Source organism: Scophthalmus maximus, chromosome 4 (genome assembly GCF_022379125.1).
Source record: "Scophthalmus maximus strain ysfricsl-2021 chromosome 4, ASM2237912v1, whole genome shotgun sequence".
NCBI classification, from domain to species: Eukaryota; Metazoa; Chordata; class Actinopteri; order Pleuronectiformes; family Scophthalmidae; genus Scophthalmus; species Scophthalmus maximus.
Genome location: NC_061518.1, coordinates 3121316 through 3265494, shown reverse-complemented (window position 1 = coordinate 3265494; position 144179 = coordinate 3121316). Strand labels below are relative to the sequence as shown.

General features: G+C 44.7%; 1 protein-coding gene, 3 long non-coding RNA genes and 2 other non-coding genes across 9 annotated transcripts; 5 read left to right on the top strand and 1 right to left on the bottom strand.

Moving 5' to 3' along the window:
- The first annotated feature begins 5211 nt into the window (after positions 1–5211).
- On the top strand, positions 5212–10984 carry LOC118302528. Its single transcript, XR_004790576.2, has 3 exons — positions 5212–5397; positions 6036–6140; positions 10627–10984. It is a non-coding gene; the product is annotated as an uncharacterized LOC118302528 (long non-coding RNA).
- A 14503-nt stretch (positions 10985–25487) lies between these two features.
- On the top strand, positions 25488–135972 carry lrp4 (low density lipoprotein receptor-related protein 4). Of its 3 annotated transcripts, XM_035628276.2 has the most exons (39): positions 25488–25864; positions 75608–75754; positions 95848–95964; positions 101089–101202; positions 101310–101426; positions 102000–102128; positions 105869–105988; positions 106084–106209; positions 106599–106724; positions 107638–107772; positions 108859–108984; positions 109471–109701; positions 110983–111139; positions 111692–111909; positions 117420–117596; positions 119261–119386; positions 120186–120394; positions 120943–121024; positions 121119–121224; positions 121318–121519; positions 121620–121809; positions 123290–123421; positions 123968–124108; positions 124204–124290; positions 124377–124548; positions 124772–124934; positions 125366–125591; positions 125699–126002; positions 126142–126360; positions 126489–126623; positions 127287–127395; positions 127730–127922; positions 128587–128700; positions 128904–129015; positions 129387–129448; positions 130367–130454; positions 130576–130717; positions 130898–130959; positions 132563–132697. In XM_035628276.2, the coding sequence occupies exons 1-38, from the start codon at positions 25804–25806 to the stop codon at positions 130937–130939; spliced, it is 5457 nt and encodes a 1818-aa protein (XP_035484169.2). In that variant the 5' UTR covers positions 25488–25803; the 3' UTR covers positions 130940–130959; positions 132563–132697. The 3 variants fall into 3 exon arrangements, with proteins under 3 accessions (XP_035484169.2, XP_035484168.2, XP_035484167.2); XM_035628275.2 differs by lacking the exon at positions 130898–130959 and having other exon boundaries at positions 25490–25864; positions 127778–127922; positions 132563–135972; XM_035628274.2 differs by lacking the exon at positions 130898–130959 and having other exon boundaries at positions 25490–25864; positions 132563–135972.
- LOC118302260 lies at positions 125458–127620 on the bottom strand. Its single transcript, XR_004790495.1, has 5 exons — positions 127473–127620; positions 126466–126608; positions 126138–126319; positions 125740–125945; positions 125458–125597 (listed from the first exon to the last, which is right to left on the bottom strand). It is a non-coding gene; the product is annotated as an uncharacterized LOC118302260 (long non-coding RNA).
- Positions 135973–136489: 517 nt separating the features above from the next.
- Positions 136490–140123, top strand: LOC118302259. Of its 2 annotated transcripts, none has more exons than XR_004790493.2 (6): positions 136490–136642; positions 136997–137063; positions 138229–138327; positions 138685–138827; positions 139270–139399; positions 139702–140121. It is a non-coding gene; the product is annotated as an uncharacterized LOC118302259 (long non-coding RNA). The 2 variants fall into 2 exon arrangements; XR_004790494.2 differs by having other exon boundaries at positions 136553–136642; positions 136953–137063; positions 139702–140123.
- On the top strand, positions 137186–137299 carry LOC118303505. Its single transcript, XR_004790761.1, has one exon. It is a non-coding gene; the product is annotated as a small nucleolar RNA SNORD67 (small nucleolar RNA).
- LOC118303506 lies at positions 138466–138579 on the top strand. Its single transcript, XR_004790762.1, has one exon. It is a non-coding gene; the product is annotated as a small nucleolar RNA SNORD67 (small nucleolar RNA).
- Positions 140124–144179: the final 4056 nt, after the last annotated feature.

The window sequence follows — 144179 nt, the reverse complement described above, 5'->3', positions numbered from 1 at the left end:
ATCACAGTGAACTTTGTGCTGGCGACCCGGTGCAAATGACACCGTGACATGAATCGGTCTTTATGAACATTAGTCATTCCTCTCTCTTTCTTTCAAGATCCACATTTCGAGACGGGAAAACGTTGAAACAATTTCACAGAGCCGCTCCCATTACAAAGAATCTCCAAAGCGGCTCCAGAAAATGCAGCTTTCATTTCATTCCCCTGAACTCACGCAGCTGGTGGTATATTCCCACAGAACCAACCGAGGGACAGCTCTGTGTTCTAGCAGTTCATTTAAGTGGCACTTGTCAAAATCGTGAAGTCAGGGAACATCGGGCGGTCACGTCATATTTGCCAAGTGATTTCCTCTCAGATGAGCGTTGGTCGTCTGTAAAATTCGACCAAAGAAAAGCGATTAGATGACGTAAATAATGGAAGCCAGCTTGTTCGTTCAGCCTGGACATGTCACTAGCAGATAAATGGAAATTACAGACGGACGGACATTTTTTCTCTTTACCACTGGCGTTTACAGCTTTGTCTGACTTCCCTAAAAGTCCTTTTGACTTAACCATTTGACAAAGACTCTGAAAAGGCATTTTTTAGGTCCCGTCTCTGTGAGGCTGGCATGAGTTTTGAAAAGACAAATTAAGCCTTCAGATTTGTGACTCGGCAAGGACACGTGTACTATAAGCATTGCAGCAACAGCTGAGTACATGTTTTCATCACCTGAGAAGGACATTGTCAAAAGATCCATACGACCGTCCATCATCTGTACCACTTCATCCTCTGAGGGTCGCGACGGGTCGCAGGAGCCAATCCCAGCTGACATTGGGCGAGAGGTGTGGGGAACACCGTGGACACCGTCGTCAGTCCATCACAGCTGAGAGGCGAAACAACCGTCCACATTGACACCTACAAGTAATTTGGGCCCAATCCCATTTCCCCCCTTAGCCCTACCCCTCAGTTTTGCACGTTCACATGCAGGGGTAGGGGTGTCTCAATTCCCTATGGCATCAAGCGGAGGGCTAGATGTTCCTCCAAAAGGAGATTTTCCAGAACCACACTCCAAACGGAGGACTGTGAGATATGCCTTGCGAATCACGGGGCAAGTCCAAGGCGACCAAAGAAACTCACAAAACAAGTGTCAACTTTTGTTCGTTGTTTCATTGTATTACGGCGCTTTTCTTCATAAAAGCCACGGGGGGGGGGGGGGATCGCTAGTCGCAAAGCAAAGTTATATGTTATATTAGTACCACATGTGTAACGTTTCAGTGTGATTCACCTGTCCTGTCAGGCCCAACATACTCTTAGCATGTTTGTTTTTTTGAATATTCTGGGTATGTCACCATAGCAACTGCAAAAGCGTCCTTAGAAATTATATCGTCATTCCAGGCATGTTGAATCTCCGGTAAAAAAAATTTTTTAAAGAATCTCTGGTAAAAACACGTTGCGCCTGCTTACGTGATGACGTATTGCGTTCGAATGGGTGTCCCATTTCATAGGGGTCGATTTTCCACCCCTTCCCCTTGTAACTCAGTTTCAAGGGGAAGGGGTATAAATGAGAAATGGGATTGGGCCGTAGAGTCTCAACGGGGAAAAACATGCGAAGCCCAAAGCAGAAAGGCGCTGGTCGGCCAACGGGTTTAAACCCAGAACCTTCTTGCGGTGAGGCGACAGGTTTTATGCAGATCTAACCACTTCACCAACGTTGTCAAAAGAGTCTCTGGAAAATCACTAAGTGGAGTTGAAGTAAGGGAAAGAAGATTCTCCTTATAAAAAATTACATTTTCATTTTTAAAAATGACTCTTGGAATAAACTGAACATCTCCTGCTGGTCGGATTCATCCTGATAAAAATGATCTGAGGGGTGGGGGGGGGTGGATTAGCTTCTTCAATGTGGATGCCTATTTCCAAATCCCCTTAGTATAGATTTACACACCACTGGTTTGCCTGCTGTTGTGTAAAATTAACCTTAAAAAAAAAATCTTCTCCCGCATTGAAAATTCGTCTCCGCGTGTTATTTCTCAATCAAAATACCCAACGAGTGCTTCCTCTCGGCGGCCGGAGGCCATTTCCTGAATAATTTACAGGCAAAAACAAGCCTGATGCTGCTCTATATCACCTCATCGCGGATTCAGTCACGGAAGCGGGTCACCCGCCCTCATCTATAATCCACAAAGAGAGGGTCCCCCCCCCCCGTCCATTAACACCCTCGCTGCTTCAACAGATCGGACTTGAAAACCCACACAAATTGCTCGGGGAGGGGGGATAGTGCGTATGTTTGTGTCGGGGGGAGGTTGCCAGGTTTTCAGTAAAACCGTAGACACCCCCCCCCATTATCCTGATCATCTTTGACAACATTTGTCATCAGCTGCTTCGAGCGACTTCGCTCTGGCCCGACTGTTTGCATTTCAACACAACAAATCACTTCACACTCCGAACATTTATCGGCAAATCTCCTCAAAACACGAACGCTAGCCCAGACGCATCCACCAAAGAGAAACCCCCTTTTTTTTTTCAAGGATGACTTATGAATAATGACTTTTTATATCTATGTAATTATAACCCGGCATCTGGTAATTATGAAAAAAGTAATCTTATGAGATACAAGACGGATAATTATGTTCTATATGTGAGATTTCCCAGAATTAGCAGATTTGAGGTTATAATTAGGAGATACGGCGTATAGAAAAATACAGTTTTCACTGATCTGCAGCAGCTTTGTATCAGATGATGAAGACCTCCTCTGGGGCTTCTTCTGCTTATACCTTCTCCGTCAGGCAGGCGAAGATGTATTGTGCTAACAACAGGGACAATGAGCTCATTGGCGTTTTAGAAAAGGTGACGCGAACACCATGTTGAGGTAAAGCACATCCGGCCTGGTCCCACATCTCGCGTTCATTTTGTCTGTTTCTGACAGTTGGACATTCAGTTTGACCAGTTTGAGATAAGCAGGTGTGATAGAATGTGGACGCCATCTTCCTACTGCTACCTGGCTACATTCCGGCTCAATGCACATGCATGTTGACCGTGTTGTAGGGCCACGACACGACAAGAGATCCCAACGTGATTGGCTGGTAGATTTTGAAATGGGGTCGGAAAAGTGAAAGAGGACAGGTACTGCTTACATTGACGATAGAAAAAATGAAGTGATTATTTGTTTTTGAAACCAATATGTTCCTCATTTTGATAGGTCATGAAAGAGTTGTCGCTTGATGTTCACTGTAGTCTGGAAGGTCCACATACCCTAACCCTAACCGTTACCGGATTGTAGTTAATCAGAGCGTAAAAATTTGTATACTATCATAGAAAACGAAGGGAATGTTACGTCGATTGTCCTCTGTCCTTAGAACTCCAGGAGTAAATCTGACACTGTGCAAGCATCAAAACCAATGAACGACCCCATTCTTACCACGTCGTCGGTACCCTTTTGTTGTCCTCAGACATACTGTACCTCCAAATAACGGCCTGGGTAGCTTTAAAAAAACTGTGCATGTAAACAGGGGGAACTCACTACAGCTGAATGTTTCCTCTGATGGCGTCAATAGGTCCTGACTGTAGGGAAGTGTATGTAAAAACATCCCACAACGTGTCTGCACAAATACAAATTCAATATAGAGTTTTTTCCCCCACGAGATGAGATCTTGGCTGGTAATTCACTCGCTCACATTTACATGATGACATTTTCAGATAACACGCTGAGCTGTGGCCCGTTTGCATATTTAATACGATTAAAAGAAAATAAGACAACAAAAAGAAGGATACGGCGTCACTGATGTGAAGCACCACACTCACACAGAAGCCTCAGTGGTGTGTATGTGGTATGTGGATGACGTACGCTCGGGTGGAATATTGGAATATTTCTAGGCGAAGTAATGACAAGCTTCCCTTGTTCTGTTTTTAGCAGCAGAGTTGTGCTGTATGCTGCTGCTGCTGCTGCTGTTGTTGTTGAAGATATATACGGAATATTTCTGTTTACATCCAAGTGGCAACCCACCGTGACGTCACCCATTGGTTTGTGTGAATTGCTGCTATGAAGCTGCCGAGTTTAGCATTGTGACCAGCGCCATGTTATTATTTCTTTTGCCACCAGACTTAGAATTGGGGTTGTGGTCTGACAGAGCTTGTCCACTGCGCGCCCACCTACACCTGCAACCATGCACCTATTGGACGGTACCAACGCTCCAATGTATTCGGTGCCTTATCGTCTATTTGACTCTAAATGAGTGACCACAATTTGCAAAATGAACTTTGAGCTGTATTAGAGAAGACTTGAAACTAGAGATTGAACCATAAACTCCGCCGGAAAATGTTAACTGACGTTATAAAGTCATTTTCTCATAGACTTCTATAAAAACAGACTCATTTTTGCAGCCAAGGGAGTCACCCTCTGCTGGTCATTATAGAGAATGCAGGCTTGAGGCATTTCATCTTTGGCTTGATTTTCCGAACCAGGTGACTACGTCCATTTTTAAATACACTATGTATGGAGTCTGATAAACACCTCTAGATACAAATAGACAATTCGATCTAAACAGACAGGTTGGAATATAACGATGGAGTTATTAAGGCTTGAAAATAGATATTTACTTCTAAATCTGTAAAAAAAAAAAAAAAAGCACTGATCAGGTTTAAGCTCTTAACGTGACAGTAACAAAATTTTATTTTTGCATTTAGAACATTCAGAACCATCAGATCCGGGAGCTCAGAGCAGCCTTTTACTTATTGACATTTGTCATTTATAACGACCAATATTACGATGGACCGCAATCGTACAAACTCACATACCGCAGGGCTGACATCCAGCTAAACGATCTGTCAAATATAATAGCTGCGCCATTGAGATCAAAGTCCATTTGATATAATTTATTAACCTTCAAGTGCATGAAAAGGTGCATAATTGAACAGATCAAGGGATGATTGCCCCCTTGTTTCTTTGATGTGCCTCGCATATCTGCGCACAATGGAGATTTACGACGCCTGGATACTGGGAGGGGAGAGCTTAATATCTCTTTCTCTCTTTCCGTCGGTTTCTCTTTCATAACAAATGGTTCCGCCGAGGCAGGCTCAGACTCGGGTCTCGCGGAGATTCGAGCGGCGTTGTCCCCTGCGTGTGGGACAATCACTGACTATTAAAGGACCGCTGGCGAGAGATAGTGTGTGATCATTTGTTTCTTTGTGTGTGTGTGTGTGGGGGGGTAGGTGTGTGCTGTGGTAAAAGTTGCACAGTGTGAAAACTATCAGCAGTGAGAGAAAAAAAACGCGCCTGCAGGGCTTTTGAGGCTTTTGTGAATTTCCACCTTCAAAAAAAGAAAAGATAAAAAACTGGCAGAGCAAACTTAATCCTGCTCCTACGGGGCAGGAGGAGGCCCGACACACAAGAAAGACCCAAGGAAGAACAGAGCGAGGGAGAAAAGTAAAATTTCTTTTTTTGTTTCTAGAAACTGAACAAATCATATCACACAATTTCTGTTCCTCGCGTCTTGTTTGTTTAGCCTTTGCTCTTAGTTTGTTTGGAACAATGCAAATATGGGCATTTTGATTGTGGATCAAGCAAAAGCACAAAAGGCGCTCACTGCCTGGCATTGTTCGATAGAGTTCTTCAGCCACGCTAGCAGAATGATTTTAAGAATGGCTCGTACACTGTAAATCAAGATGGACAGCGCGTTGCCACTTTCTCCCAATGTACAAAAACGAAGCCAAAATATTTCTCGGATATTGGTGCTGCCATCTTGCTTTTTTATGGTCATTTGGAGCCGGTAGTGATCATGGAGTGGAGCAGCCATATTGAGGTCCCGCTGACTACCCCGTTTCCATTGCATCAAATAACTAATTGATACCAAACTGTGTGATAACCTAAAACTACTGACACCATCTTTGGAAAGAACTTGTCCAAATTACAAAACTATACAAAGTCCCAGGGAGCATTGCAGTTAGAAATATACGTTTTGTTTTTTTAAGTTTTAATTTGGTTGTCCCGAGAAGGATCCACCCATGGGGGGTATTCTTTGGTGTTCGGGAATGGAAGGATGCATTTCTTTTCCGCAATTCAAGGAGCCTTCGGAACAGGAGAGAGCCTTGTTTCGTCCCGCTGTGACATAATCTCTCTTCAAATGCAGCCTGCGATGGATGCGGCGCCTGAATCGGGACACAGCTTAGGTCAGTTTCTCATTTTGGATCAACATTTCCACTGTGTTTTGTCACTGAACGGAACAACAAACTGTTCTGAATGTGCTAAAACTACACTTTCACTTTCAGTCGTGGCCAAAAAGCTGGAACAACTTAATGAAGGAAAATACAAAATGACAAACTCCTGCTGTGATGAGTGGAATTGATGTTTTTCGTTAAAAGAATAATTTATAATATGAAAATTATAATAGTCTTTAAAAATGGCACGTCTGTTTGAAGTCGCTGAAATGTCTTGTGAAAAGATCGACAGAGAAGCCAGTGAAACACATTGCCGCATCTTTAAATGCAAATGTTGCTAAGATTGCTCCTGAGAAAAAGGGCACTCATGCAGGGACAAGACATACAGTGATGCAAATTTCCCCAGCACTCCAATGAAAACACATGGTAATGTACAACGTGGTGGGGAACAATGTGACGATACGAATGGCTGTTTATCGTTTGCAAAAATGTAAAAAAGAAGAAAAAAACGCTTCCTTTGAACTTTGCTTAACCTTATTTCACATAAGACTTTACAGTGTGATCCACACACACACACACACACGCTACCACACTAAGGCTGCTTAGGACATACAATAGTTCACATTGAAGCCTTTCACGTGGTCCTCCATTATTATCATTAACCACTAATAGGCACTCTTACATGGTCCAGTACAAACACAAAGCCCCAAAGTCCGAAATCATCCAAACGGGCCGCTTTCTCTTCAGACGCTGATTTAATACAGGAGACGGAGAAAGAGGAGATGGACAAGAGACCACGAGTTGGCTGGTCGGAAAAAGCCGAGGCCGGCGTGGTTCTTCGGACTCGCCCCCCTCGCCCTCGCCCCCGAAGCCAATTTGCAGGCGTTCACTACCCTCCGGTCGGCGGGGGCCGGGGCGGTGAGGGCCGGGGCAGCGGGAGTGGACGGGATGTGGGGAGTGTGAGGTTCTCCTCCACTCCCTTCCCTTTTCCGTGGCTCCGGAAAAACCAAACTCTCCCACGACCGCCGCGGGGATTAGCATTCGGGTGCTCCTATAGCAGCGGCCCTTGAGATCTGCGGGGTAAACTTTTGCTCCTGTAAGTAAAAGCGAGCTCCTTCACTCCACGCCTCGGAGGCCACACGCTCACCCCCGTTAGACTTCGTTAAGAGTATTGACCCACTGGTACAAACACGGGTTGTTCCTGCGCATTTCATCTCCAACCATGAACGGAGGAGTCTCCGAGGACCCGTAGCGCGGAGCCGACTGAAGTTCTTTTTCATCCGAGCGGTTCTCGTTTCACCCCCTTTTTTCCATTTTTGCGACGCTGGTGTATTCGACTGTGCCTTTCACACACCAAACAAAGGAATTGAGTGCAAGATTTTCGGGGCAGAGTTGATCCTATTTTGTGTTATTTGGTGTCGTGCATTGGACGTCTCGCAGGTTGCATTGTGTAACTAATTTACTGAGCCTTTCACTCACAAACAGGAGTCAACTGAGAGCACGGATCGGAGGGCGCGACTTCTAAATTGTGTGCACAGATTTCTAAATCCACAGCCCCACACATTTACCCATGGATCTGTTAGGGGGGGCTAAACGTGCCACCATGCAGTTGGTACGTTTCTGTAGGGGGCCATACTGCATGGTGACTCCCTACGGACAGGCAGGTCTTGAATGGTACTAGACTAGTCTAAATTCTGTATTTTTCTCATTTGGCCAACTGAAAAATTTGTCATGAGTGCAGCCGAGGATCCAAGAAACTTGCAGTGTCGACGGTGAAGTTATTTGCACCTTTGACAATTTAAAGCCTCCTGGCAAGAAGGTTCGAGTCAGGACCTTTCTGCATGGGTGGAGTTTGCATGGTCTCCCCGTGTCTGCGCTGGTACTCGCAGTCAAGAGACATGCAGATTGGGAGTTAGGTTCATTTGTAAGGTTAATCCAAGATTCTGAATGTGACCGTGAATGGTTGTTTGTCTGCGTCGGCCCTGCGATGGGCAGGCGACCTGTCCAGGATGGTACCCCGCCTCTCGCACAATGTCGGCTGGCGCCCTTCAAGGATGAGCGGTACAGATGATGGATGGATGGATGGATGGAACTTAACGGTGACACAACGTTCTATATCGTCACCAGGACAATATCAGAGTGGAGCGAGTACGCCAACTCCAATAACTAAATACAGGTCGAGCAATCAGCCCGGTCCGACAGGCACATCTTGAATAGCTCTAGCATTAGTCATGCTTAACTTTGAGTGGATGTCTGCCTTACATCAGGAAAAAAAACTGAAATCCACAAAATGTTTCGGTACACGTCATATCCGTTTGTAAAGTGGAGTGTCATGAAACACAATCGAATGAAAGGCTCCCACCTGGATTCTGTTGTAGGGTGTGTTCTTCACTGGACCCAAATGGGAGACATCAAAAGGAAAAGAGTGTTGAATCAAACAGGCAGGTTGGCCGGTACAAAGAAACTTGGATACCCCAAACTGAAAACGCTGGCAGCAAAATGTTGACGAAACTCTTGGGAAACGCTGGGGAACATGTCAGGAACAAAAACGGGACAGAACGGAACAGAAGATTCGGGAGCACCGAGGCTAAATACAGAAGGTAGGCAGGGACAATTGGGCTCAGGTGAAACACACTAGCGCGAACGCAGACAATCACAAAAGCGGGGAAACCAGACAGAGACAGGAAGTGAGAACAAGTTAAAGACACTTTCAGCAATTTCAAAGTAAAACTGGAATAAATTTGCTCAAAGTCCAAACAGGGAGTTTAAAAGTTATTCAAATGTCCCGTACCCGAGGTCAGATCCTGACAGATTGTCCTTCTCCCTTCTCTGCTTCTGACAAACGTGTATGTGTAATGAGAATGTTGATTAACTTCACGACCTCGGTTGATATTTGTTGGCGTTCTTGATGCTCAGCTAAGTATGAAAATGAGAAATAGCCGCAGCTGGTAATAGGTAGAGTTTGTTACCTGGAATATAGGTCGGAGCACATTTCCCTCCCTTCATATAAATCACATATAGGAGTTCCTCTGTTGTCCTGATTCATGGTTTATCTGATTAGTTCTCTAGTCATGATGTGCGTCACATCTGTTCCCATTAGTGCCACAGCCAGAAGAAGATTACTACTGATAGCAGTCATGAGAAGACATCATTCCAAAGCACCGTCTGATAGCTTTACTAGAGCGCAGTCCGCAGACACGATGAGTGCGGCGGTTTATTTGTGGCATGTTTCATTAAAACCTTTACCGCCGCTTCCTTTTCATGTGCTAACACGGTGTGGCAGAACTGATTTGTAGCTCAGAGGATGTATGTGTCTCGTTCCGACCTTGTGGCTGCGGTAATGACATGTTTAGGAGGACGATGGCGCCAGACAGCTCACTCGACCCCTGCCGCACTTAATGAATTCGAGGAACGGAATTGTTACGGTTAGTAAGTGTTTCGCAAGCGGAGGCCTTTCCATATGAAAGCAAACGGTCCAAAATATTAAAAAAAAACACTGCGAGGCCAGGGAGCATGTTGATGAATTTTTCAAGGAATCCAGAGCGCCCCTTCGCGATATTAAACTGCACAGACGGCATGTAATTACTTTTTAAATATTCCTCTGAGGGATTTCACATAGTTCAGCGTCTCCGGAGAAGCGGCAGCAGCAGCAGCTCGGAAACAGGCCCGAGCTTCGCGTTTCATGGAGCCGATGCTCTTCGACCCCGCGATCCACTGACAGATGCAGATCAGAGCGTCAGTGTCTGATTCGTGGATGAGGGATAGTTTCAGGGTTAAAACCTGGGTGACCTTCGATGACCCCTTCAACATCCCCCTGTACCTGAAACTCCGAGTGCCAAAACTGACTGAGCAAGTGTGTGTGTGTGTGTGTGTGTGTTTGTAGTGATGTCATCAGCTCAAACTCTCTTCAATTCACGGCTCATCAGAATCATAGAAGCAATCTTAGAATCTGAAATTCATTCAGTTGACATTTGCAACCGGTATACTTGACCGAGAAGTTTTAAACTTTTAAGAAGATAGATGGAATTGTGAATGATACATTTCCTTCCGTCGTGTTCACTTTTTAAGTTAGTTGGCCTCCATCCGTCCGCCTCTCCAACCTCTACACATGCATTTATTTAAGAGCTGCAACAGTTATTCAATTAATACTAAATGAATCGCCAAGTATTTTGATAATCGTTCAAGTTCGTAGTTTTAATTAATAAAAAAGTCAAAATTCTCTGATTTCTTAAATGTGAATATTTTCTGGTTTCTTTGCTCCTCTGTGACAGTAAACTGAATATATTTGGTGTGTGGACAAAACTAAACATCATCTTGGGGGTTTGGGGAAACACGATTGAAACGCCATTTTATGGACCACATATCGATTGATCGAAAAAATAATCAACAGACTAATGGATAATGCAAATAATCATTCAATCAGCCCTATTTTATTTATGTTGTAAATTTCCTATGGAAGTCTCCTACCTTTCTCGTTCTTATTCTTTTATCGTTTCAGTTTCAGGTGGATTCGTCTGCTGTGCCGCGGCAACTTCTGGAACCTAATGAGTCGACTTGTGAGGTAGTTTCTCAAAGTGGGATGATCAGGATGAAGTATTTCACATTGGCCGCGGTGGCGGTATGTAGCCACGCTGCCAAACACAAACCTCAGCACTCTGTTGTTCATTAGGGCTTGTTGGTTTTTTTGTTTTTTTTGGGGGGGGGGGGGTTCTTGTTGTTGTTGTTTTCTCCTCCATTAAGTGTTGCCTGGGGGACCAACTGGTTCCCCCTGATTTATCACTGTATTTCACGAACACTCTTAAAACAGCAGGATGGTTACAAATAGTCAGGATCCTGCAAATGACCAAATAAATAAAAGGTTGTGAACTGACTCTTTGAAGATGCTTTCACACGTGCACTGACGTCCGGAAATGTTCAGGAAGGGGGCTGCGCGAGAACGCAGATGTCCACAGATGTTGCTCTGGACGCTTTCCTCCGGAGCGTTTCCGGCCAGTCCCCTTTGTAAAATCTCCAGGAAACGTCCGAGTGAGCCCTTGTGAGAATGCAGCGGCAAATTTACAGCGAGCAAGTGGGCGTGTTGATGAGTGAAGACAAAAAGAAACTCTGCTTTTCCGCAGCTGAGTTATCATCAGCTTGCGCTCGCTCCAGACGCCACAGAATGTTCCGGAAAAGCGGTCCCGGAACGTGGCTGACTGAGGACGTTCTCCTGCTGCGTTCGTCACATGCTTAAAAAAAGGGCAAAATTCCGAAGAAAGAATGTCCTGACCCCATTTTCCAGACATTCTCATGTCTGCAAAACCGACTGCACGGCGGTGCGGTGGTGAGCGCTGTCGCCTCACAGCGAGGAGGTTCCCGAGCCAGCATTCGAAAACCAACCAGGGCCTTTCTGCGGACAGATTGTGGTTTGTAATGGGATTATTGATGGAGTTAAAGCTGACTCGCGGAGGGTATTTATTATAAGGGCTCAATATTGAGGAGACCTCTGGTTCGCTACACGGATCAACAGGTTCATCGCGCTGTATCGCGTCTGTCTGACCCAGTCTCTGTAGTTGTATTTAGCTCCGTCAGAGTAATCTCGTCATCTCACCGCGACTATTGACACCCCCGAGACGGCCTCCAGCCATACCCATCGGCCTGCCGATAGATAAGATACCTTGAATAGTGCTTGAAAAAAACCTCATTAGACCGTTTCCCAGGCGAGGATAGGACAGGAACAGGGTTAGGTTAATTGGAGACTCTAGAGTGACCGTCGGTGACGATGGTTGCTCGTCTCCGCATGTCGGCCCCGCCATACGCTGGCGACCTGTCCAGGGTTGTACCCCCTCGGCTGGGATTGGCTCCAGTCACACTTAATGGATGAGCCGGTACTGATAGTCGGATGTCTGCAAACAGCTTCTTTGATGAGACATGGAGGAGAGTTGGGATGGTGCGGTAAGGATCCACAAGCTGATGAATCGTACATGCAGTGCGTTGATAAATCACGCGGTAGGTGGTTCAGTTCCCACGTCATCCGCAATCATCTTTGCGCGCAAGACACCGAACCTCCAACAGCCTCCAGTCAGTGTGTGTGTGTGTGTGTGCGCGTGTGTGTGTGTGTGTGTGTGTGTGTGTGTTTTGCTTCGGCAGAATGTGTCTGTCAAATGAATTCAAGGAGACAGGCATTCTCATTACGCCACACACAGAGTAATGTCAAATAGTCACTGTTGATTAAAAGTCTCTGAGAACTTTTGTGTGTGTGTGTGGCTGTATGGATGTGTCAGCATGCTGCCCCCCCTCCTTGTAAAGAAATATGTTTTGTCCACGCCACATTCAGCAGCACAATTATCGCTGTGGCCTTTTCTGTCTCGGCTCTTCAGGCCAAGAGATGAAGCATGAAATGAATTCTGCGGCCAGTGGCCTCGCCAGCCGGATTTGGCCTGTGCCAACACAATGGCCGGGAGGGGGGGGCACTTATTTCGCTTTTGCTATTAAGTTCTTTCTCCTGGTGTGTGAGGAGTACTGTCAGCATAAGCGTCAGGTTGTTATGTCTGCGAGCCTCACGTCTGCGTGTCCAGTTTCAAATATTCCCGGTATGCCCAGTGAGCTCAGCGCAAACAATAGTAGCGCTTCTGCTGCCATTCTGAAACAAAACCAGAACAAAGGCGGGAGGTATCCAGTTCAAAGGGCAATTGACACGTGTTCGATGAGGTTGAATTTTAATGACAGTTCATATTCCCACTAAGAACGAACAATGAGCATATTTTTTAAAAATTGCTTCACTTATTCATCAGTGAAATTTAGTTTGACAAAATCAGTTTAAAGCTTTTGTTAATGATAAAAAAGTTTATGATTATGAGCTAAATGATTACAAACACAAACCAGCACTTGAATCATATTCTTAAAGCAGTTCTGAGTATGAAGTGTTGTTGATGCAGATCTCTATAATTAATACAAAAAAATGTTTAACTAACTAACTAACTAAGTGTCATTTCTTTCGAACACATTCACACTCATATCCACCTCTAAGCGCATTTAAAAGGTTTGCACATCCACCTTACCAGCTTTTCTTTGGACTGTGGGAGGAAATAGACACAGACACAGGGGGAGAACACGAAAACTTCTAAATTTTGAAAGTGAAGGGTCAGTTCACCCACTTCCCTCCACTGGAATCTATTGTATCCATGTATAACGTTTCATTCACCCAGGTTTTCAGACATCCGTCTCCAAGGCTTCCAACTCAATACAGGAGAAGTGAATCTCGTGCTCAAAACAATGAAGAATTCCATTTTTTTTAAATATTTAAACTTAACAGAAATAGTCTTAAAGTTATTCTAGATAAAACAGAGCGCAAATTTCTGCACTTCCGGTTGAAATTGTTCCCATGTTTTTTTTTTTTCTGTTGATTTTACGCTTTCTCTTTTTCTTCTTCCGCCATTCGCTGTTCACAAATTACAGATACGTCGGTGTTTGTTATTCTCAGTAAGAAAAAGTGTCAAAATGAACAAGAGTGCAAGTATAACAGCTTGCATGCCAATCATGTTTACGAGAGGCCGTGAGACACTGTGATAAATACGACACCGTTTAAAACAAAAATGAGAATAAGAATTTTCTCAAAACCTGGAAAAATAGAAAACAAAATAGCAAACACAAAAAGCATTTAGACAATTTTGTTATTGTACAGTGTCTTATCAAATATTATATGTAAACGTCTTTGTTCAACTCACTGTAATGGCACCTAACAAAGAGAAGGTTCTCCTCCCTCTCCTCTCCATCGTTGGTCCAGCGGGTCACTAATGGCTTCAGAGATTCGACTTATCCGAGTTCAAGGGGTCCGTTGGCAAAACAGGTGCTGCTCATCTTTCAACAGGTACGCGCGCACACCTTCTCGCACTAAGCTGTCCCCCCCCCCCCCCCGCAAGAGTTTTTACAAAGAGCAAAGTGTAAACAGGTCGGCCTTTTAGCCAGGAGGCCGACATGAAAGGGGGTGCGGAGGCTTCCTCGGTAGCCTATTGACACAGCTGCAGGCCCCACCTTCTGCCCGTGTATCACCTAAAGAAAAAAGAGGCTCGCATTGGAAGCCCGGCGTGGCACCGCAAATCTGTTATTTTGAAGGTTAAAAAGAAAACGCGAGCGGGCAGAGGACATTCTGAAGAAGCCAGACAAAAACCCGACAAGCCTTTCTAAGCCCCGCGAGGATTGAGGGCTTTTGTAAGCAGAGAATTTGGATTCACCGTGTACCCATGCATGCCTGCACACATAGATGCAAACACATTGTTGTTCACTGTAAGTGTGTGGTTTCTTTAAAAAACAAAAAAAAACATTGTGTGTGTGTGTGTGTGTGTGATCTTTGCGTGAACTGTCAGGCTCCAGCTGTTGTAGTGAAAGTGCCGTGGCCTCAAAAAGCAGCGGCGCGCAATTACAAGTTCCATTCTGCGGCGCACAGAGACAAGGCAGCGGCGGACAGGCCGATGGAGAAAAGGCAGCTATTTTAAAGTGAGCTCCTGGGACACTTTAAAAGCGGACAGCCATCTTTGTGTTTGTGATGGGGGGGGGCGCGGGTGACGGGAATTGTCACGTAATTACACCCTGTTAAGCGTCTGACCTGTCATTTTGTTGGAACGTGAAAGGGGCCGATTGTGCGAGAGCTTTGTCATCAACGGTGGCAGAGGACTCCAAACAGAAGGGGGGGAATAAATCAAGCACATGTCAATCTTTGCGCGGCGTGAAGGACACGCACACTTTCGCTCGAGTGCCTCTCTACACAGAAGACATTGATTTTTTTTTTTTTTTAAATGCAAAGAAAATCTGTGAGGGTTCAGTGACCTTGACTCCACAACATAGAGTAAGGCTAATTTGAATATATGAGAAAACGTGCCTTTTTTATTTTTCTCTCCTCCATTTTGGACTTTCATAAGTGGAATGAAAATTGAGCTTCTTGGGGAAAGAAAAGGTCTAAGTTTGTTCAATAAACACGTCAGACTGACACTGCAAAGCTATAGACAAACCTAGAATGTGTTCGTTGGGACATTCAAAGAATTGAGGCAATAACTTTTCTACTCAAACAAAAAAACATCCACCTGATCATCAATATAGCCCATCGATTAATCCACACCTGAAATATTTTTAACGCCGCAGAGAAGGTTATGGTTCAGTTTGTCGGTTTGTTTGTTTTTATGCTGGATTACTCCAAAGGTTATGGACAGATATGCATTAAAAGAAAAGATTATGGTAACAGGTGATTACATTTTGGGTGGGATCCAGGAAGTTCTTGAAGCAGAAACAGCAAATACAGTATAGATGGTGGATTGCTTAGATTGTTTCTGTCATCAGACGCCTGCACCGGTAGACTTTGGATTCAAATATTTAATACTTGCAAGTCTTAATTTAAAACAGAGACGCAGTATGTCAGTATCAAAGCCAGGATGATGTCATAGACCACACTGAAGCACTGAAAATACTGTAAGTTATTACTGAGTTAGAGGAGACAGACGAAGTTGATCCATTCAGGCCCAAACGATGACAGTACACCACCTGAAGAAGAAGAGCAGGCGGATTTAAAGGTGCCCTGTAGGGTTTTTTCTAGTGTAGTGCTTTACAATCATGGCATAGGAAAAACAACACGCTCATGGATAAAAAGAAAGAATAAACCAGTGTTCGGGCCCCAAAAACGATGCCAGAGACAAATGTAGTGGAAGACAAAGAAGAGTAGATAAAAGTAACTAAGATAGAAAAATGAAAGACATCGACCGAAAGCCAGATGAATTAAGAACCAGAATAAAAAGGTAGCCGATAGCGGGACATGGGCCTAATGTGGGACGGGGAGACTGTTCCAGAGCTCGGGGCCAGCAACGGAGAAAGAAGCCCCTTCAGTTTAAGATGAGAAAAAAGGGACTAAAAGGATTTGTGTCCTGATGGCGACCCAAGAGACCCCGGGGGCAGAATGTGGGATCAAGAGTTCAGTGATATAACGAGAGGCGAGACCATAATGAACGGGCGGATTGCCTTTTTACTAACCCCTAAAACTTTTGGAAAGCCGATCTTTGGAACATTTTGAAACCTGCTCAGATTATTTTCGACTGTATGTTTATTTGATGGCAATTTTGTTGGCAAATTGCAGTATTTCTTGGAGCATATATCCCAACGTGGTGCTGTACGAAGCCATGGGCAGCACCTGGGTTAGCGTGCATATTAATTGTACACCTCATCCTATAAAGCGGTAAGATAAAAGCAGCTAAATATTGGGACATTTTTCCACATGTGGTATCTTCAGAATCCCTTGAAACATCCAAAAACCGCCTTGCAGTGCAATCAAAAATGTTGGAGACATTAGCTTTTGAAATGCATTCCAGTGTCTTTTCAACTCTTTCTATCACAATCCACACACCTTAAAATCAACTCCCTTGCATTGCTGAGGAAAAATAACGTATCAAACATCACAGATTAATACAAATATATGCACAGTGTTAAGGAGAAGCTCTCCCCCAACACCACTGGCTCTGTTCAGTCAACACCCTTGTTTGTAATGTGGATCACTGGGAGTTTCGGATGCCGCCACATAACTGAGGTGGTGATTCAGGCGGAAATGCAGCCGAGGCTGCTGGGGTAGGCAAAGGCGAGTGACCCGCCTGGGTGGAGCCCATGTGGATGCATGAACATTAAAACCACCAGCAGTCCCCCCGGTAAACATGTGAGCTTTATGGCAACTCTGGCGTTCACAGCTGGATGTCAATATTTGGTCCCATTCCTTGTGGTCGGCCTTGTGACGCATTCAGGCGGAGCTGAATTTGTGCTGCTTCCCTCCGCAGACCGGTCCAGCCAGCAACGAACAAACAAGCTGCTCTACATTAACCAAATTCCCCCTTCCAATAGCAACACACAATGACTTATTATATCATTGCCCCGAACCACAAGCCATCATGAAAATCACTCTTGTACCAGAGCCGCTGTCTTTATGTGATCTGAGCAGAACTAATGCAAAACAGAGTATTTGTAATAAAGGGAGAACTTCCACTGTCAGAACCTCTGGGTTTGTAGGAGGGGCGCTCTCGAGGTAGTGCAGAATGAGACTATGAAGTGTTAAAAAAAACCCAACTTCTTTCAAATTCTCCCAATTTCTGGCATAAAATGTGCAGCAATATTCATATTTTCGTCCACTTGCAGTAGAACTCAACTGGTCATAATAGCAAGAGGCTATTTACACATCCAGCCAATTAGATTGAAACAGATCTGTGAGTAATCGTGACATCACGCATCACAAAGCCACATTACAGCATTGGCCATTTCGGTTCCACCAGAGGCTGTTTTTTGTGTGCGGAATATAGTTATTTATGCCACTATGACCAGTTAATAATTAAGGAGTATTTAAGATGTTTAGCTCCTTTTACACCAATTAATTAAGGGACTCCGACCTCAAGGGGGGATTGCAGCAGATTTTGGTACAACAGCATCAACAAGCTCTCTGTAAGACGGGCTGTGTGCAAAATGAACGTGACAGCTGACGGAAAAATTCCCTCTTCAGAATCTCTTCCATTGTTCAATCTCAACATACCGAGACACCGAATCACAAACGTCTGAATCCGAACTCAAAGAAACGATACAAGCAGTGAATGAATTGAATGAGTTGAATACCGACTGTAAAAAAAGTTTTTAAAGGTCTAATTTAACTTATTAACTACATAAGCAGATCCATCTCCTCTCAACTCTACCCGTTGTGGCAAATGGCCGCCCACCCTGAGTCTGGTTCTAATAGATGTTTATTACAGTTCTCTCTCTCTCTCTCCACTGTTGTATAAGTGTTAGCTCATTGTGGGAACTGTTGGGTTTCTCTTTCATGTTGTAAGACTTCGAGCTCACCATGTAAAGTCAGACTCAGACTGTCCATCCCTGCAGCTCCTCTTTCCAGCCTCTCTCTGAAACACTTGGTTTTCAGCTCCTGTCTCTTTAAGCACCCACTTTGGACTTTGTTGCACATGTGATATTAATCTAATAATGTACGTGCTCATACATTTTTCATGTTTCATGCTACGTATAGTGGGGTCTAATACCACTTTTACACCAAAATGACTGTGTAGACCCGGGTTTTTTAAACGTGAAAGGGGCTTGAGTCTGAGACTGAGGGTGAAAGAACGTCCCCATTGACTTCACCTCTGACTTTGGGACCTGTGTACAATTTCTAATTTCTCTGCTTTACATTGTCGGACTTCTTCTTTTTCTACATGTCTATGGGTACATAGACCTTCTGAGCTAACGTCCGCCGCAGCTCCCTTCCCGGGTTGTGGAAAGTCACACGACAAACGGAAAGTTAGCGCCGACCGTGAGCCGCGATCGCCGGTCAACCGCCAACGCTGGAAACTAAAAGCGGGAGTGACGCGTCAAGTCAACGTGCTACATGTAGAACAAGCAACGCAAATTGTGAGGGATGAACAGACTTCACCGACAGTAAAACAAAATGCAGGAGGACACTGCTCGATTTTGATACATATCCTAGTTACGTGTTGCTGATGAAGTGTTTACACAGGCGTTCTAGAACTAACATCCCAACAACCGACTGATGTCGACGTCTTTTGATGTCTGCATTAGCACTGAGATCACAAACCGTACAAATTATAAAAGCCCCTGCAATTTAACTTTTGATTGGAATCCATTTTCCCCACAGGACCTCAGGGGTCTTGTGGGGAAAGTGTGTGTGTGTGTGTGTGTGTGTGTGTGTGTGTTTGTGTGTGTGTGTGTGTGTTTGTACAGGCACAGCAGGATGATTAGGAACAATTTATCCTACTTAAAAAATCGTAATCTCGCCCCCTCGGAGATAATTCTGCCCACAGAGTCTTTTCAAAGCGCTTGGCCTTCGCTTCCATTTTCGGCAGCTTTGGCAGAAAAGCCCCGTCCAGGAGCTGCACCACCAGCTCCACCTTTCCTCAACACACACACACACACACACACACACACACACACACCTCAGCGCGCTCTCCCTTCTGGCTACGGCGCCCCAGAGCCCGGGCCTCTCTGGCAGCGGCGGTGCCCCCCGGCACCGTGAGTCATGGAAGATCTGATGGCTTTTTTTTTTTCTAATGAGGTTTTCAGACCTGATGCCAACGGGCCAGGTGTGTGTGTGTGTGTGTGTGTGTGTGTGAAGGTGGCTTTGGCAGTGTGTGCACTCTGCGCAGGGGAGGAATGTGCACATGTTTACCTGCGTGTAAGCGTGCGGACTCATTCATTCATACTGCGTGCACCTGCGGCAACAAGTGTGTGTTTGCTCGTGTAGGTGCCGATGCATTCACGTCCAAATCTCCCCTGCGCCCGCTGCCGAGGTTAATGGTGGATTACTTACACTGAGAGATGTCAACAGAGCTGTGATTCCTTTAATGTTGTGTTTGTATAAAAGCTGCGGCTTACAAAAACCAAACCCAAACCCAAGTATAAAAAAAGACCGAATGTTTTAACAGGTGATCGACGCTCTGGCTGGGTTTGTGTTTGCGAGCCTGCGGGATAAACGCGCCCGTGTTTCTGCACAGTGTGCAAACTGCAGCCAGGTGTCACTCCGCCACCCAGCCCCAACCCGTTCCCTAAGTCCTCCGCCAGGCCAGCATTTGTAACAGCAGAGTTTCCTACAACAGACTCATTTAATTGAACTGTTATCACCGCAATCAGGGAAATTGAGTTCAGGTTCGGTGCGTTCAGACATGCACGTGTGACCTTTGAGGAAACTAGAGAGAACGGTCGAGTTCGGAAAACCCCCCTGAAAGTTTGACCTGGAAAAATCTGATGAACTGTGAAACTCGAGCTCCTAACAACGCCGGTTATCTCCAGTTTAAAGAGGACGAGTCGTGAATGACACCAGCATTTTGACTTTTGAGGAATAGGAAAGGCCCTTTTCATTGTGACCAAGCGACAAGCGCGCGGTCAGCTTCAGGGGGCCAACGACGCGGAGCGAGGACGAGGGCCCCTTTCGCGTCCGTGTCGACCCGTGTTTGATTTTTTGGCCACATGTAAACGAGCCCATTGTGCGAGGAGAACGCGGAGCGGGGAGCGCGTCCACGGAAATAAACCTCACACAGAAAAGGCCCTGTAGTTAAACGGGCCGCAGAACAGGCTGCTGGGCTCGGAACCACACCGCAGCAGGACACGGTGTGTGTGTGTGTGTGTGTGTGTGTGTGTGTGTGTGTGTGTTGCCAGTCCAGGCCTGTGGAGTGGTGTGGTGTGGTCGGGTTCTCCTGCTAATTTTAATGAGGGTGTCTCTGGTTACATCATAGCCAGGAGAAAACTAAAGAGAGAGAAAAGAGGGAGACAGAAAGAAGAAGTAGAAAATAAATATCTATGCTGATGCATTATAATGTTTAAAGAACCATTCTGGTGGTTAAGCACAAATTAGCTGAAAGTTCAGTCAAAGCTGAATCATATTTCTCATCTTCTTGCAGGCAGAAGATGAGAGCAAGAGGCTATTTACACATCCAGATCTTTAAGAGGGGTCGTGTCTTTGGCTACGTCCACACTTCTTCGGTGTTGCTACGGAGTTTTTTTTTTGGAGAAACCGAGATTGTTGGAATTGCTGCTGACCCCATTTCATCTCAACCCGATGAAACTCCAGAGCTGCGCTTTAGTTCTGAACGGCCAGAAACGTTGCTCAACTTTGACGCAGTTGCCCGCGTTCGCGTCCTAATCGGTTCTTAACCCGCGACGATTTGACTGCCGGCGGTGAAACAGGCAAATCTACTTCCTGTTTACACCGGCGCGCACATGCCCGGTTCATGTGACACGTGATGTGTGTTTTCGGCGAACATGTGACTCCTGTTTCGAGTTTCAACGGCGCTACGGTACAGATGTCCATTAATCTGTGGATATGTGTGCGAGAGTTAGTGCAAGAAATAAAGATGCTCATGAAATCAATCTGGTCCTGTGTTAATCTCAGAGACGAATGTTCATACGAGCGAGTGGTGGAGAGGGAAGGTCAAACACGCACTGTACATGCAAACATATCTGCGCTCGAGAAAATAAAAATAAACTCCCAACACCTGTCTGATCTTCTATCTGTGGCGGACTCCTCATCTCCCTGCACACGTCTTTATTTATCTGCAGAAGCTAAAGGGATAAGCTGACAGCTGTTGTCCTAGCATGCCACAAACACACACACACACACACACACACACACACACAAACACACAGCCGTGTCTCCATGACTTCAGAGGACATTACATTGACTTACACATTCATTTCCTGGAGACTTACTCTAATCTTGTGCAACCCGAACCCCATTTACTTACCTTACCCAAACCTTAAAACATGTCTTCACCTTAAAATTTTATAATTTACATTATGGGTATGACTTGATGTTTTGGTCCCCATAAGGAAGACAAGTTTGTGTATTTAAGTCCCCACAACCTTAGTAATACGTTGACCACACACAAACGAACACACAAACACTTGTTCTGACAGCCATATGCTGCACTGGCCAAAAGGTGTCAGATACCAGTGGTGTCTTAAAAAGAGACGGACAGAGACAGTCAGAGCAGAACTGGTGTGACCTTTTGGCACTTGAAGTGATGAGGCTCTTCCATGAGATTGTGTGTGTGAGCGTGCAAGTGACAAAGTCGGAAACCTGAACGAAAGCCCTCCGCTGCGGTGCAGACAGACTCCTGGCCCACTGTGGCCGCCATTAATCACGGGTTATAATTAAAAGTCTCTTCTCCCGGAGACAAGGTGGAAGCCGTGATGGGCCACAGCTGCTTTCCACTGACACCGCAGGTAGGCGGACCGGTCCACGATCCTGATCCTGGATCAGTCACTGCGACCGGAAGCGGGAATAGCACAAAGGAAAAATGTCATGTTGATTTTAATGATCTTATTAAAGACATTAATAAAATATGATGTAATATCTTACCAGCCCCTCAGTATGATTCAAAGGGACTAGTTCATACAGCTTGGCTTCCCATCCATCCATCCATCCATCCATTTCCTTTGGGTCGTGGTGGCAGCAGGTAAAGCACAGTGTTCCAGGCATCCCTTTCCAAGGCTTCGCTTTCCAGCTCAACCTGTGGGATCCCAAGGCGTTCGCACTCCAGCGAGTTCTGGCTCTCCCCCTGGGTCTCTTCCCAGTTGGGCGTGCCCCAAAAAACCTCCAATGGAGGGCGCCCAGAGGAGCCCCTTTAACCCAAAGGTGTAGCGACTCCACTCCGAGTTCCTTTCCTAAGACTGAGTCCAGCCACCTCTCGGAGAAAACTCATTTTGGCCTCTTGTATCCAAAATCTCATTCTTTCAGTCACTACCCAGAGCTCATGGCCATAGATGAGGGGCAGAACATAGATGGACTGGTAAATTGAATGCTTTGCCTTGTGGCTTGACTCCCTCTTCACCTCAATGGTCCAGTACGACACCGTCATTACTGCTGACGCAACACCGATCCACTTGTCCATCTTTTCCACTTGTCCATCTTTTTCCTCTATCTTCCCACGCTCCTGAACAAGATCCTTAAACTCCTTTACTTGGGCCACCAACCTGAAGAGAGCAATCCATGGCCTCTAACTTGTCATAGTCTCATCTTGACTCGCCGATCTATACCCAAGAACTTCGTGTTTTGTGTTTGTGTCGTGTCGATTTGCAGTCTCTCCTCAGACACATTTATGGTGTTAAACTTGCTTATTCATGCAGAAAGAGAGGACGTATCTGAGTAAGGAATGAAAAAGGAGAGCTTGAAAGAATCTGTCTTGTTTCATTTTCTATACCATCTCTACCTGATATTTTAATTTGTTTTAATAATACGTATTTACACTCTGTGAGTGCCGGATGGACGGCATTGTTTTATTGATTCAATGTGATGTCATCAATGCTCTCAGTTTGGCTTCACTGTAAACAGATTGATTGCATTGACAGGACTCTTGGACCAGTAAGTGCAGTTGTCAAATCAAGCAAAACTTAAATCTTGTATTTGTTCCCGTCATATTTCCTTTTCATAAAGTATTTTATTAGGGTATTTAAATGTGTCCAAGGTACTTAATGATGAGCAAATCACCCATGTCCATAATATCCTTAAAGTTCTCCCAAAAAGAAATGTGTTTTTGTATGGTATTTAACAGTATTTGTGTCCCTTATATTTTGCATTAACCATCTAATGGGATTTTAGATTTAATAAATGGTATATTAGGATTATAATTTAAAGGTAACATAAAGACAAAATACCGAAAAATTGATCATTGTCTTTCATTGAGGATTTTTCATTGGACTATTACAGTTTTTTTGTCCAAAGCGGTAGTTCATCAAAATGCTCAGTGTATCAAATCACGAATAAGTGACAGTGCAATGCGACTTTTACTGGGCTGAAATGAAATGTGGACCGACGGATTCTCGGCGGGAGAGTGGAGGAGAAGGCGTGTGTCGAATGACGATGCTCTGTTTAGAGGCGAGGGAGCTCACATCCCAACCAAGGCTGCGTCGTAATTACAGAGGGAGGTCTAAAGCCTCCTTTCCAGTGATGGAAAGAGACACATGAATATGTAGACGGAGCAGGAGTGCACAGGCTTGTGATTCAGTCATTTACTGTAGAAGGACAGAAAATGAGCTCGCTATCAGCTCACTACAACACCACTGTGATTTTTGTCGAGCAAATATCCCCTTTACATTCCATTTATACCATAAGATATTGGGAGAAATGTTTGGAACTGCATTTAGAATAATTTATATGTAAATCGCATTCAAAAATGTCATATTCAGTGTAATTTTTTCTTTATCATGCTGCCATTTTTAATGAATCAAGGGCTTTTAAACTTAAACACGTATTTAACTCCGGAATTGCATATTTTCAGGACAGATGTTGCTCGTCACATTTTTTTCATCACATCTGGATATGATTCACTGAATGTAGTGTACTGAATATCATGCCGCCGTCATGAGGTTGTAAACTATTTTATTGGTGCTGACTATTTACTATTTATGGACCATGTGATTCGTGGGTGGGACCCTAATGTATTCTTTAAGTCTGTCATATCCTTTTACTAACATACTTACAATAATTTATGGCATTCAATTTCTTTCTTATCGTATAAGTTGGCTGATATCGTATCTGTTGTGGGGCTGATGAACTGCTGATATCTATGTGATCCCAAATAGTGGGATCTTAGTGGATTTATATGATATATACTCCAGGTATCACTATAATACTTTTCTGAACAAGTCAAGATTATATTCCTACCAGATTTAACACTATGTGTATCATAGTAAATAATGAGTATTTGTAATCTTTTTGGATTTAACTGCATGTATAAAAGTTGTGGTGTACTTATTTAACCCCAATGAGAACTTAAGTAATTCTAAGAAAACAAAGAATGTGTGTGCAGTGCCCTTTTTTTTGGGACTTTACTGACATTTTAACATATTATTTGTTCAGTAACTTTTTATAACTCTTCAGCACTGAATGATGAGGATGATAATGATGATGATGATGATATGTGCAATAAACTCATATCATGGCCATTGCACCCCATTGTGGGAATCAGTGCCTGTTCACAAGGAGAGGTTTTCCCTCTTCTTCTTCTTCTTCCTCTTCCTCTTCTTCTTCTTCCTGTTTGTTTTGTTGTTGTTTGCTTTTATTAGTTTATTTTGAAGTTGTTTTATTTAGGATTTTTAAATATGTGCCCTATATCAATATGCGTTAAAATTCAAAGTCTTCTTCTTTTTCTTCTTCTTCCTGTTTGTTTTGTTGTTGTTTGCTTTTATTAGTTTATTTTGAAGTTGTTTTATTTAGGATTTTAAAATATGTGCCATATATCAATTTGTGTTAAAAGTGTTGTTCTTGTTTGTTTTGTTGTTGTTTGTTTTCATTGGTTAATTTTTTAGTATTTTTTTTAGTTAAGGGTTAGGTTATTTTTTAAATATGTGCCATAAATAATTCTTCTTCTTCTCCTCCTCTAGTATAACCAACACTTTGTAAGAGAGAATGCCATGAAAAGTGTGTCAGCAAAGGTTCCAAAATCTAAGCAGCTGTCTGACTTCATCCCTTTGATTCTCTGACCACTGTAACTTCTTTTCTTTTCTTTTTTTTAAAGACGCTTTAACTTCAGAAATGACTCAACCGGAGCACAGATTTTGGACGAGACCACTTCCCGCGAGATGGGGAAGTCGGTGCATCTAAAAAAAAAAGAAGAAAGAAAGCATGTAAAAAAGTTAAAATTGCGGATGCTCAGAGTGTACGATGTATTAAAACGCGTGTAACGGGACGATGTTTCGAAAGGTTCGTCTTCGTTCACGTACATTTTAGCTTAGAAACAGCGCGCCGCCCGGGAGCCGACCGCCCCCCCCCCCCCCCGCCGCGGCCCGCACTTGGTACGACCCGCAGCCCCTTTTCTCTTTGGTCGCCGCCGCGTCCGAGCGCGAAGCACAACATGTTGGAGACCGCGGCCGAGCGCGTCCCGCCACGGTTCACCTTCTAGTCCCGCTGCTGTCGCGGAGTACGGAGAGGAGGAGGAGGAGGAGGAAGAAGAAGAGGAGGAGGAGGAGGAAGAGAGAAAAAGTCAGTCAGTCAGTCAGTCATGCTACGAAAGTTAGCGTGAACGCCGGAGCGTCTTCTCGTCACAGAAGACCCCTGAACGCCTCACCGTGCGGACCAGGGGAGAGCGAGTGAGAGGAGGGGGAGAAGGGAGAAGGGACGCCGGGACAAGGGAGAGAAAGGCGGCGGCGGGGGGGTGGTGGTGGTGGTGGTGGTGGTTACAAGATGCAGCTGGTCGCGGTGCTGTGCGGAGCCCTGATAACTTCGCTGCTCCGCCAGAGTCCAGGTAAGAACATGTCCGTTTTTCTGTCTTCTTTCTTTTTTTGGGGGGGGGGGGGCCGCGAAACTGTGCGTGACTGTTTCTCTTTTTGGGGCAAGAGGTGAACGGAGGCATCTTTTTGTTGTTGTTGTTGTTGCTTGTACTTTTGTTGTTGTTGTTGTTGTTGTTGTTGTTGTTGTGTCTTTCCCCTCTCTGCTCTGCGGTTGTTGTGGTTGACGCGCACACTTTTAAACATCTGACCCGCAGCAGCCGAGTGAGAAACGGGCGCAATGTTGTTGCTTCTGAAATAAGTTCTCTCGTGGGAATGTGTGTGTTTTTTAATTTTTTTTCTTAAAACTTTGTTTGTCAACACGCTTGTGCAAAAGTCGAAGGCTCTCACGTCCGCAGCAGCTCCTCCTCATCCTCCTCCTCTTCTTCTTCTTCTTCTTCTACACTTGCGTACAACAAACCAGTTTCACTCATTTGTGTGATGGAGTCTCTCTCTTGAAGCTCTATTTGCTTCACTTGTGTGTGTGTGTGTGTGTGTGTCGGCTGCAGCCTCAGCGTGCTGCTTTAGTGTGGCCGTGTGTATGCTGTGTGGGTCCTTTTTAAACGCACGCATGTGTGTATGTGCAGCCCTCGGTCACATCGCCCCCCTGGACGCACATTGGTCACATCATAATCCCTGGTTGAATCTTGAAATTACAATCATTAAATAAAAATGCTGTTTTTTTAAAAAAAATATATAGATATCTGTGGCTTTGTCGGAGATGCCCAGAAGCTGAGGATAAACACATGGAATGTTTAAAAGAGAATATGTGATGGATTTTTGTGTGTGTGTGGGGGGGGGGGGGGGGGGGGTTGGAGCTGCTGGTAGAAAGTTCTGTGCAGTCATTTTTGTTTTTTTTCAATTCTCTGTTATGCAGATAATCCATTGTTTTAAAGTGTAATTCAAATCCTTGGGTGATGTTGTTGGATGCAGCGCTTAGTATTCTAAATCGGTTTAAATTAACCCGAGCGCACCGCTCCGTGCTGTGATTGCAGGTGAACTGTTTTGTTTATCTATGATAACCTACATCCTGTGTCATCCCCCCCCCCCCCACACACACACACACCCTCCTACAGCAGCACTCGTAATAGGTCTGAGTGATTTCCACCACCCCCTTCCTATGTTTTCTCTAACACCTTGTATTTACAACATGTCAGAACAGCCGCTGGAATGCAGCGACCCTAGTGAAGCTATTTCCAAACACACACACAGAGACACACACACACACACACACACACACACACACACACAGACGCTGGGTTTTGTGTCTTGCACACACACACACACACACACACATGGCTGCCGTGCCTGATGACATGACACGAAAAGGTTTACCTGACAGAGATTGGGGGAGAAAAGTTACTCCAGTAATTGGCTTGTTGCGCCTAAAAAAAGAAGGTCGCAGCGTTTGTGGCATCTCCTAAATGTCACCGGGAGGCCGTCTCCGAAATGTCACGCAGATAAGAGTCAATATCCCAATTGAAAACAAAAGCCAACCCCCCTCTGGATGATCCACATCCTATCTATAGCCGGGTCTTTCATCCCTGCAGATATAGTTATCAACGCCTCCCCCCCTCCTCTTCCGCCTCCCTCCGCTCTTTATCTGGGGCGGTGGGCCGTGCCAGTTTGATTATGGACTTGTTCTGTCATAAAGCAATTAAGTCTGCCGGCCTGTGTCATGTCTTGAAACAAGTCGTCGGCGTCGTCTGCAGCCTGCTGCTGTGCAGGAGTGTGAGGTGGTGCGGCTGCCGTTTTTCCATTGTGGCCCGGAACAAAATCCAAGATCTCTTTCTTTTTCTTTTTTTTATTTCATAACTTTCATGCTGGGAATTCTCACTAGGTGTTTTTTTTTTGTCAGGATGGAAAAGCGTTTAAACCCTCATGCGACACTCACACTCCGACTCGCACTAATGATATTATTTTAGGGCGAGTGGCTCTCAAAGACGGGATCACATACCACAGCTATCCAGCGGTTGGCAATTTCCTGGATGCATTAAAAAACAGACCTGAATAAATATATCCCTTAAACCAATTAATGGACTAAATAAAAATTTTTAAGGCGAGGGTGAAATTCAAGACGTGAAAACGTTGACCGCAAATATATGGGTATTTGTGTTATAGTTTGTCTAACCCTGACACATCATACTCTTCTACTTATAATATATGAATTATGGGATGCACGGACAGATGAATGCAGTGGTAAAGGCTGTGACTTATTAGCTGTGTACAGTAAATGGCATTGTAAAGGGCAGCCGCCGGTCCCAGCTGACAGCAGACGACCTCGGGCTAAGATTTATTAGTCTAGAATCTGTGCGTGTTTGTGTGTGTGTGTTTGAAGTCAAGATGCCTTCTCAGCTAAGTCTAATAGCATTTCAGTAATGGGCTGAGTTGGACTAATGGCGTGTTGGAGAGCGAGTTACACAGTTTAATGATGTGCTGTGGGACAGCGCGACCCCCCCCTCACCGACTGAACCCTCCTCATTTGCTAATCAACTATTGATTGGACTCGCAGGTCGTCTCAGAAGGTTCTGGTGTCGTGGCCACCGACGGCATCACTGCACCTTTGGGTGGAATTTTCAGATTAAATTATGATCCCAGTCCTGCAGAACTGAGAAGGACTAAAACTGAAGACGGGGCTGTATGAATCTGACAGTTGGGCAACTATACAAAAAAAACAAAAAACAAAACGCTAACTCCTTCCTTGAATGAGGGTTGGTTGGTTTTATCTGCTGCAGCCAAACAAAGAAGCAGGAGAAAAGAAAGGGGGATGATGACAGTGAAACAGAAGTGGGCTGCACGATGTGATTATCTACGTTTTTTTAAAAAAAAGTCCATTGTTGTTTTCCCAGAACATCAAGGTTACGTCTTCAAATTTGCTTTTTATTCATTTGTTTACCACGAAAGACCCAAAGCCGTAATGTATTCAATTTCACATGATCTTATTTTTGCTAGAACGTATTCAGCCTTTGACCACATAACGTTTTGGGTAAATGTCAAAGTATTTGGTAGACAATATTTTTATAAATTTAAGACCAGGTATTGAAAAGGCATCGTTGCGGTTCTCATTTCGGATGCTATCAGCGCTGCAATAAACCGTTAAAAGTCTAAGGGATGATTTGTGTCAGATCTCCGCCATTTCATCCCTGCATGTCAATAAACTTGTCAACCAATCATTTTAGCGCTGGTGGAAACTAGAGGGATAATAAAAGAAGCCAAGCGAAGAAAATTGGACATGGAAGATGCAGCCTACGGTTCAAGCTGAGAGAAAGTGGGAGGTGGGGGAGTTTGGTCTTGTGCTCGCGGTGGCTCCCTGCTCTTCAGGTTGCTGCCGGTCTCTGTGCCCTCTCCTGCCGCCTGTATCCTCTCGTTGGATTGATTAGTCCCCTGACGTTGCCCTCCCCATCCTGGACTAACACACACTTCTCACATACACACACACATTAGTGGCCTTTTCAGAGAACCCACAGGAGCAGTTTTCAGCGTTCCCAGGAAGTATTACAATGCAAATTTACGATTTTGTGTTGCGAAATGGCTCCAACGCCACGTCTGATTAAGTGTCCCCAGAGCAATTGTGTTGGTATTAATGGTGTTGCGACGTCGATATTTCCGAATAAATCAGCCGAGTGACAGATTTATTGCTCGACATGATTTTCTTTCCAGAGAGATTCCGCTCTTCAGTAGACGTTTATTTTTCTCCGAGGTGGTTTTGGGGAGGATGTGGTCGCCTATTAAAACTCTCCTTTGTCTTTTACTCCTGGCGAGGTTTGATTGTTTTGGCTGTATGTGCACATTCACCTTCCACTCGGGCGACTTTACTCCTACTACTAGGAAGGGGAAAGTTTCATCGATGGATCTGAGACTGGAACTGCAGCGTTTTTTCATGAGTGTATGTGATTTTTGTGGCCTCAACGAATGTGCGCGCGTGTGTGTGTGTGCCCTCCTCTGGTCTAGCTGGTTAGGTTGGTGTCAGCCAGGTCTTTTGCTTTCACCAGGGGAAGGCAGAGTGGGCCACCTGATACCCCCACTGGGCTTTGTGTGTCTCTGCTGAGGGGATGGAATTGCACCTCCAAGGTAGCAGTGGAGGTAACCTATGATTACTTGATTCCCAGCCCCCCCTTCAACATTCTCATATGGATAAATGTCAAACCTCATACCACCCTCCTCCTCCTCCCTCCCGGGCTCCTCTACTCATTTTCTCCCCCTCCTATAAATCACCTGACTCCCTCTCCTTGCGAGGCGGGCCTCCTCTGCGAGGGAGAGCGAGACCCCCGGGATCTCGTCTTTGGGGTCGTTTCTGATTTCAGAACATGATGCCACGGCCCCGGGGCCCTTTTCAATTATGTTTCACAGCACTAATATATGTCACAGATGTCAGTTCCGAGAGCACGGGAGCAAGCAAACAAAGTCGGACCCACTGGCAGCCCGCAAGTGAGTTAAGCAACGGATGTTGGTGCAACAACAGTAAAAAAACGGTTGAAATCGTTGACCTGTTGATTGAGGGAATTTAAAGTGCTGTTTAGCTTCTTGAGCTTTGACCAAACGAAGGTGAAAATAATCGAGATGCATTTTAAAAGCTGGCCAGGGAGAACCGATGATGATTAAACCTTCAGGGTAACTTGAACTTACAGTTTTTCAAGTCATCATTCAGCATTCGGTCATTGGTGGTTCAGGATGTAGAGCAAGTCGCAAATTACTAATAGGCTTGGTGGTTTAATTCCCCACTGCTCCTGTTGGCGGAGGATCTTTGAGCGAGACGCTGAACCCCAAATTGCTCCCAGCGGTGGAACAATTTACCATCGGTGTGTGAGTAGATGAATGAAAGTCAATGTGTTGTACAACTCTATAACTGCAACCTCATTCTCCTCCGGAGCTGGCAACCCCGGTACACACATTTCCTTCAAACGTGGATTACCAAAAATGTCAGTTTCAAGCTGATAAAAAAATTCTGGTTTGATGCGCAAAACAAAAAACTTCCCAAAGTTTTTCTTGATCTGGAACCTCAGGTTACACAACAGATATCAATCACTGAAGTCGGTCAATGACATCACCAGTATATCGAATGTACTGTCGTCTTTTAATTTTTTTTGGTGACATGAATGTAGGCCACGGCACGGCAGAGGTGTGGTATCGACAGGGACGTTTTGTAGGCCATCCAGTAGGAATCCGAGTTCCTCGGGGGTTGGAGATTATTGGAGACTGTAATAAACTGTGGTTCTCCGTCTCGGCGGGGGTCCGCTCTATAGGACAGAAAGATAAGCATGGCTGGAGACTCGCTGTCTGAGCACAACCAGAGGATGAGGGAGGGAGGGGGGAGGGCAGGGACACAAAGACTTTGTGAAGGACACACACGTACAGATCCATAGTAACTTAATTCTACAGTGGCTTCGATCCTCTCTCGCTGTGACTTTGTTTGGGGGGGGTGAGAAGACAATAGTGTCAAATGATTGAGGCTTCAGCTGATTGTTGCTCTTTCCATCCCTGAATGTTGTATCGGCAACGCATTAAAAATAAGCCACTTATTCTCGTGTGTTGTCTCACAACAAAAGAAGACATTCGTCCGATGCCAGTGACTGTATGACTCGGTCTTTACTGTTGGGGGGCGAAAGGGAATTTGTGCAGCCACATTTCCAGCGTGTCAAATGGGGTTAAACTGCACAATGGGTGACACACACAAACATATGGTTTGGAGATGACTTTTGTCTCTGGGCAACAGAAACATCTGAGCAATTTTTCAGTGCGGGACAGTTGCCCCCTTGTCATTTTCTTTTTTTGTTCGGGGCCGGCGCACAATAAATCTTGGAAATGAATGGCCGGTTGAAAGATTTATGCCTGGAACACAAAGCAAGTCCATAATTAATATCCACTCTGTTGGATGATCAGTGCTTAACAGCAACTTAACAAACTCCTTGCAAGTTTCTTTGGGGGGGGGGATAAAATTGTAGAAAAACTCCCGACTCAACCCTTAAAGTTGTGCTCATCCAAAAACTTAAAAAAAGCAACAAATCTGCCAAATCTGTGAGCAACTTTTAACTTTTAAATTCTTTGTCCTTCGCCTGCCATGCAGATCGTAGACGGAGAACAGATTGGGTGAGAGTTCAGGATATAAATAACTGCAGAGACACAGAGAGAGAGAGAGACAGATGGGCTTCTTTCCCAACTGGACATGGCCCCATTCACTACACTGAGGTCACCGACCAAGTGTGTGTGTGTGTGTGTGTGTGTGTGTGTGTGTGTGTGTGTGTGTGTGTGTGTGTGTGTGTGTGTGTGTGTGTGTGTGTGTGTGTGTGTGTGTGTGTGTGTGTGTGTGTGTGTGTGTGTGTGTGTGTGTGTGTGTGTGTGTGTGTGTGTGTGTGTGTGTGCGTGTGCGTGTGCGTACATGCTTTCTAATACAATGCATGGAATCTCACAAAAAGGCTGCCTTCCAGTGAAAATCTGTTTTGACCATCAGACACTCACTGCCTATGAACTGGAAACTGCTTCTTCATTCCTCCAGCTTCATTCCACATTAATAATGGTGGCAAAAAAAAAAGAAAAGACATCAAAACACTCATGGAAATGTGTTAAGACAACTCAAGCTGCATAATTAATCAACCCCCATCCTCCGTCGAGTAACAAGTTCCAAACAGTTGTTGCTTCACCAGAAAAAATATATAGGGCTTTTAGTTGGAGCTTCTGTGTTTTACGAGGTGGGGAAGAACGTGGCTGGCGAGCAAACGGCTTACTTTGCGAAAGTTGTTTAGATTTTGCCGTGACATTGTTGGAATCTATTGCAACTGCCGTGAATCCAATTGGACCACACGTGGACGGGGTATGCTGTAAAACCTTTTCAGCCTTTCAAGGCAACAGGAAGTGAACATTTGATGCTCAAAAGATAGTTTGACTGCCATCTCCATTTCAGTGCCCTAGCGACACATTTCTCAGGTATGCTCAAGTGTTGTTTTGTTTTTTCCCCCACGCAGCTGCCTTTTATTCTCATGTGGGATTATTTTTTTTTATCTCTTCACCTGATCATATCTCTGCTCGTCTGCTCAGCACCCTAAACTATTCCGTGCTGATATGTGGTCTCCATACCTTAAACTGTCCTTCCCACCCTTTCTGTGCACCAGTGGGGGTCTTTGCAGATGGGGGCCTGCAGCTGTCTCGTAGATAACCTCCAAACCAAAAGGTGCCTGAATGAAGGTTCCTTCTCACCCCCGTCAACATGCCCGCGTACACAAACAGCCCGTCCAGGCACATGTTTTAGAACACACACACACACACACACACACACACACACACACACACACACACACACACACACACACACACACACACACACACACACACACACACACACACTATCACAGCTCCCATCTCAAGCGTCAGGTAAGATTCAAAGTGCGATATGATTTGACTGAGACCTCCCAAACTTTCTTCACAATGCCGAGCGTTAAACCCTGCAACATGTCAACAAAATCCAATCTTTGCATTTACACCATTAGCTACATAATGTGGAGCTTAAAGGCCTGATGTATCTGTGTAATGAAAAATAGTTTTTCTGTAAAAAAGCCACATGGGTCCATGGGTCATTATTTTCAGATTTTGTAAACATACAAATTTAGCTCTATCTCATTCGAAAACCTAACGTGTTATTTGCTAAAATTGTGGTATAATGTGTTTAAAAAATGCATATATGTATATTTGAGATGACTAAAGCTTAGGTCACCGGCGATGTTTCCAATTCCATCATCATTCTCATAAAAACAGGAAGCTGTGAATGGAGATGTGCAACTTCTTTTCCATTTTGCACCTAATTGGCAGAACTGGTGTTTATGGATTGAATGGCACCGGTTTCTATAACGGGAGCGAAAGAAATCTGATCTGCCGTTAACGGCGAATGACGGCTATTGGGTTCAACGTTTTCATCCAAATCTCACGCTTACAGCCACTCTCAACATTACCAGCTGACGTCGGTGCGCTGCTCAAGCCCTGAGGAAAAACAGCTGAACGGTCTCGGGTGACTTTTTTTTGATCACGCTGTGTACAGTATGAGCAAATGGTGTTGCGGTGTTCCCTTTCCCCTCCCACACTTCCCCCCGGAGTCTGTACAACTGCAGGGAAGCACCTGCTGCATATCTGATGTCCCTTTTGGTTGTTGAAACCAGTTGGAGGCACCTTTGGAATTAAAACCAGCTTTAATGTGACACCAACATTCCAAAGGCGACAGTGTCCATCATATGTTTGGCAATGAAGATGAAAGAGGATAGCTCTGGGCTTTTGGTTCGGTTTAAATCATCAAGCAATGTACTTTTTTATCTGATTATTTGTATATTGTGAATATATTTTTATAGAATTTGAGAAAAATGCTCATCACAGTTTCCCAGAGTCAACGGTGACATCTTCAACTGTCTTCTCTTGCCTGATCAACAGTCCAAACAGAAAAAAAAAGGAAATAAAAAATCTGAGAAAAAACGCAAATCCTCACATTTGAGAAGCTGGAACCAGATAATGTTTGGCTTTTGTGATTTAATAAATAGCTTAAATAATTAAATAAGTTAACAAAATTGAAGATTCATTTTCTGGGGATGGATTAAATTCAGAATAGCCAGGACAAACAACAGGGATTTAATGGAGCATGATAAACTGATTGATGATTGTATCTGCAATTGAAGAGATGATTAGCAATTGGCTCATGCTGGTGCTTACTTTGAAGCAATCGTATATTTATTGGACGATTGGGCACAATCTAAACATGAGTTTTAATAACATCCTAGATGTTCTGCTTTGGTAACCCACTCTTAATTAGCCAAATATGTGATATAATTCTACTTAAACTGCGGAAACACCGATACTAGTATCTGTTCCGATCCTGTTCATCCATTAAAGTAGAGAAGACTGCAAACTATGTATATCTGATGAAAAGAAAACATGTTTTGAAAGTGATTCATAGAACTGTAATGGTGTTAAACCCCCACATAAAAACTTTGTAGTTGCAGAGGTATATTCATATATGCATTCATTGTAGGCATGTCATTTTCTAGCAGGGGCAAGTACTCCTATCGATACTAGGTATCTGCAAGTACCTAAATGTAAGTACTTATACTTGGTGGAATCTGTACATCCCTAACCTAAACACCCCAGAGTTCTCAACTCTGTCTTGCTGGTACTCCTATGTACCACTGTCAAGTCGCAGCCATGAACTAGAATGAAAACAAAAATCTTATATAAGACAACCAAGATTGCATGCATACAATTGAAGCATGTATAACACAAGTTCTTCGTCGTCCAAAGTCCATGATAACGACAGACACTGCTCTGCCTCTGGTACAGTGTGAATCAAAAGGAGCCTGGGACATTCGATACCATGGGTAACTAACTTCTAGCTAGCAGAAAGCCAAAGTGTACAATCACTATTACTTTCTGTAATTATCTCTAGTGAGGCTCATGTACGCACACACACAGTGGCAGCTGAGACATGCTTTGGGGCCTGTATGACCTCAGAGCGCCGTTGCCCTTCTAGAGTGACATTGCTCCACGTTGTCCCCTCGATACTGCCGCACAGTGATGTCACCTGAAAGTGTGGGAGCTGAAATCCGACTCTGGACACACACATACACACAAACAATGCCTGACCTGAGAAATTGCGCTTGCCTCACAGCAAGTCATGATGCAGGTGGAAGCACTGTACCTGTGGGAAAAAAATAAAGAAATTGTTCGATGTCTTCTTCTCTGCCCCATGTCTTCATGCTTATGCTTCTTCTTTTCATCTACTCCCCTACTCTTTTCTTCCTCTCCCATTTGCTTTTCAATGGACCCTTACCCTGCTGGCACTAACTCAGACGGCCGGGCCGGCTGTGATGAGGGAAATGGAGGTGGTTAGCTGTGGAGTTGGTGAGGGTCTTTATTAAACAAACAGCGCAGGGCTTTGGAGGCCCCATTGAGGCCTGCAGCAGGAATGGGGACGCGACTGAAAGCGCTGCACTCCCTAATGAACTCGAGTGGCCCATAGAAGCGGGGCCTTTTCACCGAAGCCAAGGAGGACAAAGTGTCAAAACAAGCCCGGCCCCCTCTTCGTTCGCAGGGGCTAAACGCCGCCTTTTGACTCCGCGGAGTGTGGGCATCTGAAGAGGAGGCCATGAGGAGAAAGCAAGGGGGAGGCAGAATGTACTTGTTAAAACAATGGCCTCTTAAATCAAGCACCCCTCCTTGCCTCTCTTCTTCTCCTTAGCACTTCTGCAACCCCCCCCTGAATCTCCTCGACTCCTAATTAGACCTACTCTTGCACATGTAGTTGAAAGCCCCATATATTGCCGGGGCCTCAAAGGAGAGGCTTTAGAGTTGCGTCTCTGTAGCAGTGTTGCCTCTATAAAGGGTCTTAGTATTCAGGGGAGAGCCTTGTTTGGGCTCCTCAAAGCACTCAATCTGCCACCGGGGACTTGTATACCATCATGTCCTCTCTGTTCGCCAGCGCCACTCTTCCCCTCTTTCTGTGCCCCCCCCCCCCCCCCCTGCTCCCTGTCCCTCCGTCTCTGTCCCACCCTCCTCAGCCAAAAAAACACATTTTTTCTGTTTGTGACCCCTCCGTTTGCTTCTCCATGCTTGGCTGCTCGCGAGGGGCCGAGGAGAAGGAGGCGCGAGATGCTGGGGCCCCGAGCGCTTGCGCGCCTTCCCGCCCCTCTAAGTTGTTTAGCTATGCATGAAAAGCGGAGACAAATATGTCTGTGGTGCAAAGTCCATCCCAGCAATTACAGTGACTGATTAAAGAGTTGGCCTACACAGGCAGCTATGTATAATACTACAACTCCCACTCGGTGTTTCATAACACCACCTTTGGAATAGAACTGAGCTCAGCGGTGCCTGATAAGGGGTCCACGGCTGGCTGAGTCCACTGTTTACGGTGCAGCGATTGGGAGTTGGTGCCATAAAAACGGGGTCACGATTGTTTTATGGCCGGAGCTTATAATAAGCAGAGTGGACGGTGTTGTATTTTTAGTGCATTATGTTGACAAACAATATAGAGTTGGAAATGCTGCAATGGGTCAAAGAACAGTTGAGGGATCGATGGCTGTGCTGGTGCAGCTGCAGCAATTAATTGATCACTTTGCAAACAATGCCCGCTGTTCTCGAATAGCATTTGAAATTGCATATGTTTTCTGATAGGATTGACAAAGTGAGCAATTTTAAAAACACTGCTGAGACTTTGGCATTATACCAAATGTGAAATGAACAATTGATTAATTAAAGAGGTACAAATAAATGTATCGCAAAAGTAATCATCACTCTTAAGCCTAGACTGGACTTCTACCAGCAACGTCCCCATTGCCGGTGTTTACTGACCCAAACGGGAGAGCCTGTGTGGTGGGACAGGGCGCCTGTGTGGTGGGACAGGGCGCCGCCGCTGTTGAGTTACACGTCATGCCTCTGATCCCAGAACACCGGTGTTCTGTATCTAAAATCTCATACTGAGGCAAAGGCAGCATAATGAACAGCAATATATCTGTTTAAAAAGGGGGCTCATGGTCTGTCTGCTCTTGCGAAACAAGCACATAAGTCTTGCAGCATCGACGCTCTGTTCCAGACCAGCTATATTGTTCGGTGCTGTTCATCTGCGAGGTTTGCGCTCAAGATGTCTGACTTACCTCGGACTTCCCTGTCGTCATTACATGCACAAATAGTCTAAAAGGCAGCGCTGTGATTACAGTGTAAACTCCAGGAATGTTTTGCAAGATTCAGACTCTTTTGAACTTTTGATTTCCCTTCAAAGGCAGGCTTTAATTATTGTAACCCTTGGTCACAGAATTGATTAATTTCGATTTTGTGCTGATCCAAATCTGGGATTTCTGCCACTGTGGTTGTGTTTTTTTTTCATGCTTTACCTGGTCATATCAGCTGTTGATACAGTTTTGTACTAATGTTGGAAATTAAAGCCCAGAAAACAAATCCTAGATCAATCTAGGATTGCACACAAAAAAAAGAATCTACTTTTATGTTTTTGGAAAGGTCCAATTGTTGAATGTCGGCATGTACAGTAAGTGACGGCATCTTCAAAAGGCTTTGAAAATTATCAAGAAGCAGTGTGGACTTGCTGGAAGGAAGAAAAGTGAAAGGGAAGAGGATGAATAATGAGGGATTCAGTGTTTCAGTGACTTTGCCTGGGGATTGTAGCCACTCCCAGGGGCCAAAGTTAGTCTTTATACCCCGAGGAAAAACCAGGGGAAAGATAATAACAACAACAAGACTCTCCGCCAGGATCAGGGGAACAATTTGCCTTGACTGAAGCGAACTGAAGCGGCCCGCAACATTAATCTGCCGAGAGCCGACACTAATTGGGTCAGCATGATTTTTCCACTTTTGTTACGAAGTGGTTGATCCACGGGGCTGCTATTTTGAGAAGCACCTACTTAAATTATTCTATCGGTCATCAAGAGACAAATCCAACTGTGCTGTGTAAAGTCCATTGTCGAACATCGTCCTCATTTTCATTTAGCCCACGTTTTATTATAGAGAGCTCGCTCCAAATCGCAGTCATGTCCCACAAAGGTTTGTCAAAAAAGGTTGATTGTGTTGAACTGGTATTTAACAGACGGGCTTCGTCCTTAAGTGTCCGCTGTCTGTCGTGGTAACAGATGGCAGGAAGACAATATATGCTCATATGAGGATAAATATTTTTTTTTTCTGGAGATCGTCTCTGGATTGTGGGACAGTTGGTAACAGGCAATCTAATTCATACATTGTCTGATGTTTGTGTCTTTGAGTAAAGGAGATGGGACATCTTATAGTTTTAAAAGGTCTCTCCCGAGTAGGAGTTAAATTTCTAGGAGTCATACGATAACAACAATCGTGTCACAGAAAACTTAGATTCAACCTGTTGTTCCCTCTTGCTCTGATTGGACAGAAGTCAGAAATATTGAGCGTTGGACAGCCCGAATGCTCTCGCATCGCTTTGCATCAGTGGAAAATGACGGAGGTGACTGGGACTAGAACAGGCAGAGATGTCTTTATGGGGTTTTTTTTTTTCGTCCAGACCCTGGAGACTGATGCTGCTTACAGATCCTGTCCAGGTGTTAGCCTGGGAGGGAGAGGAAAATCGAGGACACAGTTAAATCAGAGCCAGGCCTGAACACAGCTCTGTGGGCTGGAGCAGCTATGCTCGGGTTAGACTGGGCTTGCCAGGAAATTAATTGACGCAAAGCGAGCGAGGCATCTGTCGGTCGATTGATGGACGTTAGTAACGGTGTGGCGTGACGGCATTTTTGTTTTTAGGGTCCAAGCTGCCTGCTGCAAATGGCCTGTATTCAACATCAGAAATGGGCACAATTTGTGTATGACATTGAAGATGTCATCACGGGTAAATTAGAATGAAGCCTGACGTGATGCATGATCTGACGATCTGACCTCAACTCTTTTACCAGCCTGTTTACTGCTAACTACCTGTCAGGATGTGCTGTGGGGGTCCGTGGCCTCCTGTAAGGTTCAACCTACACTTCTAAGGACAATATATCCTGTCATGTACAACAACATAGGCCCCGACAGTTAGGGCCCACCCTCAAATACCTCCTGACAATGTCAGCCAGCGTCCTCTCTGGCTATATGTCCTCCCGCGGGCTACTTAGATGCTCAAATAATGGCTGTAACCTTGGCGGCGAGCAAGGGAGGCAGGAACACTCTTTGGGAGCCGCGTTCATAAAACACAGTCGCTTCTGAAATTGCTCATTTAATAGGGATGATGTGTGGGCCCTCGCGTGCTTAAGAGAGTGATGCATGAGGCTCTAAAAGCATATTTCAAGGTTTTTTTTTTACTCTCCCTCATGCCCTTCCCCCTTTTAGTGGCGAAGCACTAATTTAATGTCTGCGTATAGCTTAGCCTTTAGGTTCACGGTTATGCTCTGAAGTGACTGTTTATTTTTAATTTTTTTATAAAGTATGTTCTCGTAGGACTGATGTGGTTGGAGCTCGGTTGTCTGTGGCTGTATTTCACAGCTGTCAAAGTAGGGAGACGTGTTTTGGTTTTAGAGCAGGGAAGAAAAGATCACGACTTGTGGCTTCGGGACGTCAAAGCCGTCTCCCTCCGCCCACTTTTACACAGTCGCTCAAGTCGGTGACAGGTGCAGTGGCTTGAATGCGAGTCTCCACCACGCCACATTTACTCGCCTCTGATGTGTGCATTTTCATGTTTGATAGGGTGTGTGTGTGTGAGTGTGTGCAATGTGGGCGAGACAGGTGCCAGGGTGCAGTCAAGTTGCCGGCCAGTTGCAGCAGCGGGCTGGAATAAAAAGCTTCAGCTGGCGCCCGGCGCCCAGAGTGCTCTACTCAGATATGTGCCTCTGGCAGTTTGCCACAACAACAACATACACACATACACTCTCACACTCACAAACCGGGAGCGACTCAACTAACCCTGTCGATTGTGACAGACACACACAATCTGTCCCAAACAATCAGACACACACATATTCCTCTGCTGATTTTCGTTCCCCTCCGCCGCTACTGCTGAAGCTGGCACCTCCAGGGGTTCAGGTAGACACTGTCATCCGGCTGAGTGGTGCCAGCCCGTTTTATAATTGGATTTAGTTTTGGCACTCTTCTGTTCGCCCCCTAAGCCGGACAGCGTTGATTTATGAGGGCGGCCTGGGAGACCGAGTCCAACAAGCACTGCGCCACAAAGCTTTGTTCTTAGCCGTTAGCTTCTCCTCTGTCACCGAGTTGAGTGGTGCCGGGGAAATAAAATCAGGAAATACTCTCACTGCTAATTGAGATTAGTGCCTGTGATATCATTTATTACTTCTCTGTACGTGATAAGCTGATTAAATAGTCAGTTGCAGTTGTTCTGCTGGCATTGTTTCTCCGACAAGCCAGAGAAGTGGGACAGGAACTCCAGGACGTTGTTGAAGTCTGTTTTTGCAACTCATGTCCTCTCTGTTCGCCAGCGCCACTCTTCCCCTCTTTCTGTGCCAGTGTCAGGTCTTTTTATCAAATGAGAATCTATTTTTGACGCTCAGATCAAATCCCTTCAATTTTAACTTTGAAAGAAACAAAGGTTTGAGAACTGAAACACACATTTTCAAAACTGCACTTCTAATACAAAGATTTTATTACATGATTGGTCTTTGGCTAAATCGCTGGCTACCTGATTGTTCTGTGCACTATTCTAAAAAGGTGGAATCTTAAATAAGTGATAAAACGTTTGTCAGAATTTTAACTGAACAAATTCAGGAATTTTAACCATCTTGGAACCAAAAGGGAACAACGCTATCAAACACATCCAGTGTCGAGTTGTAGACTGGATGCCAGAGAGGCTTTCACTTGCCCTCCAGTTACTGTAACCCCCCCTTCACTCAGTCTTTCTCAAACTTAGGTGTCAGCACCATGCCTCCTCCTTCTCCTCCTGCCTCTGGGTTTTTTGGTGACAGCTATTCTTTGCTGAGTAGTGCGCTGGTTACAGCACTGCCCCGTCCTCACCCCTTCCCCACGATAACCCTTTCACCCTGTCAGATGACCTGTTGCCCTTCAGAGGAGGACGCGGGGGATCGCGTGCCTCCAGGACTCGCAAACAATGACTGTCTGACCGCTTAAGCAACATAGAAGCAGCCCTGGAATGCAGACAAACGCTCCCATTACCCTTGAACTGCCTTTGACCTAACTTTGCATTCCAGATAATGGGTGGATGCTGTACCTGTCATCCGCAGTTTCTTCCGCAGAGTGGCTGGAACGTGAAATGTCCTTTCTCTGGTCCAGTGTCGAATGAAATCAATATTTTAACATCAGTTTGGTTCATCCTGCACAATTTTTTTCTTTTATTAATTAGAGGTTTGAATGGACCGGCCTTGAATTTCAAAGGGTGCATGAACAGACGCACTTGATATACATGTGAAATATCCTGGACTGGCTTTTATTATACTTTGGCAACAACACTCCTACTGATGTTCACCCTCTTATCTTTTTGTTTATCACAAATGTTCAGAAATAGAAAGATGACCATGATAAATTCTTTGTTTTGTCGTTCACAGAGAACAAAGGCTTTGGACAATGGCCTCTCAAAACCCTACCTCTACTGAAAGACCACATTATAAAAGTGTCTGACATGTACATAGTAAGTCGATAAGGATGCAAGTCCTCCCCCAAAAAAGACTCTTTATAGCAGGTCACATGACGGCATCTACATAAACAATAGCTCTCACCATTCGCGTGACTCCTTTTCACACCGGTGACCCCTCAAAGATGTCAAGTCCTAAAAAAAGAAATTCACAGCCGCTGCCAGCGGTGAGTCACATGATGGGAAGAGGATTTAAGATAAAACCGAGACAATGTCCAGGGAACGTCAAGTGCTGACCTCGTGTTCCTGATCAGTCAGACAGCTCAGGGCTCGCTGCTCTGCAACAGAGCCGCCATTCACTGCAGCGACAAGACTGGCTTACTCGGTCACTCCCAGACACAACCGCTGCTGACACAGCTCTAAGACAAAAACATGATTTACTTTTGAACCGTCCTAATTCATTCAGATCCTCGCAAAACGTGCATCATCGCATAAAAGGGCATGAACTCGAATCATTCCAGAAAAGCTCTTAAGATCAAATGATAAGCGAGCATGCACTTAAAGCTGCGTTAAGTCAACTCATGAGTGTAAGCGGCATCGAAATTTGGTAAACGCGAAAAAACTTTATGCTAGAGAAACCGTATAGTAAAAAGGGCGAGACTTCACCCGAGAAAAAACTGCTTAATTTCCCTGTTATTGTCTTTATTTGTTCTTGGGGAGGGTTAAAGAAAAATGTTATTCCATCCTCTGTTACACTGCTTCGATATCAGAACTTGTTCAGCTGTTGTACCATATGGCTTTCTGTGTACCAATTGTACGGTTTCCCTCTGCCTCATCTTCTACTTAAGTTTATAGTTTTCTCAATTTCCCCGCAGCACTAGCGAAAAACTCCCCGGGAAGCGCCTGAACATGTTGCGTTCAGCAATGCTTGTTATGTCTCCTCAGAGGGAACAATACTAGTAGTGATTGTGATGATGGCTCAGTCAAAAAAAATAACCTCATGATCCCTCGCCTAATTCAAAATGCAACATGTCTCGTTTGTGTGTCGCCGCAATTAGTTTCAGTACTTCAAGTACTTAAGTGTGCTGGTGGAATTTTACTTGAAGGCTGAGAATAACGATTGAGAAAATGTTCTAGCTGTAGCCACATATCAGCACTTCTTCACTAATCTTAGTGCTTTAGTGTTCTCAGTATCTTTGTTTGACCTGTTAATCTATTTATTTGTCAGAAGATTATTGGCTGAAATCAATCAATGCTGTAGAAAACCACCGTAGATGAGCTGGAACAACAAAGGGCAGCGACAAAGTGTTTAAACTGTTAACAGTCGCTAAGGTTAAGTGGGCTAATTTTTCACATGACTGAATATCCTGCTCTATTGAAGTAGTTGGATTTTTTATTTTATTCCTAAAGACAAGTATACAGCGCCTGTTGAGCTCAGATGTCTGTGCCAGGGCTGAGTCATTGATGGTGTTGTGCCCTCTTTACTGTGTTTACAAAGTCCTCGGAGATATTTCCATTCCTCTGGGAGGGAAAGCGTTTCATATCTGCAAAGCCGTGGCACTAGAAAGGAGAGAGGGTGAGAGAGAAAGAGAGATGCAGGCTGACGGAGATGGGTGGAACATCAAAAGCAAGAGTTGCTAAATATACTCCTACCATTTTTGGCTCTGCATGTGCAGCATAGATATCTCACTGCGTGGGTTTCGCAAGATGAAACTGAAGCATCAACGTGTAACTGATTCACTCTGCCGAGAGGTTCTCGACATAGAGGCGTCCCCGCTATAAGATGCTTTTGGCACAGGAATTGATCTATAATTCAATGTCGGAATTCAACCTGCCGAAAGCACCACTGTGACACAGGCTGGATATGTTTTACGTTATCAGGCCATGTTGTGCGGCAGTAATTTACCCCAAAGTAATCATTGTTCATTAACATTTTTGATGTAGGGAACACCCTTGAATCCCATTACTTTTTTTGATACCAATTGAAATGTGTATCAAACCCTGAGAAGTATTGTAAATACCCAAATGGGTTTGTAGAAAAGCATGTAAGGAATCAAAAAGCTACAAAACCCTATTAACTTAAAAATCTTAGATAATAAGAAGCCATAACAGAAGGGTTAGGTATCGGTTGAATTTTCTCGATTCCGATTCTTCTTATCAATATCGATTCTGATTCTGAAATTTCCAATAGTGTAAAAAAAAAGGGGTCCAATTAACAGACCATTAACATTAAAACAGCCGCTTGCTGTTGTAGCTCGGACACCTACAACATACAAATAGAATTCAAGAAGGATTCGGTTCTTACTCGGAACCGATTCAAGTCAAGTAGAACTTTATTTGAAAACTGGTTGTGCAGCAGTAATCTAAAACACACAAGACAGAGTTTTGGTTCCCAACCCTACACAGCAGTGTGTAGAGTGTTACTGAAAAGGACTTTCCTCAACTGTATGCTGTCTTCCCTATCAACAAATCTTAGAAACAGAAACACATGTCGTAGTTTCCATGTAGAATCTGCTTTAGCCCTGGCGCGCAATCATGTTGCCTCAATAGGTGCATAGGCATCATTGCTACCACATCGTCCAACTCACAAGTCTAAATCTAGATTTATTGCGACATTTCAGTGAAGGCCAAACTCTCAAAGTAGAGGCTGCTGGGGAGAGATGATAAACATCAAACCCCAAAAGGTATGAGTTAAATGAAAGAAGAAGGAAGAGTAATCCTGAAAGTGTACACATTCTGCCTCACCCAAGTGTCTGAACGTTCACTCTCTCTGTTTCCCTCCCATCCAGCCACTTCATTACTTCCTTATCCATCACACACACCCATTTCCGTATCACACTGTTGACTTTGCCAAAGGCTTATCTGAACTATTGCCAAACACCCATCGTTTGTGTATAACTCTTGCAGGGGCATTGGGACAGCGCTGCTGATAGAGTTGCATGAATGTTATCTGCCAGGCTGGACTTTGGTTTGAATGCGGCTCAGATTTTACGAGTGGTTGGTACTTGAAGGAAGAAGCCTAGAGGTTTTTGCCAGATGATCCCTTCCTTATTTGAATCTGGCCGCCTGGTCCTTCATGTAACCTTGACTGCGCAGGAGATCATTACACAGAAGACACGCCAAGTTCCAGATCTGTTCCAAGCCAGAACCAGCACGCCAGACTGTCATGCCCAGACAAGAGCCCCTGTCTCCAGTCTGGTCTTACCTCATGGCCCCTGAGGCAGGATGCGGAACCGCGGAGCTGTGAAGACTGATAGTTGAGGTGCAGTGAGCGGAGGGCAGGGGCCAGGAAAACACTCTGCTAATGGTAGCTGACGGTCGAGACCTTGATAAACCCCCAACATGTTCCCTTTTTTTAATGTTTGTTCAGATTTGGACATCTGATACACCAGAATTATCGCGCGCACACACAGCAGCGCCTCATCCAAATTGGGTTCATTTTTTTTCTTCGAAAACCAAAGACTTCTCCTGGTACTTTGTTCCTTTGTTGTTTGTTAGCGCAGGCAGCTGTTTATAGACGGTCTCTACCTTTGCCTGTAGTCCCGTCAGAGGCCTTCTTTCCCTTCAGCTGTGAAGGCTCTGTGTGGCTGCTGGCTGTAAGGCTCTCAGATCTTTAGAAGCTGACCTCTCCAAAACGTTGGGCTGGACTCGGACACAGTTGTGGTCATTGTTCTGGTAGTTAATGATTCTGCCCCTCCATTTTCACCCTCAGTCTCCTTCAGTTCCGCTGCCTCCTTTATAGAGTCAGGAAATGGCTGCCCCCAAATGGATGTAACTTCCAGGTCAGTGGACGTGGGGTGAGGGGGTCACGGTTGGGTTGAGGCAATCATAAATTGGATGACTAGGCAACTTTTTGTGTTGCTCGATGAATTCGGAAACCTTTCATGGTCAGCTCACACAAAAACAGATGTGCATTAAAATATATGAACGTGAGTTTGTCAGCATGCAGAGATGAGAGAACATGTGAACCCAACTCTCCACTTCTGTTCTGTGCTGATCTCTTTCATCGTTTTTTCTCCTCTAGTATCCTCAGCTCTCTTCCCTCTGTTGTAGCTTTTCTGCTGCTCACTTCTTTCTTCCCTCGCTCTCCCTCTGTTCGCCTCATTGCTAAGCAACAATGACAGCCGTGACAGATCTGCGCTCTGGCTCACAGTGTCACATCTGACTTTAGCCAACCCCCTCCCACATAAACACATACACACGAATGCTATACAACCAAGTTCCCTAATTGTTTGGGGTTTATGATACTGATTCCCCCCCAAACCTCCACCCCAAAACAGCTCTGCAGTCTGCACCCCCTCACTGAGGTAACAGAAGGGAAGCATCCAGCTGGATGGGGCTGTTGTGTTCTTTTCCTGAGGGCTTTGATCCTTTGCCCTTCATCCCCCAAATCAGCCCCGCCAGCCGGGAAAAGGGGGCTGGATCGCTTTTTGATTTAGCACCATTTCTCCTGCCCGTGGGGACGGAGGCCCAAGTGTAGGAGAGGTGCGATGCATACTTGTGTGGAGCTGTGTGACAGCTGCGACAAGGTGGAGGCCCTTTCTTTAGGTCGGCCGCCCCCATTGCCCCACCTGCCTGCCTCCCTGCCTAAACTTCCCCCTAGCCAGTACTCACTCTTTGCTCCCCTTAGCTCCGCAGCACAGACTCATTGTCTTTAAGCTCCTGCTCGTCTCTGGGGAGCAGAGGGAGAAGGCTGAGGCTCCCTCGGTCTCCCCTCCCTCGGTACCCCCTGATCCCGGCCCCATTTCTTTTTATAAGGCTTTAAGACTGACCTGTCAGCCGCTCTCTCTTCCCCAGAGTCAATGTGGCCCGGCCCCCTCAAAGACCCATCCACATCAGCCTTCTGTTTGAACAGGCCCCACCAAAAGACCCCTTGTGCTGCCCTTTGTGCGCTCATAAATAAGATCAGAGTTAAAGTCCCTGTGCACTTGTGTCCAGAGACGGGCCCTGTGGGCCCGGAGGACTAATGCTGCTTGGCAGGCCTATCGATCACAAAGCTCCTCCCAGAATGTTGACCATCCCTGGAAATGCCCTGATGCCTAGTCTGCTACGTAGGCCGTATATATATGCGCCATTATATAAATATATTGATTTGACAGGATATACTGCAAAACAACACAAATCTGTCAGTGTTCTCTTATACCAAGGTAGCTCTCGACAATTTGAGTGATCTTTGGCAATATTGGATTTAACAGTAATGTGATGATGCATAGAACCTTGACTGTTTTTTCCAGGAAGTTAATTCACAGGATTAGATGAGTGGATCTTTCCATCTCGGCAATTTATTGATAAAAAGGCTTTTCATTTTTACATATTCACATTTTACATATTACATATATATAGAAGATTTTAACCATGGTAACGTTTATATCATACCTCAGTCGGTTTTTATTTTCTTATCAGATGCCGCTTTCAGTTAAACCCATGGGCACACCATCAAGCCCATCAGATCTCGGTGTATCCCTGCAGCCTCAGCTCTGTCCAGGAAGCTGTCTTTGCAGTCTAAATCAGCCCAGATTTATAGCGGGGTTTGGCTGGAGTAGAGCTCTGCTTAAACAATTGTCTGTCTTGTAACTTAAGAGGCAAATAAAAACGTGATAGTCTCCTATCCTGGCGTCTGGATGCGATGTCCCAGACCTGGAGGCCACCACATGTCTGTAGGATGAGGGGGGAAAACATGGCCAATGCTGTTAAAGTTAAGTCTCGCCTCCTTTGAGGACACATAAGTGAGCGTGGGTCAGAAGAGAGTAACTCAAAGACTGAACAGAATAATAAATACACTGAGGTGAAAGGTCCAACGGATGCAGAGAGGAGGCGAAGGCTGGCCAAGCCGACCCCAAAAAAAGTGTCAGGACCAAGGGGCAGCAAAGAGAGAAAGGAAACAGGTTATCAAGGCAAACCATTGCGAGTGGATTAGGCAGAGCTTTAGCAACAAACCGGATTACACAATATCACTGGCAGCTCAGTTACTTGTGTTATAGATGCCTGAGCTCGATGGAGGAAAGCTTATATTTAACTGGTTCAAAAACATGTCGAATCTCTGGAAATTTGCCCTGGGTGCTGGATAAGGATAATAAAGTCAAGAAAGGAGTAATGATAGAATGTTGTTAGGTATCTCTGCAGCGTTACTTTCCATCTTAAGTCCTACTTATTTCTCACTTTTTCCTACACTTTGGGGCTCTACTTCCCAGAAATCACCTGGGATACGTTATTCTTTGGCCCTTCTGTTGAGTTAAACTCTCTATGAGTGACGCACATTTATTTTTCTGTTAGGCTGGTGTTGCTGCTCGGGTTAAAAAGCTCTGTTCAAGGTTTAATGTCTGCAGCGTGACTTTACACTCACACACACACACACGCACAAAAAGACTAGCCATTTATGTACATGCTCATGTTGTACACACGAAGAGACAATTGTCAGGAGATATCACATTTCCTGGGGTGAGAGACTGCTTGCTCCCAGTCGAAATCCCTCTGTCATGGCGATTACATGCACGACCATGCGTCTGGAGCCATTGGCCCACCTGTTCTCATTCCTTCATCATCAAAAACAGACATGGAGCCCGGCCTCGGGTAGATGAGGACAAGAGGTCGCCACTGTTTTGAGGTTTTTGCAGTCTTGTAACCTGATGAACTCGCACAGTTTGTTCATATGGCATGTAGTAACGGCTCCAACAGTGTTCAAAAACTAGGAATTATCAGAAGGTTGACAATAATGATAGTCATCGTTGCTTTTACAAGAAAAGATGTTATAATACGCCCCCTGGACGCTACATTGACTTGATGACATGGATCGATCAGGGCCATGGCTAGCTGGTTAGCATGCTAACATCATTAGAATAAAAAAAAAAATAGAAATGCAAGCAGCTCTTGGGGAGTAATGTTTGATACTGAACTTGCAAGATGTCGGCAAGATTGCATTCAGTCCCTTTTTTTAAGAAAGCACCATATCAGTTATTGAAATGAGAAAAGGCACAAGATGATAACATGACTTGGCAGGGAATTCCACGGCAAAGCTGCCTTTACTACATACATCTATCGTAACCTGCTCAGATGAATATGTAGAAACTACCTCTTGTCTTTCGTAATCTATTCTGACTTTTACGAGGAACCAGCGTAGCGACGGCGGGGTATTACAAACGTTTTGAGAGGTTCTGGCTTTGTGCTTGAGAGCAAGGGACTAGGGTTGGCCACGGTTTGGTGAGGGTTAATTATTGTGATTGGCCAGGGAGCCCAGCACATGCAGCACACGCTCATGTGCGCCCCATGTGACAGGCAGATAAAAAGGGCTGGTGTTATGCTGCCAGTCCGATGGGCAACTGATAGGCAGGGTTTCTCCCGGTGCTCCCGATGGCCAGTCCGACTATAACAGTCTAGACTTTCATCTTATTATGACTGTGTAAAAAAGTTTCTGGTTCATTTTGAAATGGTGGAGGAAATAATCGGACTGTGGTGGGTCATGTGACAGCACTTCTTTTGATTTTTTTATTGCATATTGATGCCTCGAGTGACTCCTGGTAATCACAGTCCAGGTCTGAGGGGCCACGAAAAACTTTTTTCGTCAATACATTTTGTGTCATTTGCAGTTGTGCTGTAGTAAAAACATTAGTTTCAGATGCTTAGCATGGTGTCAATGTCAAAATCTCTACTTTGTTTGACTGCAAGTGGAAAGTGAGCTGAATTCCGCCGTTTTTTTTTTGGTGGAGCTCAGAGGGTCTGGGAGTCTTTATAGAGGAAAACGTCTTTCACTCTGACAGAGTGCCTTTAAGAACAGACGAGTGAGTGTGTGTGTGTAGGAACCCTTTGGAAAGTGCTCTTTAATGAGTGTGAATAGAGTCATCTCTAGCTGCTTCTGTGTTTCATGTGAGAGAGACTCCACCATTTTTCCCTCCCTGCCTCTAATCAATCACCGAGCCCCTCTTCCTCTGTGCCTTCGCTGTTTTTCTTCCCTCTCTTATGAAGTGAGAGGAGGTGGGTGGTAGTGATCAGAAGGGTGGTGGGGGTCAGAGAGAAGGAAGGAAAGAATGAAATGAGGGAGAAGGAGTGAAATACAGAAAAGGGGATGTATAAAGAAAAAGGAGAATTCCTCCAGTGTTTTCTTTAACATGTGTACAACCGTGGTCCAGGCTGCCCTGGGGCTTTTGTGTCGGACCCATGCGGAGCTCTGCCGGGCACCGTGGAAGCAGCCCTCAGCTGCAGGGGATTGTGGGAAAAACCATCCACCGGTTACAGGGATCAGCAAATAAAAAATGGAATATTTAACTGGACCCATCATCATTCTGTGCAAACCTTTGACTCACTTCGCCACGTTAACCAGGTTCAACTCGTTTTCACCACATTTGCTGGAGCTTCTGTGTCGCCGTGAAATGACTGAAGACGTGTTCATCTTTTTGGATGCAGCACAAACGTCCTTCCGAGTGCAGGTGTGCAATGCAGGTGATGCTGGCGGGACGAGACGGGGAGGTTGTTTGTTTAGTCCCAGTTCACTGCTCGACGTCGGGCCTCCCGTGAGGTTGGAATGCCTCGACAGGAGGAAGGGGAAGGTGGGGGATGGGATGTTCGGTTAGTGATCTCTTTCTTCCTCCCTTTCATATACATATATCTTTTTTTCTCTCTCACACACACACACGGACACACTCCCTGTGAGTGGCTGTTGGGTTAACTCTATAGCTCAAGTTCATTGTGACTAAAGTTCCGGGAGGAGGTGGGGCTGCAGAGGGTGTTGGTGTGGGGCGAGGAGGAGCAGTAATTAAAGAGCTTCGAGGGAAGGGGGCCCCAGCTCTCCTGTTAGATTCATTTCACCCCCTCCCCACCCCCATCCCCTCCACATAATCCCCACGGGAATAAACAAATTGGGCTTTTCAGCCTGCGGGCTGGGCCCGGGGGCTCCTGTAATGGGAGCAGTGTGTGTGTGTGTGTGTGTGTGTGTGTGTGTGTGTGTGTGTGTGTGTGTGTGTGTGTGTGTGTGTGTGTGTGTGTGTGTGTGTGTGTGTGTGTGTGTGTGTGTGTGTGTGTGTGTGTGTGTGTGTGTGTGTGTGTGTGTGTGTGTGTGTGTGTGTCCCCGTCCCACCACAAGTGCGGTAAGTGGCTAATTGCTCCCAGCTCAGTGGTGAAGTGTGCAGCCGGACAAAGAGGCCTCGGCTTCATTTCCTTAATCCATGGGGTTGGTATCTGAAACCAGATTACACTGGGATATCTCCTAAACACCTGAGCACACTGTGTAGCCGATGTGTGTTATTTGGTAAGTGTTGGTTTGGTTCTTGTTGGATTGTGAGCAGAAGAGATCTGCAATGAAATATCCCCGACTGGATTTGAACCGGAGATGTTGTACAGAATGCATGTCGGGCTATTAGTCCAAACGGGCTTTCTGTTAAGGGAAAAGTCTGAAGGTGCGTTCAAAGTCGATGCAAACACGAGTAAACGCTTAACTCGTTCAAGAAGTTTTTTGCGTGATGCTTTGTCGCGAAAGCCGATAAGCGTTGGAATCCTCCCTACGTCACTGACTTTGTCTCAGAAATGGCGGATGAATCTATTCTCGCTGTATGTGGGCAACCCAGGCTTTCTGACTCGAGTTGCCATTTGTATCGTGAACGGCTGAAGAGGGAGAGGGCTTGGCTTCGCGTACTTTCATGCTAAGATCCTCATCCTCATCAGTTATGCGGAGGTGACTCACTCACCGCGTTTATCGCTTTGATGTCGTTGATTCGTGCAGCCGCAGCTGTTTTGACCTAATTTTCGAAAAAACGTTCGGTAGAACCTCGTTTTTTTACGGGGTTCTAAACAGACCAGATCTTTTCACTTCTCACCCTCTTGAACCTTTTGGACTCCTGCAAAGATCGGACTCCGTCTCCCAAATCCCATTAATTCAACAGGGCGACACACACATCGGCTTCCTTTACGGAGCCTAACCACTGCTCCGCCCTTTTATTTTTTTCATGCTCGCAGCCCCTAATGTATATTTTTTCCCCCCCCAAACTGGAATCCTCAGCTGCGACTAATCCAAATCTCATTGCGGTGACGCCGGGGACCTCCGAACATCCTAATCGGATCAAAGGAGCAGGAGCATGATGTCAGGCAGGCGAACGGGGAACGCAGGAGAGAGTCAGGAGGAGGGAGGAGGAGAGTGCATCTGAAATCCGAAATGTGCGGCGCATCGCACGGCCCGGCTGTCTCTCGTTTCACGGGAACGGCCACCGCGACAAGTTTTGTTAAGCTAATAAGAGCTGCGTGTGTGTTGGGGCCACAGCTGATCAGTTCTCAAGTGTGTGTATGTGTGTGTCTTTTGGTGGAGAGGGGGAGGTTAAATGAATTCAGCCCCACTCCTCTTAATGAGTCTCAAGCACATCTAATTTCACTCGCTGTTGAACTTATAAAAAAAAAGAAGAGAAAAATACCCCCCCAACACACACACACACACACACACACACACACACACACACACACACACACACACACACACACACACACACACACACACACACACTTTAAACCCCTCCTCTGTTCCTCCACCTCCACTTCCAGTCTTTCAGGCGACTTCAGAGGGCTCTGCAATGCAAAGCAGCCAATGATTTACTAAATGGTCCTTTAATCATTACAGGTTTTATCCCCCTCCATCCCCTCCCAGCCTGTCTGGAGGTCAGTAATTGTCTCTCCGTCTTACACAAGAGGAGCTCTGTTTGTCGTCAGGTTGCTGACAGCGGAGAGCGGAGCTAAGAAGTTTCAGCTTGCCCGCCTGCAGTTCCGAAGACGATGAGGAGGAGGATGACGATCGGTCTTTCGTTCGTTAAGCGTCGCTCCACATTTCAAGCCGTGGCATTTTCCCGACAGAACGTAGAGACGCAGATGTTTTTCTGTCATGGGGGGGGGGGGGTAAGTGATTGAGATCACAAAAAGTCACAGAACCAGCGCTGAAGCTGGCATCCTGCTGAAGCCCGTCCCTCTCTGCCTCAAAGACTGAAATATCTCTGGGGAAAAAAAAAAACCTGTCAGGGAGGAAGTGGCATCGGCTTTGAAAGGCAGCGAGCGGAGTTTGTTTACGTCCCTGTCCTCCTCCTCCTCCTCTCCACCCTTTCATCGCCTCCATCCTCGTCCCTCTGTTCACCCCCCCCCCCCAGATGCTTCAATACAGTGAATGCGCGATGGCTGCTTTCACCACACATCTGATCTTCCTGCTCGTCTAAGAGTAACGAAAAAACATCTTTTCTTTCTTTTGCATCTCACACAAGCCTGCATCCAACCTCCCTTCCATCCATCATTCCCTTCATTCACTCCTACTCTACAAAAGAAAAACTCGAACAAAAAAAAGTGTGATGTGGAGAACAGATGCAGAACGAGGAGAGAATGATGCTCGGCTTCGTCTTTAATCAAAGTGCCGAATCTTTCATCAGCGGCGTAGTGTTTCTCTGCTGCCGCCAGCGTTCCTCCTCCACACTCCTCTCTTCCAAAGCACAGTGGTTTGCCACTCTTTCTGCACTTACCCTCTCTTGTTTCCTCCCTTTCTTTATCTGTAAAGTGGGTTGCATATGTTGTGTGTGAAGGTAAAGATCTTCACATGCTGCAGTGACGAGGGAGAAATACCAAGGTGACAGCCCTAGAGACAGCGGGATTAGAGCGGACCTGAAAGGAAAACTGAGAACACTAAATTATCATTAGTCTGCTCAAACTTTGATATTTCTGCATGTGATGCTCAGGTTTCCTGCCGTTATATTTATTATATATATATATATATCTTGTGTTTGCCCCACCATTATTTCTTAGCTCAGCAATGCTGAAGTGATTGATACACAAAAAGGACACATAGATATTTTTCATTCACAGTAAAAAAAAATGCTGAATGCAGCATAGAGTGTTTCATATGGTTACCGTTCTACAGATTCTGATCCTGATTTTTACTCATCAAATCCGGTTTCCATGAAATCCAGTTAAAAAGGAAAAAATAATGGCTCACTGTGAAGGTTATTCACATCCTGTTCTGCAGGATCGCGTCATAATCCTCATCAGCAGATGTAGTTTCTTTGTTTTTGAATATTGTATTGGCATTTTTATGTCGTGTCTTGATCTGATGAACTGATGAAGATTTTGATTACATTGGCATTTCTTAACCTCAGTGTGTGGAGAGAAGGTCAGTTGGTTTCAAACTGTTCCAACGTTATTGATAAGTACATTTCTAAAGGAATCGATGGTTTGTCATATTTGTAGCCGTCTTCCCAACTGGTTACCAACATTCAAAGATAAACCGAACAAGTCGTGGAAAAATTCGCGAAAATTTCTGGGAAGCAAACTGAACTTAAATGCACTGTTTATTTTTTACCCGGATCACAATATTTTGTCCGTGTATTTATTATTATAGCCGACAATCATTAAAGTTTTATTTATGAACTGTTACGCCATGTTCACCTGACTGATGGCAACAAGGGAGCATTGTGTGTGTGTGTGTGTGTGTGTGTGTGTGTGTGTGTGTGTGTGTGTGTGTGTGTGTGTGTGTGTGTGTGTGTGTGTGTGTGTGTGTGTGTGTGTGTGTGTGTGTGTGTGTGTGTGTGTGTGTGTGTGTGTGTGTGTGTGTGTGTGTGTGTGTGTTTTCTCGGTTGTCGAGCAGCAGCCTGCAGACATCCGAGGCGACAGGCAGGCCCGAGCATGGCCAGCGCTAAGATCAGACCTCACGCAGCAGCTCCTCTGTCTTCTCCCAGTCTGGGCTGTATCACTTTGCACACATAGTCTGGTGTGTGTGTGTGTGTGTCTGTCGAAGTGGCCCAGACGGGTCCATCCTTTTAATCAAGGCTGGCTGGAAACAGACAGGATTGATTTTAGCATCACGCTCGCTGGGGGAAGAGCTGTCACTCAGCTTCAGCAGAGGACGGCGGAGCAAGAAAACAGGAAGGAGGAGGCTGGGAGGGAAGGAATACGAAGAAAAAGGAAGTATAGGGATCAGAGGCATAAATAGAGATCGGGATACAGGATAGTGTAAGATGGAGGTGCGGAGAGGAACCGAGCAGAACAGATAAATGAGGCGTGTGTGTGTCGGGGGAGTGATTTTCTCTGCGCTAACAGTAAAATATGACACTGTCGCTCCATTTGTCCGAAGGCAGACGGCCGCTCGGGGCGCCGTTTGTTATGGTCGGGCCCCCCGGAACGGAGTCATCCTCCGAATGAAGGATGCAGAGATGGCTGCGAGACGGGCGTGTCGCACTTAACCGTGTTGATATATTGTCAACAGTAATGTGCTGAAGAACGACCTTCATTTTCCTCCCCGGACGGAAAACAGGAGAGAAAGGGATTTCGCAGCTGGCGGGGAAATATTTAGTTTTAAATGAAACGAGGGAAACTAGTGTTATTTTTCTTCAATATTTCGCAAATAGTATTGTGAAGTTATTAGTGCCAGAAGGATCAGATTTTAGTCTAATGCACTTATATTGTTATTGGTATATAATGTACGTCATCTAGAGATGTTCAGATATCATTTTTCCTTTCCCGAATACGATTCCCGATCTGATTTGTCGTTTTACTCTGCCTTAATGCTTCACTACTGTAAATCACTTATTCTTCTTCGCTGCTCTTTAAACTGTACTTTTCAGTGGCAGTACAGTGCAAATGCTGTTAAAAAGAAAATTGCAGTTTGTATGCAGAGATTGGGAATACTCGCCGATGCCTTATCTGCTAACGTTGGAGAAAAATAGCACTGACATTCATATTAACCGCACAATAAATGTATTTCCTCTATTCTCCCTGGGGGAGATTTTATCACCAACTATTGGAGTTAAAGCTAGTGTAACTTAAGTCGTATTTTGATTCCTTTCTATTGGTTATGACATTGAAAAATTTCACAGGGAAAGGAACTGGAGCAGTCTGAGCTTTGGAAATGGTTTCTCTGGTCAGGTTGGTGTGGGCTGAGGGTGGAGGTGGATTTTGGGCCTGAGGGGTGGGGTTTAGCTCCATTAAGATTGATTGTCTTCATATTCCAAAAATGCCATGGGCCAAATTAACGTTTATGGGTTTACATCCTGATTTTTCTTTTATGAGGGTCTAAAACGGGCCGCCAGTCACATCATCACAGACAGCTATTAAACAGCAGACAATGGCTTGGGACACACACACACACACATGCACACACACACGCATGCACACGCACGCGCACACTTGATTGTTTTAGCTTTTATTGATGATCAAGGTACGGCGGCTTAACTCCGAAGGATAGTAGGATTACCTTGTGATTGGATGATTGCAGCATCCACGGGAGGATGAAACTTTGATGAGTACCGCAGTTCCACCTCCTCGGGACCGTCGATGATCCATTAACAGTTGTCATAACACCGGAGCGTAATTATCCTGCAGCCGGGGGGAGAGTTGGGGGGGGATTCATAACTGCACCTTCAGTTCAACGTGATCTGAAGCCTGCGGTGCAGCAGCGGAGCACCACAGACTGACAGAGCAAATATTTGTGCCGTCTATTTAAACTGGCGGTTTATTAGGGCGGCGGAGTGGGCTGCTGTCATTTCTGCTCGCAGACGTGTGGAAACGCTTGCTGTCGTGTTTGACTTCAGCCCCCGAGTCTCCATGGTGTCAGAAAACTCTGCCGGGGAGAGTTGATGACGGAAGCTCAAGCGGCCGCCAAATACCTTAAAAACCTGCACATGTTCTTTATGTATGTTAGTTTGTTTTGTATTCACATTGACAGACATACGGCAGAATATCCCTACACAGCAAATTAACAGTTTTTTAAAATAATTTTACATCCCTGGTATGCAGATAATGGATTATGTGCACCATAGCAACAAAACCAGTTGGAGACGGCCGGCCTATAATTAGCCTAAGTGAAAGTGTTCCTCTCCATCCTACACACACACACACACACACACACACTGTGGAAAAAAAAAAAAAAAAGTATATTTAGTGGGAGTTATGCCTTCCCTCTCCAAAGGAGCTTGGAGAGCTGCAAATTTGCAGAGCAGTTATCTGTAAGTCAAACAGAGGGGAGATAAAAGCCCGTGATTAAACGAGGCACAAGGTTTCAACTTTCGTCACGTTGTTGTCAAAACACCAGTAATCAGACGTTACAAATCACTACTCTCGTTTCCTCATGGGTTTAAAGGGGCAGTAAGCGATTTTAATCCAATTCACTTTTTTTTCGTAAAACATAATCAGATTTTTCAACACAGCCCTGGCTCTGTAAATTGAAAACAACAAAAAACAAATCTTTCTCCAAAATTGCTTCCTGCACTTTTAAGTCCAAGGGATACAGTTTGTATATATGACAACGTACATGCAGCGAGGAGCTAAAATTGCAAAAAAATAAAAAAATAAATGTTTTGTAGGAAATGGAGTTGTGTCCGGTCCGGTCTTTTGACGTAAATAGGTTATGTTGTGAATTGACCTAATTGGCATGTTTTATCGGTAAAATGTTCACGTATACAATCAGTAAGAAATATTGGTTACTTCTAGATACAACAGCATTATTAAACATGTTTTATGGTTATGTTATCAACCACCTTGCTTAAGGTTTGAAAAATGGTTTAATACGGGTGAATTTCACATTGAAATTAGTATTTATTTACCATCAACAAAAAAAAATCCTTCCCTATTTCTATAAACCTTGAAGTATGACCACAGACCGGAATCTGGATGCAAAACCTGCCATTGACTCCGCTGCCATTGATAAATGTATTGAATCCATTTGATTAATTCAAAACTTGATTCAGCCAACAATTTAATTTCCAACAGTTTGCTGTTGCATTTAAGTTCTATATAAATGCAGTTTTTCTCGGAGACGAGGGTTGTCTGATTAAAAGGGTGCACTTAAATAATATGATTCACCAGCAGTGATAGAATGTCCGACTGCTGAAATCTAAAAATCACTTTTTGTGAAAAAGTTTAAATTGGTTATAATACAGTTTTGGAGAATGGTTTTTATTCTTGAGTTTAGTGTGAATAAAAAAACCTGAGGTCTGAAATTGTGTTTCAGATTTCATTTAATGCCATAGGGCTAAGATAAATAAGGAATTCACGACTGTCGCTAGAAATAGCCCACGTTGATCTGTGATCATCGCACCCCTTCGTCTGCAGAACTCCCGAATACAGAATGAGGACTTGAGTCAATGATTGACCCGAGGAGTTGCTCTCACTCCGTGTAGCCATTCGCGACCCTGACATCTGTCTAGTTTACTCAAACGATCAATCAGCCGGACAAGGTTCCGACTCGGCAGATGCCTCTAATTTCCTACAGCGCAAAGCGGATCTCCGGCACCGTAACCCTCTCCTGGCCTTTTCTGCCGTCAGCTTCCTCAAACAGACAATTGGTTTCTATCGATTTCCCTCGCGCATCCCTTCCCCCGATGACTCATCCGCTCGCTCCGGGAGTCTGGTGCTCCGCTTCAGGTTCCCTGCTCTTTACTTTTAGGCGCGTGATGCTCGTCGAGGTGGAAGGTCCCGTCTGGGCCTCGAGGCTTCGCACAGTTGCCCGTGATAGTAGGTGGTGAAGATTTACAGCGTATTCTTTCTTCAAGAGGAAATAACAACGTCTTTAGTCGGGGGGGCCGAGGCTGGCAAGAGGTGAGGAGTGTTTGGCCTCCCTTGACTTGTTTTTTTTTTTTTTTTTTTAAAGCATTTGACAGGTGAAATAGTGTGGGAACTGCAAGGATTGTTGCCTTAAAATGCTTTTTGTCGCGCTTGTCGGAGACGTGGAGGTGCCTGGTGAATGCTCAATAGCTCTGTAGGAGCCACTGGTGAATGGGGGGAGAAAATGGCTTCCCCGCAAGAGCTGTGCGGTGTTGCTGAGGCTCCTTCTAAGGAGGAACTGTCCACCCCCCCGACTCCCACAGAGAAGTCCAGGAACAGTGAGGTGTTGTTTTTTTCCCCCCTTATTGATTGATCAGACTGACATGCACGTTGCCTGTTTCTCAGCCCCGGACTGGGTTTGGACAGTCGCCATACGAACTGATGAGCCACATGTTCCCGCCGAAGCGCAGCTCGCTCTCCCAACGTCCTCCGCCCGGGGAACGGCCGCGCTGTGCAGTTCATCGTAATGGCCAAAGCTGCCGCGCTGTCCACACTAATTTTCATTGTTTTCATCGCTGTTGCCGGGGTTGTGGCGAAGGAAAGTCAGTCGTAATTTGGTCCATGACAAATATGCTATTAATCAGACCAATAATGCTTTGTTCGCTCGCTTTTCTGATTTCGCTCCGAGCCCATCAAGGCAGTAAAAATCCAGCAGGGTGTTTTTTCTTTTTCAAAGACGGAGAGATGCTTTGGGGTGAGTCACCCACATTTTGATGATTCTGGCAATGGGAGGGGTCAAAAGGGGTCCTGAGAAAACCCAGAAATAAATGTGGGGGGCTGCTTCGAGCTGCCCTTCGTCTCGATTCAGAGCGTTTTGTCTTTGTGGTTACCGAGAAAAACGACGAGACGGGAAGCCAGGCCAATTGAAGATGGACGGAAACCCGAGCCAAGATTTTGAGATAAGCGCAAAGACGAGAAGGGACGAGAAGAGAAAAACGGTTCACTTGGAAGGAATATGGAAGGAATATGGCTGCCGGTGGAGGATGCTGGATGCGGGATAGATAAAGGAATGTGGGGGTTTTTTTGCGGGGGGAGTAGCTTGTGGTTTCTTTTTAGGGACGGGAGAAAGTAAGGCAGAGAGTGAAGGAGAGAGGGATTGTTCGGAGCCAGCGCCTGGCGAGGGCCATTGTTCATCCTTCCCTTTTGAGCTTAAGGAGACAGGAGAGTTTCACACGCCACTCGCGGGCATCCTGCTGGGCAGCCCCGGAAGGGGGCTATTGCAGCCGGTAAAGAAGGCCTGGCCATAGGGATAAATTACTCTGAATGGAGGGGTCTGTGTTTGCCGTTTTTCTCCTCTTTTTTTTTTTCTCTAAAAGGAGCCGGAGAGGGAAAGAATTCAACCCCAACCACAGGTTGTCCGCTTCGCTTCTGGAAAGCCTCTGCCTTCCAAGTCACCAATTTAACATCCATCCACCCCCCTCCGCCCACCACCCGCCCCCTCCAGACTCTCCACTCCCACCTCCTCAGGAATGCTCCAGGGTTTTTGTTGTCCTGCAGGGACCAGGGGGTGTTTTAAAAACTTAAAGTTGTTCTAATTGGGACAAAAAATGATAAAAATATGATCCACAATACTTGTTTTTAAGTACTTTTTTGGGGCCCTTTGTCGCCTTTATTAGATTTGGACTGTAAAAGGAATGACATGAACTAAATGGACCATTTGAACCAGGGACCCACTCATCTGGGAATTTGTTTGGTATACTAGGGCTGCAAATAACGATTCATAATCGATTAATCTGTCGATTATTTTCTATATTAGTCAATTAGTTGTCTGGTCCATAAAATGTCATAAAATGGTGAAAAATGTCCATCGTGTTTCCCCAAACCCCAAGATGATGTTTTGTTTTGTCCACACACCAAATATATTTAGTTAACTGTCACAGAGGAGCAAAGAAACCAGAACATATTCACATTTAAGAAGCTGGAATCAGAGAATTTGGAAGGTTCTTCCCATAAATTAATTTAGTAGTCGATTACTAATCGATTAATCGATTAACTGTGGCAGCGCTATGGTATACACCAAAAATGATTGATTAAAATATTGACAAATGTGTAAATAAAAGATAATCAACCCTAATTTCTTCTATCTGGTTTATATTCCTGTATTTATTTTTGCTTGGATGAAGATTGTCAAACCTATTCTTTAATATACGCTCTTAAAAACGTTGATAAATCATCGAATTATATACTGTATAAAATGTTGGATAAGGCAAACATAACTGCACATGGGATCATAAGAAAATCAAATCAGATTTCTCAGTCCAGTGTCGGTCATTGGCTCAATACCGATGTTTTAGATTACAGCCAGACTTTCCACATTATCAGATGTTGTTTGATGTTTCTGATAATTAGGAAGATTTAAAAACGTTGGCTGCCAGACGTTGTGTGCACATTTGTTCGGGCTCGAGTGTGTTTCTACGTGTGTGTGTGTGTGTGTACACATGTGATTGTTCGAGCCCCCCCCCGTAGTTAGCGGCTCTATTTAACGGCTGGCTGTCGGACTTGATGTAGAAAACAGAGAGGTCAATATAGTGAAACTGGCAAACTCTCACTCACTGATTTTTAGAATTTACAAGCCCAGTTTTTTTTTTTTTGCCCCAGATCCCAAATGTTAACATCATAGAGCGTCTGGTGCCAACATGGAGGAGGTTAGTTTTGCTGCGGAGTGGAGCCCCTTCATGCTGTGTCAGTTAATAACTGGATATTACAGAGCTGGACCTCGGTGCCTGCTCTCCTCATCCAGTCAGAGCCCCATAAAGTGAGTTACGGCTCGCCCGCATGGAATAATCTCCTCTTATTACACTTATCCCTTTCACCGCGAGTTCACATTCGCAGACGTTCGGCCAAATGGAGCTGTTAATACTGATCTGGCATCTCTGCGTCCGCCACGAGGCCCGTTCGGGTCCACTTTGCCAGCTTGCATTCAGATATTTGACTGCTCTGGTTTTTGCCCTGTCAGTCTTAAGAAGCCCAGACAGTTTTGAACAAGATGCAAAACTTTTTCTTTTTTTGCCTCGGAGTTTCATGTGGTTACACAATAATTTGGAAATGAATCTACTCTGCTGGCGACTTCAGAGGTTTAGTTTAGCTCAGTGCAAGCATACATGAAGGTCCTTGTTCTTGATGCCCCGGTACATTGATCCAGTATTGGTGTCAATAACGACCTTGTTAAAGCTACAGTGTGTAATATTTAGAAGAGCTTATTCACAGAAATTGAATATATTGTCCATAACTATGTGTTCATATATGTATAATCACAATGTTTTTTCGTCAACTTTGAATGAGTTAAATATAGTTACATGAGGTAACCTCCGTGTAAGTCGGCATGTTTGCTACATCGTGTTGAATACGGGTTTTGCTGGGCAAGAGACGGGGCAAGTAACCCTGTCTCTTGCCCAATCTCAGCTGGGATTGGCTGACATGGGACCCATGTAGATAACGGATGGATGGATTGGATTTGCAGTTTCTTCGAAATCTTCATCCTCACCACAATCACCAAGGACCAAACTAACAGGAAGAGGTCAATATACCAGTGTTAAATACCAGCTTCTCCAAAAAAAAATTTAATTCACGATGAGATTCCTTCTGCTGTCAGAGAGGATCAATAAATCCTGGGGAGAGAAGGTGATCTCAAGTGGTGGAGTTCTGGAAGTTTTCGGTGCAGACAGGCGACTCTATGCTGTAGCACATACAGGCTGACTCCAGTGGACTGGACCCGATCCAGACACTAGTTACACACACACACACACACACACACACACACACACACACACACAGATTTAAAACTCCACCAGGGGTCCATGTGTGCTGCATAAACGTCCTGCTGGAAGTAGTAGAATTATTCCTCACACTTGAGCAGGCTCCAGTGGACGCTCCGGCTAACCTTCCCTGCACCGATCTTAAATTCAATTCATTCCGTGTTTTTTTTTTTTAATTCTACCTGGACGCTGGTTCAAGCACAGTGAAGTTAACATTCATGTCGGTTCAGCCAATTCAATTTGAGCTGAGCGGAGTTCCACAGCCTTTTTTACGACCCAGAAACATGGATTTGATTTGCCTCCGCAGAACAATAGATGTGAGCACCGGGCACTTAGTTTGGGGTTTATTGGCCTTTTTTTTTCCTTCCCCATAGCGTAGATTAGTATTCTGTCCCAGTTTCCGAGTATGTACCATGTATGAACACTACACTCATGGGTGTCGCTACAAGGGCCAGATGATGGTGCTAATCTCCAGATTCTGGTTGGTGGTTCTTTATGTTGTTTTGTTTTTTGATGGAAGTCGAGTCCAACGTGTTGTTACACTAACCGTCAGTAACCAAAATCTATTGACTTTACAAAAACACAGACGGTTAAGGTGGAAAAGACTCTTATTTTGACAAGGTGGAACCTTTTTGCATCTTCACAAATCTCTGAAACTGTCCTCGCAGCCAATCAATGGTCGGAAGGCACCAACTCTTGGTTCGACAGAACAGCCTTCCGGATTTCTGCGTGTGATCCCATGAAGAATTGGCCCCATATTGGAGAACAAGGTTTTCTGTCAATAGACTAAATGATTATTTGACTCGCAGTTGGAGCACAGTATCCTCTGTGAATGACCGCTTGTGGAAAACCACACATTCATTGACAGAAGTTATGGATTGTAAAATGGATCTTGGTGTTTTGAAGATTGCGACAGTATAATCCAGTAGAATACTAGAAAGCCTACAGGAAAAAAATCAACTGTTCCCAGGAAGGGAGGCCTGAGCTCTGGTGCTCGGCTGAAGTTGTGACCCATGAGTCCCTGATAGAGGCCCCTGTTGGGGATGGTGGCGAGTCGGGGTATGTGTGTGGAAGGGGAAGGGGGGGTCAGATGGCCAAAGAGACAATCTGTGGATTAGAGTGAGCTCGGACACCAAGTGCTCACTCAGCACATTGCCCAGCAAGTCCAGTGTTCACAGCCAGAGGCAGAGCTCAGGGCTCTGCTGTGTTTACACTGACCGTTCCGTCACACACACTACACACACTACACACACACACACACACACATTCATAATAAAGCCAATACATGCACTGAAAATCTCGCTAAAGCTGCAGCGATGCTCTTTGAACTGTCAGTGCAGAAGTATCAATGCCGAGGTTTTTATTAATCCGCACTAATTCAGCCACTTCATAAAATTGGTGTATCTTCTTTGTTTGGAATTGCATATTGATCAACTCAACGAGTCTGTGATTTTGACCAGGCATTCCTGGCAATTTTTGATAATCTCCTACGGACACATTTTGACATTTCGTTAAGTACGGGGAAAAAGAATTTAGGTTTGAAACGCAGCCCGTCTCTGAACTTTCTCTCTTCCCCCACAACAGCATCCTTTCCATCTTAGTGATGTGGCGTTCAAACTGCTTTACTCAGCAGCCATTGAACAAATAGACCCAACTTTTACTCGCTCCGTCTCTCTTTGGACAAAAACCCACTAACGACCGCCAACATCTGGCTTTTGTCTGGAGTGTGAATGGGTACAATCGGCATGCACGGTAATTGCTCTTTGCGTCTTTCAGAGTGTTGTTCAACCAGAAACACACGTGGCTAAAACTAATTCTTACCACTGCACGACGTGGCTACGCTAACCAATGACTGTAAATAAAGATGGATGAAGCAGCTCCGCCTCCTCCCAATGTGCCAAAACAGATACCGCATCTTGCGCTGGTTAAGTAATTTGGAGCCAAAATTTGCATAGTCAGGGTCCGGACGATACACCAGCCCAACCAATCACAAGTTAAACTCGGACGTCAATCATGACATAACAATACAAAGGAAATTTATCGGGGAAAATGAAAGCTTTAAAAAAAAAAAACTACCTTAAGATGACAGAAAAACATTAATTTGATTTGGATTTGGTACGTGTTTTAGTTTGACCCTTGTCCCATCCGCTAACATGGAGGAGGCGGGGGTTATGACCCAACACTGCAGCCGGCCACCAGGGGGAGATCAAGATGTTTGGGCTCACTTTTAAGGCTTTTAATGTCGAATCATCCATCTTTTATATATTGCCATTGATGCTAACAATGCTAACAATGCTATCCATGCTAACTAGCTGTTAGCTGCCCACAGGCCAGAGCCTGATTGACGGAACCATCTCACATGGAGGCTCCAACCTGCAGACGAAATGCGACAGATGGGTTTTAATAGTCTACATGGCGGCCAGCAACTCACTTTTAGTCCGGACAGAAAGGCTAAACTGTCCTTAAAAAACAACAACGCATATATGAGCAAATTTTGGTGCAAAATAATGTTTCTGTCTCCAATGTGAAACACTCACTTTCCCTCCCACACTTCATATGAACGGCACAGGAGTTCCTCCCACACACGCTTATGACAGTCAGACCCGCCTCGCTTCATCTGCCTCTACTCTCCATCCCGTTTTCAGCCTCTATCCCTTTTACAACTGCTTCATCCTCGCCAGCATGTGTGTTGTCGTCGTCGTCGTCGTCTTTGTGGAAATTTACTCGTCCAGTTTTCCCATTAGGTCATAAAATCCTTAAAAAACTTCCAATTCATCCAATTCACAAAACAGAGCAAATGGAAGTGGTCATGATGGATCTCTTTTTTTTTTTTTTTTAAGATGTGTTTTCCCTTTGATCGTAGTACAGAGCCCTTCCCTCATTCACATACTGTATACAGCACACGCACACACACTCTGAGTCCCAAAGCCACATAAGTACAGTGTGTGGAGACCAGAGTCATCACAAAGGGGCTGACAGTCGTGGAAAATGAAACCGAGTAGGACACACTCGCCCCTCTCCCTCCTTAACCCCTTCACGGCGCTGTGACCAGACAGACCACACAGATCCCAGACGTCATCTGCTATAGACGTTTAAAAACGTCTTTTTTTACATGTACACATAGAAAGATGAGAGAAAACTTCACTTTTCCCAGAGTAAAGACGTTTCATTGTCACAAAGCTACAAGCGGGTTTGATTTAATTCTGCTGGATCAAGTGATTTTAGACTCTGTCTGTTTTATCCATACAGGATTTTCATAATTTATTGCTTTAATTTAATGCAAATGGAAATGAGCTCTAAGATAACTCTGACTCACGTAACTCTTAATCTAGCACATATTACAATGCAGTCAAAACATTAAACAGAAAAGAAATGGTTACGATGAGTGCTCCACCATGACTGATCTAATCCTAAAACACATGTATTTGTCATTAACTGTAACATGCAATAAACACATCAAAGCGTTTTTGAGGCCGCAGCAGCTTCACGAGTCGGAGGTTATCTCTGTGCGCATCCTAATTTTGAGATCTTGACACTTCGCCCAGATGAAGCGAGATTTGTGGGATTAATATGTTGGATTATTCTATTATGATGGCAAAATCCTTTTGAAGTAAAAATAACACTTGAGAGTTCAATCTTTTTACAGCACAGTCTGTCCTCGTTTTCTCCGTCTTTAACTCCCCGCACCCTGATCCGCCCACCCCCCCACCCGTACCCGGTGCCAGCCAGCCCACATGCCTGTCCAGAAGCCATCCACTCATCCCTGGCCAAGTCAGTGTTATCTTTGAACTGACTTCAGAGAGACTGCTGGCTGGCCACGGATGATGACACTGTATATGTGCAAGTGTGTGTGTGTGTCTGTGTGTGTGTGTGTGTGCGCAATGTACAGCTCCATAGCAGCACTATCCTGTCATTTCCCCCCTCGTTTGATCTCGGCAGCAGGATGGCGATATATCACTGAGCGTGTAATTATGTTGTTTTCGCTTATTTCAAGGGAATAAAGGACAGTTGTCCTCCCACGTGCTTCTGGGTCGCACTTAGTAAATAGGCAATGACTTCGGTAAGATTGTGTGTGTGTGTGTGTGTGTGTGTGTGTGTGTGTGTGTGTGTGTGTGAGTGAGTGTGTGAGCTTGATGAACCTGCAGCGCTGAATGTCTCTAATGAAACCTCGGTCATGTTAGGGGAGCGTTAAGCACAACAACAAGGGGTCAGACAACACAGACACACACACACACACACACACACATACACACACACCGTGCCAAGTTATGCTATAAGAAAGTGATTGAGCGCTACAGTGCGATAAGCCCGGAGTTTTTAATGAAAGTCTGAGATGAGCAGGCGTGAAAAGAACCCTGCTGCTGACCAACTGCTGCACATTTTAGTCACTCCTCCTCGTGTGTGTGTGTGTGTGTGTGTGTGTGTGTGTGTGTGTGTGTGTGTGTGTGTGTGTGTGTGTGTGTGTGTGTGTGTGTGTGTGTGTGTGTGTGTGTGTGTGTGTGTGTGTGTGTGTGTGTGTGTGTGTGTGTGTGTGTGTGTGTGTGTGTGTGTGTGTGTGTGTGTGTGTGTGTGTGACTTAGCAAACCGAGGAGGATGAGCTCGTGATGACGGGGCCTGTCCGCCGGAAAGATTTTTTCCCCAGGAGCGCTCTATAGATCTGGCATCATCTCTGAACTCGTCCCGGCGCTTTGTTTACATTCTTGGGCGCGCACAAAACCAGATTTGAAGAATGTCGTCCCTTGGTCGGTTGAAAAGTGGTACATGTTGTGCATCTGCTCATGCGTGCTCGTCCCCTCCACACGCTCTTTCCCAGTAGGGCATCGACATGTGCCGCGCCGTCCGTGGTCACCAGCGCGCCTGCATCACAGCGGCCTGACCTACGGCTGGCAAATTAGTAGGTGGAGATGAGCCGGCAGGGGAGGATGAGCAGTTTGGCATCTCGAAGCCAAGACGGCTTAACCCGGAGCCAGAATAACCACAGGGAATTCAGTCAATGTGTTATTCGAGTGTTGCGGCTCGGCTTTTTTCGAGGGCCTCAGCATTTGTTGTGATGAGGAGAGAATGTTGGGAGCCTGGGAAATGGTGCGTGTAATCGTTAAAACTCCACCGATCGATATCTTTTCACGCAACAACCCTAATGTATAAAGGTCAAAGGTGAGGAAGACCCATTTACAAATCATCTGCAGCTCTTCTGTGGAGCGTTTTCAGCCTCTTGAAGCCCATTGTTTTGGTTTCATGGAACATTTACAGTGCGGTTCGCTCTCGCCGCTCTCATCAACCTAATTTTCCAGCAGCAGCAGCAGCAGCTGTTGTCAGAGAGAGAAAAAAAACTTTACACTGCCTGGCCAGGACCAAACGTCAGACGGCCAGTGACGGAACTGGTGATGATAATGGAAGCATTTAGCGGCTAAAGAGCCAGAGCTGTAAAGGAGAGTGAGGATTGGATTCACACGACGTGTTCATCCAATGAAGAGAAACGACTTTGTGTCTGCTGGATGTAGAAACAGGCTGTTGTTGAGCTTACGGGGTATAAAGCGCTTTTCACATAGTAACATACTGCAGCACAGTAACACACACACATCAATGTTGGCTTTACAGTACAACTGCAACAGTTAATCAATTAGTAATTGACTACTAACTATTTTGATAATCGATTAATCGTATTAGTTTATGGAAATTGTCTGATTTCAGCTTCTTGAATGTGAATATTTTCTGGTTTCTTTGCTCCTCTGTGACGGTACAACTAAATATCTTTGGTGTGTGGACAAAACAAAACATCATCTTGGGGGTTTTGGGATCCACAATGGACATTTTCACCAATTTGTGACATTTCATGGTCCAAACAACAAATCGATTAATCGAGGAAATAATCTACACATTAATCGAATTAATGAAAATGATCGTTGGTAGCGACCCTAGCTTTTCCGCGCCTCATGATGCACCAACACATCTTTCTTTAAAACAGTCTTGGTGAAACACGCCTATTCCAGCAGCAGATATATAAGTTTTTAGATTTCTGACGCAGATTCCCCAAATTTTTTTGCAAAGTTGTTATTTTCCTTGAAAATGAGTTTAAAAAAAACAAAAAACAACCTTTTTAGTCATTCAGTCTCACACAGTCCCAGTTTGTTTTGATGTCTCGTCGTGTCGCGACCCGGCTCGCTCCGATTCAATTCCGCAGCGATTTATTGCCTATTTGACTTGAATTAAAATAAGTTTCACGGAGAGAAAACCATGGTTTTCTTTTTTAAATCTGCGGCAAATGAAGCACTTTGAGAGAAAGTGTCCATCTCAATAAACCGACCTTCAGACTCAATTTGGTGCAAATATAAATATATAGAGGTCGAATTCTAGTTCCTCGCTTACTATTCTGTTGAAGGATTAGTCTTTTAAGAGAGTTCTGCATTTTATGTTGTTTGCAGGCTTAGCGTTACAAGGCTGGTGAGTTTTTTTAATTTTCCCCCTTCGCTGTGTATCTGCCTGAATTAAGATATTATTTAAAATGTTCGATATGCCCTGTTCAAACTTTAAGGGTTTTCTGCGGTTGTCTGAGGTGAAATAAGTTCTCTGACATTGTTTTTGAGGAATTGAATTGGACACTGTTCTCTGTGAAACGTCCGACATATACGCCTGTCGTGTTGCAAGACAACAGGTTCGGTACAAGTTTGGAAAAAATCTTGAAACAAAGTTGTAAAAACAGAGAATCTCTTGTGAATCGCTGAATATGAGAAGCTGCTGTTTTAGAATCTTTGTGGCGAGAAAATGTTCACTCCCTTTCATTCACATGTTGTGACCATTTCAATTCATCCTGAAGTAGGCACACGGGCCTGTAGAATTTAAAAATAGAAACGACGCGTCGGCTTCGCAATCGTTTCCCCCGTTCTCTAGAGTCTTTGTGGGTGGCAGCTCCTTTATCATTCGCATCTTAATTAACTCGGCTGCAAAGTGGAAGCTCTTCTGTTACATGGTTTGTAAACTTGACACTACATCTTAGGGAATATATCTGCCAGATTTCCTTAAAACATCCTTATCTAAAAAAACAGGCGATGCCAAGGGGGAAGGTTCTCTAAATGATCGTGTTCTCTTATATTTGGGGCAGTTCGTTAACTCACTCTCAAGAAATGCCTGAACACCGCTTTCGGTCGTCTCTGTTCGATATGAACGGAGAGTGACAGTCGGCACAGGTGGAACAGTCGTCCTGTATTCGCGAGATCAGCCATGCGCCCCGTTTCCGTCAGCCGCCGCAGGATGAACGCCGTTTGTGTGACAGCGAGGCGGGACACCGGTTATGTGTCCGTTGTCAGTGCGCGGCGCCGTGCGGCTGGTTTTTGGGACCGTTCGGGCCGAACGGTCGCCGGCGCGCCGAGACGCAGCCGTCTCTCTGACGCGACACTTTTTTACAGCCCCGACACCAGCAGCGAAAGGGTGGCAGGAAAGACGGAGGTCCAAACAAAAGGTTTGAGTCATTCCCTCCATGCGCCTCTCTTTGCTTTCCACATTTTTTCTTTTACCCCAATTTCCCGCTTATCGCTTTTTAATGGCAGGACACTCGCGCGCTGGAAGAAAGACGGCGCTCCGACCCTCCAGGTAGTCTCCAGGGAGGTCCACGCCTAATTAACCGGCAGCCTTTTGACATCGTTCAAAGCGTGTGGCCACCCGCTCTCCGGCCCGGGTTACAATTGTGTGTTTTGGCCTCCGCCGCCCGCCTCCCCTCCCCTCCCCTCCCCTCCCTCCCTCCTCAACACTCTTCTTCACACTTTAACCATTGAACAACAGCACATTGTCAAACGGCGGTGGAAGTGAGTTTGAATGCCACCTGGTTAGATCTGAGATTCCCTACGTCGCGGCCGCTTCCGCCTCGGTTTTGGTCGGCTGGACAACACAGGCCGGCCTCTGCTGTAGGTGGGTTCAGATTCTGGGGCGTGCCGTGGTGTCACGGTGGGTTTTGCGGCAACGTCGTCTGTGTTTACCTTTTGGGGAGGAGGGGGAGGGAGGGGACCACCTGTCTCGTTCCACACCGGGCCTATTTAGATGGTGTCAGGGCTGTAGTGACCAGCCGCGGTGGATCTTTGGTGGTCTGTGTTTTCTTTTCCTCTGCTGGAGGTTCCTGTCCGACTCGCAGCCCGTACAGTGCGTCGGCTGAAGTGAGAGATTCGTAGGCGTTGTTGGCGTTTAGAGCGGAGTCAAGACGTCGGCCCACGTCGCCTGTTTTTGGATCTTCACAGGAGCTTTCCTCCGTTGATCGACGGTCTCGTTCGTCGGTTTGACGCGTTGGCAATTAGGGACGCACAACAAATCAAGAGATCTCGTTTCAACCGACAAACTGGGGAGTGAATTTTTATAACGAACGACAGGATTTGCTTTTCCTTCAAAAGGTTTTATCTTAAGCTTTCTGACAAGGTGCACGGAGAAGGGACGCAAGCCACTGTTTGCCTTCATTATGTTGAATTAAATATTGAATTAAATATTGAATTAAATATTAAATATGAATTAAATATAAATATGTGCCTTAATTGCATTATTAGCATCTGGCAACTCTTTGCAAGTTCACTGTGTTGGACTGATCTGCTTCTTCAAGTGTGGTTTATAAATATCCACGTGTAGATTTAGATGGAAGCGTATCCTCCATTAACACACAGCCGTGTGATGCTGCTGCTGCTGACTGTTTCTGTGGCTGCTTAATCATACAAACCATACTTATATACTCCCATATTCTCATTGCTGGAATGCTTTTCTGTGTGAAAATCCTTTAGCCGAAGCCTTAATGTTATACTTCTCTTCCTTTCCCCGTTGTCCCTGCCATGCTCGTGATTTCCCCAACTCATCTATTCTGGAATTCAATTCAGTGTTTAATTTTTGTACTTTTTTGGCGGCAACCAACTGTGCGACGCACCGCTGATTCCATTTCCGGCAGCGTCTGAAAATTCAACGCAAATGCGATGTATTCTGGACCGTTTTGTGCAACAACAGTATTCAACACGACATAGTAGCAAACATGGAGACTCACACATAGGTCGGGTCCACCTCATGTAACTATCTTCAACTCATTCAAAAGTTGACGAAAAAACATTGTGATTAAACACATATTAACACATAGTTATGGAGAATATATTCAATTTCTGGGAATAAGTTTTCCTAAATATCACACACTGCGGCTTTAAATGACTTTGAGGAGGATTTCTTTCCTTTTGTTTTAAACAGCTCAGGTGCTTCTACTGCAGCAGCTCATAGATCATCTATATTTACAAAACCAGTGCAGCATGTGATCCGTTATCTGTGCAGTGCATCAGAGGCGTTTCGCGCTGGCGCTCTTGAAAGGTGCCATGACTGGCCGCCGCCGCCGCCGCTGCATGGTGTATTTGTGTGATTGTGTGTTTGTGTCTGCAGCCTTACATAACGATCCAGTGACTGGCCTCGATTCACTTCCTCTGCCGTTCCACGCTCCCTGGTATAAAGGAGGCATTAATCTTCTGGCCCCGACACAGTTTCATAAACTAATAATCTGCGCGTCGGATCTTTCGCTCGTCATTATCGGTTCCATCAGTTGACGTCAGCGACGTTCCGCTCCTTTGATCCGAGTTTTGAGGCTGGTGTGATTATTGTTGTAAAAGGAGTTACGAGGGGCCACGAACTGATGTTTGCATTGTTGTTCTTTTTCTCCTTTGGCAGTTAGTGAGCCCGTAAAAAAAAAAATAATAAAGACAACAACTGTATTTTCTCTTCCAGAACAGACTGTAAAGTGTTAGCAAGTCTTTGCCTGTGGGAAAGTATTCACAGCAATTGACTTTTTTTTTTTTGATTTATAGTTCTAATGGTCCTTTTGTACACATTCATAGCTAACAAAGCAAACACTGGAGGAATATCAGTACGACGAGAAAACTGTACAAGAAAAACAAACCAGACAAACGGCTCAATGAGAAAAAAAAAGGACCAATAATCATCCGTCTCTCGTCCTTTCACCAGGTTTCATCGTTTTTGCGCAATGTATGATTTATGATGTCTCATACTAATTTTTAAAAATGACAATATATTAGCTAATAAATGTTTTTTTTTCACATGAGCAGACTTCAGATTTGTTTTACGTTTTATCCAACCAAGGTAAATACTTAACGGACATTTCCTTGCAAAATCAACTTGCTCTCTGTTGGACAAACTGTTTTTAACACGACTTCGTCATTTTTGTTCTGCGATTATTCTCAGCATAGGTTGGGTGAAATGTTACATGTATATTAAAGGGATGGACAAAGCCAGAAACATTACACCTAAAATATCTTCCCTTTTTTTTTTGGCCGCTTTTGACCGACACGATGCTTTGTCATAGCGCCTGAATGTATTTTCAGTCACTGGTACATACACACACGTGTGTGTGTACGTGTGTGCACGTGTGTATGATGGTTTCGCGCTAAACTCTGTAAGTTTTTTTGGCTCCGCTCGGAGCAACTGGCTCCACATGTTTGACAAATGCACGGCCTGTGATGTGGCCTCATGTTGACATGACTTCTGCTCCAGCTCGCAGACTCTAATTTCACTGCGTGCAAACCCACACGCGGAGGCACACACACACACACACACACACACACACACACACAAATATAAAACACATAATCTTGTTGAGGTCCTGTCGACTGCAGTTTAAGTTATTTCCGTTGTACGAGTATCATGATTTGGTCTTAGTTTCGGGATTTTCAACCCGTGTTGTCGTCGTCCCGTCCGTTTGTCCGAGTGTAAATTGCCCCGGCCCCTCGGGGTCCAAGGGCCCCAGGAACTACTCACCGCGCAAGAACATTGGAAAGACATACTCTAAAGACAGGAAGACTCGGATGACGCCATCCCCGTTTCCCCCCCATCAGCGGAGAGCTCTGCAGACAGGGGGGGAGGAGAAGAAGAAGAAGTGGTGGGGAAGAGGAGAAAAGAAGCTGAAGGGGAAGTGTGAAGAAAAGGGGACGGTGGAAAGGGAAGAATGAGGAGAAAAGAGAGAGAGGGAGAGAGGGAAATGAAAAGAAAGGGGCCATTAATTTAGTGCTGTGGGAGGGATCTGAAGGTTACTGAGCCTCTCTCTGCCAGTTCCTCCTGGGTTGACTGATGCCTTTGTGAGGAAGCCAGGAACCACACACACACACACACACATACACACACACACACACACACACACACGGACACACGGACGGACGGACGGACGGACGGACGGGTATTCCAAGAAACTCCGAGTTTGTTGCGGCAGGATAGTTTCAGCAGAATAGCAAAATATATACACACACACACACACACACACACACACACACAGATGGTCATTAATATACTTCAAAATATAAAGCAAATTATTTATTTCCTCTCTTGAACGTGATGTGCTGTGATGCGTTTGAAGGGTTTGGTGACTCCGGCCTTTTCTCCGCTAGAGCTAACGTACGTTTGTGTGTGTGTGTGTGTGTGTGTGTGTGTGTGTGTGTGTGTGTGTGTGTGTGTGTGTGTGTGTGTGTGTGTGTGTGTGTGTGTGTGTGTGTGTGTGTGTGTGTGTGTGTGTGTGTGTGTGTGTGTGTGTGTGTGTGTGTGTGTGTGTGTGTGTGTGTATATTTTGCTATTCTGCTGAAACTATCCTGCCGCAACAAACTCGGAGTTTCTTGGAATACCCGTCCGTCCGTCCGTCCGTCCGTGTGTGTGTGTGTGTATGTGTGTGTGTGTAGTTCCTGGCTGTGTTGCATCAAGATGTGCGCTCCTAATAAGCACATGGCAAAATTGTGTCGCACCATAGGGTTTCACAGGAAGAATGATCAGAAGCAAAAATGAAAGGTGTGTGTGTGTGTGTGTGTGTGTGTGTGTGTGTGTGTGTGTGTGTGTGTGTGTGTGTGTGTGTGTGTGTGTGTGTGTGTGTGTGTGTGTGTGTGTGTGTGTGTGTGTGTGTGTGTGTGTGTGTGTGTGTGTGTGTGTGTGTGTGTGTGTGCGCATTTGTGTGTTTTATTATCATTTTGGGATATTGATAAAGGTTTGCGCCAAATTCGAAGAAATATTCCTGAGGCGTTGCTGAGTTATCGCTTTCACGAGAGCGGGATGGACGGATGCGTCAAGGTTGAATTTAAGGAGGAAGGATTTTAACCACTGAACCAGCAACTTTCATAAATTATCCTTTTTTTTTATGAAGCCAGGATTTGAAGGACAGTAAAATCATCTATCTGTGCCCCCAGGGCTCCGGTGTGTCCTGGTTTAAGATTAGTTGAGTCAGCATTTTTTCCCCCCGTTTGTTTGTTGCCGAAGTTGTCAGACGGTGCATCCTGTTGATGTTTCTCCAGCCGGAGAACAACCTTCTCACAGGAGCAACGCCTCATTTAAAGGTTTGAGTTTACAGCTGCAGCATAAATCAAATTAGATAATCACACTGAAGTGCACTAAGTAGATTGGCTGTAGTTTTATAAAACACAAACACAGAGGTCGGTGAGGTCTAGTTGTAAGAGGGTGAATATATTATAATAAAACAAAACGCAAGAAATCACATGGGGGTAGAAGTTTTAATAACCACAGTCCTCTCGTGTGTTAGAAAATATTTCCACGCAATAAGATCATATACAAGGGAGGGCTGGGCGATATGGCCTAGAGATAATATTGCGATATATTTTTGTTATATCGTGATACACAAAATATATAGCGATATTTTAAAATCTCCTCTAAAGCACTTCATAAATGCACAATTTAACCCTTTGATGCATACAGTCACACCAGTATGATGGTTCTAGTCGTCCCTGCAAACCATGTCTGTATTAAAACATTCTTTAATCTTAATTATATTCATTAATGGTTTCTGTTGGGACAATTTTTAATCTTCAAAATCAGCCACTGACGCTGTGGTTACACTTGGGAGTTTTCGAGCGTCTAAAATGGAGAAGTTTGAAAAACACAGCTCGCCCCATCTTAGTTTGAGAACTCCGGGGAAGTGCTGTAGTATGGACGGATCAAAGTGGAGGTTTTGGGAAACAACAGCGCTGTCAATTGCGTTCACTTCCTGATTAGGTTCTTATCTGTCACGACTCGTCTGCTTACTGTCAGTAAAACACTGTTGGTCCACTTCGCTGTTGGTCCAAGAAAGGAAATCTGTGCTCGTACTTTTGGCCATTGCTGTTTCTTGTTATTAGTATTTTCTGATCCTGAGCTGAGACGCTCGCCTGGAACGGGGATCGTTTTAGTTCTTTTTCATTTTAAATGTCATAGTATAACGTAAACACTGCTTTCCGCAACGGAATTATTTGTCATTTCCCGCCTCCTGAGAATTTTGCAGAAATGTTCCTGCTGTTATGAACGCAGGAATGTCCAGAGTTCATGTCTCACAACTTAAGCCCACGCGTCCTCCCCGCCTTGAATCCCGGTGACAACCGTTCTGTCAACCTGCCCCGACGTCTGATACATCTCCCTCCCTCTCTCAGGTGTTCAGGGCAGCGCCGAGTGCTCGTGTGGGAGGAACCACTTCACGTGCGCGGTCAGCGCGTTCGGGGAGTGCACCTGCATCCCGGCCCAGTGGCAGTGTGACGGGGACAACGACTGCGGCGACCACAGCGACGAGGACGGATGCAGTGAGTTCACCTTCCTCTTCTTTTTCTCTGCTCGTTTTGTCTTTTCCTCTCCCCATCTCGCCGTTGTTATTGATTCGCCATGAACCAAACATAAAAATGAAATCAGATACATTAAAAGTAGAAGGGGTTAAAGCATTTCATCCAGAACCACAAAGATTTATTTTGAATTCACTCCGCTGACCAGTTGCAGTCGTAGACATCAAGTTGGCTCTGAGGGCCGAAGTTCTCCTGCCTGTTTATTAGAGTTGATGTGATCTCTTCATTCGTGTGTCTCATTATTAGATTGAACGTTGATCTGTGTGATGCAGCTCAGTCGATGACAGGTGACGTTTGTGAGACAAAGGTTTGTCTGTGATCTGTGTTAAAGCATTTGTCCCCAGTTTGTTGGAGGATCACACACGTGAATTAAAATTGACCTTATGGCAACTTGAGGGAATATAAACATATGTTTTTCCACAAAAAAATCATTTTTTAAAATCAAATATAAATGGTCTCCAATATTAAATGATGTATGAAAACGAGCAGCTTTATTAGATTTTTGTCTAAAGAAATACTCTTAATGTTAAAAAAATATATGTAAGTGATCGCAAATCTGACCAGATGTTCGTTATTAACTTTTCCATTACTTACAGACTGCTAAACATGTCGGTCAGCACAAAACTTTTCGTGCTTGTTTTTGTTGCATTTAACTAGAGCCAGGCTGATTTATCAGTTGGCAAATAATATGTTTAGGGCCCGACGGATATTATCGGCCAACTGATATGAGCATATAAATGTGCATTTATGTTTACTTTTTACATACAAGGAATGTTTATTTTCTTAATTCAAGTTCTATTTCTATGGTTGTATTTTTTTCAATTTATAGTCATTTATGATCAAGCTTGGTATGACTAAAATATCAAGCCTCAATTACATTTCTTTGTCATAAAGGTTTGATAACGACATCTTAAGAATCATTGACAGATTAAGAAATATATATATCGCCCGATGTATCGGCATCTGGAATCCGGTACTCCCTAATATCGATATCGGCACCGGCCCCCAAAAAAATCCATATTGGTCGGGCTCTACATTTCACATCTTCATAAAGACATTTATTGATGTAAGGTTGTCAGTTATACCAGTTTGTCGCGATGTGGTTGTAAAGAGTAAATCTGCAGCCGTCCTCTTGGGCAAGGCATTAAAACTCCCACCCCTCAAACAAAGACGCTGCGTGAGTGTGTGTGTACACTTGGCAGCTCTCCGGCACAACTCTTCGTAAACTTGCGCGACTCCTGACTTTTGCTCGAGAGGTGCGAGTGCAACCGGGGCAGAGGTTGTTTTTTCCCGCCGCGTAAATAGTCCGTCCAGAATAGTAAAAAGTAGAGAAATATAATTGGGTCCATATGGATCCCATCATCACCCAGTGAAACGGGGGAAGGGGGGGCGACGGGCGACGGGTCACCGGACCAGGCAGCGTAGTGTTTCTGATGCAGAAAACGCTGCTTGAGTGACTTCTGGCACCAGACGGCGTTTGGCTGGAGGGAGAAGTCTTGGCAGCAGAGTCAGGCGGGAGTACTTTTTTTTTTCTTTTCCGCAGAGCATGTCAGTTGGTCAAAGGGAGGAGATCTTCACCGCTCCTCTTTTACACTTCTGTGTCAATGTGAAGTGTCAGTGTGAGGGTCGTCATTTTTCTCTTTGCTTTTTTCAGAGAAGCAGATGCTGCCCTTTTGTTTGACACTTCCTCTCTGAGGTGTGTGTGTGTGTGTGTGTGTGTGTGTGTGTGTGTGTGTGTGTGTGTGTGTGTGTGTGTGTGTGTGTGTGTGTGTGTGTGTGTGTGTGTGTGTGTGTGTGTGTGTGTGTGTGCTGATATTCTCCCTCCATCCGTCTTCCTCTGTGACTTTAAGCTAGTTACGGGGTCAGGGGAAGGGGTTTTCTAAGTGTTATTGATCTCTGGCCAGTTGAATGTTCAGCGGGTCTGATTGCCGCGCATCGATCTGCGGGGACGTCACTTTCTTTCTTTCTAAAGAAAGACACACATGGAAGCAGCTGACAGATATCAGAGCATCTAGCCGGACCTTTTTCTTAATCCATTAGTGTTGTCTGATCGATCCTCCGCTCCGGTCGGGCGCTGGCTTCCTTCTCGGACACCGCTCCGATCCTATCGCCTGATCGACGGCCATTGAATACTACTGCTATTTTCCAAGCAAATTCAATGTCCTGCTACTTGCATCACCTCATTCAAACACACTTTGTCCAAAATGTCTATCTCACAGTGGGAAGTGCTCAGATCTGCTGTACGTCATTTCCTTTATCCAGTCATATACGTGTATGTTTCGGATGTTCAACTCAAATTGAGAACAACTAAATAGACTGATTTTGTTTATCTGGACACGTCTAATGCGCCGGAATTCCTTTGAAATCTTAACTCTGGACATTGAAGAATATGCAAACTGGCACTAAAGCTTTCATGTTCACACTGGACGCGATGTGACAGTAGATTGCATACAAAGTCAATGCAAAGATGCGAACTAGACACAAAATTCGCTTCAGTCGCTCAAGTTGCAAATGTTTGCGAGCGAGCAAAGCTGCGCGGAAATTCTCGTCGCGTCCGGTTTGAACGCGCCATGAACCACCATCTGTTTTGATTCTTAAGACCTACGAATCAACTCTAAAACGTAAAAGAATTGTTTTTAAAACTAGCTCCACCCCCTAAGGCTTTTCTGTAAAAACCTTTATTCCTCAGCCTGTGAAGCCGTTGGGAAGCGTGAAATGAAAACCATTCGAGAGCTTTTGTCCTTTTTTTTGTCGGTCGCCGCCTTCGCCTTGGAAACTGGATGTAGCTGCGAACATCAAGCACATTTTCAGTTAGTTGTTTTGATTTTCCTTTTTTTTCTTTTTTTTTAAAGACGAAGGTTTAAGCTCTCTGGTTTTTATTTCACGTTTCTGTTTCCTTCAGACGCTGAGATATGAAGGCTTCTCGTGACCCTGCGGCAGCGTTGAATCCAGACAGTGGATCTTTACTCGCTGAAATCCTCAAACAAACAAATGTATGTGAATGTGAACTGTTCTAAGCTTGTAAATAGAGGTTCATTTGCGTAAAGGCTGCTCTAGCTACGAGGATGAGGCCACGGGACGTTCTTCAGAGACAAAAAGGTTGAAGGTTTTTCTCCAAAATACCAAAAGTATAATTTGATTGGGAAAGTGTCGTCCGGCTGTTGGTTCATTGGTTTCCGGCTAGAACTGAATAATTGAATAACTTCCTCAGGCGAAGAGCTGGACTGGCATCATGTGTGTCTGCTTTTTGAAATGAAATGAAGACTCTTGGTGTGTGTGTGTGTGTGTGTGTGTGTGTGTGTGTGTGTGTGTGTGTGTGTGTGTGTGTGTGTGTGTGTGTGTGTGTGTGTGTGTGTGTGTGTGTGGGCGTGGGCGTGGGCGTGGGCTTTGATTATAATCTCACAGTCCTAGTCGGGGAGCGTTTGTGTGTTGAGGCCCACGTGACTCCGCCTCTCTTACACTGATTGAATTAACCGCGTCGGATCGTAAACACCGAGGAGAGATTCTTTATGGTATTCAGTGATTTTCTCGAAACCGGCGAAGAATTGAATTTATGGCGTCACTTTGAAGAGAGAGCGAGAGAGAGAGAGAGAGAGGTTTCCACAATTCAGCAGGAAAGGCAAGACGTGTGTGTGTGTGTGTGTGCGTGTGCGCGACTGTGAGAATATGGAGTGACAATGAACACACACACAGAAGAATACCTCTCTTCAGCAGAATTGTTGCAGTGTAGTTTGTGGCATCCAGACTTTGTTTGAACAGTAACGTAATCGTCATTTACACTGATTTAACAATTTTCTGGCGAAAGTAGCGTTGTCCCGGATAACCCCGAGGAATGTGTGTGTGTGTGTGTGTGTGTGTGTGTGTTTGTGTGTGTGTGTGTGTGTGTGTGTGTGTGAGTGAGTGAGTGTTGAGTTTCAGGAGAATAGGAGCAAAGGCGAAGTGGCCAAATGTGTCTATGAAGCTGCCCTTGTAAACCTCTGATCTAATTACGTTTTGGGAGTCATGTGGAAATGTGTAATGCAGATGTGGCTGTTTTCGTCAGTGTGTCCTGCGTAAATGTATGTGTGTGTGCGTATGTGTGTGTGTGTTTGTTGCTTGCGTTTCCCCTGATAAAGTTTCATGGCTGCTCAGAGGCCAAAGAGGGAGTGGAGAAGAGTCGACGGGGGAGTGAGAGGAGCAGGCATTGACGCGTGTGTGTGTGTGTGTGTGTGTGTGTGTGTGTGTGTGTGTGTGTGTGTGTGTGTGTGTGTGTGTGTGTGTGTGTGTGTGTGTGTGTGTGTGTGTGTGTGTGTGTGTGTGTGTGTGTGTGTGTTGTTGGTGTAGGAACTCCATCTCGCTCTGAAGGACTTCCTGGCGGGCAAAGGTGAGGAGGAAATTGACTTTACAGCTGCGGCTACTCCTCTTCACCTCACGTGTAACATCTGTCTGTTTTTTGTGGACCACACCGGGCGGACGGAGGCCGGTCCTTTGGTCCCTTTTAAGAAAAAGTTTTAAAAGTTAAAAAGTCTGTATAACAAATGTGTTTGCAAAGATAAGCTTTGAATCATATATTCCTCTAACGTACAGTTTTAGACTTCAGGATATATATCTGTACAGTATTGTTCCTATAGTGCCAGGAGGCCGTTGGTTTCCATTCATTGACGTATAAAAATCAATTAGTATGTACTTGATCCTTTTCCTGAATTGAGTAATTATTTCAAGAGGGCATTGTTTTTGGGATTGTTTGGAGTAAATACATCTTCTCCAAGCCTCTTGTCCTTCTGCTTATCCAGATGTGGATGTTGTAGTGATACAAACTGATCAAAGTAACCCAGATGTAGTTTTCCGGGGAAGATTCTGAGGTATTCCTGACCTTGATTGGACGCCGTCCCTCCAGGATGTCCAGGCTCTTACCTTGCGGTCTCCTCCAAATGTCCAGAAGACGTCCACAGTGTGGACTCCAATCCTAGAACCGGCTCCTTTCAAAAGGATTACTCCAGGATCCTTTGGATTGACCAAACCTCACTTTGTCTCTAAGCGGCCGTTGGAGCAGCAACTTCAACCCTTGTTGAAACAATGAAACAACGGACGAGTGGCTCGGTCGGTGGGTGCTGTTCCCGTTTCAGGTTCGACTGAGACGTGAAATCCGATCCAGGAAGTCCAATTAGCCTTAGGCATCCATGAGGTCGAAGGCTGGTCAGATGCCAAAACACACTTCTTCCTCCTCCAGGACTGAAGTTGGCCGCAAAGAAAAGCCCAAACACCCTCAGAAGGAAAAACTCACTTTGGCTGCACAACATTCTTTGGTTCTCGATCCAGAGTTCATAGCAAAGGGTGGGTTGGACTATCAAGACTGTTGAATCACGAGTTCGCATTCATGACGGCACTGGTACAAACATCCAATCGGTCTGTCCATCTCACCCTCCCCTCCATTATTTGGCAGTGAAACTCCCAATCTGTGATGCACCTTGACATCAACTCAAATCTAGATGTACATTGCAGAAAATAAAATCTAGAATAGAGCTGGAACATCTTCCAGACTGAAGATGATGCAGGTATGTTCACGTGACAGTGTTGCGCTCGCCGAAAAAGCATTTCTGTTTTAACGCCTCCCCGGCTGAAGAGCAAGAAATAAGCATGTTACAGGGTCACGCATCTCAAGGACAGGACACTAATTAGCCCTGATGAAATTTAATGAGGGCATAACTCACAGGCCTTTAATCAAATTAATAACCCCCCCCCCCCCCCCTTTTTCTTCTCCTCATTGATACAGCTGTCTGAGCTCACGGATTGGGCATCGGACACAACACTCACACTTTTCTGTGCTTGATCTCAGGCCTAATGTATACGCTTGTGAGAGGCTCAGATAAGAAGCTACATCAGTGGAATAAATACGTTTATGTTCTTGGCAGTCGGCTCCACGGCCATAAAACCCTTGCGAGGAGGAGGAAGGTTATACGCCACTCGCTTGCCTTTGTGAAGCCCGGCTCCTATGGAAATTGCAGGGAAGTGCTCGCGGCGTTGAAGGCCGTTGAACTTGCAAGCCGACGTGGAAAGTGACTGAAAACGGTGGAGAAGGAGAAAGTGATGAAAAGAATATCGTGGTCGGTGCTTTTTAGCTTAACCGCTTTCTTCTCTCTTTTATAAAACACTCAGGCCTCTTTATATTTTGTGTGCAGTTTATTCCTATGGGAGGAAGATGTGTTGTTCAGGCTTTTTTTATTAACTACACTTGTTTTAACACCTAATTTCTTTTGATAGATGAATATTTTTGTTTCAAAAAGAAAAAAAAAGGAAATGTTTTATTTCTCTTTCCTGGATGTTATTTTCTTCACTTTTGGCTTTTGTAGGTCTGGGGACGGTTTTCCCACAGTTCCAGTAACATTTTTCAAAACACTATAGTTTCTTTGTTCTGCTCGGAGCGTGCGGTTGTGGAGGGGTGGTTGTAACGATCATATGACGATCTTTTGGGATAGGATCACAAGCACAATTTTTCTTGCACCATCTAGCCCATGCCCCCCCCCCCCCCCCCCCCCAAAAAAAAAAAAAAATTAAATAAAAATAAATAACAGATCCGGTCTTTGACTTAGACCAGCAGAAGTAGAGTGTACTTTCACTTTCACTAAATGTTTGGTTGGATCGCTTGTGTTGTCGCCTTTTCCTTGCAAAACATCCGTTACACCTGTGGCAATGAGCGTTGTCTCCATCCATTTGGGTAAAGTACAACCAGACTTTCGACCGGTTCGCTCTGCGACATCGTCACGCGGAGCAGCCGGACTGTGTCGAGGTACGTCTGAGGCGGAGAACGCAGCACCGAGAACACGATGAGATTGAGCTCGTTCATTGGTTTACACATGTGTATTGTCAAGTCTCCTGGAATCCGACGTAACATCTCACCTATTTCCTTAGATTTTTACACTTTTAAAGGAATTCAATGCTCTATTTCTTTTGTTAGGGTTAGGTTTGTGCTTACGGTTGGGGTCAGGGTTTTGGTTATGGTTTGTTGTTGTTGTACACTACATTCAGCATCGAGCAACAACTTTTTTTCAAACTTATCAATGGTTGTAATGAATGCACGCATAGTTTTCTGTAACAAGACTGCCTTGTATTAGAGTCATTACGGTATCAGCGTTCTCCAGAGTGTTGCAGAAACTTCCCCCGTGGTCTGTACGATTCCTCCGAAAAACAGATCATCATGTGCCAAATTAAGATAGTCCACAGTACAAGATCCCCCCCCTCCCCGTAGCTCGCGGGGGAATCACTTTCAGGCAAATTATACTCAAACAAACTGGTTTGGGTTTTTAAAGTGTTAAAAGAAAATCCAGTCAACACGTTGTCTGTGCAACTGGTCCGTCGACAATGCCGCCAGAACGGTGTTGTTTTGCTTTGAACGTGACCTCCTGAACTCTGCAGATACCCCGAACGCAGATGAGGCCAAGCGTCTTAATTGACTTATGTGTCTATCGTCTTTCATATCTTATCTCGCGCTCATGTTTCCTGATCTCTCCTCCCAGTTCAAGGCAATCTAATTTATTAACACACACACACTGATACAGAATGTTTATAACAACAGTATCCACAGCAGATAAGATGGGATAACCTTGAAAGACTTCTGTCTTCGGTTATTTCACCATCCGTCTAGTCCTCCCACCGCCTTCCATCCCTCCTTGTTTTAGATCATCCTTCAAGCTATTTCTCTCACTCACATTGAAGTCACCGGGAGACACACACACACTCACACACACACACACACACACACACAGATGCATGGGCACACTGTTGGAGTCCTACTGAGTTGAAAGCAGCTGAGGTTGTGAAAGAGTAAATGCTTTCGGCCAAAGTGAGGTGACTGGGGTGCAGAAGAGATACGTGTGTGTGTGTGTGTGTGTGTGTGTGTGTGTGTGTGTGTGTGTGTGCGTGTGTGTGTTGGGGGGATAAGGAGAAGAAATGGAAATGGAAAATCTCTGTGGTGTGTGATTGAAAGCGCTGCATGAGGTATGGCTTCCTCTGCTGTTGGCTTGCACAAGTGTGTGAGGTTTTTGGGGAATGGGTGTGTGCTATACACTCAAATACACACACGCACACACACACACACACACACACACTAGTGCACTGGTTACCCTGACTTGTGAGGACCCTCCTCCGCTGGATGCGTTTCAGGGAGTCTGTCAGGACTGACAGTTCTTCCCCCGGTGGATTTATATTTACTGCACTTGGAGGAAAAATCCACCGGAACAAATCCACTGACTCGGTATTAACGACTTTATGAATGTAAATGTGTTGCGACTTCATAAATGACAAAAATCAAGTCACTGGAAGATTCTTATTAACACTTTCATATATACTTTTTGTTGTGTACTACATGTCAAGGTAAAGGAACACATGGAATCATTCACTATTTCTGAAAAGCAGGGAAAAAGCCAGTCCATTTTGTTGTCAGTTGCCTAGCAACAGTGTTCTCACGACTGAACGCCAAGTGTAGTTCAGAACAGTGTGCTTCACACAAATATTTAATTCCACCATTCATTATGAACCCTTTTTTCGATACAGTTTTCTTGAAGTCCTTGTCAGGTGAATTCATATTCACAAAAAATCGTGAGGTCAATTTTCATTTGCTTTATCCGTGCGAGTTTTGCCGTGAGTAAACGCCACCCACATATACTTGCCAATTCTCTTTTGGAATGCGGATGCCAGTGACTTCTCAACTCCAGTTGGCTTTCGCAACGTCACGTCGCGCAAACATTTCTAGAGCCAGTGAAGCGCATTTAGCCTCTACTCACGTTATGTCCTCATCTCATGTCCTTGACTGTATTTTAAGTCTTTTTAGAGCAAGTTAGGATTTTGAGAGTCTTCAAATGTGTCTCTGGCCTGAGGAACCTAAGTTTAATCTCGACCCTGAACTACTGAACAAAACAAGTGAGGAATGAAAATAGGGTCACGGTGTCCATGCTCCAAAAATCGTTGGCCAGATTGGATTGATTTTGAAAAACAAAAACAACAAAGAACAAACATGAAATGTGATCCTTGCAAATTTGACCCCAACTTAATTTGGAGCTGGTTTGAAACGCAACTCCAGGCGGATGTCTAGAGATGCGTCTTTGTCCGGATGCTTTGGGAACTCAGGTCGGTTTTCAAAGTCACACGACAACGCCGTAAAATCCTGACTGATGGTAGCTACGTGGTTACCAACGCCTACGCATTGGGACACTCTGTCCTAAAAAAAAAAAGTCAAATTTGGTTTTGCCTGCAGCCTGAACAAAGCCTAGAACTCCCCACAGGTTCTCACAAGGACATTCATACAAACTCTCTCACACACACACACACACAAAAAAAAACACCCGAAAAATAAGAAATGCCCCCTCTGTCCTTTAATCCACCGCTCTCCGGCGTCTCAGCCAATCGGAGAGCGGCTGTGACCGCGGGAGTTCAGCTGATCCAAAAGCGTGAGCGGAGAAGATTAGGACCCCATCCGTCTCTCCTCTGTATGTCAGCTTCTCCCTTCATCTTTTCTCCCTTCCTCCATATCTCCCTCCGTCCCTGCATCCGTCTTCTCTCTTCCCTCTCCGGAGACTCCACTCACTTTTCGTTTGCCCCCCCCCCCCCCCGAGACTTTCTCATTTATCTCTCACTGTGCGGCTGCATTCTCGTCCGTCCCCCTGCCTCTTCTCCTCTTGTCGTCTTGTGTTTTGCGGTCTCGCGTTCCATCTCAGAAGTTGTTTGGACGCATTTGCATAATTCGTCCTCCCCCCACCTCCTCCTCTTTCTTCGTGTCCTCTCTCTCCTACTCGCTAAATATTTACTCGCTGCTCAGTAAACGAGGCGAGCACGCTCGCTCACACAGGGGACGAGATGATTAGAGGCCGATCGAAGGCGGACAAAAGAGACGAACGAGTGGGACAAAGAGCTCGTTGGTCCGGTGCCTGTTTTTTTTTACCTTCTTTGTAAATACAAGACTATTCGAGAAAGTTCTGCCTGTTAATGGGGATGGATTAAGATTTTTAAAGTGGTCTACGGAAGTTGTTTTTTTTTCATTCATGTTGTAGTGATTTAACCCTGTGATTTATTGTCTGATGCTCCGCCCATAAAATGGTGAAAAATGAAACTCCAAACTCCAACATGATGTTTTGTTCTTTGTCCACACACCAAAGACATATTCAGTTTACTGTCGCAGAGGAGCAAAGGAACCAGAAACTATTCACGTTTAAGAAGCTGAAATCAGAAAATGTAATTTTTTTTAATAAAAACTACTTGACCAATTAATAGACAATTAAAATGGTTGCAGATTAATTTAGTAGTCAATTAATAATCGATTAACTGTTGCGGCTCTACTAAAGACTTCCACTCCATCCATTTTTTTGTTATAGGAGTTATAGCTGTGAACTGGTACATGGTACAATAAGTAGAGATATTCAAATGCATTTCCATTATGTAACATCTCAAATCGTTGAGACAGAGACAGACTACAAATCACAAAAGAGATTCGCTGAGAAGAAAATTAGCTGCAGTTTGGCAACATGTTGGGTTTTGTGCCAAACGACAATGGGAAGAGAACGTGTGAGGAAGAAGTGTCAGACGAAGAAAAAAAACCCCACTTCAGATTTATTTTCCCTGTCGGAATGAATCATCCTCTCGACTGTGCTGTGGGGACGAGTGTGTGTTCGCCTCTGCGTTGCTTTTTGCTCATCTCGAATCGCTGCGATTTCTAATTACACAACTGCAATAACTCTTTTGGATTTTTGTTTTTTGACAGCCAGACAAAATAAACAGTTTGGCCGACATCACCGCAGGCCCTGAGAACTTTTAGCGCGCACCCGTTGTCGAGGTTTGACGGTTTATCTGGTGAATAATTAATGGTTCTAATTGAGAATAATGATTGATAATTTGTGTAGTTGCAGCGGCAGACACGATGGCGCCCTTTTAAAAAACGGGCAGAAATACACAAAGGAAGGTTCATACAAATGATTAACGTTTTGATGAAAAATTACTTTACCATTAAATTGCATAGATTTTGTTATTTCGCATTGAATCGGCGAACTTCGTGCACACTGTGTAACAAAGGCGACTAAGTCGCTTAGTCAGAATAAGAAAAACGTTTTCACACAATATATCACAGGACCAGACAAACACCCGCAGCTGTGTTTGTATGAGTGTGTGTCTGCCAGAATCCACGTGTGTGTGCATGTGTATTACCTGAGATCTTGTCAAACGTGTCCTATTATCCACAATCAAAGCTGCACTTGAGACACACCCAGGTGTGCACAGCCATGGTTTGCTTAGATACAGCGAAATATTCTGTAAAAGAAAATTGAATCAAAAAAATCTGCATAAAATATTCAGTTTCAAAAAAATTCAGCATAAAAAATTCAGCGTAAAAAATAATGTTGAAAAATATTCATTGTAAAAAATATTGTTGCAAAAAATTCAGTGTAAAATAAAATTAGTAAAAATGATAGCGTGAAAAATAAAAGTGTAAAAAAATTTGTTGAAAAAAATTCAGTGTAAAAATATTCATCATAAAATATTCAGTGTAAAAAATATTGCTGAAAAAAATTCAGTGTAAAATAAAATTAGTGTAAAAAAATGTCAGTGTAAAAAATAATCTGCCAAAAAAATTCTGTGGAAAAAAATTCAACACAAAAAATCCAAGTGGAAAGAAATTCTAGCTTGAAAAAATCTGATTGAAAGTGTGTCATCCTGGTTTACACCTGCAAAACACAACGTAATTATTCCTCGGTCAAGCCGAAGCTCAACGCGCTATAAGAGGTGAATTAGCGGCACGTCGGTGGGCCGTCTTAAAGGATCAGGCACGGCGACATGAGAGAAATTGTAAATATATTCTGCCACTGACAGACATTATGGTCTTATAATGTCACCATCAGGAACACATTTAAAGCACTTCCTGTCAGTGACAGAGATTTGTCATGGCAACAAGTTAAACGTTTGGGCGTTAATCTGCCTTGATGGGGACAGGAAGACGTCCTGTGTCAAGATTTACACTGCAGTTCGTTAAGTAAAAGTGTCCAACTTAAATACGCTTTCATATGTAACTGTAACCCCTCTTACATTTCAGATAGGGCTGCAACTAACCATTATTTTCTTTATTGGTTAATCTGTGGATTATTTTCTAGATTAATCGATTAGTTCTTTGGTCCATAAAACGGTGAAAAATGTTTCCCAAAACTCCAAGACGATGTTTTGTTAGAAAAACAACTTGAATCGATAAATCCACTTTTTTTACTCCACTACATTCATTTGACAGCTTCTGTTGAATGTTCAAGATTCTACTCAAAGATCATATGATCAGACTGTCCAACCATCGTCTACCGCTTTATCCATTTAAGGGTCGCGGGGGGGCGGAGCCAATCCCAGCTAACATTGGGCGAGAGGCGGGGTTCACCCTGGACAGGTCGCCAGCCTATCACAGGGCCACATACAGAGACAAACAACCATTCACTCTCACATTCACACCTACGGTCAATCTAGAGTCTCCAATGAACCTAACCCCATTCTGCATGTCTCTGGACTGTGGGAGGAAGCCGGAGAACCCGGAGAGAACCCACGCACACACGGGGAGAACATGCAAACTCCACACAGAAAGGCCCTGGTTGGTTTGAACCGGGACTGGAACCCAGAACCTTCTTGCTGTGAGGTAAAAGTGCTAACCACTACACCACCGTGCAGCCCATGATCAGATTGTAAAATATGTAAATATAAAAAATTACTGTCGGACAAGGTAAGACATTAAAAGTCATGCTGACACGTCGATTATACAAAAATCGAGCCGTTCTGCATAATGAGGACTTTAGGTTTTGATCCTCAAGTAGATTTTGCTTGTGATATTTTTGTGCCTTTGGTGAAGTTTTGAATTCACAGCTTTTACTTGTAATTTTTGTATTAATATTTTTGATGTTTTTGACCCGTCAGCCGGGAGGTTATGTTTAGTGGTCGTCCGTAAGTTGGACGCAACGGATGAGATTTTCGTAGTCACTGTGACTGCACAAATACGTTTTTGGCCATAACTCAAAACCATATATATATATATATATATATATATATGTAGGGAAAAAGATAAACATTTCGTAATGAGGTGATAAAGATTGATAACAGCCTCAGAAAAGCTACCAAACCGCGTGTTTATGAATGCAAAGCGGCGAGGCGGGAGGTCCGTCTCACCGTAGAGGTGGAGGAGGACGGAGGAGAAAGCCGCATCACACGGGCCACGGCCGGACGCGCTGCCAAGAAAAACTCTGCTGGCAGCGGCCGCGCTGCTCTGACGGACCCAAGTATTCGCTGGCTCTCCACCAGAGCCGCCTAGAATCAGATAAGACGCCTTCTGTGGGGATTTAGCCGTGAGAGGGAATATGAAGAGCAAGTGCGGAAAGGGAAGAGAGAGAGAGTGAGACGGATGAGGAGGGATTAGTAAGAGATGGGACATGGAAGATACTTGTAAATTCTTTGAAATAATATACGTTTTAAAGCCGCACACGGAGTCGTGTTACCGTGTCACGATGGGGTTCTAACTGCCGCATGTCTGTTCCAAGGCTGGTTCTCGAAGATGCTACACATACCAAAAACAAGTATCGTCCCCGCTCCCTGGCATTTGTTTGTCACCTGCAGGAAATTAAAAAAAGAAGACAAAAGCAAAGTTGAGGTGCCAAGAAAACACAAGAAAGTGAGAAGTGAAATCCAGACAGCGAGAGAAGAGCCTCTGCAGGCGGGAGCGTGAACGATTTGGGTGTTAAAAGAGTCTTAAAGGTTTATGACGGCGAGTCGGGGGAGAACATGCAGCGTGTTAGCTCAGCTGTTGAAGTTGTATATTTCAACTTTATGGATTGTATTGTTTTGGGAAGATTCCCTGAATATGAGATTGTTGAATCCGTTCTGAACCGACTGCATCGTTTCAAGTCTCGTGGTGAATGACGACCATACAGCTGTCGCGTTGAACAACGGCTTCAACTGTCTTGACAGTTAACGAAGAAACTGTCCATTTCATCGTTTTTTTCTCCAACCGTGGTTAAGATGTTCCTCATGGTTTGGTTTTTTTCTGTGTCTGTAAATGTCAAATCCAGCTTCTGATGATGCGGCCATGATATGAAAAGCTCGTCGTGACCACAAGTCGATTATCTTCAAAACAAAAAGATAGATACAGTAGATGAACTTCATTGATCCCAAGCCTTCAGTCACACATCACCCCTTATAAAATATACAAAATATAAGAAATACAAATGCAGAAATATAAGGATAAGTACTATAAAAAGGAAAAATCTTAATAATTTAAATAAAAACTAAAGAATTTGAAGTTGAGACCAAAGACGCTTACGTTTTATCCCTTGTATGGTTTCGTAAGACGTTTTCAGCTCTCGCAGTATCATCCAGGCCCAGTCATACGTCTGCTAGCCTGAGTGTCGTGGCTGCTTGATTTTCAAACAATGGGGGTTACAGGTCGGATCCAGATCGACCACTGTGATAAATAAATTAATAAATGTAAAAAGTTATCTGGAGGTGAGGTCACCTGTTGTGGGCTGAAAGAGCTTCGGCGATGAAAGATGACTCAATCGCTCTCTGGAGTCCACATCTGTTTCTCTCTCTCTCTCTCTCTCTCCCTCCCTCTCTGTCTCTCTCTGTGTCTCCCCTCCGTCCATCCTCCCATCTGTTGAGCCGGTGGGATGAGCAGTGTTTAGGCAGATGTATTGGTCCCATTAGTGTCACTTGGTTCAACTGCTCCACAGTAAAGTGAGGCCATTAACTCTGCTGCTCAAGGCCACTCAGAGACGCACACACACAAATGCACTTTCTAACTACTAGATGCTGTCTGTAATCGTCAACGATTTTGATAATCGATTAATCGGTTCATATAGTTTTTATGGAAGAAAATTGTCAAAATTCGCTGATTTCAGCTTCTCAAATGTGAATATTTTCTGGTTTCTTTGCTCCTCTGTGACAGTACACTGAATATCTTTGGTGTGTTGACAAGAACAAAACATCATCTTGGAGTTTGGGAAACACCATCAACATTTTTCACCTTTTTATGGGGCAAATACGAATCAATATGTCGAGAAAACAATCGACAGATTAATCGACAATGAAAAATAGTCGTGAGTTGCAGCCCTAGTCTGTAGGCATTAAAAATCAAGCGGGATATACCAGGACAAGCGGCGAGAAGAGGCGAGCGTCATCTTTCGTGCCCCTAGTGGTTCCAGGAGGTATTACCGTTGGGTCGCTGTTGTGAAGACGCCGGTAAGGACGCAGATGTTTCTCCTCAGCGCTGTAGAGGGACTTTCTGAGTGGAAATGTATTAACGGACAGACTTGTACAGCATAAGTAGAATAGTTAGACTATGTATCGTGAAGTAATCCGTTGAATCACTTTTTCCATTTTGTGCCATTACCACGAGTGGTTTTTTTTCCCGTCACGTGAACGCAAACAGTGCGTCCTGCCAGTCATGTGTTTTATCCTGTCAAGACAGAAAATGTGCTTCTCATCGGTTACGGAAAAGGGGGAAAAAAAAAACATTAAACACAATCATTTCTTTCTACATCTGATCACAATGACACCGAGATGATTCTGGGAAATGAAGCGCCGGAGAATTTCTGAAGCCGCTTTTGATCCGCCGCCTCCCGTGCCGCGTGTAATCAAAGAAGCCTCCTTCGTCTCAGAAGTTTTGGATTGAGGCGTTTGGGTTTTTTTTTTAATTTAAGGCTTCCAGTAGGAATCTCACAGTGGGACAGAGGAAAGAGAATATTTCACCCGAGGTTGTTTTTAACAAAGTTTCTCTCTTTTTTGAGTCCAGCAGCAGCTCGGTTTTTTTTTTACCGCAGGATCACTGTAGTCTCTACATGCGAACACCGGCGATCTGGACATGTCCATCATTGACGTCAACACAAGTAGAGCTGCGACAGTAAATTAATCTGCAACTACTTCAACAAAAAGTCTCTTGATTTCAGCTTCTCGAATGTGAATATTTTCTGGTTTCTTTGCTCCACTGTGACAGTAGAACTGAACATCGTTGGTTTGTGGACAAAGCAAAAACATCATCTTGGATGTTTGGGGAAACAATTTTATGACATTTGATGGAGCAAACGACTAATCGATTAATCGACAAATGAATCGACAGATTATTCGATTTTGAAAATAATCGTTAGTTGCAGCCCTAAACACAAATCAAATAGAAGGGGGAATAAATAATGCATAATAATTTTGGCTGAACCAACCCTTAAATCATCAACACACACACACACACACACACACACACACACACACACACACACACACACACATATTCCGTGTGTGATCGAGCATCTCAAACACAATATTTTTATTTCCTGAATATTACATTGATTAGTTTTCAATTAGCTATTAAGTCTGATAAATGTCAACATTTTTATTTCCAGTTACATTCACATTTAGTTGTTGAGGTTGTTTTTTTTATTCCTGAGCTCCTGGTCTCTCTTCTCTTCAATGTGTGTGTGTTTGTGTGTCAGAGAATGAGGGCGAGAGATACTTGTGATGACGGGAATGGCAGGTGTGTGTGTGTGTGTGTGTGTGTGTGTGTGTGTGTGTGTGTGTGTGTGTGTGTGTGTGTGTGTGTGTGTGTGTGTGTGTGTGTGTGTGTGTGTGTGTGTGTGTGTGTGTGTGTGTGTGTGTGTGTGTGTGTGTGTGTGTGTGTGTGTGTGTGTGTGTGGGAACAACCTGAGGAATGCAGGCGGGAATTCTGTAGCAGGGATGAGAAAAGCCCGTCGGTGAAGGTCAGGGTGTGTGTGTGTTTTTTTTTGTTTTTTTTCACAACCCATGTGAACCCAACAGCACCCGGGAGGATAGATTGTGTACGTTCAGGGGGAAATATTTTGGCGAGGGTGTCGGAGCGTGACCGAGACCAACATTGTGTGTGTGTGTGTGTGTGTGTGTGTGTGTGTGTGTGTGTGTGTGTGTGTGTGTGTTCGTTCTATCGCCTACAAGTGTCTGTCTGGGTCGTGACTGAAGTCAAAGGAGGAGTTATGTTTTAGTGAGTTGTAAGCAAAACGTTTCCAAAATAAGGGGCACATTTATCAAATACTACTGTCCATGTTGCTCAGGTGACAGGAGCAGGAAGAAGGAGACAAAAATGTCCCCAGTGAAGACCAACTAATGTATTTGCTTGAAATGCTCATCAGTGAAACATAACGCCGTCTTTGATGTGTGTTTTTTAAACTCCGTCAGCGTTCCTATACCCTGACTTGGAAATTGTCTATATCATCAACATCGCTGTCTACTTGAGCATGTTCAGCACCTGGATCCCTCCTTTTGTTTTTCCTTTTTTTTTTCCCAGTTGAAGTTGAAATGCATTCTGGGAAATGTAGCAATTAGACCCGAGGAGGGAGGGCGAGTGTTTGCACTGCAACGTTAAGTGCATCATAAGACGATCCCAGCAAACAGAGGAGAAAGGCTGGAGAGCGTCTTAATTAAAGTGTGTGCGTGTGTGTGCGTGCGTGTGTGTGCGTTTGTGTTTCAGCGTCGGCCTCAGAGGAATGCAGTGGTAGTGAGAAAGTGGCGCTGAGCTGAGCAGAATCTGTGTGATAAGAGATCAAAGCGCCCAGAGACCTCATCAACCTTCTCAGCATGCTCTCTGCTGATTCACCTGATACGAGGAGCGGGTCCTCGCCTACTGTGTCGGTGTGTGTGTGTGCGCATGTGTGTTTGTTCATGTGTATTATATTTATATGCATATAATTCCCATCACTACATTCAACATGTGGTTGTGTGTGTGTGTGTGTGTGTGTGTGTGTGTGTGTGTGTGTGTGTGTGTGTGTGTGTGTGTGTGTGTGTGTGTGTGTGTGTGTGTGTGTGTGTGTGTGTGTGTGTGTGTGTGTGTGTGTGTGTGTGTGTGTGTGTGTGTGTGTGTGTGTAACCTCCTGTTGGTTCAGAAGCTTCAGTTGTTTCTAGATGAGGTGTCAGGACTCTACCGATGTCTCCATGTCTTCGGAGAGGGAACTTTTACTCTCAGGCTAAAACTTACAGGAACATATTAGTGAGATGTCGTGTGTGTGTGTGTGTGTGTTGGTTTTTTGACCGCACTGGTCGGGGCTCCAAACCGCAACCTCGGGCATGTGAGACCGACGCTCTAACCACGTGACCAAACCCCGGAGTCGCAACGTCCGTCAAAAAGTCAGACATTGACTTGACCAAGAGAAACAATGATATTATTTCCAGTGAAGAGTTTTGTGATTGGGGACAAGGGATCGTTACCACAGATCTGCTCTGACGTCCTGAAACGTCTCGTCAATCGCTGAGGGCAAATACGTTAATGAACTGCTCTCATAGTTTTTAAAAACAGAGGGATTGTTGGACTCTCCAACCTCAGGCAGCGTGTGCGTGTGTGTGTGTGTGTGAGTGTGTGTGTGTGTGTGTGTGTGTGTGTGCGTGCGTGCGTGCGCTCACAACTCTGTTGAAATAGTTTTGCCAGAAACATAAAGCTGGTTTAAAGAGAGCGATCTTTTCATTCTCTCTCACACCATACTGGGATGAATTGAATCCAGCGGCGGTCCTGACGGGGAAAAGAAATAAAGAAAGTGGGATGGTGGGATTTAGATAATTGCTCTCAAAAATGCATAATACATGATAACTGAAGCCAAACCGCCGGTATACGCTCGCTGTAATCTAGACGGAGAGAGAGGGAGTTCACGAGGAGGTGAAGAGAATAAAAGGTTGATAAAGGGAGAGTTTCTGTTTGCTTATGTGTGTCTGTCTCTCTCTCTCTCTCTCTTTTTTCTCTCTTTGTGTGTCTCTCTCTGAATAATGTAACATCCATGCAGGGGTATGTGGGTCAGTGGGGCTTTACTTCCCCTTAGAGACCAGAGCCACACCCCGACACACACACACACACACACACACACACACACACTCTTACTTAATTCACTCACCGAGCCCCGGCTGGTCCGCCTGTCTGCCTCGCTGCTCGACTCGCCGCGTGACGTCATACATTTTTCATAAAGTCTGCGCCGCTCTGTCAATATTTCATATCTGGTATTGACGGAGCGGCGAGAGTCCAACGCTGTGAGGAGTTCCTTCCTCCCCTCCTCTCCTCCTCCCTCCATCCATCTCTGGCGATGTAATTAAATTAGCTCTGTCTGCGGATGACAAAGGGCCAGTCATTCGGACTCTGCTTAGATAGCGAGGAGCTGCACTTAGAGCGGATATGAAGTTAAAGGAGGAATGTGCTGAGCCGGGCCGGGCCGGTCCGGGCCGGTCCGGTCCGAGCCGGGCTCACTTGCTGCTCTCTGGGTCTCGGTGGGTAAGACGGTGGGAGAGAGGAGGGAGCGTCCTGTGGGTCCGGATCAGGAATCCAAGACCACACAGAGAAATAAAACCTCAGAGTCTGTTACATCTTGGATTGACGTCACATCTGATTGCAGTGTTCTTTTTATTTCACTACGCTTTATGTCAGGGCTGAAATCCTCAGTAGTTTTCAATATTATATATTTTGCAGGTCTTCCTAATTTTGTATAAAGTTCAAAAATAGACTTCTTAGAGCCCAAGTTGCGAATTGAAATAGTTTGTTTTGTCCAAACCTCAAAGATATTCAGTTGTAAAATCACATGCGACGACGAACAAACAAGAACATCTTCACATTTCAGGAGCCGAAACTGCAGAATTCCCCCAAAAAATTTGATAAAGGACTTAAAGATTGAACTACTAATCATATTAGCTCCACTTCATTTATTTAACTTGCTCCTCGTGTCAAGAATGAAAATGATTAAAGGTTTTCGTCTTGTTAGAAATATGACAAAAACACATGATAATTGGCTCCGTGAAAGAAAGAGTAAACAAGACATCTGATAAAAGTCTAGTTTTGAGAGTTGCTATGTGGTTGTCGTGTTGTTTTATCGACATGTTTGTGGCTTTATTCATGCCATAATGTTACATTTCTTCGGAGCTTCGTGTGGAGACAAATCCTCCTTGATGCAGAACTTGTCCTCTGATCCTAGAATCCTGCTTCCTGTCTCTTCTCTCCTCTCCGCTCCACGGTTTGTTGGTTTGTGTTGTTTGTTGGTTTGTTCCTGCTGACACTCCGGCTGTCTGCCCCTTGTTTGTTTGTTTCGCAGTGCTGCCCACATGTTCGCCACTCGACTTCCACTGCGACAACGGCAAATGTATCCGTCGCTCCTGGGTGTGTGACGGAGACAACGACTGCGAGGACGACTCCGACGAGCAGGACTGTCGTAAGTAGACCCGCTCTCTCTCTCTCTCTCTCGTCAACACAGACACGGCAGTTGCTTTGATATGTGTCACACACACTCACTCACACACACACACACGAAGACGACCTACTGTGTCAGGCTCGTGGGGATGAGTTATTAAAGTGGACAGATGTTTGAGGCAGCCATGTGCACCGAGGTGTTTGTTTGGAGTCTAAAGGAGCTGCCTGGGTGACACACACACACACACACACACTCACTCCCACACACACTTGCGCGAGGTCAGCACTTCCGCTGTCACCACATGAGACATTCCCTGACCTTTGCCCTCAGTTTGTTTCTATTTTTATTTGTGTGTGTGTGTGTGTTTGTGTGTTCCTGAGCTGCCTGTGGCCTGCTGCAGTGTGTGTGTGTGTGTGTGTGTGTGTGTGTGTGTGTGTGTGTGTGTGTGTGTGTGTGTGTGTGTGTGTGTGTGTGTGTGTGTGTGTGTGTGTGTGTGTGTGTGTGTGTGTGTGTGTGTGTGTGTGTGTGTGTGTGTGTGTGTGTTCTGTACGCTCCTGTATTTGCAGCTCTCTTGTTCATCTGGCATCTGCCAAAGCGTTGGCGTTGATGAGTCACACACCCACACCCACACACACACACACACACACACACACACAAAAGTGGCCGTCTCTGAATCTCTGATAGGTTAATGTGAAGGCTGCCTCTCTGGTTGTTGTGACAAGAGATTTTGATTTATTTTTTTAAATGTGAATATTAAAAACTGCTTTTTTGGCATTTGAAAAGCCTTTAGATCTATGAATTTATTACTCAAACCGCAGGTCTTTATTTGTTTTTGGTCTTTACATGCCACCAACATCACAGATCCCTGCACTTGTCCTGACCTCAGGTTCCTTTTGGGTCACTTGTAGTATTTGCCATCTATTTTGATAACCGATTAATCGGTTCAAGTAGTTTTTATGAAGAAGAAAAAAAGTCAAAACTCTCTGATTTCAGCTTCTTAAATGTGAATATGTTCTGGTTTCTTTGCTCCTCTGTGACAAATGGACCGAAAAACTAATCGAGTAATCGAGGAAATAATCGACTGATTAATCGATTAAGAAAATAATCTTTAGTTGCAGCCCTATTGTTAATGAAAACTCGTAATATTCGACAGCAGAAGTTTGCCGTTAAACTGGCAACCGGTTCATCCCTCTTGTTGTATGAGAAAGGCTGAAGTTGGTGATGCCCTGATAAGAGGCGCTCAAACACGTCTTACTGTACAGTAAGTAATATCTCTGGCAGCAGAAACAGCCCTGGACGTGACAGTAGTTAGTGTGTCACATCAGTTACAGGCCGGTGAGCTCGTTCTCGTCTGAACGACTCTTCTCATCCGTCTGTCATCCAGACGTTCTCTTATCCTCCCTGGTTGACCCACATACTGCACCAGCGGCCCAGACACCCAATCACTTCCTGATGGGGAAGACGGCGATATGAATTTTTCATCTTCATGCCCAGTAAATTTCCCTCCCCCCCTCGTTCCCCAAACTACTTATTATTTCATGGCTCTTTTTTGTTTTTCCTTTCTCTTTCACCTCCCGATATGTTTTGTTTCTCCCCGACACGCAGCGGCTTTTGATTTTTTTTATTATTGAGAGTCGGGGAGAGACGATCCACTGCGCTCGGCTGGAGACAAAGTAGTTGTCAAGATTTCAGACAAACACGGGGACGGAAGGTGGAGGTGGAGGCGTGTCCCGGGGTGTGGATCTGTGTGTGTGTGTGTGTGTGTGTTCCAACATGAGATCATCTTCTGAATTTTTTAAGTTTTAAAACGCAGAAGGAAAAACATAACACGCGCGCACACACACACACACACACACACACACACACACACACACACGTGGTCAGCCCGGTAATGACTCTCGGTGACCTTTTGCCCTTCTAGATTTGGCTGCCGTGTGAATGATGAGCGTCTTGAGGGCCTGTTGACCTCCGACCTCCCTGTGTTTACCTCACTGGTGGGAGTGGGGAGAGAGAGAGCACGGGGGGAGGCAGAGAGGAGAACGCGAGCGAATCAATTCTTTTCATACAAGTCGTATAAAAGATTAAATGAGCGTATATGTCAATAGTGCAGACGAAATTAAATTCTCATTTGGAGCTGCTGTTGGGCTACAATCCCTTCCTGTGTTTTTTGAAAGGGGGAGGGGCGTCTGGGCAGAGGGGGAGGGAGGTTGGCGTTGGTGAGGTCAGCTGAGGTCTTGCAGCCAAAAGTGTGTGTGTGTGTGTGTGTGTGTGTGTGTGTGTGTGTGTGTGTGTGTGTGTGTGTGTGTGTGTGTGTGTGTGTGTGTGTGTGTGTGTGTGTGTGTGTGTGTGTGTGTACAGTATATTGGGTGTGTGTGTGTGTGTGTACAGTATATTGGATGCTTTTAGTTATCACACATTTATCAGTATAGTATCAAAAAATTACAAAACAAAAATGCTATAGATAGTTTGAGGTCATTTGGGAACATGGATGTTTAATTTCATTACCATTATTTACTTCCTGCTCAGTGCACATCCTGGTCACAATGGTGTAATAATCACATGTTATCAAATATGTTTGTTTATGTGCAAAACATTTTTTTTTAATAGAACATTATAAGCTCAGCCAAACAGGAAGTGTGAGGCCAGCGTCGAAGGGACGCAAATCTAGTCATCGGCTGGTGGACATTTATAGACCCAACGCAAATTTTCCAAACATACAAAAACTACAAAACATGTCCACACACACATATAAACACACACGTATAAACACACTGTGCCCTGGAGCCTCACGTCTCGTTGTCATCTCATCTCCGAGCTGGATCGCGTCCATAATAACATCTCTCTTAAAAAAAAAAAAGAAAAGAAAAGAAAAAAGAGAAGCTTCATCATCTTCTTCTTTCTTTTCTGTCCCTGTCCGTTCCGTGGGCGTCCCTCCGCTTCTGTGTCTCCTTATCTCCTCCTGTTTGTCTCAGCTGTCCGACACTCACACACACACACACACTCACGACAGTGATAAATTATAGATTACCTCCTGCCAGGGGCCATCCATCATTGGTTCTCCTTGACGAAGCTGTATACTCGGCGCCCCCCGGGGGCGAGTAAGCGCGGCTTGGCCTCCGCCATCGATTGCGGCGGTAACAGTAGAAGGCAGCGTTTACAAAAAAAAAAAAAAAAATCCTTCTCGGGGCCTTTTGTCAACGCAGGTGTGATTAAAAGAAGAAAGGCGGAGGCGTCGTTCGGATAAATGAAAGGGTTTGAAAGTGAAACGCTGCCGATGGCGGCGGCACGGGAAAGTCAAGCGGAGGGAGCGACTTGTGTCCGGGCCCGTTGTTATGAATGACAGACGCGTCTCACCTCTTTCATTTCAAGGTGAAACAACATTTTTGTAAACCTGCGGCAGCCAGAATGTTAAATTAACAGATGGGATGAGACAGGTCTGGAAGATTAAACCAGTCCTGAATTTAAAAAACTGCGTTCAAAATTTATGGGAACGGGAGATTTGATAAGAAACGTTTGATTTTAGCTAAATGATTCAAGACTTTTTAAACAGAAGACTTTGTATGCGTATGTTTTACACATAAATTCACATTTACCTGCAAAGAAGAATGTTTTTCTTGCTTTGTATGTTTCTTGTAGCAGGTTTTATTGTCCACAGTCGTAGTCATAATGAATATGAATTAGTAGAATTAAGGGCTGCAATTTACGATTTTTTTCATTATCGATTAATCTGTTGATTATTTTCTAGATTATTCGATTTGTTGTTTGTTCCAAAAAATGTCAGAAAATGATTGGATGTGTTTCCCAACACCCAGAGATGATGATTTGCTTTGTCCACACATCAAAGATATATGGCAAAGAAACCAGAAAATATTCACATTAAAGAAGCTGAAATCAGAGAACTTTGACTTTTCCCCACATAAAAACTACTTGAACCGATTAATCGATTATCAAAAAAAGTTGGTGATTAGTTAAGTAATCGATTACTAATCGATTTATCGATTAACTGTTGCAGCTCTAGTGGAGTTATTAGTAGAGCTCGACCGATATAGATTTTTGGGGGCCGATATCGATATTAGGGAGCACAAAATTGATTTCTGATACCGATACTTCGGCCGATATATTTATACATATATTTTAATCTGTCAATGATTCCTAACATGTCTGTATCAAACCTTTACGACAAAGAAAATGTAATTGAGGCTTAATACTTTAGTTTAACCATAAACTTTCATCATGAATAACTGTAAATTAAAAGAAAACACATATGCAACCCAAATATATAGAACTTGAATGAAGAAAATAAACATAATGTATATTTTATGTAAAATGATATTTCTGTACAATAAAAGATTTCATATCTGTAAAGATAAGGCCTGATACCAACATGTCTGTGAAAGGCTCATAACCCAGACAACATTTATCTTGGGAATGAATGGCGAGAGAGAGAGAATATTTCTAACAACCATCCATCCATCTATTATCTATACTCCTTATCCTTTGAGTGACACGGTGGGCAGGAGCCAATCCAAGTCGACGTAGGAGGCAGAGTACAAACCTGGACAGGTCACTGTCGTGTCACAGGGTCAACACAGAGACGAATACCTTATAAAAGATTTCCAAAACATGAAATATCAAAGTTTCAAAACGTGTGCAGGGTCTTCATTCAGGGTCTGTAGAATCACGTTTGAATTACAGTTTGACATTTTTTCCTCTGGATGTTTTAAGTGTTGTTTTTTTTTATTTATGTTCCGATGTCAATTTGAGCCGACCACCACGGCCTCAGTGCTTCCTGAGACTTTTACTGCCGCTCGTTAAAAGGTGGTTTTGGTTTCATGGTTTTTTTTTGTTTTTGTTAAAAAGTGCCGGATAAATACACTCGCGTCGTCGCCGGAGTAAAAGATTTTGGCGATCTATATTTTGCGATTCTCTTTCCGATCGGTTGGCGAATGTGACGACAGCCGCAGTAGCCTTGCTGACTGAAAGTTCACCTTGTTTTCGTTCTGAGCCTTACATGAAAAAGGCCACAGTTTCCCCCAACACCAGTCCCATTTTCGATCTGCTGTGAGCAGATCACGTACAGTATCTGCTCCGCCTCGCTTCTGTAGTAGCTCTGATCACTTTGTCTTTCCTTTTTCCTCTCCGCAGCTCCCAGGGAGTGCGAGGAGGACGAGTTCCACTGCCAGAACGGCTACTGCATCCGCAGCCTGTGGCACTGCGACGGCGACAACGACTGCGGCGACAACAGCGACGAACAGTGCGGTGGGTACACACACACACACACACACACACACACACACACACACACACACACACACTAATGTAGTTCATTCCCGCTGTGTTGTAACCACGACCCTTGTCCGTCACAGACATGCGTAAATGTTCGGACAAGGAGTTCCGCTGCACTGACGGCAGCTGCATCGCCGAGCACTGGTACTGCGACGGAGACACGGACTGCAAGGATGGATCGGATGAGGAAAACTGCCGTAAGTCATTCTGTGTGTGTGTGTGTGTGTGTGTGTGTGTGTGTGTGTGTGTGTGTGTGTGTGTGTGTGTGTGTGTGTGTGTGTGTGTGTGTGTGTGTGTGTGTGTGTGTGTGTGTGTGTGTGTGTGTGTGTGTGTGTTTTTATGAATCATGTGACGAGGCAAAGTGTTTTAATGAAGACTTTAAAAACAGGCGACCTACTGTATCTGTGGCGGCAGAGTGTCAGCGACGAATAGAAAAGACATTAATCATTTTGAAAAGGGGGGGTTTTCTTCCGTCTCATATCAAAAATACCCAAATCCAAATGAAGCAATCAACGATTCTCGACAAAAAAAGTTTCCCAAGTGTTAAAGCCATGTTGTTTATAGATGAGACTCTTCTCTCTTCAGGACAGAGTCTCTCTGATTAAAGCCTCCTGGGGCTGCGGCGTCACGATTCAAAAACCTTGACAAAACCCAAAACATTTCTCTACGACAGAGCTTTGTGAAAGAGTCGTAACAGAGATATCTCTCTCTCTCCGTGTGTTCGACGGTCCGCGCACCCGTCTCAACGCCCTTCTGTCTCCTTTGTGCAGCCTCCGACGTGATGACGGCCACCTGCAGCGTGGAGGAGTTCCAGTGTGCGTACGGACGCTGCATCCTGGACATCTACCACTGCGACGGCGACGACGACTGCGGCGACTGGTCGGACGAGTCGGACTGCTGTGAGTGTTCGTCGTCTGCCCGCCGACGCGACTCTGACTCGTCGGGCTTCCAACAGCCAAACACGGCGGGGCCCCCGCAAACTCAGATTCTTTTCCTTTAGATTTGAACACGACAAAAAACTTCAAACCGTGTCGGCCGTAATCCAGACTGTAAGCGCTTGTCTTTACACTGACGTGCTCGCGGTGCGGACGGCTCCAACTTGGTTCGCGTCCAAGAGCCGAAACAAAACACATTGTTCCAGCAGCAGTGGCTGATCCAGCCTGTCCTGCTTTCATGAAGCTCACAGTGAGCTGTTGTTATCTCCTTACACACACACACACACACACACACACACGCCAACACACACACACTCGCCGAGCCGTGGCTTCGCTCCAGGCTCTCGCTGAGCGGTTTCTTGCGTAAGAGTGGAAGATGAAGCTCTTCTCAGAGATCAGTCCTCCGTTAAGACGTTATGAGATGAGAGTTAAGTTTCTTCTCTCTTCACGCTCTCTTTCTCTGGCGTAGATCTTTCCTCTCTTCATCCTGTCTTAATGCTCCCTCCCTGCGCTGCACACGTGTCCCAGAAACAGGAAGTGCGAGGCCAGTGGCGGCAGGGCGCACGTTTACGCACCCCACGCAATTTGTTGTGTCCGGAGCAGAGTAACGGAACAAAACAAAGCCAAAACCGGACCACACCATGAAATCGGAAAGTTAAAAACCCGATACTCAAAACTAAAGAGGACACTCTACAGATCTATCATTGATCACAGTAAAGAGGTCGACGAGCGTCGGCCCGTGCACTGCCCTTGATTCCCCGCTGCCGCCAGAATCCGAAACAGATTCACTGCTCACTCCGTCAGAACCGAGGGATACAGGGTGGAACCAAACCGGCAAATCTCAAATGAACCGGGGAGGGGGGGTGTCACGTCGTGGTACATCTCCCCACCCAACTCTTATCCTGACATAAATCTAACTCCTAACATTAACCCCTAAAAACATCTCAAACGGCATTTTGTTCGTCCTCGTAGCTGTCGGACCTTACAAGTATAGTTGGGCTCCTCAGTTTTCGTAGCGTAGAATGTAGTAAAACAAGCCCGCCCGCCCGCACACACACACACACACACACACACAGGAGCTCTCACACACGGTGGTTCCTCTCTTTGATGCCTTTATCTGCAGTGCGATAAGCACCGTTCCAAGGTCTGGTAACATCGTTTGATCATCTGCAGGGTCACGTCAGTCGACTGAGCCGCTCTCCGCTTTCGCTGTCGTCTCCTCCCACATCCAGGTTTTTCTTCTTCTTCTTTTTTTTTATTTAATTGCCGCCTCGCGTTTGAAGTGTTTAACTTGATCCTTTTTTCCGTTTTTTTTCCCCCTCTTATTTTGGGGGGGGGGTTGAGCTTGCATGAAAGCTAAAAACTTTTTTTAAAGAGAGACGACAGACTGGCCTAAAAAAACACTTAAAGGTGAAAACACTGCCTCACATCTCGTAGCAAATGCAGGACACGATTGCGTCTTTGAAAACTTCAAAATCTCTTAAACGGTTCAGACGTCAAGAGAAAGTATGTGTCCCCGTTTCCGTATGTCCGTCACGTTTTGAAAAACCGGCAGGGTTCACAGATCAGTCCACATCCTGCCCGACGCCAGCTGCTCCTCACGTCCCGCGACTGTTCACAACCCGTCATCCTTTACTCTTTGACTACGCACTTGAACGGAACTGGAGTTTTTTATTTAAAACATTTTTTTAAAAGTGTCTTTGTGTCTTTAAAATCAAGAAAATTCTGTTTCACCAAGTCTTTGCTTTGCTTTCTGAAACATACAGATAGTTTTGTACGCACACACACACACACACACATGCACACACACACACACACACCAAACACACACACACACCGGCTCAAGGAGAGTAGGCATTCCTCAGAAGGCATAAGACAGCCCATCCTCAGACAGCATTCCTTGGCATGGACTCTTCAGACACATGAAGGGCGCTTTGTTAGAGAAGTAGCCCCTCTCTCTCTCTCTCTCTCTCTCTCTCTCTCTCTCTCTCTCTCCCTCTCTCCCCTCCCTCCGTTATGTGAACACACAAACATAATCACGCACATCACACTTCTCCCTTGCTGCGAACGCTCGTACTGCTTTCGCCTGCATAGCTGAGCAGATGAAGCGGCATAGTTGGTGCTGTGTGTGTGTGTGTGTGTGTGTGTGTGTGTGTGTGTGTGTGTGTGTGTGTGTGTGTGTGTGTGTGTGTGTGTGTGTGTGTGTGTGTGTGTGTGTGTGTGTGTGTGTGTGTGTGTGTGTGTGTGTGTGTGTGTGTGTGTGTGTGTGTGTGTGCGCGTGTGCGTGCGTGCGTGCGTGCGTGCGAGAGAGAGAGAGAGAGGGAGAGAAAGAGAGAGAGAGCGACAAGGAGAGAGAGATAAATGGTGGTTGAATCATTTCAATGTTTTTGTGGCGTATAAGCCTCTCTCTCTCTCTCTTTGTGGGCGAGCCACCTGCTGTTCTGATCATCTCTCTCTCTTCTCTCGCCCAGCTGATAAGTCTGCACGCGGACCCATCGAAGCTCTACAACATCTCTCTTTCTCTCTCTCAGCCTTTCTTCCCCTCGCTCGTCTTTTTTCTGTTTCCTACCGACGACGAGCCGACTCTGGTGCTGTCACACACACACACACACACACACACACACACACATTCACACACATTTGGGGATTTTAAGATGCTCATGTTTGATTCAGCTTTAATCTTCCCGTCCCCCTCCGTCCCTCATCCGCTGCCAGTTGGAGCTTCGCTTTGATCCGATCACACGTAGCGATGTGGTGGGAGATTTAAAAAGGTGGGACGGCTGTGATGGTCGAGTTAGACATGATGACAAGGCAGCACAAAATAAACACAACCAATTCATGTTCATATATATATCTTCATATATATATTTTTTGTTGTTGTTTTTCTTCTGTAGACAACAATCAGAGAAAACGTAAAACTTTAGAATTTCATCTCACAGTTCCAGGGACTTGTTCTCAGTTTTACAGTTTTCTAGCCTGATGTCCGGACGCAGACCAAAATGCAATCGGATAGGCCTACAACCAATGACAGCAAAGGATCATGTGACATCTGTCATCATACTTTTACCTGAATCCTGTTGGAAGCACAGGGAACCCACCTTCAAGGTTGTTTAACGCTGACGAGGTAGCAGATTCAAATGCTCGCTCATCAGCGGCAGCCATCTTGGTTGTTTGCAAAAGCCTCTTCTCTCCCTCGTCGTGGTATTAACCCCGCCCATTATCAGGGGATCCAGACCGTGAGTCTGGCAGAGCAAAATGAAGTGAACTCCCAGAATTTCGTCTGTGTCCCAGGCTGTTATTTTTCTGATCAATCAATGGCTCTTGAAAACCAAATAAATTAAATTTACTCTTTCACAAAATTTTACAGAGGAAAACGGCAAATCCTGTTGAGAGGCTGGAACCAGATACGACTCAAATAATGAATGAATAAATCATCGGGATTGACGGAGATCAATTGATTAATCTAATCATCATGTCACCAGACGATATCAGAAAAGGTCAAGAACCTGGTTGATGATGACATGTTAGTGAAATACATTTGACATCAACAGTGTGACATCAATCAAGTCTGAACTCCAGGTTGAAGCGTACTGATGATTTATGTAGCCGATATTTAATTTCAAAAGATTTTACAGCTGTGATCTTGTTTCCCTGTTGTGTCGATCATGTTTCTAATGTCACTGTGTGCGTGTGTGTGCGTGCAGCCTCCCACCAGCCGTGCAGATCCGTCGAGTTCATGTGCAGCAGCGGGATGTGCATCAACGCCGGCTGGAGGTGCGACGGCGAGTACGACTGCGACGACCAATCGGATGAGAAGAACTGCAGTGAGTGGCTGCGTCCGTCGGAATCAGCGGAACGTTCTCATGTTGAAATATCATATCTTTTATAAAAAATCTGTGTCTGTGCGTGTGTTTTAAAGCCACGTCCATGTGCACGGCCGACCAGTTCCGCTGCGGGACCGGACGCTGCGTGCGGTTGTCGTGGCGATGCGACGGTGAGGACGACTGCTCGGATCGCAGCGACGAAGAGGGCTGCGAGAAGACCGGTAGGGACTGCGGCTGTTATCTTTGTTTTTGTTTTTTTGCAGGAGCTAAATATATAACACAAGCTTCAATGGTTGCCATGACAACAGCTCCGAACAGCCCCTCTGCTGACAAACTCACTTTCTTCTCATTTTAAAAAAAAATTGGGGGGTTGAGAAATGCAGCTGCTTTCAGACAATAACCGAATCTGTTCTGCATTTTTTTCCATTCATGGAAAAATTCCACCAACTTGTGGACAAACAAGTGAAACTGGGATCAAAATGAACAGTGAACACATTAACAACATCAATGTCCACAAAGAAACCAAAGATATTTATGGGATAAATCTTAAACTTGTTTTTCAGATGCACAATGTCTCACGGGATATTTCTTTCCTCGCACCTTCCCACAGAAACTCCTCCATGTGCTCCGGATCAGTTCCAGTGTGGCAACGGACGCTGCATCGGTCAGAGAAAGGTGTGCAACGAGGTCAACGACTGCGGAGACGGGACCGACGAACTGCCGCACCACGACTGCCGTGAGTTGAAATATCGGCAGCAGAATGAAAACTTGAACGTTAAGTCTGAAAGTTCAGGATTTTAGTTTTTTTTATCCCATTCCTTTTCCTTTTAAAAACTCACAGAGACTATGAGATGACATGGCGACAGACATAACGGTGTTTAAGTCACGAAGTTTGTCATATTCATATATCACACTGCATCACAGCACCTCTCATCAAAATTCCACAGTTCCGATTTTACAGACACATATCTGTCGTCGCTCAGCTGAAAGCAAGTTCGAAACCACAACACCAGCTCTGTTGCCGTTGCCGTGGCGTGTGACGCCTCCCTTCTCCTTCTACCTCTTGTGGTGACTCCAGCCGTGTACGTGGTGTTTTGTCAGCAGCGACACCTTTCTTCTCCAGGAGAAGACTGCACTGTGTCTGACGCGCCTGAAGCGCCAGTCAAAACTATTTTTGGGCGCTTGCATTGGCGTCACAGCCGCTGTGCGCGCGGTCCGACGCGTCGAGCATGGATCCAGTTTTTTCACACATGCAGTTAACGCTCACAAGGGGGAAGAGCGTCATGCCCCCCCGTGGAGCATTAATATTGTTCGACGTTTTGTTTTTATTCAATCTGTCTGTTGAATTATGAAATGACAGTGATCGCGATTGTGTGTAATTTGGACAGTTCGGCGTGAGGCTGTTTCTGAAAGGAAAACTCATGTGGAGTCTCCAGATTAGGTGGGACTCATTCATTACTCTCTGGCCTTTGGAAATATTTCAGCTTGAAAGGAGAGGGGGATAAGTTTTAGACATTTCGTGTCCGGGACGACGTCACCCTCCTCGGAAATTTTTTGTCGAGGCTCAATACTTCTTACATTTTTTTTTACAGTGTGTGTGGTTGTATTTCTCCTGAGTCAGCGTGCTGTGTTTATGTTTCCTCGTGCAGGGCCGCGCTCCAGCGAGGGCAACTGTAACCAGAATAATGGAGGCTGCTCCCAGAAGTGTCAGATGGTCAGAGGACTGGTCCAGTGCACCTGTCACACTGGATACCGGCTGATGGACGACGGCAAAGCCTGCCAGGGTGTGTGTGTGTGTGTGTGTGTGTGTGTGTGTGTGTGTGTGTGTGTGTGTGTGTGTGTGTGTGTGTGTGTGTGTGTGTGTGTGTGTGTGTGTGTGTGTGTGTGTGTGTGTGTGTGTGTGTGTGTGTGTGTGTGTGTGTGTGTGTGTGTGTGTGTGTGTGTGTGTGTGTCCGACACAGTTTACACTGAAAGCGAGCGAGCAGGCTAAAGGGTGATAATGTCCATGACCTCTGTGGAGTTTGTCGATTGGTCAGTTGCTAAGCAACTCCCCCCGACATTGAAAATTTGACTAAAACCTATTCAAAGAATGAGGACGAAATTCGGAACGGGAAAGAAAATGCACTGGCTGCACAATCTCACAAAAGAAAACACGTCAAAATAAGGAAAGAAATGCAAATCTAACCGTTACATCGCAGCCGTCGATGTCCGGTGCTGCACCCCACAGAGTTTATGTTCACTCCTGTCAGTCAGTTTGTTTTTCCTGTCTGCTGGATACTTCCCAAAAGTATGAACGAATTTACCGTCTGACAAGGATATGGAAAGTATGGATTAGAAATTAGTGTGGATCTCATTTTAAATAGGGCTTCAACTAACGATTATTTTCAGAATCTATCAATCTGACAATTATTTTCTTGATTAAACAATTCGTTATTTGGTCCATAAAATGTCTTTTTCCCCAAAACACAAGATGATGTTTTGTTTTGTCCACACACCAGAGATATTACGTTTACTGTTATAGAGGAGCAAAGAAACCAGAAAATATTCAGATTCTGTATTTTTTTATAAAAACTACTACAGATTATCAAAATAGTTGGCGATTAATTTTGTAATCAATTAATAATCGATTAACTGTTGCAGCTCTAATTTTAAGTATAGCCAGAATTTAAAATATTCACGGTAAACAAACAAATCTATGTGACATTTGTTTCTAGCGCTGTGCCAAAGTTTACGAGCTGTAACATAAAGTCAGATGTGGATGCGTTTTCTCTTTTCTTTTTTGCTTTTTGTGTCTTGCGTGAATTCACTGCTTGATGCCCGAATCTCCTCTCCTGTCTCCCTCTCTCCTGTCGTCTGGTTCCCCGTTCCAGATGTGGACGAGTGCGCCGAGGAGGGCTACTGCAGCCAGGGCTGCACCAACACGGAGGGGGGGTTCCACTGCTGGTGCGTCCAGGGCTACGAGCTCCGACCCGACAAGCGCAGCTGCAAAGCTCTGGGTAAAAAAACAACAAAAAAACACCTCACCCCACCGACCGTACTACGTTTCAACCTTGACATGTGACCGCCGGAGAGTCGCTGGGGGTTTGACCTCCAATAAAAACACGCTTGCACGGTGTTTATACTTTGCCTCAACAGTAACCGTATCCATTCCCCTCGGCTGCGGGGGGTAATGGACTCGGAATGAGGTTGGCTCATTCCGAGGGGTCTGGACTAGATTTAGATATGCGGCGGGGGCGTGGTAGAGTGCAGGGCCTGGTACGGCAGCCCATAAATCTGCTGCAGACCAGAGTTAAACCCGGGTCAGGACTGTCTGTCTGTCTGTCTGTCAGGCGGTTGCCAGTGCCCAGACCGTCACCTCTGTTGAGATTAATGCTCTCTGTTATTAAAAGTGACCACCAGTCTTTTTTTATTAATCTCTGTCCTCTTTTGTTACTTTCTCTCTCGTGTCTGGATTCTCGCTCCGTCCTCCGTCCACCCTTCAGGTCCAGAGCCGGTCCTGCTGTTCGCCAACCGCATCGACATCCGGCAGGTGCTGCCGCACCGCTCCGAGTACACGCTGCTGCTCAACAACCTGGAGAACGCCATCGCCCTGGACTTCCACCACAACCTGGAGCTGGTGTTCTGGTCCGACGTGACCCTGGACCGCATCATGAAGGCCAACCTCAACGGCTCCAACGTGGAGGAGGTCGTCTCCACCGGCCTGGAGAGCCCAGGTGGGTGCCGGTTGGCGGCGGCGGCGGCGGCGGCAGGGGGGGTTCAAATGCAGGACAACAGACTCATTTATCTTCCTCTTTTCTTTTAAATGTATTCAGCTCTGCTGCTTCATGTCCAACTGCTCTGCTCTCGCTCACTTCATCCATCACCTCGCTCGTATAGAAGTTCTGCAGTATGACATCAATACTGTTCAAACTCAAGTCTTTCTTTCTTTTTGTCGCTTTCTCTTAATGTCTTATTTTCAGTCTACTGGTTCTTTCTCGTCTCATATCTCTGTCTGGTTCTTTTCTCTCAGCATCAACATTTCATATTCACAACCACGGGCGTAGCACCGAGTGGAAGTTCTCTGAGGTTCTCCCTCTCACTTCTTACAAAAGGCGCAAGACGGTTTAGTCCGCCCATCACGACTCAGCATGAGAATCTGTCAGCTAATCTACTGACCTGCCTGAATTCAGTATGAGTTAGCTGGCTAGTTACTATTAGAACACACACACAGTTTCATAAATGAATATGCATCATAGCTGCGGGGGGCCCACAGAGACTGCTTATGTAAAGGGGCCTGGAATTTTGGTGCTACACCCCTGTTGACAACACACATTTCCCTATTAGATTTCTTCCTCACCTAGCTTACCTTCTCTCCCTCACATAAACACAGTGAATAGAGAACACCATGAAAATATAAATAGTTGTGAAGAACGGAGAGACAAAACTCAGCATAGGACACAGTTTAAAGGAAAAGTTCAACACCGTGGGAAGAACATTAACTTGATTTCTTTTCTAAAAGTGATGAGTAGAGAATCGATATCCGTCATGTATAGGGCTGCAACCCAATCAGTTTCATTATCGAATAATCTGTTGATTATTTTCTCAATTAAGCGATTAGTCGTTTGGTCCATAAAATAGTGGAAAAATGTCGACTGTGTTTCCCCAAACCACGACATGATGTTTTTTTTTATGTCCACACACCAAAGATATTCAGTTTACTGTCATACAGGAGCAGAGAAACCAGAAAATATTCACATTTAAGAAGCTGAAATCAGAGAATTTGTATTAATCAATTATCAAAAAACTTGGCGATAAATTTAGTAATCGATTACTAATCGATTCATCTATTAACTGCTGCAGCTTTACTAGTGTATGAAATTCATGAATGGAGCTGGAGTTCTAAAAATGTGAACACTCACATGTAAACAAATCATAGTCAGGCAGATAAAATGCAAGAATTGAAAAGATTATATATATATATATATGTATATGTAATGTTTTTTCTCTCTCGTTAGGTGGACTGGCCATAGACTGGATCCATGACAAGTTGTACTGGACGGACTCGGGGACGTCCCGCATCGAGGTGGCCAACCTGGACGGGACGCAGCGCAAGGTGCTGCTGTGGCAGAACATGGAGAAGCCCCGAGCCATCGCGCTGCACCCCATAGAGGGGTATGTGTCCGTACACACACACAATCTATATACAACACATTACAGATGGTTTATACACACACACACACACACACACACACACACACTCGTACCCATTCGTATCCCCTCTGGATGTGTCCCAGTTGTAGTGACGCAGCAGAGCAGGGATTAAAGTTTAGCAGCACTGCGGCGCCCACGGGCGAGCGTCTGTGGGGGAACGAGTACTTTATGAAGCGGGCGGCCGCTAAGCGTGTTTTCCTCCTCGCTTTCATATGCTTGCGGTGGCTGGGGAGAGGTTTGGATGAAGCCCCGGGAGAAATTTAAAGCTCGGGAAACTCATTCAGCCTATTAGGAAGCTCATTTGCATGGGATAATTGAAAAATAACAAACAACGAAAAAGAAAAAGGAGTTCCTGCCTCTCTTCCCTCTGAGGCCGGTCAGAACAGATGAGTAGTGATGAGGAGGATGTGACGGAGAATCCCGACAACAATCTGTTTAACTCTCGTCTTCTGTCGACGCAGCTGGTGTAAACGACTAAACTGACCCACGACTGTTCCCGTCCTCCTCTTTCAGTAAGATCTACTGGACCGACTGGGGCAACACGCCTCGCATCGAGTACTCCAACATGGACGGCTCCAACCGGCGGGTCATCGCTGACACGCACCTGTTCTGGCCCAACGGCCTCACCATCGACTACGCCGGCCGCCGCATGTACTGGGTGGACGCCAAGCACCATGTCATCGAGAGGGCCGACCTGGACGGACGCAACCGCAAGGCCGTCATCAGCCAAGGTAAACGCTCGCCTGTTGAGGCTCACGCTTACATGCTCGTCCGTTTCTGTCACTGACCACGTGCTTCCACGCCTCCTTTACGTTTGCACGGTTATTAGGCTAAAACATCCACAAGAGGGCAGCTTAGATTCAAGGGTCTCTGACAACAACAAACATGGCGACCGTGGAAAAGGTTTTGATAATGTTCATTGGTCGTCTAACTTGAGCTATCGGCTACACTGCCCCCCAACAATTTTCCGGTGGTACTGCTCCGTTTCGTCCTGTCCGTAAGCTTTCAGAAGACGTGCACCAATACGGACAAATGACCACAGAGTGCGGAAATGGAGGCGCCCTCCCTCCCTCCCTCCGTCCTTATTGGTTACGTATATTTTTCCTTGTACAGGATATTTTTGACCTATGATCCCTCATATGATTAATTCATCATAAAGACTGGACTTCAAATAAACGTACGACAACCTTGTGAAACTGAAAAATGAAGCCTTTGTCAGTCTTCCATCTACAGTAAGAAGCTCAGAGGGAGCTGAAGCTTTTTCATTGGACGAGGAGTTGTGGTCTGCAGAGGTCTGGCTCATTAATTATCGCACACCCGCATACATAAGGGGTTAGATATATAGGACGCAGCATATTGACGTTACTTCATTTTTACCATGTGGTCGTTAATCAGTGCCATATTTCCATTAAGGAGCATATGCATCATGCCTACCACCGAAATACACACACACTCGCACACAGATGCCATAAATGGCAACATGAAGCTGTGCATGCCACACACACACTGGCCTACTTCTGTGATCTCATGTCGCAGTCAGATTTGTTTCTGGGGTTTTGACTTGATGCGTCTTCTCGCTTCATGTTCATCAGTCAGTTAAACGTGAAGATCACTGGAAGCTGAACAGAAACAGGTTCACATGAAGGCTTTCACACGAATACAGTCGTCTTTCCTTCTTCAGATCAATGCACTGTGATGAAACTGTGTTTTTCTGAAGGTAGACCACTGAGTCGTCTGCCTACGTTTGCCAAACTATGTCTTTTACTCCAGTTGATCAGTGTATCCATCTGTTTGTTAGTTGCCAAAAATGTTTTTAATTTGGGGCACAGTTAGATTTGACCATTAGACAAAGAGATACTAACCTACAGGCACAAAGTTGATTCAAAATCACAAATTGGTGGTTTCACGTCAAGAAATACGTTTCGAATTCTTACACAAAGGTTACGTGAATGGTGAGTTGCAGTAATAATATTGGAAATTGTCCTGTTTTTTTCCTGGCGAAGAGGAAAAAAGTGTGGAAATCTATCGCTGACCATCAAGAGCGTGTGTGCGTGTGTGTGTGTGTGTGTTTGCGTGCATGTGTAATCAGCCCACAGAGCTCTCCTTAATGATGTGTGCTCTAGGGATAAAAGGCTGTAATTGGTCCTGTCCTTCCTCGACAGATTCTGTTTGCTCAGACAACACACAGGGCAAATGGTGTGTGCACTCGTGTGTCTGTGTGTCTGTGTGTCTGTGTGTGTGTGTGTGTGTGTGTGTGTGTGTGTATGTGTGTGTGTGTGTGTGTGTGTGTGTGTGTGTGTGTGTGTGTGTGTGTGTGTGTCATGGTTACATTTTAAGCTGATGTGCCCAGGAATGTGTGTATCAAGTGTTCGTGTGTGTGTGTGCGTGTGTGTGTGCACGCTAGCTGGATGTGAGCCAGAGCTCCTCCTGTCACCGGAGCTGGAGGGCAGCCGGGTGTTACGGATAACGTCGCTATCCAGTCTGCACACCTGTGCACCTTGAGGTGGGGGACGGAACGAGAAGAGGCGGGGGGGCATGTGTGTGTGTGTGTGTGTGTGTGTGTGTGTGTGTGTGTGTGTGTGTGTGTGTGTGCGTGCGTGTGTGTGCGTGTGCATGTGTGTGTGTGTGCGCGATCACAGAGTACATCTGCCCGAGGACAAACGCTTGTGTACTGCAGCGGTGCCTCGCTGACAATGAGTCTAATGAGAATAGAACCAGAGAAACGGTGCCCCCCGGTGGACAACAACAACAGCTCAGGTCACACGTTTTAAAGTCTTAAATGTTCACAGATGTAACTGGCTAAAACAATAATAAGTGCACTAGGCAGTGAGGGGCATGAAAAATGTAGTGTTCGTCCTCTGAGGAGCAGCAATGTGCTCAGAAGAAATTCCTGGAAAATAGGTCAGCAAGATTGAGACATCGCACACGCAGAGCTAAAGTTATCACCGGTCGAGTGACGTTGTGTTTCTGATGGCGTGCAGAGAGAGAGAGAGAGAGTGTGCTTGTGTGTGTGACAGTCAGAGGAGACGTGAGAGGACGGGGTCGGGGACGTGCCACGTGTAGGTTAAAAGGGGACATTGCTGCGTAGGCTGGCTGGGGATGTTTGATTTCACCCCCCACCGTCGGCCTGCAGCTGCTCTTCCAGCTGTCCCCGGAAAAGCGGGAGCAGGATGGGCGGGATGTGTTGGGGGGGAGACGACAGGGAACAAGGTGACCATATCAAAACCAGGCGCCGCTGTAGGTGTCGATGACTCAGAGGGAGGGAAGGGAAGGGAAGGGGGGGAGGATGGTACTGTTGTCTCCCTCATGTGAGGATAAGATCAGAGAACACACACACACACACAGTCCGCCACCATCACCTCACAACCACCTGCACCTGGAAAAGGAGGGAGAATTCTCGACTTATCTTTCGACCACACTATTCCTGTCGAATCATAAGTTCTTCTATGGCTGCTTTCATCTAGACAACATTTGAGAAGTTTGGCTTCTTTTTTTCCTCTGGAAAACATGTATATGTATTTTTTAAAGTTAGGTAAAACAGTGTTGTTTTTAGGATTGGAATAGAAACTCTTGTATCAATCAGGGCTGCAACTAACGATTATTTTGATAATCGATTAAATGTGGATATTTTCTCGACTAATCGATGAGTTCTTTGCTCCAAAAAACTGTTGAATCCTGTTTCCCAAACCCCAAGATGATGTTTTGTTTTGTCCACATACCAAATATATTCAGTTTAGTGTCATAGAGGAGCAGAGAAACCAGAACATATTCACATTTAACAAGCTGAAATCAAGAGAATTTTGACTTTTTTGAAAATAAAAACTACTTAACCGCTTCATTTAGTAGCTAATTACTAATCGATTAATCGATTAACTGTTGCAATCCCCGAAAAATGTCATACACTACCCAATTCTACTCAGGATTCAAGGTAAAGATGCCAGTAATTTGCATTTCTAATATGGGGAGCAGAAGATGCCAAGAGTTTACTGTAGCAATTATTTATTTTTAATGAGGTTATTTAGGAGCATCATATTTTTTAATTTAACAAGAAGGGCACTCAGAGAATGACCTTTCTGACCATGCTAAAGAAAGTGAAATTCTTTTTCCTGGAACCGCCCGTTAATCCAGATTCACTCAAAAATTCTAATTGTTTCTTGCAGGGTCATGCCCCGCCCCTTCCACAAAGTGTCCCTGGAAATCGGTTCTGTCGCTTTTGCTCAATCGTGCCGTCAAACGCACGACGATGGACCCATGGCGCCTTTTTGGCGGAGGTAGAAATTAACCTTTGAAGACGAGACAAGACTTCATTAAATCTCACGCCGCCGAAATCCACCTGTTAAGCAGCAAGAGTCCCAGGCACCAGAGAAGAGGCGGAAAATCAAAATATAGCAAAACTAAAAAAAACTGAAAAACGCCTTCTTCCCTTCTAAGGGAACGGACAATATTATTGCGACACTCACGTCTACATCGCTGATGTTTCTGTTCTGCAATTTGTTGTTACTCATTTATACAGGTTGTACAGATTAGGGAGGCAGACTGAAGTAAAATGGGTTCTTTGTTCCCGTACAGTACGGCGGTTGTGCTCCTCACCTGGAGCGCGAGGGCAAACGGTTTTGTTTTTTCCTCGTATAAAAACTTTTTGTCTCAGCGAGCACACGCTCGTGCCCACGCCCAATTACCCGCCGATTCCCCGCGGCTCATTATCACCCTGGTTTCTCTCCAGTTTTAGCCATTTAACCACTTGACATTTACGCCGCGCTGTAAAACACTGTCATTAAATGATCGGCGCTGTTTTTAAAAGCCCCTGCGCCAGCACGCCCACCACACCGCCACCACCGCCGCCACCGCCGCCACAGCTCCATGTAGCAGCAGGAATCACTTTTTCCATCCGTTCAGCAGCTACTTCACCGGAGGAGGATTAAGCTCTGGGATTTTTGGACGAATGTGGAAGAGTCACCCCTGAGCAGATGTTCCCGCTGGAGACGAATCTAATCCAGCGGTTCCACTCACACACGGGGCTGTGAACACTTGAGACATGACAATCGTCAGAATCACGCAAATGACCAAAAAAAAGGCTAAAAGCCTCGATGCAAATTTCTAATGAGGTCAAACTCTTCTGAACCTACTACTTACAATAAGTGATGGGGTTTTACGTGAGCACACTATTATCCGCTAAAGTTAGAAGGACACATGGTCGTTTGACGTGAGGCGAATCTCGTAGTTGTGTTTCCTCCGTGTTCTTCCTCTCCTCACTCGTTTGAAGTGGGCGAGTCGGACGCGGCCGCGCTCCTCTGGTTTTAACTTTGATTATTGCTCATTCAGTCGCGAATGTTCAGGAGACATGTTGTACTTAAGATATGGATGCGGGGGGGGGGGGTTTCAAGACAATCTATACGCTTAGGAGAAATACTAAGCATTTACATTGTCTTGAAACATAGACAAAAGAATCTGAGTCTTTATTGTCATTGTACATGAAAATGTACAATGGCATTTGGAGAGCTCTTCTGTTTAGTTCCAGACAGTGTTTAATAAAAGACAAAAGACATCTCACGTTCAGGGCATGAAAATGAAATGAATAAATAAAGAATTGTACATTAAAAAGGGAGGTCATTTATCCTTAACTTTGGAGAGAATAAACATATTATATACACACCTTGTAATGGCAGGGACTACTGTCCTTCACGATTAAATCTCCCATTACAATGTTGTAAAAAATCTCCAACAGTAAACCACGTCATGATGTCAGACCAGAATATCCCTCCAGAACCAGACTCTTTGAATCAGTCCGATGTTGTTCGAGGTTCTCTCTCTCTCTCTCTCTCTCTCTCTCTCTCTCTCTCTCTCTCTCTCTCTCTCTCTCTCGATCGATCTACTGTTTTTTTCTTTATTCTGGACGGGAACATGTACATTTGCTGGAGGAAAACCGACGCAGCGCCGCTGCCTCTGGACTCTCTGGCCACGACTTAAAAAAGCAGCTCCAGGCCGACGAGCGGCACCAGAGTACTTGAAAGCAGCTCTAACATGGGGATGATATGACATCAGCCGAGCCCACAGCCCTGACTGGGAGGATGTTTGGAAAAGTGTCGGTGCAACACGCCGAATGTGTGTTTGGAAAGAGGCTTGAAAACTCCACAGTAGTATTTTTGCCCGTTCTAAAGGTGTCAAACATAACGCCTGCCGTGCTTCTTTCATGAAGGATGTCTCCAATCTTTCTGAACTCCATCTCTCCATCTGCTTTCAGGCCTGCCGCACCCGTTTGCCATCACGGTGTTCGAGGACAGCCTCTACTGGACCGACTGGCACACCAAGAGCATCAACAGCGCCAACAAGTTCACCGGCAAGAACCAGGAGATCATCCGCAACAAGCTGCACTTCCCCATGGACATTCACACCCTGCACCCGCAGCGGCAGCCCGCAGGTTGGTTACTAGGGGCGAGATGACGAGTTTAAACGTTTGTTTGATGTTATTCCTGTGAATTTCTTTTACTGCCAATGATTGTTGGTAGAATCAGCTAATGTCATAACTCTATAAGATCACTTTTTTTGTTTTTTGCCCTCCAAAATTACTGCAAGGTCACAAAGCAACAGCTTTATTTAATAGCATCACAATGGATTCATTCGATTGGTTGTTTTATCTTGTAAAAGGCAGATTTACATATTGATATTGTTACATTTTTTTTTTACACTTACTTTACACTTTTTTAATTTAGGTTTTTGCAATCACAAATTTTCAGTAACGTGGCCGGTTATTTAACAGTCAAACAGTCGGCCTAGGAAAAAGCTAATTGACGTCACTTACGTGATTTAGGCTACGTCCACGCTTCTACGTTTTAGTTTTAAAAAGCATCTCTGTTGCTCTGGTTATGCCTGCTGTCCACGCCACTTCGGGAATTTCCCGGAAAAACTCAACTGGCCCAGTTTTCCTTTGAAAACTCCGGGGCTTCGTTGTAGTCCGGACATGGAGACGTTTGGGAAACGAGGGCACAGTCACCCGCATTCACTTCCTGGTCGCTCCTCACCAGTCACGACTCGACTGCCAGCGGTGCATGCAAAACATTGTCAACTCTCACTGCCCGTCCAAGAAAAGAAATCCTGCCTCTGCAGTTTCTCGTTCATAGTATTTTCTGTAACTAAGGAGCGAACTACAGGAACCTTCTTTAAGGGTATCATTGCACACAGGAGCGAGAAACCTTGTTCACACCCTGAGATGATGGGATGATTTGTTGTGCTTGTGTTAGAACCTGTGGTGAAAAAAGGGGCCAGCTGAAGAGTGTGTGTTTTTTTTTCAGCGTGATACTACAGATTTGTGTTTCTTACTAACAAACACACACACAGACACACACACACACACACACACACACACACACAATGTTGAACTTGAGATCAGGCCAAGAGAAAGATTTGGATATCATGCTGATAAAATACAGTCCGGCGCTAATATGAACTGTGAACAGCCTCTTTGTTGGCAGAGAGCGGTCGGCCGCTCTTCTTTCTTATTTTGTTGAGTCTTGTTCGTTCTTATCGTGAAACAGATATGGAGCAGATTAAAAGCAGAGCGGCTTCCAGTGAAATCCAGAACTTAAGTCTAAGGCTCTGCAGATACATCTTGATTACATAAACTTTTGCTTTTATGAAGAAAAATATGCCGAAAACGAATTAGCATTTTCCCCAAAAAAATGGCAACAAATTCCTGAAAAGTTGCACAATGCCTCCAAATTCAGTTTAAATGAAAATTCTGCTTTCAAGAACCAACATTTTTTTTCCTATCATTTCGTTGATACCATAATTTTAATTTGAGATATTTCACATTATTGAAATCACTGTAAAGAATCACTACACCCTCAACTTCATACAATAGGTAGAAATCTCATCCTGGAAAATAGCAATGATGGGCAAAGTCATTCAAACGAGACTAATATTTATTTATTTATTTCGAGCATTTAAAATTCAATAACAACAAAAAAGGCCGCAGCAGTTGCTGAAAACATATCCAACAAAAAACCCATCTATGAACGCTGAAACAATTTCTTTATACATAAACGATCACACACACTGAGCCGCGTGTCTCCGTCTCTCCTGCAGGCGGCAGGAACCGCTGCGGCACCAACAACGGAGGCTGCAGCCACCTGTGTCTCCCCAGCAACAAGACGTACACCTGCGCCTGTCCCACCGGCTTCAAGAAGATGGACCACCACAGCTGTGCCAATGGTGAGAACCACAACACCTGAAAAAACTTGTGTCATAAGACGATGGATGTTATGTATTTATTTATTTATTTATTTATCAAATGCATTAAATAAACTGTATTATATATGTAGTTTTTATTCCGAATGCAACCCCCACAATTATGATCAGGTCCTGGTTATTGAATTTATGCCTACAATAAATTAATAAATAAGGATCTAGAATGAGAAAACTGAAATTTATATTATTTTATTTTATTCTCTGTCATTGGACTTCTGCCAAAGGATCTTGATGATTCCTCTCGCTCGTAAAGAGTAAAAACGTTAAAGTTTTGTTAAAATCCTGAAGAGATTACTGCAAAGTTTTGCTGATCTAACAGTGAATTGGTGTTTAAAAACTAAACGTTAAAAGATAATCTCATAACATGCATTAAAAGGTCCTGACCAGTCTGACTGATTGAGGTGCTGGTTGTCATAGGAAACATAATTTTTGAGGAAAAAGAATAATTAAAATGTTAATTTCTCATGGAAATTTAAAACGAAATACGTTACATACTTTTGGTCCTGTGCAGTTAAAGTAGACTGTTACACTGCTTGAAATAAAATTAAATCACACTTTCACCCTGAGCTGTAAAAAAAAGTATAGAAATTTTGTTATGGTCATTCTGGATAATTATGTTATGATGATATTAACCGGTCAGTTTAACGGGCTTCTAGTTGTGAGTGAGTGTGTGTGTGGTAGTGCTGTTTTGCTGTGTTCACTGTTGACCCCCCCACTGTTAAAACCTAGAAGACTGACAGAAGACCTTTTGGTCTTTAATCAGGTCTTGACAAGTTCCTGCTTTTTGCCCGAAGGACGGACATCCGACGGATCAGCTTCGACACCGAGGACATGTCCGACGATGTCATCCCGCTGGCCGACGTGCGCAACGCCGTGGCGCTCGACTGGGACGCCAAAGACGGCTACGTCTACTGGACGGACGTCACCACGGACTCTATCAACAGAGCGCTGTGGAACGGCAGCAAGCAGGAGGTGAGTGACGTCAGAATCCACTGAAATCCCATCACCTGTCCTCGAATCATCAGAGGGAAGCAGCCGCAAGAAACGGAGGGATTTAACTTTATACAATGCTGCCATCTACTGGGGCTGGTGGGAACATACACCAGCAATCCACACTTTGTCAAAAATATTAAGTGTACAGTTTAACTCATCCATGTGAGATTCAGTTTATTTTGTTGTCCACTAATTCACACAGAGAAAAACTAAACCAATATATAGAAGAAAAAATTAAAAGCTCACGCTGGTGGATACGACTATGCTCACAAAAAGTGGATTCATTGAGTCAGTTCAAAACACTAGAATATAATAGAAGTCAAATACAATTTAAACCAAAAAAAAATTATAATTACAGTAAAGAAGCAACACTATTGGTTCACGGTGGTCGGACATAGTGGCTTTCTGTTTATACCCTTGAGTAAAAATGAGTTCCAGTTGTTGTTGTTTTTAATTACTGCTCCTATTTGAATAACAACAATAATTATCTTCTGAATCTATTTTGTCGTCCCTGTTTTTTTTGCCAGGTGGTGGTGGACACCAGTCTGGAGAGCCCTGCCGGTTTGGCGATTGACTGGGTGACCAGCAAGCTCTACTGGACCGATGCTGGTAACCAGCCTTATTTAATATATTCTGACATAAAGTCATATTTCCGATGCAATCATGGATTCTAACAAGTCACGCGGTCCTTTGGGATTCTCAGGTACGGATCGCATCGAAGTGTCGAATGCTGACGGCAGCATGCGGACTGTCCTGATATGGGAGAACCTGGACCGGCCCAGGGACATTGTGGTCGACCCGATCGGAGGGTGAGATATTAACGATTTTAAAAGTAACACTTGAAACCTGAAGCTCACACAACTTTCTTATTGTTTCTCATACGACTTATTCCTCCTCCGTAGCTTCATGTACTGGACCGACTGGGGCGCCAACCCAAAGATCGAGCGCGCAGGAATGGACGCCTCCAGTCGCATCGTCATCATCTCGTCCAATCTGACGTGGCCCAACGGGCTCGCCATCGACTACGAGACCCAGCGCCTGTACTGGGCCGACGCTGGCATGAAGACCATCGAATTTGGGAACTTTGACGGTTCTGACCGACAGGTGAAGAGTCTTATGTCTTGATTTCACAAATTGTTAAATTATTTTCGGTCTTTACGAGGTGTACAGATCTCACCAGATGTTTTTTATTATTCGTGTACAGGTTTTGATTGGCAGCCAGCTGCCGCACCCCTTTGGCCTGACCGTACACGATGACAAGCTGTACTGGACCGACTGGCAGTCCAAAAGCATCCAGAGCGCCGACAAGCTCACCGGCTTGGGTCGGCACACGCTGGCCGAAAACCTGGAGAACCTCATGGACATTCACATGTTCCACCGGCACCGCGACACAGGTCAGTGCGCCTGCACATGCTCGATCAAGACTGACGCATACGTGTACACAGCAAGTTGAAGGACACTGGCATATTTTTATTTTATTTTCATTTTAACTGTTTTATCTCTACAATACACTGGATCAGAAATGAATGGAACAATAACTGAAGGATTTAAGTGCACACATACAGTGGCAAAAAACTGTTAGCATTAGGTTAACAAACCAAAGTGAAAAAGTAGCTTTCTATACCTCATTTGATTTTTTTTTTCATGTAGAAACAACAAACAAACAAAGGTTTTTCTAAACATCCTTAGATATTTTTTTAATATACAGAATTAAGCTTGTGATTATTAGAGCTGCAACTAACGATTATTTTCATTGTCTGTTGATTATTTTCCCGATAAATCGTTTATTTGTTTGGTCCATAAAATGGTGAAAGATGTAGATCAAACCCCAAGATGATGTTTTGTTTTGTCCACAAACCAAAGATATTCAGTTCGTTGTCACAGAGGAGCAAAGAAACCAGAAAATATTAACATTTAAGAAGCTGAAATAATGAAAACTACTCGAACCGCTTAATCGATTATCAAAATAGTGGGTGATTAATTTAGTAGTCAAGTACTAATCGATTAACAGTTGCAGCTCTAGTGATAACGTACAGTTCAAACATGTGTTTTATATCACAAATGAAGGTTTGAAGTTTAGCCTGTAGAAAATAATCACAAATTAAATTCCACCTCTGATCAGAAAATGACTCATCCTGGATAGAAAACCCGAACCCCTTCATAAACACTCAAATTCATTATTTCATGTCAAATCCGATGTGCTGCAGTGCAGAGATACGAGGTAAACAAATGAAAAATGTGTCATTGTCCTTTACACTTATGGACCAAATGTCCTGTCCTGTCCTGGGCTTGTGCAGTTTCTTGTTACAAAGACAGGGAGGGGAAAAAAAACTCTTTCTGCTTCTGTGATCTGATTGTGCCGCCTTTTCTCAGCTGTGATCCAGTGTCTCTGCCGACACTGTGAGGATTACAGGTAAACTGACCCCAGATCAGTGGCTGAGAGGATAGAGAGCCTCGGGGGGGGGCTCATACCAAACTGAAACCTCAGATATGCGGGGGCTTTCCTGTACTCTCCGAAGGGGTTCACTGTCTCTATCTACTCTATATTTGTTGTCTGTACCATTTTGTTTTTTGTTTGCCCCAGTTTCCTCCATTCCCTTTCCATCCCTTGCCTCATACTGACCTAGAAAAATAGTACGGTGGATGAGCTGAATCTCTGTGTGTGTGTGTGTGTGTGTGTGTGTGTGTGTGTGTGTGTGTGTGTGTGTGTGTGTGTGTGTGTGTGTGTGTGTGTGTGTGTGTGTGTGTGTGTGTGTGTGTGTGTGTGTGTGTGTGTGTGTGTGTGTGTGTGTGTGTGTGTGTGTGTGTGTGTGTGTGTGTGTGTGTGTGTGTGTGTGTGTGTGTGTGTGTGTGTGTGTGTGTCCCTGCCTGTAGTGCGTAACCCCTGCGCGGTGAACAATGGAGGCTGCAGCCACCTCTGCCTCCTGGCCCCTGCTCCCAAGGCCTCCAGCTGTGCCTGTCCCACCGGCATCAACCTGCAATCTGATGGAAAGACCTGCACGTCAGGTAGGAAACAACTACAACAATGGAGGAGGTCATCACACAGCAGTTTCCACAATGTCCGTTGAGGATAAACATTAAAAAATATATGTTAATCTAAGTTTTGCATATTAATAGAATTCATGCCTTTTTCTTCAGTGTCCAAAATAACCCAGTTAAATGCCTTCTGTAAGTCCATGTTTAAAGTGTCAACAGTAACTGATGACTTTTCATGGAAGCGAAGAACCAAAATGCAAAGAAAACACGGGTTGCTTGTGAATCCCATATCTACTGCAACCTTCAATGCAACATTATAATTAATGTCTCCATCAACGAAGGCCTGTATTTGACAGTAGTGCGGTGGCAGTGACAAAATTCTTGGAAATGTATCTCTTTAATTCTGAAGATGAAAGGAGAAAAACTGCTCCAAAGACCAAACGAGTTCAAAGGGCTGATGTCAGAAAACCTCTGACGGCTCCCGGGATTATAAAAGCATGTCAGCCCCCTTTTTATTCTGACGGAAAGCTGCTGTGATGTGTGCTGACGCGTGCGTGCGTGTGTGTGTGTGTGCAGGAATGAGCAGCTTCCTCATCTTTGCACGGAGGACCGACATCAGGATGGTTTCTCTGGACATCCCATACTTCGCCGACGTGGTTCTGGCCGTCAACAGCTCCATGAAAAACACCATCGCCATCGGCGTCGACCCCCAAGGAGGTTTGTTACGTTCGCTAAAAAAATAGCCTGTTTCAAAAAGATGTAGAACACGGTGTGTGTGTCCTTACACGTGAACGTGTGTCGCCTCCCTGCAGCGAAAGTTTACTGGTCTGACAGCACCCTGAAGAAAATCAGCAGAGCTAACTTCAACGGAACAGAATATGAAGACATCATATCTACGGGTGAGGACGGAGACTCAAAGTGTGCAATACTGTCAAACTTCTCATTCTCAACTTCTAAATGTATCTCTGTCTGTTTCCCTCTGCAGGGTTGGTCACAACTGATGGTCTGGCGGTGGACGCCCGCGGCAGGAAGATCTACTGGACGGACACGGGAACCAACCGCATCGAGGCAGCCAACCTGGACGGCTCCATGAGGAAAGTTCTCGTGTGGCAGAACCTGGACAGCCCCCGAGCCATCGCTCTCTATCATGAGATGGGGTGAGGCTGCTAGAACGCTGTAGCTTTTCAATTTTTTTCCAGAACATTTTGGTCCAAATCTTTAAATTAAATTGTCTGAGATGTAATCGGATTTCATGGCTCATTTTTTGACCATTGCAAAAAGGAGGATTGTGATCAATGCAATTAATGACTCTCCTTACTTTCAGTCTTCTTGCACTATCCGACCATTGACATCTGTGTACTCTCTCTCTCTCCTGTCCAGGTATATGTACTGGACGGACTGGGGAGAACACGCCAAGCTGGAGCGCTCGGCGATGGACGGATCCGACCGCGTGGTCCTCATCAGCAACAACCTCGGCTGGCCCAACGGCCTGGCCATCGACATGGCTGGCTCCCAGCTACTGTGGGCCGACGCCCACACTGAGGTTAGCAGTGACTCATGAATTTTAAGCACACAAATTAGAAATTGGACAAAAGCCTCGCTCTTTTTCTTAGAAGGACTGTTAAGTAATTGAAGTTGATTGTCCAAGATTATAGAGAATCACTTGAGGTCAGTCTGGATCAGAGGAACTGTTGAAAATAATAATAATATCTAAGTTTTCCAAGAAAAAAATATTTATAGAGAGCACAAGCCACAATAATAAAATTATTTTGGACAATAAAAAGTTCAGTGAAAGAAAAGGCAGTTTGTTCCGGGAAGGCGTACTAAATCAAAGAAACTGCAGAAGTGTAAGTCAGTAGAAATAAGATTTAAAAGGGTAAATGGATAGAATAAAAATGCAGTAAGACAAAAAGCATCAGATGTGTTCTGGAGTCTTGGTGATAAACCCTCTCGTATCTCTCCGGTCCTCTCCAGCGTATCGAGGCTGCCGACCTGAACGGGCAGAATCGCCACACCCTGGTGACGCCGGTCCAGCACCCGTATGGTTTAACCCTGCTGGGGCCGCACATCTACTGGACTGACTGGCAGAGCCGCAGCATCCAGCGAGCTGACAAGAACACAGGGGCCAACACCATCACTGTGCGAGCCAACCTGCCAGGCCTCATGGACATCCAGGCCGTGGACAGGGAGAGGCCGATGGGTGAGTCTGCGGGACAAGAAGATTGTTTCATTGTAGGAGGCGTAGGATCCTGTATTTTTTGTAGTGTCTCTTTTATTTAACTGCATCTCTGTCTCCGGCCTCCTTAGGTTTCAATAAGTGTGGCAGGAGGAACGGGGGCTGCACCCACCTCTGCCTCCCTCGTCCCAATGGCACGTCCTGCGCCTGTCCCACCGGCATCTTGCTCAAGGGAGACGGCAGGTCGTGCGACGACTCCCCGGAGACATACCTGGTTTTCTCCAACCGCGTCAGCGTGCGCAGAATCTCCCTGGACACCAACGACCACACCGACGTGCATGTGCCGGTGCCCGAGCTGCACAACGTCATCTCGCTGGACTACGACAGCGTGGATGGAAAACTTTACTACACCGATGTTACCCTCGATGTTATAAGGTGCGAACTCAAAAAAAACATCTGCACACAAACTCTCTTTTGCCATTTATGTTTTAGCTTTCGTTATAGTGACTAGGGATCAATGATTATTATCTATACTAATTGAGGTCAGTCCATCTAATGTCGATCTCTTACTCAGGCGTGCAAACCTAGACGGCAGTGGCATGGAGACGGTGATCAGCCAGGGCCTGAAGACCACCGACGGGCTGGCCGTAGATTGGGTGTCCCGGAACATGTACTGGACCGACACCGGGCGCAACACCATCGAGGTGGCCCGGCTGGACGGAACGTGCCGCAAAGTCCTGGTCAACAACAGTCTGGATGAACCCAGAGCCATCGCCGTGTTCCCGAGCAAAGGGTAAGACGAGGAAGTGAATGCTTAACCCTCAAGTTAAAATTTTAAGATTTGACTGACGCACTTTTATCTGGAAACCAGATAATGAGCTTTTGTCTGCGTCCTCACCTGCTCTGTCTTTGTCACTGCAGGTTCCTCTTCTGGACCGACTGGGGTCACATTGCGAAGATTGAGCGATCTCACTTGGACGGCTCGGACCGGAAGGTCCTGATCAACACCGACCTGGGCTGGCCCAACGGCCTCACGCTCGACTACGACACACGGAGGTCAGAGAGAGAAGCATATGTGCAGATATTATGAAAGTTTCATGATCTATTCATCCTGATGGAGTAGCAGAAATTATATCTATAAAATAGGAAGAGGCTACTCTCATGTGAACAAGCTAACATTAGCGTAGCTAAGCGGCACTTGGACTTTAAAGCTAGCATATGACTTTACAATTATAACATGCTAACTTTTAGCATGTTAGCATTAACATGCTGGGACATGCTCTTCAGTTATCACTTGAACAAGCTAACATTAGCGTAGCTAAGCTGCACTTGGACTTTAAAGCTAGCATATGACTTTACAATTATAACATGCTAACTGTTAGCATGTTAGCATTAACACTGAATGGGACATGCCCTTCAGTTATCATGTGAACAAGCTAACATTAGCGTAGCTAAGCTGCGCTTGGACTTTAAAGCTAGCATATGACTTTACAATTATAACATGCTAACTGTTAGCATGTTAGCATTAGTATTCTTTATGAGATGGGCTCTTCAGTTATCATGTGAACAAGCTAACATTAGCTTAGCTAAGCAGCTTAAAGCTGACATGGGACATTACAATTCTAACATGCTAAATATTAGCATGTTAACATAAGTATGCTAACATCCCATGATAGCATGTGCAATTGAGTCTGAATGTGTTGGTGCTCCTTCCTGCAGGATCTTCTGGGTGGACGCCCACCTGGACCGGATCGAGAGCTCCGACCTGAACGGGAAACTCCGTCAGATCCTCGTCAGCCCCGTGTCCCACCCGTTCGCCCTCACACAGGTACCCCTCCTCCTCCTCCCGACCGTCCTCACCCTGAGCTGTCAATCACTGGGCTGAACCCTCCTTCCTCCACTCACCTTGCTCTCTTTCACTCATCGGCTCACCGTGTGACTCTCACTGGTCGTCTCTCCGTCCTCCAGCTCATACTGAACCCATTCGACTTAACCATTTCTTCTACTTCCCTTCCACTCTGACCCTCATTTTTCTTCCTCCTCTCTCTCTCTCTCCCTCCCCCCTGTCCCTTCCCTCTCTTCCTCCCATCCCCCTGCTCCTTGTCTGTGTTTTTTTTTCCTCTCTCCTCTCTTCTTCTTCTTCTTCTCCCCCGTTTCCCCAGTTGAAGCCGGTGTCCTCCCCTCTAACCCCTTTCTCCCGACTCTCGCAGCAAGACCGCTGGATCTACTGGACGGACTGGCAGACCAAGTCCATCCAGCGGGTGGACAAACACACGGGCCGCAACAAGGAAACCGTGCTGCCCAACGTGGAGGGCCTCATGGACATTATAGTGGTATCGCCTCACAGACAGACGGGTAAGGGGGCCTTTCCACAGACGACTGCGGCAGACATGACGGGAGACACCAAAGACCTCCCTTTGTTCTCCTAGATAGATGAGACATATTGATCAAGCATCCGGTGTTGCTTTGCAGTCCGTGGGATTCATCGATGTCTGTGTGTCACGTTGACATTAGACTTAAGGATATTTGTCTGTGTCTGTAATAAAAAATTAAGTTTCTATTCTTAAAGGGATATTTTCATAGCAACATCACAAACTAAAGCCTAACAAAATGGCAAACGAAATGTGATCAGTATCTCTATCTACAGTCTGAACAAAAACAAAAACATATACAGACTTTCATTTGATTTGCCAATAATTTTAATCAAAACTGACAAGAAGCTTGTTAATTGGACAGAAGCTTAATTAGATTTATTTAATACTTTATCTTATTTAGTACTTTATCAGAGGTGTAGCCTCTGGTTATTAGTTTTACTTGCATTTACATTTTTTAATCAGTGCTCATATTGAAAAAGGCTGCAACATTGCAACATTTCCAGTGTGACAGAGCTGAAACCTGAGCTCATCTGAAATCAAAACTCATCCAATGAAACTAACCAAACAACAGGAGGAAATATTCCCATTTACACCTCTGAGACAGTTTGGTGCCACTCGTGAATGTCGCCTATCCTCTCATTTAGGTACCAACCTCTGTGGAGTGAGTAATGGCGGCTGCACTCACCTCTGCTTTGCGAAGACCAACACTTTTGTGTGCGCCTGCCCCGATGAACCAGATGGGAGACCCTGTTCCACCAGTGAGTGAACTCAGTATTCGTGTGCTGACCTATGAACCTTGAATTTTCACCCTAATCCCATATTCTTGGCCAATAAGAAATGTTAGTAGCAGATTCTTCGTCACATTTATTCCAGGTTAAAGCAAAGAAATAGGGGTAAAAATCTTTACACAGCAAAACCACTCCTTTGTCCTCCTTTGTCCTATCCGCTCGTGTTTTATCAGTTTCAGGTTACATCCCCACGTCTCCTGCCAGAGGAACCAGCAGCACTCCTGTCCCCAACAAGATCCCCAACGCTCCGACCGACACGCCGCACAGAGGACCAACGCTGGTCAAGTACGTCTGTTTGTCCATTTGAATATTAGAATTAGATACTCAAATGAAACAGATTATGCCACTGAGAATATATATATATATATAGTAGATTATTTTTTTCTGCCAGGTGTGATGGGGTCATTGCTGTAAAATATCATGCATGACTCTTGTTTTTCAAACAATTTCGAATAGCAGCCTGCATCTGTATTCAGAGTTCTTTCAAACCTAAGAGGTTAGAGAATTGCTATGGACTATGTTCATTACTGGCATTAACATCTATCTCTAATGAATCTTTTCATTAAGGTCTTTTCCAACAAATATTAAGTGTTGACCTGACCCGACTTTGACTATATTTTATTTTATCAAACTGGGCTGTTGTCTTATATTTGCAGCTGCACGGACAAGAACCTAAGTGTTGAAGGCTGCTCGAGCAACGTGGTGACGGCTCCCCATGGTCAGTATTCCAGATAGTCGCTCGTTTCTCAGCAGTTTGCAAACTGCATTTAATCTTGAAGGAAAAATGTGACATATACGTCTGAAATTTGGGGAAATTCACATTTAAAGATGTTACCCAAGGATAAAAGAGAAAAGTCATGTATTAATTTCATCGGTGTGTCAATTACAGAGATGGCTGTTTATCCTAGCTTTATGAAAGGACAAAAATACACACTCATTCAGTCATTTAATGATTACAAACACGGATGTAAAATTGAAATATTGTTTTTTTGTTTTTTTGGTGAAGTTGGTAATAGCTGTTTGTATCTTTCTTGAAAGCTAAACAAAAGGGTGGTGTATTTTCTTCTTTTGATGGAGCGATGCTAATAGTTTGGCCCTGCTTCAAGTTTAGCTTTGCTAACCACTAACAGCTGTGTTTTGTTGGAGACACAGTAATTATTAGTTTCCAACTTGTTCACATTATTCACATCAAGCATCATTACAACTGGGAAACGTTTCTTTTTGTCCTGGATCACTATCTGAGTCGGTAGTGTGTGAAAAAGCAAACACATATGGCTGTTAAAATCCGCCAAAGTCCATCATCAATTAGATTTAATGCAAATCAAATGATGAATGAACAGAAATAATAATATTAAGACTTTTCCAAAAACGTAGCCACAAATCGCTTTACTCTAAGACGAATGTCGCAAAACTAAATCAAAATAACTAATACATGTATTTTAAAAAGCTATTATTAAATGGTCGCTCTTTTTTCTGACAAAAATACATTTCAAATGTATATCTCACCCTCACAGCAGTCACACAACTCTTGCAGTCAGTGTTTAAGTCAAATGCATAAAAACTTGACCAGATGGCAAATGACTGTATTTCCTACTGGATTTGCACTAATCATTAATATCTGTGTCACCTGTCTCAGGAGAGGGTCTTCATATCAGCTATGTGATTGGTGGAGTTCTGACCATCCTGGCTATTCTGATCCTCATCGCTGCTCTGATCATTTACAGGTCCGTCCCCCGCTTGACACCTTTTCATACTTGTTTTTTTAAACAGAGGGTATTCCTACTTACATTCAGAACACGCCGACTGGTTCGATGTGTAAGCCATGTGCCGTTTTCCCTCTCTCAGACACAAAAAGTCAAAGTTCGCCGACCCGGGAGTGAGCAACCTGACCTACAGTAACCCCTCGTACCGGACGTCCACGCAAGAGGTGAAGATCGAGGCCTCGCAGAAGCCTCCGATATACAACCAGCTTCGATATAAGAAAGAGGTAAAGAACCACCGGGACACTGAAGTGAACTACTCTTTCTTTTACCCCAAGTATATGAATGGATTTCATGTGAATCCACGATATTTTCTTAGAAATGATCGCAGACTGTGCAGTTGTTCACTGTTCGTCTCTGGTCATCATCGATCGTGTTGAAATATCTTTTTCCTCCCCCCGCTGCAGCTCTCTCATCCCTACAACTCCCTCTCCCCCTTTATCTTTTGACCCACTTGTCCCGTGCAGAGGTAGTTACACAGCATGTAGGAGGCGTGTCCTTTTTGTTTTTTCTTGTTTCTTTGTTTCACCCTCGTTCCTTCTGTCCTTCGCCGCATGCAATCTGCTCTGAAGAAATTAATAATGTCTACCTTTGGGTGCGGTGTCCTGAGATCTGTGATTTGCTGCATGTCAGTGTTTAAACTACTATATTTATATTGGGTTGTGAAACTGACATTTCAGCGAGCAAGGGATCTAAATGTATGGAGAGATTTTGTTAAAGGTGCGACACGTATCATCAACCCGGTTATATAAAAGTGCCAAATCAATAATGAAGCCTTGAAATAACCATAAGAGCATATTGCAGACAGTCGGTGGGACTGTGATATAACTAATAATGATGAAATTCCAGCATACATTCCCAATAAAACCCTGATAGTTTCTGCTGCAACATGTTCGTATTCGTGAGGTAGAGAATGTAAGAAGTTGATGATGCATTAGTTTTGGCTTTATTCATCAAAGCTCCAAATCAAATCCATTTTCCAGTTCTGTACATTCCAAACCAATTGCACCAGCTGTCGGTGTAAAGACAAACAAACAAACCGAGCGGCGGTTTCAGGTGAGAGCGCTGACACTGAGTGATGTGAGGCGAGCTGCTTTTTTTCAAATTAATCCTGCTGCAACAGACTGAATAATTTCCATGATGAGTATCATACGCAACACTACAGACCAGTTCCTTTTGCTCCCATCCCCCTGTTTAGTTTTTTTTCTTTGGTGCCATAAAACAATCCAGTAGATTACACAGCCTGGCAGCCCCGCTGATTTATTATATTTCCGGTTATTGCTGCAGCACGTCAATCTGAAAATGTGAAAAAATAACTAACCCCAGAAGGAAGCACAGCGTTACTAAAAGGAACCGAACTCGCTGTGCATGGGTTTGTGTTTGAGGGTGATCATTTGTTCTGCAGTGTTGTGCAGTTTGACGCTGATGTGATTGTCAAAGGGGAAATCCACCGTTTACAGGTTGAACTTTATAACGACTTTTTGTTGCACGATATATTGTCCCTCGAGATTATCGCAATAAATGATATTATCATTCCTCTAAGACCATTTTTTATACAGAATCATGTGAGCTATATGGTCGTTGGTGCAAGTCCCACATGGATGTTATCCCTAGTTTAGGCCTCAGACAAAACAAACAAGTTGAAGACACGGTGCCTTTTAGAAAAATACTAAGAAATCCATATTTCTGACATTTTATAGACTAATAAAATGAACAGGTGACAGGACAGAAGCAGGGAGACTTTGTTGGACTGTTGACAAACACTCATGTAGACACGATGGCTGTTATTGAGGTCAATAAAAATTATTGATTTCATATTTATGTATCGTACGATTAAGTCGATGATGTAATTATCGTGACAGGCCTAGAAGGAAGGAAGGGAGGATGAGAGATAGGAATAGAGCCAGGTGGTGGCTTTCCCAAGATTATTACATTGAAAACAAAACGTTATTTGATTCCTAGGAATTGTTAAATTGAACAGATCGAGCCTGCGGGTGGATTTTTCCTTTAAACTGCTGACAAGTGTTGAGGCCGTCGCTCCGACTGAACCAACTGTGTGTCGCTGTTCGCAGGGGGGAGTGGACGGAGGCTACACCAAGGAGAAGATCCGCATCGTGGAGGGCGTGTGCCTCCTGTCCCACGAGGAGCTTTACTGGGACGACCTGAAACAGATCAAGCCGTCCCGCGGCGGCCTGCACACCTGCATGCGCACGGACACCGTGTCGCTGCAGGCCAGCAGCGCGTCGCTCGACGACGGCGAGACGGAGCAGCTGCTGCAGGAGGAGGCGTCCGAGTGTTCCTCCATCGCCACCCTGACCCCCTCGGCCATCACCCCGCAGCGCCACGCCCAGCACAGCCTGCCCGACACCGGCTGGACCTCCACGCGCAAGCCCTCCACCGAGAGCGAAGTGTGAGGGGGTCGTCTCCGCCCTCACCCCCTCCCCCTCCGCCCTCTGTGCTTTATCTCAACCTCAGTCATCCGATACACACAAACACAAACATCTGTATTTATAGCTGGTACAAAAAGTTACACGTAAATAGGTACACACACGGTGACGGTACGTATGAAACTGGTTCGACACAATTAAGCTCCGATCAACACAACTGCTGTCTCTGAAAATGGGGCTCCGTCCTACTTGCGCGCGCACACACACACGCACACACACACACACACACACACACACAGTACAGTACAGTACCCTCAGTGCTACCGCCTTCAGGCAAAAACTGATAAACTAACGAGCATGCTGGAATGAAGAAAGCCAATATCTCTGGGGAGGAGGTGAACAGAGACACAGAGCGTTACGGTACCTGGACCTTTTTTTTTTTTTTTTTTAAAGGATGCAGACTCTCAATGCGACGAAGCGCTTCTCTGTGTACAGCTTCACCTTTTCCTTTCTTTGTGAACTTTCTCGCCCCTCCCCTTTGTACAAAGCTAAAACGAGACCCACTCCCTGGACGCTCTCTCTCTCCCTCTCTCTCTCTCTCTCTCTCTCTCTCTCTCTAATACCACTCATGAACTTTTATTTATGTACGTTTTTTGTACCTGTAGAGTGGGTTTTGCTGACTTTCTCAGAGGAACGGCGACGGACGGAGCATCGCGTTGGAAACTTTTTTTCCGTGCCGCAGGACCTGGTTTTTGTTCAAGAGTTGTATTTATGACAGTGCCAAAGGGCGAGACTCCCAACGAGTCTCCACGCTTCTTTTCTCTCCGCGTTCACACTATTCCTTAACAGAAATGCATCCCGGTTGTTTCCTCTGTGCCCTCCACCAGTGCGAGACCTCAGTCGAGGACATGTGCTTCTAATTTCTTCTTTTTTTTTTACAGCCTCCGATGGGTCAAGCGAGGCCTGGCTGTGGCTTGTTGCACAAGTCCCTTTATCTAGAAAAGTAAACTGAAAGGAGCTTTTTTGGTGTGTGATTTTCTTCTCTTTTTTTCTCCTTTTTTTTCCTAAGTCGTGATTCAACCGTTGTTGATCGTCAGTGCAGAGCAGAGGAAGCCGCGATGATGTAACAGCCTAAGTGCCAAACATTTCATTCTTTCTTTTCCCGCCTTCAGCTGTATATTTATTTTTTGGTTCTCAGAGGTTTTAAAATGTACCTGAAATTCTTTTCACTTGGGTTTTTCGACACAGAAATCACACCGAAAAAGACTCACTTACCTTCTATTCAGCCACGCAGATAGTTGTGCTTATATTTACCCAGCTGTAGGTGAACACGTCTCTGGGGTTTCCCTCCGTCTTTTCAAGAAATACAGTGCAGGTACCTGGGGTTTACTATCCAGACAAATGAGCACTTACAATTGCAATTTGAAGCTCTTTGAATCTTAATTTTAACATGTTCAACAATTACTTTTATTCAGTTTTTATCGAAAAACAGATTCCCTTAATCTTTTGATGTACTATACACTTGATATCCAACTACATTTATTACTTATGTCATCTCTCCTATTTTTCAAACAAGAACGAAAAAAGATTGAAGTGCCATTCGGTCCTTGGTTTAAGGTTTATGAGAAAAGTAGTTTGTATTTATTGTTAAAGGTTCGCTACAAACAGAAATATCAACTACATTGAGGTCACTCACTGCATATTACATATTTTTTCCAAAAAGACCACCCTCACTTTTTACAAACTGGACATGATAATGTTGAGAAAGGTTAGGATTTTTTTAGGGATATTTTGCTTCACAAATCAAATTTCCCTACTTCTACGAACATAATCACAAAAGTTTCGGTTTCACTTTGCCCCCCCCCCCCCTCGTGTCGGGATAGCGACGAAGTTTCAGAGGCGAATAGATCAAAACCTTGGCACAGTTGTACAACCAAAAGCATCTGCGTGACCAAACACTGTCGGAGGCGAATGAGAACATTTGTTCCTTTTTCGTTATTTTAATTTTTGCATCCATCAGCTCTAAATCTGTAATGCGTGTAAAGCAGCATCTGCCACAGAGCAGAATAACAGTGGGTAACTTAGAACACTGTGCATGTCTGACACCCCCCCCCATCAGACAGTTTGAGGGTTATAGTTTAGAAAATATATCACTTACAACTTACTGAAAAAGAGAAGAAAAAAAAATAAGAATTTAATACAAGTAAAAGATATTATGCATTGCTTTAACTTTTTAGAGTACACATTCTGTCTGTAGTTGAAACACGGTACAAGGAAAATACTATATTGTTATATTGACAAATATATCAGTTTAGACTTTATAGAATGAACCATGTATTTTTTTGAAGTATCTGCTACAAAGCTCAGCAACTTGCTGATTTGCTGCTAGACGAAGCACTGAGGCCAATGAACGAGGGTCTTGGCAGCTACATAACCACGGTCCCCCCCCCCCCCCCCCCCCCCCCCCCCCCCACACACACACACACACACACACACACACACACACACACCCCCCACCGACGGTTGGTTGACGGTTTAGGCCTACAGAGCAACACGGCAACCAAACAACAACCCGGCTCCGCGATCCCTCCAACTCTGCTGCAGGAATGCTACAAACTGTACAGATTTTATTATTATCATGCCGATATAAGAGGAAAAGAAAAAACATTTCTGCTGAAGATATTTTGCGTCGATTTAAGTTGTATAGTCTTTTGTACAAAGGGATTTCATGAGCGTTTCTAGACATGTATTAATTTTACTCACTGGAGAAGAACATTATTTTTTTTGTTGTTTTTTTTGCTGGATTATTTTAACCACTGTGTTTCCAAGCCTTTGTAAATGATAGGGAAGGTGCCAGTTATTTAATAGTTGCTCTTTTTATCTTATCTGGAATACTGGTCGCGTATAGCTGTTGTAAAGTTAACAAAAAAAAAGAGGTATTTATGATTTCTGTTTGGTTGTCACTTGATGTGTAAATATGAAAAAAAAGACTGTATATGTATTTCCATGACAGTACTAACAAGCTGTGTTGTGTGATATAGTGAATTATCCCTTTGCTATCTTTTAATATAAAACTGCATTTTTTTGCATTTCAATGCAACTTGTGACTCGCTCATCTCTGTGCTCCGGCTGCGCCCGACACGACGATCACGGAGCAAATAAAGGACCCGCGGGTGTAGTTATGGTGGAGAATTACATTATAAAATGGCTTTTAATAGCAAGTAAATCTGAAGTGTTGTAGGTGACGACATAAAAAAAGAAGAGACCAGATGGTAAGAGGAGGATGAACAAATAGCATTTGCCCAAGAAAATACTCCTCAAAGTGAGATAATGAAGGCTAATTTAATGTAATGTAATTTATCTGGTTCATACTCAAAAATACACAGTTTTATTAAACATCTCAAATGAAAACGTTTAAAATAAGGATTCAAATAAATGTAGAATTTTGTTAAAGTAGGTTGCACACAACTTAAAACACACAAAATTAACTCATGGTAGAATAAATAAACTAATTTATTTTTTTAATTTTCTGTATTAAAAAAAACAGAAGTAAAACCCTGACGCACATGTGATAGATATACAACTTGTCATTGGCGGAAGGAACTTCCGACTGTCCAATGAGCGGCCAGCGTCCCAGGGCGGTTGAGCCAATCAACGATCGGCTTCACCGGATACGCTCTTTTAAACCAGAAGTGAACCGCTTGCGTCCGCAGCTAATGCGACGACGAGCAAGAAACTCTACAAACATGAAACTCTACAAACATGGTAATTCAAGACACCTACTTATTATTTGTGAGTTTACTGAGTGTTTAAAAAAAACCTTAGAAGTTGTTGGTTGACCGTTTTAGTCGAGTTTATTGGCGAAAGTACGATGCTAGTTTAGCCAACAAGCTAACAGTGAGTCAACGGTTTGTCTGTTTATGTCTTTGACAAACTGCTCTGACTGTTTGTCGTCAACTTGAAGAACAAATTTAACATGCAGCCCACCACCGTGGTTTATTGTACCGACGCCTAACTAAGGGTGTATCCGATATTAGGCCACGTTTTTTATGCGCATGTCTGTGGTGAGTTACAGCTAACCTGCGTGTGCTCTGTGTGCTCCGTCGTCGTGTTGCTAAGCTAAGCGTCGCTCGAGCAGTGACCCGGATGAAGCCGCCTGCAGGACCCAGTCATGTGAACACTTCAGGTAAATATATATAAATACACACACACACACACACACACACACACACACACACACATAAATAAACTGAACAGTGTCTCCTACACGTCAGGTGTTGCACGTCCGAACCCGGAGGGGGTGGCGGGTGTGAGGGTGATGAGTTGCACCAATCAGTCGGGGTGTCTGCTGCAGTGGCACCAGCACCTCGACCCGATCCAACCTGAGGACACACACTGTGCACAGGGGCCATCTGACTCTACCCCCCCCCCCCCCCCCATAAACTCATGTGACATAGATGAGACAATAACATTGTCATTTTACTGGCTCATCATTTTGGTGGGTGTCATGTGTTTCAACAACAGCACAATCTACAGCCTCCAAACTAGGAGCTGCAGCTATTGATTATTTTCTCTATTAATCTATTAGTTGTTTGGTACGTGACATGGTGAAAAGTGTCCATCGTGTTTCCCAAAACCACAAGGTGATGTTTTCTGTCCCCACACCAAAGATATATCAGTTCACTGTCACAGAGGAGCAAAGAAACCAGAACATATTCACATTTAAGAAGCTGAAATCTGAGCATTTTTTCCTTTTCCCCCATAAAAACTACTTGATTATAGTGTTGCAGATCAATTATCAAAATAGTTAAATTAGTAATCGAGTAACTGTTGCAGCTCTAATCCAAAACAACTTCAATTAGTGACTACATTTAATTTTTTTTTTTTATTGCAATAGTCTTGTATTACCCTGCATTCGGTTTACAAACACGTTAACACCACAGCATGGGTGGAGTTTGCTACTTAAAAAAATATAATTTGGCAAAGTGCTTTAAATGTAATGTTTAAAGCTACCTAATGTTACCTAAACAAAGTTTACTGTAAAGTTAATATTCAGCTGAAGGTTTGCAATACGCTGTTATTTGCACATTGCCACGGTCTGATGCTGAGATTACTTTGTACGGCTGCTTGGTGATGCTGATTAAATCAAACGTGTATTAAAATTGAATATTTGTCTGGTTGTAATTTGAAATTAACCGGAGAAAGGCGGTTCTTCAATATTGAACTTGTTTTGTGTTCATATATTAGACGATTTGTTTGAATATAATTATATAAAAAGGCGATCAGCGCATTTTTTTTCACTGATCCTGAAGAGTTTTATTAATACTTTCTGTTTCTCTGTTTTTGGTTAGTCGAGCATCTGCGAGATGAAGAATAGAGTTTCTCAAGCTCCTCTCCCTCAAACAGGACCATCGGCTCACTGACCTGGAGGCAACTCTTCTTTTCTCAAGGTCTGTTTTCCAGATGTGCGATGCTACATCTATCCAAACTAGGAGAGGTTTTTATACTTTACCTACAAAAAGGGTTGCACAAAATAAAACTCTTTGACTTTCCAATATATTGTTTACGGCGTTTTACAGCCACTGGGGCGTGACAGTGATGAGTTGCACTATTAGGTGGGCTGCTGATTGCAGTGGCACGGCGGACCCGTCCTGACAACCTGTGGTGACAACCCATTGTGCACAGGGGCCATCTGAGTCACCCCCACCACACCTGACAGGGAAAAAAGTGTGCCACTGTTAAATGGTTTTCTTTTGTCATTTTCTGACTCGCCCTTTTTTTTTCTTCTTGTTATCGTCCTTTCCCAGCCTGATGGTGGGAGACTTCAAAGATGTGGTTAGACGGAGTGTTCCAGCCTTTGTGAACACGGAGAAGACAAAATGTTGCCTGCCTGCAAATGTTTTCACGTCCTAAAGGATGGAAGAATCAAATGACTTGAACCTGGGGCCTGGTGAGGAAAAGTTAACATGTTTTTATTTAATCTTTTCTCTCACTGACAAATGTAGTCAAATTTGACATGGTGTAAATCTGTCTGGTTGGACAACAGGGAAGTATCAGTACAGTTTAGAGATTGGTGTAGTCACTCGAGTGATCGGGCCAAATAATGTGAGAAAATAAATCATAGATTTTGTTCAGAACAATCACGTTTCAGTTGTTGATGAAGGTGTTTTCACTGAGGCTTTGCTCTTTGTCCAGAACATCAGTTTGTTTCTTACTGTGTAAATAACTCGATCCATTTCTCAGTTGCTCTTTTGTTTGCCAATGACCCAGTTAAAACTTGGTCCGCTTTGATTAGTGGTCCACTTGATAGTTGCACAACCACTCGATTGTCCCGATTTATAAAATGTCCCCTGTCATTTTTCTGTCCCTCCCTGCCCTCTTTGTAACTGCAGGCGGCCTCACTGGTACAGTCACAGGTCAGAATTTTGACCTCCACCTGCTGCTCACATCTCCTGTCCTTCATCCCTGAGCTGCTGCAGTACGACCTGGGCTGACCCCATCTGAAGCAGAAACACAATTCCAGTACGTGTTTGCACTGAATGACTGTGTTGTTGTGGGTATCTTCCCCTTAACCTCTGAAAGAGAAGGGTGAGAGTAGGTGTTGAGGTTGGTTGCACGGACTGTTGTCAGAAGAGACAATGGTGGATGATATGAATGGATTTTAACTGTTATTTCATATCTGTCTGTGGACCTGAAAACCACAAATGGATGGAATGTCAAGCTAAACTTGTTTTGTCTGAAGACCTAGAAGCACCTTTTTTCTGCTCCGTCGTGTTAGTATCTAACTCTGAAGAAATGTCAATCTGTGTTTTTCGTTTTTGTAGATGGACAAGGCGTTGGACCAGAGGAGCCTGTCAGGAGTGATGGTGAACAACATCAGCGATGCCGTAGCTGCTTGTCATCCTCAACATGAACACTGATCATCTGTTTGTTACCCGAGAAGACGACTTGAAGCTCTGCAGCTGTATTCAGAGATTATAGCTGGTGAGACGGGGGGCAATGAAACTGTTTACTGAGCATTATAGCATGTAAACTTTTTAGAGTAATAGCCCAAAATCACAAACCTGAATATGAGCATAATGTCTATTATAAAACAAGGTCCAGACACACTGAAGGGAATATGCTGAAAGTGGTCTGAGACTTTTTTTTATTTCTTGCGTCGTCAGTGGTCACAGCTAATCATAAATATCAGCATGTTCTCTGTGGTTTCTGCACATCTGAAATATCATGATCGTGATCTAACTAAAAAATAAAGGCAACATATTTTTATAGAAACTTGTGTCCTAGTTTTATTTGGAAATGAGAAATTTATTTTGAAAAAACAATCAGCAGAGCGTGAGGCGAACAAAGTAAAATTTCAATTAAGTGAAGAAGAAAATATTTTCTTAAGATCATCTAGTTGTTAAGGATGAACAGTAGAGAAAAGTTCTCAGACCAGTGAAGGGAACTGGCGTGAGGTCAACATGTCCTCCTCAGCTGTACAGTGAGTCAGTGACCACCAGGTGGCAGGTGGACACCAGTCTTCAGTCCGCATGTGTCCTCCTGTCGGCTCAGTCGAGGTTTAATAAGGCGACTCATCTCACCGGATTTATTCTGTTACAGAAATAGGCTCCACACAGAAACCTAGAACTCCTGTGGGGACCTGGTTCACGTCCAAATCTTTTGATTCCAAAAATCCTTCACCCAATTCACACAAAAAAATCTCCATTTTGAATATTCATGTCTACTTCACACATTAGCATAGCTAAGATGTTCACTGACTAAAATCGTCTGACTGAGAAATGTATTCATGCACTTGTGCTACATGATCCTTTGGTTCTCAGGGTATAAACAAAGGTCCAATGTGCAGAGTCAAGACTGGATTCCGATCCACCTCCATCCACAGCTTCAAACTTTCGGTGTCTCCACTGAGGAAGAAGAAGAAATGCGAATGTTCTTTATTATTATGAAATGTGGATTCGAAACACGTGGTCAAAAGAATCCATAATGTATTTGAATAATAGCTTCTTGTTTTTCTTTTTATATTTATTGTGGGCCAGATGAGCGTCTGACTGTTTAACAGACATTTCAATGGAAACTATTTTTGTTTTTCAGCGTGATCCCTTGTCCCATTGAGAGGGCTGGTAATCCATCTTGAAAAGTTTGTATCTGGACCAGGGTGATCCAGTCCAATGTTGCTTTGAAAGACCTGGGCCCATCTTTTATCTGGATTAAAATGATCTGGATTTGGCAAAGCTATGTTTTCCCCCTCCAGGATCACGCAGCCCATCTTACTTTTGTCCCGTTTTTTTTTTTCGAAGCAACGCTGGGTCGGTTTTACTTTTTTCGAAAACAACACAAATTTCGAGCTTTGATCCGTTCCAGAGTGGTTCAGACTTTTGAACGGCCGGGCCCTGGAACGAAAGTAGAATGGAATCTGTGATCCTGGAAAACAAAACACAACACCTCTTTTGAACAACTGCGTTCGAATGATCCTCAGAGAACTCGTCGTTTTGAACTTTCTTCTCTTTTATTCATCAGTGCTGATACAGACCAATGACACAGTGGACAGTGCATTATTAAAAGATGAAGCTCTGGTGTATATGTATATATATATATGTATATATATACATATACACACACACCTCTCTTTTAATACCTGTGGTAGTTTTGCCAGGAGACGGCAGACAGCAACGTTTGCTCTGACATCAAACGTCTGATGTCTGTCTGCCAGCGGCACTTGTTGATCCGTGCGAGCGAGTTCTCTCCTCCCTTTGATATCGAGGCCGGCGAAGCGCCTGCAGTGTCGTAGTGGAACGACTCCGTTTCATTATTCACCGCGTTCCTGATCCTTTTCGCCGTCGTCTGATGAACGCGTCTTCCGCGTGTAACTTTACACGCCAGTCCGCGAAGGGTGCTTCCGTGGGAGGGGGGGCCACGAGCTCGCCGACTTCAGTTGAATCAATTATTCATCGGTTTTTGTTTTCGGAACCGACGGCAGATTTCGGCGCGGAGCCTTTTCGGAAGGGTTGCGTCGTCCTGTTCGCGGCAAACACTCCGATCTTTGGAGATCTCTGAGCACCGCAGGAGCCACGTTCAGCGCCGGTTCACTTTGTTTTCCTCGACCGACCCAGTCGATATCGGCCCGAGCTGAACGTCGTCCTCTGCCTCTGAACTCTGATGTGCGTTGACAGGAGGAGGTGGTTGGTTGGTTGGTTGGTTACGGCGGAATGTTTTGTTCCGAGGCTGTGTTCACTCTCCTGTCCTCAGTGATGTTCGGGGCCGCGGTGTGATGTGATGTGCGCTCTGTTCACTGAGGTGTGATCCTTCAGTCCTGTTATTGTTTGTTTTCCTTCTGGCTGAGTGACGGACGCACGATGGACGGTTCCTCTCCTCCCTCCTGATCTCCACCTCAACCGATTAAAAAAACAAAAAACAAGAAAACTGTAGAAACGGAAGAAATTCACAGTGAAAGTTAAATTAAATGTTTCAAGAGACCGGGCTGGAAACTACTGACTATTGACCTTGTTGCATTTACAAAAAATCATGAAAAAGGCCCAACAGTCTTTTCCACAGCGGTAGGAGACGTATTCACAGTATCCAGAGTCAACTGGTCGTTTGCTCAGTAAAACGTATGGCGTAGATCCAGTTTTCACTAGTTTGTTTGTATCTCGTGTTGTCTCTTCAGGTTTTCGCGAGGTTAGAGAATGAAAGAAGTGGAAGAAAGGGACTTGAGTTGAGTTTTAAAGCTGGATTTGCTACATCATTTAGAAACTTCGTCCCAAAGATAACTAGTACGAGCTCTTTGTCCGACTTGTCCCCAGCTCCACCCCCTCGTGTTCTTGGGCCACACCTGGCTGAGAGATCGCAACGTGATTGGCTGTACACGCTTCTTCTTCTTCGTCATTTTCTTTTAATGGCGGTTGGGTATTAAAATGTGGCGGAAAAGCGAAAGAGGAGCGGTTAAGCTGCAGGGATTTTTATTTATCGTGGTGCTGTCGTTTTGGTTTGATGTCAGTGTACGACCACTAACTAACCCTAAACCGTACCGTAACCATAGGCGAATTAAACGCTGCATTTAGATGCTTCAAAAGTGTCAAATCAAAGATAATATGTGAGACGTTTGCGCCGTCGGCCGGCCACCTTTTGAATTCCAGGAGACGTGACGACGCGCATTCGCAAGCGCCGGACCAATGAACAAGCTCATTATTATCTGGTGTTCTCGGTCGAAGACACGCCTCTACTTCTGGTTACGAGAAAAAACAAGATGGCGCTGGCCAAAAATGGCAGCTCACAGAAACCCATGGGCGACGTCACGGACGGTTGACTCCAGTAATCAAATATCCCGTCAGAGCGACTGTTGGAGAGTTTGTTTTTCCTTCTCATCTTTAATGGCAGACGCCACTTTGTCAATGTCAAAATCCGAATCTGAATCTGAAATTGACCCGAAAGCCTCACTCGCCTCGCGATGAGTGAAAACGGAGAAGCTTGAATTCGCAGCCCACAGACCACGACGGCGTGGGAGCCGAAAAGAGGCCCGGTGAGCATTCGCAAGCTCCAGATGTGCCGTGGCATATTTGGGCTCTGTATCATTTACGTTTTCAGCTTTTGGCTGAATGCGTCTTATTTGCTGTCATTGAACGAGCAGAGAAAAGAAGAAAAAAACATTCATCTCTGCCCGCACGCACGCACGCACGCACACACGCACACACGCACACACGCGTGTGCAACACCTGGGAGAGTTCGACCTGAGCCGGGGAGATGGATGTGTTTGTGCAGCCCGAGGAAGCGGCGCCGCGAGTGTGCAGGTCCAGAGGGAACTGCAACCCTCTGCGGATCGCACTTGTCCGATCAAAGACACGTACTGTAGCTCTTCTTCCGCCGCTGCTGCTGCTGCGAACCAGGTCACGTTGATTTGTTCAGCTCAGGAAAATGACTGATCGGGAGAGAAACGTCGGCCCCCAGTGAGACGCGCACATGAATAAGTAATCGCGCCGGTCAGTGGTCACACGCTGACGGTGAGAGGCGGCTTGGTGTCTGTTCATAAAGAGAAGTGTAGAAAAAAAAAACTAGTCCCAGTCATAAACTGTATGGAATGCAGATTTTTTTTCTAAGCCTGTCTTCTGTGGAATCACCAGCGGAGGGCGACTCACTAGATTTATAATCTTTAAACATTTAAACCGTTAAAGCCCCAGTGTGTAATTGTTTTACTTTTCTGGTGGTATAAAGTTGCAAACCGCAACCGACTGAGCGGCCGACAGGGGACACTTTATGGTGACGCACCGCTGATTCCATTTCCGGTTTCCGACAGCGTCTGAAAATT

What these genes read in the sequence shown, in the direction of transcription:
- lrp4 (XM_035628274.2), top strand. Translation starts at nt 25,804, where the DNA reads ATGCAGCTGGTCGCGGTGCTGTGCGGAGCCCTGATAACTTCGCTGCTC. An exon ending in CAACAGCGACGAACAGTGCG is followed by an intron (nt 101,203 to 101,309) that starts GTGGGTACACAC and finishes TGTCCGTCACAG; the next exon opens with ACATGCGTAAATGTTCGGAC. An exon ending in GCGCAGCTGCAAAGCTCTGG is followed by an intron (nt 108,985 to 109,470) that starts GTAAAAAAACAA and finishes TCCACCCTTCAG; the next exon opens with GTCCAGAGCCGGTCCTGCTG.